This window comes from Pseudorca crassidens, chromosome 14 (genome assembly GCF_039906515.1).
Source record: "Pseudorca crassidens isolate mPseCra1 chromosome 14, mPseCra1.hap1, whole genome shotgun sequence".
Classification (NCBI taxonomy): Eukaryota; Metazoa; Chordata; class Mammalia; order Artiodactyla; family Delphinidae; genus Pseudorca; species Pseudorca crassidens.
In genome coordinates, this window is record NC_090309.1 from 31,784,953 (window position 1) to 31,909,346 (window position 124,394).

General features: G+C 40.7%; 4 protein-coding genes, 2 non-coding genes and 2 pseudogenes across 17 annotated transcripts; 4 read left to right on the forward strand and 4 right to left on the reverse strand.

Moving 5' to 3' along the window:
• Window positions 1-10,034: 10,034 nt before the first annotated feature.
• On the reverse strand, window positions 10,035-10,183 carry LOC137206292 (small nucleolar RNA SNORA57). The gene has a single exon (XR_010934606.1). It is a non-coding gene; the product is annotated as a small nucleolar RNA SNORA57 (small nucleolar RNA).
• Window positions 10,184-36,212: 26,029 nt separating this feature from the next.
• On the forward strand, window positions 36,213-42,115 carry FAM136A (family with sequence similarity 136 member A). 2 transcript variants are annotated; one of them, XM_067704785.1, is made up of 4 exons: window positions 36,262-36,410; window positions 37,056-37,235; window positions 37,334-37,474; window positions 40,496-42,115. In XM_067704785.1, exons 3-4 carry the CDS (start codon window positions 37,340-37,342, stop codon window positions 40,682-40,684), a joined length of 324 nt encoding a protein of 107 aa, XP_067560886.1. In that variant the 5' UTR covers window positions 36,262-36,410; window positions 37,056-37,235; window positions 37,334-37,339; the 3' UTR covers window positions 40,685-42,115. The 2 variants fall into 2 exon arrangements, with proteins under 2 accessions (XP_067560885.1, XP_067560886.1); XM_067704784.1 differs by lacking the exon at window positions 37,056-37,235 and having other exon boundaries at window positions 36,213-36,410.
• LOC137206125 (non-histone chromosomal protein HMG-14 pseudogene) lies at window positions 38,340-39,494 on the reverse strand (annotated as a pseudogene).
• Window positions 42,116-43,469: 1,354 nt separating the features above from the next.
• SNRPG (small nuclear ribonucleoprotein polypeptide G) lies at window positions 43,470-52,727 on the forward strand. Of its 2 annotated transcripts, XM_067704788.1 has the most exons (4): window positions 43,487-43,614; window positions 46,803-46,825; window positions 47,713-47,837; window positions 52,542-52,727. In XM_067704788.1, exons 1-4 carry the CDS (start codon window positions 43,583-43,585, stop codon window positions 52,590-52,592), a joined length of 231 nt encoding a protein of 76 aa, XP_067560889.1. In that variant the 5' UTR covers window positions 43,487-43,582; the 3' UTR covers window positions 52,593-52,727. The 2 variants fall into 2 exon arrangements, with proteins under 2 accessions (XP_067560890.1, XP_067560889.1); XM_067704789.1 differs by lacking the exon at window positions 46,803-46,825 and having other exon boundaries at window positions 43,470-43,614.
• An 860-nt stretch (window positions 52,728-53,587) lies between these two features.
• On the reverse strand, window positions 53,588-76,483 carry PCYOX1 (prenylcysteine oxidase 1). 2 transcript variants are annotated; one of them, XM_067704787.1, is made up of 6 exons: window positions 76,402-76,483; window positions 74,985-75,191; window positions 73,788-73,962; window positions 57,930-58,141; window positions 57,421-57,573; window positions 53,588-56,902 (listed from the first exon to the last, which is right to left on the reverse strand). In XM_067704787.1, the coding sequence occupies exons 1-6, from the start codon at window positions 76,463-76,465 to the stop codon at window positions 56,244-56,246; spliced, it is 1,470 nt and encodes a 489-aa protein (XP_067560888.1). In that variant the 5' UTR covers window positions 76,466-76,483; the 3' UTR covers window positions 53,588-56,243. The 2 variants fall into 2 exon arrangements, with proteins under 2 accessions (XP_067560888.1, XP_067560887.1); XM_067704786.1 differs by having other exon boundaries at window positions 76,294-76,481.
• A 12,106-nt stretch (window positions 76,484-88,589) lies between these two features.
• On the reverse strand, window positions 88,590-90,111 carry LOC137205631 (phagosome assembly factor 1 pseudogene; annotated as a pseudogene).
• A 1,874-nt stretch (window positions 90,112-91,985) lies between these two features.
• TRNAG-CCC (transfer RNA glycine (anticodon CCC)) lies at window positions 91,986-92,056 on the forward strand. Its single transcript has one exon. It is a non-coding gene; the product is annotated as a tRNA-Gly (tRNA).
• A 251-nt stretch (window positions 92,057-92,307) lies between these two features.
• Window positions 92,308-121,462, forward strand: TIA1 (TIA1 cytotoxic granule associated RNA binding protein). Of its 9 annotated transcripts, none has more exons than XM_067704791.1 (13): window positions 92,310-92,617; window positions 100,436-100,532; window positions 103,754-103,852; window positions 104,572-104,626; window positions 104,797-104,829; window positions 105,971-106,058; window positions 109,283-109,358; window positions 114,755-114,863; window positions 115,251-115,346; window positions 115,458-115,542; window positions 116,007-116,130; window positions 117,699-117,841; window positions 118,774-121,462. In XM_067704791.1, exons 1-13 carry the CDS (start codon window positions 92,592-92,594, stop codon window positions 118,898-118,900), a joined length of 1,158 nt encoding a protein of 385 aa, XP_067560892.1. In that variant the 5' UTR covers window positions 92,310-92,591; the 3' UTR covers window positions 118,901-121,462. The 9 variants fall into 9 exon arrangements, 7 of the variants coding, with proteins under 7 accessions (XP_067560892.1, XP_067560894.1, XP_067560891.1 ...); XM_067704790.1 differs by having other exon boundaries at window positions 92,311-92,617; window positions 117,696-117,841; XM_067704793.1 differs by lacking the exon at window positions 104,797-104,829.
• Window positions 121,463-124,394: the final 2,932 nt, after the last annotated feature.

Sequence of the window (124,394 nt, forward strand, 5' to 3'; positions counted from 1 at the left end):
ACAGTGGCCACTAACCTTGCCTCCTCACTGCCAATCATCCCCAGCTTAAAAATTCACTCATGATTCAGTCACTCACTCAGTGTCTACTATGCACTCAAGCACTGTGCTAAACTCTGGTGACACAGGGGTGAATAAAGAATATTCCCTGTCATCCCAGAACTTAGAGTCTAGTAGCAACAGTCTTTAGACATTACTGAGAAAAGCCATCAATCACATGGCCCACGGCTCAAGAGGCCTAAGCTGTCTTCTTTCAAATAAAGTTTGTTAGGTTTTTCCCTGTATAAAAGCAATGTGTGTTTATTTCATTTCAAAATACAGAAAAAATAGAGGAGAGAGAAAACTACCCATTGTCAAATGACAAGCAGACTGCCACATCTATATATATATATATGACATTTTCGTTTATTTTTATGTATATACCTGGAATCATACTATATGCACAAATATATTTGGGTTGGCCAAAAAGTTCATTCAGTTTTTTTCTGTAAGATGGCTCTAGTAGTGCTACTTCATTCGAAACAATTTTGTTAGATTATATTGTGACAGCTGTCATATCAGGGTGCATTTGTTTAAAACTTATCAAAATTGGTGAATTTTTATGTAGCCATTTTAATATTGAAGATGGAAGAAAAGAGCAACATTTTTGGCATATTATGCTTTATTATTTCAAGAAAGGTAAAAATGCAACTGAAACACAAAAAAGGACTTGTGCAGTGTATGGAGAAGGCGCTGTGACTGATCAAACGTGTCAAAAGTGGTTTGCGAAGTTTCGTGCTAGAGATTTCTCACTGAACGATGCTCCATGGTCGGGTAGACCAGTTGATAGCAATCAAATCGAAACAGCAATTAAGAACGATTGACGTTATACCACATGGGAGATAGCCGACATACTCAAAATATCCAAATCAAGCACTGAAAATCATTTGCTCCAGCTTAGTCATGTCTATCTCTTTGATGTTTGGGTTCCACATAAGCGAAAAAAACCTTCTTGACCATATTTCCGCAGGTGATTCTCTACTGAAACGTAATGAAAACGTTCCGTTTTTAAAACAAATTGTGACCGGCAATGAAAAGTGGATGCTGGGCTTCCCTGGTGGCTCAGTGGTTGAGGGTCCGCCTGCCGATGCAGGGGACATGGGTTCGTGCCCCGGTCCGGGAAGATGCCGCGGAGCAGCTGAGCCCGTGAGCCATGGCCGCTGAGCCTGCGCATCCGGAGCCTGTGCTCCGCAACGGGAGAGGCCACAACAGTGAGAGGCCCGCGTACAACAACAACAACAAAAAAAAGTGGATGCTGTATAATAATGTGGAACAGAAGAGATCGTGCGGCAAGCAAAATGAACCACCACCAACCACACCAAAGTCTGGTCTTCATCCAAAGAAGGTGATGTGTATATGGTGGGATTGGAAGGGCGTCCTCTATTATAAGTTCCTTCTGGAAAACAAAACAATTATTTCCAACAAGTACTGCTTCCAATTAGACCAACAGAAAGCAGCACTCAATGAAAAGTGTCCGGAATTAGTCAACAGAAAAAGTTTAACCTTCCATCAGAATAACCCAAGACTGCATGTTTCTTTGATGACCAGGCAAAAACTGTTAGAGCTTGGCTGGGAAATTCTGATGCATCTGCCGTATTCACCAGACATTGCACCTTTGGATTTCCATTTATTTCGGTCTTTACAAAATTCTCTTAATGGAAAAAAATTTCAATTCCCTGGAACACTGTAAAAGGCACCTAGAACAGTTCTCTGCTCAAAAAGATAAAAAGTTTTAGGAAGATGGAATCAGGAAGTTGCCTGAAAAATGGTAGAAGGTAGTGGAACAAAAGGGTGAAAACGTTGTTCAATAAAGTTCTTGGTGAAAACGAAAAATGTGTCTTTTACTTTTACTTAAAAACCAAAGGAGGACTTCCCTGGTGGCGCAGTGGTTAAGAATCCGCCTGCCAATGCAGGGGACGTTGGTTCGAGCCCTGGTCTGGGAAGATCCCACATGCCACGGAGCTAAACAAAGTTCTAAATTTTCCCATTACTACTTCAATGCCTTTTTTAAGCAGTGAATATCAAAATCTTTTCAAACAAATGTTCCCCCCTCCCTTTCTTTGTTTGGGTATATGTTTTGTTTTGCTTTGTTCCATCAGGGGTTTTTGCGTCCCTGCTTCTTGGTGCCCTAAACCCACATGCAGTCTGCCTATGGACTAATCCTGCACTGCTCCTCTCCCCACCCCCACGAAGGCTGTATTTGCAAAGACACACCCAGGTTGCCTACACTCCCCCCGCCCTCCCCCCGCCCCATATCTATGCCTCCTGTTTCAGTCTTGCCATTGTGTCCCAGGCGAGCTGCAGAACAATGAATTCTTAGCAGATGATGGTATTGCCCTGTCTCCACGTTTTGAGCCAACCCCAGCTATGCCTGGCATCTGGGAGTCAGCAGTTTGTAGGTTTCTGTGACATTTGAGAGCTCACATCCCACTTCTTCCAGCATTTGGGAAAGAAGGAAGGACAGAGGGCTGCTCTTGTCACCACCAATGAGCTCATCCTTCTCAGAGAGGCAATAAGAAAGCTAAATTTCACCCCATGAATCAGGAAGCCTGAACTCATGAAAAAGCACACATTCCCCAGCTGCCTGACCCACCCAGCTGACCTTTCTATAAAAAGGAGGGTTAGACTGAGGCCTCCTCCCTAGAATGAGTTAACTAATTCAACGAAGACAGACGTTTTTAGTGAAACAAACCCTTCACACCAGCCACCCGATTCCTCTGATTTCTATATACCTTCCAAGGTCACGACTGTTTTTTCAAGCCTCCTGTGGCTGAAGTCACACATGTCTGGGAGCCCCTCCCAACTTCAACACTTGGGACAGTTTTACCAGGAGCAAGTCCCTTAACCTTAGTTTCAGTTTCTCAATCTGCAAACTGGAAACACTAATTCCTATCTTTTTGCATTGTGATCCTAGGGCAATAGTCACCGTCTCAAAACAGTGATGCCGTGGAATTCGATTTTCCCCCTCATCCATATTCACTCCAGACCAAAGCCATTGACTTGTCAACCTCAGCCTTACAAGATAATGGCCTGGTTCTCCTACCACAGGCTCCGCAGAATAGAGGTCTCTGTGTAGTTAGCCATCTGGTCTTTCAGTCTCAGTTGACTTGCCAGTCAGCTTTCCTCCACATCTCTTAACTATGGGGCCAGTCCACCCTTGTTCTCCTTCTGAACTACTGCTTTACATTTACCTTTAAGCATATCTCTTTCTTTTCACTTTCCTCAGTGGGAATTTTGAAGACTTCTGCATCAGTGTCTACAAGATCTTCTTTCTCCCTTGGCCAGCAGCCATGGTCCTCCCCTCTCTGCAAGATATCTGATGCACTTTTTACTCTCTGGTCTTTCATGAGTCTGCTGTGAAGATTATACACGGATTCAGAATCTGAGTTCGGTCCAGGCTTAGAGTTTGCACACCTGAGTACAACAACCTCTTTGCAGCTTTGTGACAAATGGTCTCTGTTATTGTAAAGCATGGCATTGATACACATTAGTTCTAAACTATCCTGTCGTGCTTTTATGGGCTGGTGGTCATTATTCTAGATCTCCTCTTTTGTGGAACTAAAATCACTAATGCTGAATAATTTTAGAGTAATCAGGAGTCACAGGAAATGAAAAGTAAGCTTTGGGGTCCTTTCTCCGTGATTGCCTCATCATTGATTCAAAACTTCTGGAAGGAAAGGCAAAATTGTGGAAACAATAAAAAGATCCATGGTTGCTAGAGCAGAGGAAGGGGGAGAGAGGAATACGCAGAGCACAGAGGATTTTTAGGGCAGTGAAAATACCACGTATGATATTATGATGATGGGTATATGTCATTATACATTTGTCCGAACCCATAGAATGTACAACATCAATAGTAAACCCTAAACTATGGACTTTGAATGATTATGATATGTCAAAGTAGGCTCATCCTTAGTAAAAAATGTACCATTTTGGTGAGTGATTTTTTCTTTTTTCTTTTTTTTTTTTTTTGCCACACCATGTAGCTTGTGGGATCTTAGTTTCCCAACCAGGGACTGAACCCAGGCCCTCAGCAGTGAGAGCAGGCAGTCCTAACCACTGAACAGTCAGGAAATTCCCTGGTGAGTGATAAGGATAATGAGGGAGGCTATGCATGAGTGAGGATAGGGGGTGTATGCAAAATCTCTACCTTCCTCTCAGTTGTATTTGTAGGTCCTGTTCTTCTCTTGTGTTTCCCACTTAGAGAAGTTCCTTTAGCATTTGTTGTAGAGCTGGTCTGGTGGTGCTGAATTCTCTTAGCTTTTGCTTGTCTGTAAAGCTTTTGATTTCTCCGTCGAATCTGAATGAGTTCCTTGCCGGGTAGAGCAGTCTTGGTTGTAGGTTCTTCCCTTTCATCACTTTAAATATATCGTGCCCCTCCCTTCTGGCTTGTAGAGTTTCTGCTGAGAAATCAGCTGTTAACTTAATGGGGGTTCCCTTGTATGTTATTTGTCATTTTTGCCTTGTTGCTTTTTTGTGTGTGTGTGTATGGTACGCGGGCCTCTCACCGCTGTGCCCCCCCCGCCTCCGCGGAGCACAGGCTCCGGACGCGCAGGCTCAGCGGCCATGGCTCACGGGCCCAGCTGCTCCACGGCATGTGGGATCCTCCCAGACTGGGGCACGAACCCGCGTCCCCTGCATCGGCAGGCAGACTCTCAACCACTGTGCCACCAGGGAAGCCCGCCTTGTTCCTTTTAATAATTTTTCTTCATCTTTAATTTTTGTCAATTTGATTACTATGTGTCTCCTCATGTTTTTCCTTGGGTTTATCCTGCCTGGGACTCTCTGCACTTCCTGGACTTGGGTGGCCATTTCCTTTCTCATGTTAGGGAAGTTTTCGACTATAATCTCTTCAAATATTTTCTTGGGTCCTTCCTCTCTCTCTTCTCCTTCTGGGACCCCTATAATATGAATGTTTGTGCATTTAATATTGCCCCAGAGGTCTCTTAAGCTGTCTTCATTTCTTTTCATTCTTTTTTCTTTTTTTTTTTTTTGCATTTTATTTTATTTATTTTTTTATACAGCAGGTTCTTATTCGTTATTCATTTTATACATATCAGTGTATATATGTCATTCTTTTTTCTTTATTCTGTTCCACGGCAGTGAACTCCACCATTCTGTCTTCCAGGTCACTTATCCGTTCTTCTGCCTCAGTTATTCTGCTATTGATTCCTTCTAGTATACTTTTCATTTCAGTTATTGTATTGTTCATCTCTGTTTGTTTGTTCTTTAATTCTTCTAGGTCTTTGTTAAACATTTCTTGCATCTTCTCGATCTTTGCCTCCATTCTTTTTCCAAGGTCCTGGATCATCTTCACTATCATTATTCTGAATTCTTTTTCTGGAAGGTTGCCTATCTCCACTTCATTTAGTTGTTTTTCTGGGGGTTTATCTTGTTCCTTCATCTGGTACATAGTTCTCTGCGTTTTCATTTTGTCTATCTTTCTGTGAATGTGGTTTTTGTTCCACAGGCTGCAGGATTGTAGTTCTTCTTGCTTCTGCTGTCTGCCCTCTGGTGGATGAGGCTATCTCAGAGGCTTGTGCAAGCTTCCTGATGAGAAGGACTAGTGGTGGGTAGAGCTAGGTGTTGCTCTGGTGGGCAGAGCTCAGTAAAACTTTAATCTGCTTGTCTGCTGATGGGTGGGGCTGAGTTCCCCTCTGTTGGTTGTTTGGCCTGAGGTGACCCAGCACTGGAGGCTACAGGCCCTTTGGTGGCGCCAATGACAACTCCGGGAAGGCTCACACCAAGGAGTTCTTCCCAGAACTTCTGCTGCCAGTGTCCTTGTGTCCTTGTCCCACGATGAGCCACAGCCACCCCCCGCCTCTGCAGGGGACCCTCCAACACTAGCAGGTAGGTCTGGTTCAGTCTCCTATAGGGTCACTGCTCCTTCCCCCTGGGTCCCGATGCACACACTACTTTGTGTGTGCCCTCCAAGAGTGGAGTCTCTGTTTCCCCCAGTCCTGTCAAAGTCCTGCAGTCAAATCACGCTAGCCTTCAAAGTCTGATTCTCTGGGAATTCCTCCTCCTGTTGCCAGATTGGGAAGCCTGACATGGGGCTCAGAACCTTCACTCTAGTGGGTGGCCTTCTGTGGTATAATTGTTCTCCAGTTTGTGAGTCACCCACCCAGCAGTTATGGGATTTGATTTTATAGTGATTGCACCCCTCCTACTGTCTCACTGAGGCTTCTCCTTTGTCTTTGGATGTGGGGTATCTTTTTTGGTGAATTCCAGTGTCTTCCTGTCCATGATTGTTCAGCAGTTAGTTATGATTCCAGTGCTCTCACAAGAGGGAGTGAGTGCACGTCCTTCTACTCCACCATCTTGAACCAATCTCCTCAGAAGGCTCCCTTCCTCTCAATGTTATTGTAAACCTAAAAATACTCTTAAAAAATAGTCTTAAAAAAGAAAACAAAAAACCTAGAAGGGACAAACCCTATTATCCTTCTTGCTTAGCTATAGAACTTTCTTTCAGGAGGCTGCTCACAGGTAGAAATTCCAAACTTCTGGGAGCCAGACTCCAGAGGTGTTTTGTTTCATTCTTCATGGGTCTTCATCTTGCTTCTTTTTATCCTCCTTTAGTCTTTTCATTTCCCCACTCCCCACCTCTCTTTCCTCATCCAGAACCTGCTTTTCTACTTTCTTTCTCTTTTTTCTTTTTCTGTTCTTGTTTGCAATGATCATTTCCATCCTCAAAGAGTTTTAAATTGTGCCCTGACCTGCATACTCAATTAGAGAGGACCCTAAATCCAATGACTAGTGTCCTTATAAGAAGAGAAGACACACAAAGACATACAGAGAAGGAGACCATGTGAAGATGGAGGCAAGGGTTGGCATGTTGCAGCCGTAAGCCAAGGAATGCTAAGGATTGCCAGCAGCTAGCAGAAGCTAGGAGACAGGCATGGAACAGATTCTTCCTCAGGGGTTCCAGAGGGAACCAACCCTGTCATGATGTTTTTTGACTTCTAGCCTCTCCATAAGAGAATTAATTTCTTTGTGTTAAGCCAAAAAATAAAATAGAGTCAACAGTGATTGATGATGGTGATGGTTGTACAATTATTCAAACATACTAAAAAATATCACATTGTATACTTCAGATTGGGTGAATTGTTTGGCATGTGAATTATATCTCAATAAAGCTGGGGTTTTTGTTTGTTTGTTTTGTTGTTTTGTCCTCACCACACAGCATGCAGAACTTCCCCAACCAGGGATTGAACCCATGCCCCCTGCATTGGAAGCACAGAGTCTTAACCACTGGACCACCAGGGAACTCGAAAGCTGTTATTTTTTTTAAATTGTGTCCTATAGAGAATGGACTTGAGGACATGGGGAGGGGGAAGGGTAAGCTGTGACAAAGCGAGAGAGAGGCATGGACATATATACACTACCAAACGTAAAATAGATAGCTAGTGGGAAGCAGCCGCATAGCACAGGGAGATCAGCTCGGTGCTTTGTGTCCACCTAGAGGGGTGGGATAGGGAGGGTGGGAGGGAGATGCAAGAGGGAGGAGATATGGGGATATATGTATATGTATAGCTGATTCACTTTGTTATAAAGCAGAAACTAATAGACAATTGTAAAGCAATTATACTCCAATAAAGATGTTTAAAAAAAATTGTGTCCTGACCTGCCAGTGGCCTTGTTTCCTTCCCCTTTTAGCACCAGCTTCAGAGGCTTCTGTACACGTTCCTCATAGAGGCATTTGCCCTACTTGTGCTTCTTGCTCACATTGATCCCAGTCCTGGGGCCCCTACCACACTCGCCCCACCAATTCCAGGCAGAGAGAGAGAGATTAAAAACAAAACAAAAACCATAGCATGGACCTACTGAAGGACATTTAGGTTGTTTCCACTTTTCACCTCAGCAAAGGAACCACAGTGGCCATTCTTACTCACATTGAATTGTGCTCTAGTGTGAGAGTTTCTCTAGGGGAGAGGCTAGAGTGGAATTCTTGGGTCATAAGGTATATATTCAACTCCCCTAGACATTGACAAATTATTTTTCAAAACAGTTGAAATAATTTACTTCCTACCAGCATTCCATTTACCAGCTCCTCACCAACCCTTGACATACCAGACTTGATTTTTTTTCAGCATGATTATTATAAAATGCTGTTTTAGTGGGCATTTCTCTGACTACCAGTGAAGTTGAGCATCTGTCCGTTCGTTTATGAATATTCAGGTTCTTTCTCTACTAACCACCCATTCCTATCCAAACAACAATTTTTACTGGGTTATTTGTCTTTTATTTCTTGATGTGTATTCTGGGTACTAATTATTTGTCAGTTATATATATGGCAGATATCTTTGCTCAGTCTACAGCTTGTCTTTTTGAAACTGTGCACCTCAGATTGGACTTGAACCCATGTGCTGGGACTCAAACCCAACATAAACCCATGCAGCTGGGACTCAAACCCAGACAAAACCAGCAGTCTGCCAACTGAGATCACACACCTGGTTTCAGGACTTAATGAAGCTCAGGTTCTTGATGTCTCATCACAGAAAGAATTCAGTGAGAGACAAAGTGATAGGTAAGAAGTGGATTTATTTAGAGAGAAACACACTCCACAAACAGAGTGTGGGCCACCTCAGAAGGCGAGAGTGGCCTTGGGAGAAACACACTCCACAGGCAGAGTGTGGGCCATCTCAGAAGGTGAGAAGAGCACCAGGGTATGGGGTTGTCAGTTTTTATAGGAGTGGGTAATTTCCTAGGCTAATGAGTGGGAGGAGTATTCCAGCTATTTTAGTAAGGGGCGGGGATTTCCAGGAACTGGGCCACCGCCCACTTTTTGATGCCTATGGTTGGTCTTGGAACTGTCATGGCGCCTGTGAGTGTGTCATTTAGCTTGCTGATGTGAGTGTATACTGAGGCTCAAGGTCTAGTGGAAGTTGACTTGTCTGCCATCTTGGACCCATTTGGTTCTAATCAGTTTATGTCATGTCCTCGGGCTATGTCATTCTTTCAAAGGTTGTGCCTTTGGTTATGATGTGTTTTAGTATTTGCAGTGTTTTAATTTTAATGTTGTCAAATGTTCCTTTATAGTTCATGGGAATTTTTTGTTTTATTTGAGAAATCTATCTCTACCCCCCCAAAATACTCTTCCTTTTAAAGTTTTATGCTTTTCTTCCACATTTGGGCTTTAATCCGTGTGATATTTATTTTGTGTGTGATGTGAGGTAGGGATTTATTTTTATATTCTCCATAGAGAGCCACAGGTTCCAGAACATTTATTGAATAGTTCATTATTCCCTATACTCCGTAGCACTTCTGCCATTAAATTCAAGTTCCTCTGCCATTAAATTCAAGCTCCCATATATATTGGATAGCTCAGAAATTCATCCCTTAAAAGTCAGTTTTAAGTTCTACATTTTATGATGTCTTTTTTTCTTTTGGCCATGCCACGCAGCTTGTGGGATCTCAGCTCTCCAACCAGGGATCAAGCCCAGCCCCTCGGCAGTGAAAGCACTGAATCTTAACACTGGACTCCCAGGGAATTCCCTATGATGTCTTAATAACTTAAAGAAGAATATCTTCACCACATTCTTCTTCAAAATTGTCTTAGCAATTCTTGATCCTTTACACTTTATTTTCTTTTATCCTTTACCCTTTAACATGAGTTTTGTCAAATTCCATGAAAATCCTTCTCAAAGTTTGACTTTGTCAGGAAGGAAAACACTTTACCTTTCTAGGTTATTCTGGCTGGTCTAAGAATTAAATTGACATGAGACAGATTAACAGAAGAAAATCACGTAAGAGTTTAATAACATGTATACATGGAAGAAAACCAGCAAAACTGAATAACAAGCCCAAATGGCTGAAACTCTCACTTTAAATGCCATCTTCAGTTAAAGACAAAAGAGAATATTGAAGGTAGTGGTTTGGGACTTCAAAGGGGAGGAAGGCGGTTGACATGGAGATGGAAAAGCACATGTTTGGTAAATAAGTATTGCTGGACCATGCAGAGACAATGGGACACAGAGTGGAATTTTTTTTTTTTTCCCCTGTGTCCCAGCGCTTGAGGATAGAACCCGCGGAATGGAAGCCGCCGGTACCGAAGACATGACGCGGAGGGGACCGAAGCCCTTTCCCTCTACCTCCGTACATTACTCGGACCGAGACCGCACGCCTAATCCCCGCCAAGAAAAGGAGGGTTACAGAGTGGAATTTTAACAAAGAGACTTTGCTAGGCTCCTCCCTGTCTACACACCTAATTCACTCTATAGTTATCTACGGTGCTAACGTCTTTCCTGGAACACATCCTCTATCTACATTCTTTTAGGCAGTTAGGAGGAAGGTCAAAGCTTTTTCCTGAATCTTTTGGGCCTTGATGTTTTCCAGTTCGAAGTAGTCTGCATGCCAAAGAGACATTTTGGGGTAGCAAGTGTGGCTCCCCTACAACTTGAATTACATTCGTTTATCATTTTTTTATTTGGGAACTGGCATGGCCAGTTTCTAACAAAAGGGGGAGCCAGTGGCCATGCTAAGGAGTGAGTGGGCAAGGCTCAGACCTTCATCAACACCCTCTCCTCACTACCACACCCCACAAGCCTCCTCATAAAACACTGAATCTCCAGCAAAACCCTGCAATTGCAGTTTCAAGACAAGTTTCCTAAGTCTTCTCAACCCTCTTCCAACCAGATCACTGCCCCTATACCCTGTGGTATAAGAATTCTGGAGGAGAGAGCAGGGGGGCTGTGAGCAGTGGGTAAAAGTGTCACCGAATTGGTTAACCAGGGTTCTGAGCCTGGGCTGAGACCCCTTGTCTCAGTCAGGGAAGTTCTTTTTCCAGTCGGATTCGCAGCCAATAACGAAACCAATGACTGGAATAGCACAAGCTTTATTCAATGTCCAAAGAATGGAGAATTGGGAACCTAGTTCACAAATCAACTTCTCAACCCAATTTGGGTGGAGACACCAAATATATAGAGGGGTCAAGGTAAAAGGGAGAGATTTGGAAAGACTGAGAGGAATGAATATTCATGGGCTATCCGAGAACAGGGGTGTGGTTTGGTCCTGGAACTAATGCAGCTCTCCTTTTCAGTCCTTGTATGAGCTTTTCCAATTGTTGTCATGGCAATCGTCAACTGTCATGGCACCGGTGGGTGTGTCATTTAGCATGCTAATGTATTACAATGAGCGTATAATGAGGCTCAAGGTCCAGCTGAAGTCAAATCTTCTGCCACCTTGGGTCTAATTTGTTCTAACCAGTTCTTGGTTTTGTTTTGCTCTTTGCAGCTCCCTCCTGAAACTTAGATAAGAGTAATTGGTTTCTTTTTTTTTTTTTTTTTTGGCTGTGCTAGGTCTTCGTTGCAGCATGTGGGCTTCTCAGTGGCAGTATGCAGGCTTCTTAGTTGTGGCATGTGGACTCCTTAGTTGCGGCATATGAACTCTTAGTTGTGGCATGCATGTGGGATCTAGTTCCCCGATCAGGGATCGAAGCCAGGCCCCCTGCATTGGGAGCGGGGAGTCTTACCCACCGGACCACCAGGGAAGTCCCCAAGAGTAACTGGGTTTTTTTTTTCGAGAGAGGGGCTGGGGTATGACTCTAGGGCAACAGCCTTGGTAACAAAGTAACAGGTCCCAGGCATTGTCCTATTCTGATTCTTGTTCTAAAAGCACCTGGGCCCTCCAAACAGTCTACAAAACCTATTTAACACCTTCTCATTCCAGAGCATTTTAGGGCCTCTGGGGGGAATGAAGGGGCTGCATGATTGCTTATAAAACCTTATTCTACCCTCACAACCCCAGGGCCAGGAAGGGCCTCAGGGAAGCAACCCCTGAAAGGTCCAGTGGGACTCCTCAAGCTGGACAAGACTTTTATAAAACTAGGACCAGGGCACAAAGGACTCAAAGGAAGTGTGAGTTGAAAAGAGAGGGTGCGCCCAGCAGTCAGCTAATTGAGGAGAGTGAGATAAAGAGATCAATTACAGTGAATGAGGACAGGATTAATGCAAAGCAACAATCCTGCACTGTACCACAGGCGAGCAATCTGGGGAGCTGTTACTATCTCTAGACCTGGAGGGGACAAGCTGGGAAAGGTCACTGTAACCCAGAGAGACCCACAGCTATGAAAGAGAACTATTCAACAGAGCATGGCCTTCAGTAGAGAGAGGCAGCCACTGCCACCCTATGGCCCAGGCAGTCCCACTGAGCATTTAGCGCCCTGCTTCTTAAAGCAGAGGCCCATTGATTGGGGTAAGCAAAGCAGAAATCACTAAGTGGTCCTCTATTTCATGCCCCTATCCCTTGGCCCTAGGGTTGGTTGGGTCCTTCTTACACACAGGGAAATCTACAGGCTTATATTCATTGGCCCACAAACCTATTTCAGCTGTTTGCCCTGAGTAAGGCAAGGAAGAGCTGAGCTGCGTCTGAGCTTGGTGTTCCTAGATCAGATAAGAGAGGCCACCAAAATCTCCCCCCACCACACACACACACACACACACACACACACACACACACACACACCCAACATGTACATATATAGTAATAGCTATAAAGTATTTTACATTCGTTAGTTATTTTATTATCAAGGATGCTCTCGGTAAGTAAATTGGTCTTCAAACTACTGAGAGAAGACTTTGAAGTTCCTGAAAGCAACCTGCAGAGTGAGGAGTGAGGAGAAAAAGAAAAAAGGAGGAAAATCAAGGAAAGAGGAGACTATAAAAGGCTTAAGACTAGGGTCCGGTCTCTGAGATCCAGGACGGACTTGGAACAAGCACGTCCCTCTTTTCCTCACAGCCATGCTCTTTTCGTGCTTAGATGAAGCAAGGAAAACGTTAGAACCTGCAAACGGAGATACTTTCTATTTCATATATTGTTAGAAGAATAAAGTAATTTCAATGAAAATACTTGATACAGAGTAGATCCTAAATATGTGTGAGTTAAAACTAAAGTCTTTTCATTCCTCTCTAGCGGGCTGGTGAGTTCTTCTCAAGCCACTTACCCTTGCTCACTGCTCACTCTGGAAACAGAAGCGACTTGAACTAGCTCAGCCGACCACCCCTTCTCCCTGAACCTCGACCTCTTCCCTGTTTCATCAGTTGCACTCTCTCTCAGAAGGAATGGTCACCTTCCAAGGCTAAGCCCTCCATCTGGACCTCGGACCCCACTCCTCTCTGGGCCAGGATATACCAATTACTCCTCTTTAGCCTGGTTTCTCTTCCTCTGTCTCCTTTCCCTGCCTATACACTTGCTTAGTCTTAGCCAAGATTTTTTTTTTTTTTCAGTACGCGGGCCTCTCACTGTTGTGGCCTCTCCCGCTGCGGAGCACAGGCTCTGGACGCGCAGGCTCAGCGGCCATGGCTCACGGGCCCAGCCGCTCCGCGGCATGTGGGATCTTCCCGGACCGAGGCACGAACCCGCGTCCCCTGCATCGGCAGGCGGACTCTCAACCACTGCACCACCAGGGAAGCCCGTGTGTCTGTTTTATATGTATATATAAATTATATTACCTAATTTTCGGTATATTATTATGTTTTTGCATCTTAAAAAACCTTTCCTGCTGAGCAGAGACTGCTATCTCCCATTTCTTAGAGATAGCAAAGGATCTAGCCAGGACACAAACTAAGCAATCCAGAGCCAGGTCACATCTACTTGACCTGACCTGGAAGCAATATTCCTCTGCCTTAATCATCCCAGGGTCAGGTATCCCAAAAATTGTCCCCCCCAACCCTGAGTAAGAGCAGATTTAGATTGATAAACAACAAAGGGCTCCCTGGCGCTCACCTCTGGACAACTGGGACCTGTGAGTGTGACAGCCTGCTCCAGCGACTAGGACTCGCCCCTAAAGCCCAGTGAAACTATTCAAACTGGCCAGTCCTAAACTGCTCACCCTGTCTTGCCTTGTTGTTTCCACAGAAACCCCAAGAAACTCCATGGACTGAGGGCTCCCCTCACTCCTGCTTCCTGGCCACCAGGGTGTCTCTCCCCGTAGTCCTGTGTGACGTGCTGTGCCTCCTGTCTCTAGGACCCATGAGTGCAACAAACTTTGTTTTCCTGAGCCCCTCCTCTGTCTCCTCTTGTGGCTGCACCTGACTAACCTTCTTGTAAAAGAATACAAAACAGTGTTTGTGTGTGTGTCTCTGCGCCTCTCTGTGTCTGAGTATGTGTGTGTTTCTGTGTGTGTGTGTGAGCCTGTCTGTCTGTCTACCTGTCTGCGTGTGTCCGGGTGGCCTTGGAAGGAGTCCTTAGATAAGGTGTTTCTTGATAAGCTCTGGGAGCAATCCCTATCCCTTCAGCCTCCTTGCTTCAAGCCTCCTTGTACCTGAGTGTTTTGCCCTCACACACACTGTGCACCCAGGTGTACACACACATACACACACTTTGCTTTGATTGGTAGAGCCCTAAGTTCCTACTGGATGGGGCCTCCAAACGTTTTTTCTTCTTTCATTCCCTGAATTATATCCACATGAGTATAGATTCCCTGATGTAAAAGGAAATCTAAAGATCCTACAATCTAGTGCTTTCTTAAGAAATTTGACAATAACTTTTTTTTTAATCATCTTCCATTGATAGAATGTGAGTTGGGCCACTTGCATTCAACTAAGCAGTCAAAACGGTCTCCTAGGGGAGTTAAATGCTACACAAAATGATCCCAAGTATATTCATATGTTGGAGTGAAAATATTTTGAAAAATTAAATCATTTTTATTGCAGGAAGAACATAAAGCACAAACTATGACAAAATTGTACCATAATTACAAGACAAGAGGCCTAGCATGGACCAGTGATCACCGAGTAGATGGTGGGTCTGGACCCCACCATCATCATCGGTAATCACTGCCCATCCATGCAGCACGCCCTCTACCTCGTGTGCCTAGGCCTGGCTCACCACCTCTTAAAGATAGTTTATGACACAATAATAATTACAATATACGTGTTTCTATTTTACTACATGTTTTTAAATATATTTAAGAAAAAATACAGTCTGCATTATTTTGAGAGTTTGGTTGGTTTTAGGATTTCTAGAATCACCTCACAGAAGAGAAATTTAGAAACATTGATCTAACCTCATTTTCAATCTGCTAAACTGAGTCCAAGAAGAGGAAATGACCTGACCAAGATGCTAGGGGTTTTGTTTCAGAATCTCAGGAGGAAAAAGATTTGGAGACGATTCACAGACTAAGTACCTCCTGGTCTCTAATATTGAGGAGATTCTGGGGCCCACGAGGACTGGCAGGCTGCTGGGAGTCAGGCGAGAGTCAGAAGACCTGGAGCTATTGCTGGAATTTTCAACATGTGAAGTATTTAAAACAGAGATCTGAACTCAGGAGGACTGTGGGAGCAGGGAGGAGGTCAGTGACCTGCCACCTCTTAGGCTATGACCTGGCCCAGGGCTGGGCAACCTGCTCGTGGTAAAGGTCTCCACATGGGGCAGAAGCTCAGACCTGAGGACCTCAACTGTCAGCCCAGGGAGGTTTTGGGTTCAGGGCTCTCTTCTTTCTCATGATGTTCCCATTTATAAGAGTTGTACATGGTTCTTAAAGAAAATTTGGCAAAATACTGAAATGTAGAAAGAAAAACACAATTTCACCTATTTCTACCTTCAAAACAACTCTGCAAATGTGTTAGTATATCTCAAATTGTTATAAAACTTGTAAGTCTGGGGAAATTTTCTTTATTATCATAGTTATTCCATCAAATATGTTTTGTGGTCCTAAAAGTCACAGTGAGGGCAGGCACTATTGCACTTAGGAACCAAAGTTGTTATTAGGGTTCCTGGCATATACCAGGCGTCACTTCTCTCCCCAGTACGTGAGTGGTCTCTAAGCAACAAAAAATACAAGGCAGGACCTGTCCCATTGACAGGTCCCATTAAGCTCTGGTCACAAATCTCTCCTTAAGAGGAGAAGCTACTCCAATATCTGTCCTTAATATTTTCTGTTCCACTTCATTGATGTGCTCAGAAGAATAGAAGCAAAAACTCAGCCAAAAGCATCCCTGATAATAAAATAACAATTGTACGACACTTTGTAGATCTTAACATGTTTGCGTGTGGCGGTGGTGGGGGGAACATGTATACATACACACACACACACACACACACATATATATATGGAGAGGTTAACAACAGAGCTCCATGATTAACTACTGTAAACAAGTTTCCAGGATGCCTTTCTAACGGAAGTAGTTTGCATACTCTGCCAGTCCCATCAGAACAGAAGTCAAAGCTCCAGTATGCGTCATCTGTCTTCTGTTCTCCATTCACCTGCACACATCAGCTCACCTGCTTTCCCAAAGCTACAGGCAGAGGAAAGATAATTCTATTAACCCTTAGAGTGATTTACATGGGTAAGACAGCAGGAGACATGAGTAGGAGAGTGTTGTCTTCGAGTTGAAGGAGGTGAGAAGAAAAAAAATCTCGTTACAGTAATCAGATTTTTGGTACCAAAGATAGAGTGACTTAGGGCATCTTTGGCAAGGAGGCACTGAGCGAGGATGGGCCACGTCCTCGAGAATCAGAATAGCATTCTGTGAACCAAGTGGGAAGGAATGCATCGCTCAGGAAGCCAGGTGAGGAGAGGCTGTCATTAAGGCAATCTGGGCAGAGCTGTGATTACAGATGAAATGAAGATGGAAACCCAGTCCACAGCACCAGCTCCCTGCCATGTGCTAGAGCTTTCCCAGGCTGCCTTTTTGTCCACCTAGTATATCTGGGCAGTGACGTGGCCTTAAGGCTTTGTGGGGAAAGCACCTGATAGTAAAAAATAATAATAATTTAAAAGTGTTGCTGTTGAGTGAGCTGCAGTATGACATGAGCTGATCAATCCTCACTCCCTCACTCATTAATTATGATGGAATGTTCCAACTTGAAAAAATTTTTATATAACCAAGGGAGATATATTTATTGGAGAAAACATAGAAATTCCATGTAACCATTCAGAAGAAAATTATAATCATTTATAATCTTATCACCCACACATAACAAACCTTAACATTTTATCATGTAACTCCCCAAACTTTCCTCTATGCATATATACATGTTTCTTATAAATATAAAATCTTTTGCACAGAATCTTTTGTTACTTGACTCTCAAGTAACTCAATCAATCAAATACACATCTTTCCGCATCAATAAAAACCACTCTCACAGCATCATTCTTTATGTCTTCAGGGTACTCCATAATATAGCACATTCATTAGTTATTTAATCAATTTTCTATGGTTACACATTTAGTTGCTTCCAAATATGGAATATTATAAATGCTGTACTAAACATCCTTGTTCACATATCCTTCCAAACATGTCTGATTATTTCCCTAGGTTCTTCCTTTTAGGCGAATTGTTGGGTCAAGAAATTTTCATGTATTTATGATTTTTTTAATATATATTGCCAAATGGCCTTCCTTGTCTTACAGATAAGTTGTACCATTTACAACCATCACCATTGTATAAACGTTCCTCTCATCTTCACCTGCAACTGGTTTTATTCTGCTACCTCACAAGATGAACAGTGGTATAAAGAATAGTGATTTGTTTTCTTTTTGATTTCTTAAATTTCTAGTGAAGCTTAATATTATTTCACATGTACATTAATTTCCTAGGGCTACTGTCACAAAGTATGACAAACTGGGTGGATTAAAACCACAGAAATGTACTCTCACAGTTCTGGAGACTGGAAGCCCAAAGTCAAGGTGTTGGTAGCCATGGGGCTGCCCCCTCTGAAGGTTCTAGGGGTGGATCTGTTCCAGGCCTTCTCCCTTCTGTGCCTTCTCCCTGTGTCTCTTCACATGACCTTCCCTCCGTGCATGTCTGTCTCTGTGTCCAAATTTCTCCTTTTTATAAGGATACCAGTCATATTGAATTAGGACCCACCCTAATGACCTGTGTTAGCTTAATTACTTCTGTAAAGATCCTATTTCCAGATAAGGTCGAATTCCAAGGTGCTAGGGGTTGGGACTTCAACGTATCTTTTTGGGGAGACAAAATTCAAATCATAACAACATGTGTACTAGCCATGTGTACTTCTTTTTCTTGTGATGAATTGTTCACTTTTCTATTAAGTGGTTTGTCTTTTTCTTTGATTGGTAGGAGCACTTTATATTATCTATCACAGGGGTCCCCAACCCCCCGTCCGCGGCCTGTTAGGAACCCGGCCCCACAGCAGGTGGTGAGCGGTGGGTGAGAAAGGGAAGCTTCATCTGACGCTCCCCATCGCTTGCATTACTGCCTGAACCTTCCCCACCCCTACCCCTACAACCACCCCCGTCCGTGGAAAAATTGTCTTCCACGAAACTTGTCTCTGTGCCAAAAAGGTTGGGGACCACTGATCTATCACATAGGTTCCTAATATTTTCCTAGGTTATAGGAAACAAGAGTTTAAACTTTTTTTATGTATTCATCTTTTTCTATTTCTTGTTTTTATATCCATATGAGGAAGAATTCTACCTCAAGGTTATAAAAATAATTTGCCTGTGTTTCTTCTAGTACTATTTGGTTTTATTTTTAAAATTTAAATCTGGAGGGTTTTTTGTTTTGTTTTGGCTGCTTTGGGTCTTCGTTGCTGCACGCGGGCTTTCTCTAGTTGCGGCGAGTGGGGGCTACTCTTCGTTGCAGTGCGCAGTTCTCATTGCGGTGGCTTCTCTTGTTGCAGAGAACAGGCTCTATGCGCGCAGGCTCAGTAGTTGTGGCTCCCAGGCTCAGTAGTGGTGGCACACGGGCTTAGTTGCTCTGCGGCATGTGGGATCTTCCCGGACCAGGGATCGAACCTGTGTCCCCTACATTGGCAGGCAGATTCTTATCCACTGCGCCACCAGGGAAGCCCTTAAATCTGCAGTTTATTTTGTGATCTAGGTCATTTTTTTCCCACATGGCTAGTCAACTGTTCCAATATGTTTATTGAATGACTCCTCTTTTTCCCCAGTGATTTGAAGCCATCTTATCTTTTATTAAAATTTTGTATATATACTTGGATCTATTCCTGAACTCTTTATTTTGTTAAATTTTTCTGTCTTTAATAATATATTTATTAAGTTATTATTACTTAAGTTATAACTTTATAGTTTTAAATAACTGCACTATAACTTCGTATAAAGTTATTATAACTTTGTAATACATTTAATATTTGAGGTAAATATTCTCATCATACCCAAAGAGAACTTTCTATCCTTAATTTATTAGGCAATCTTATTAAAAAATATTTTTATCAAATGCCTTTGTAATAAATATATCCCTAGATAATGATATCATTTTTCTCATTGGTTCATTATTCAGCAAATACCTTTTGAACACCTGCTATGTGACAGGACTGTGCTGTGTGCTGGATACATGGTAAGCAAAACACACATGGTCTCTGCCCCCATGAAGCTTACTTAGAGTCTAGTAGAGAACACAGATATTAATCAGATAATCATATAATGAATGTAAAAGTACAACCACAGCAGGTGCGAGGAAGAAAAGGCTTACAATACTCAATGTGTGATCCATGGACCAGCAGCAAGGGTTTTACCTAGGAGCTTGTTAGAAACACAGAATCTCCAGTCCTTCCACGCCTCCCCAGTCAGAATCTGTATTTTAACAGAATCTCAAACCCTACAGTTTGAAAAGCGCAGGAGTAAGGAGGATTTGACTGATTAGAGAGGTAAGAAAGATTTCTTGAGGAAGCAATGAGTTAACTTAGATCTGAGAGGCATTAAATAAGTCTAAAAGGGAGGGAAGAATGATGTGAGTGGAGGGAACAGCATGTGCAAATGTGATGTGATAGACGTGTGGTGCATATGAAGAACGAAACAGGCCAGCAGGGCTGGAACACAGCACTCCAGGGAGGGGCGGGGTGGGGGCGGGATGAGCCTGCAGAGAGAGGAGAGGACCTTGTGTACTGAGGAGTTTCTGTCTTCACACTAAACGTGTTAGGAAGCTATGGCTGTGTTTCAAACATGAGCATAACTTGATTATATTTGAACTATGAAGTTAATATTTTTACATTCATGTTCACTCATTATTCTATAGGGGGTTTTTTTGTTTGTTCATTGGCCTGTTTGGGGGATCTTTTGTTCTATTTTTGTCTCAGGATTATGCTAGTTTTGTAAAATAAAATAAAATTTTCTGCTATCCAACAGTGTATATATGATGGGAATTCTTTTCTTCAAAGATTTGAAAGAACTCACCTATGCATGAAGCTTCTTGAACATATATTGATAATTTATATTAGCCTAAAAAGGAATTTCATCAAGGTTTTAAAATACATTAGCACAGCACTATGCATAATATTCTAATAATTCTTGTTCTCCACAATATCTATAGTTAGGCCCCTTTTTTGATTACTCATTTTAGTTATCTTTATTGGACTAGCTGTGGTGTGTATATTATTGCTTTGTTTTTAATAACAATGTGTTGAATTTGTATGTCTATTTATGTTAGTGGCTATTTTTTAAAACTCTATCCAGCAACCCCTCCCCCACCCCTTTTCTGGTGAGAGACCCTGCAGCCTTGACCACCGGGGACACATGTGTGAAGCTAAGCCCATCCTAGGGCCTCAGTCACCTCATGACGGCAACTGGACCAGGGTTTACTCGGTACCCAAACCAAGCCCATCAGAGTTCCTTCCCAGGATTTTTCTTATAAGAGCTAGCAGGTCTGCCTCCCTTTCTTTTCTGGTCACATCTGGAAGGATATAACCCTCCCACGTTCTCCTCCATGCAGCAAATAAAATAGAGCCAACATACAGAGAGACGCAGAAGCAAGAAACAGAATGCGCTTGGACTTCTCGGGAGTCCTTAGATTCAGGTGAAGCCAGCTGTGTCTCTGTTCTTTCTTTGATTTGATGACATAAACTGAGAAATTCCTTTGTTAACTTCAGCTGAGTTGGGCTTATTAAACACGGGATTAAACATTTCCTCAAAGGTCTAAAAGAACTTTAGTATGTTTTTATCTTGGATCCAGTTTCACTGGTATTAATATTGTAATCCCTGAATTTGTTTTTGTTTGCCTTCATCAGGAGGCCTTTTTATTTGTAGCCTTTCTGAGTTGCTTTGTTTTCGGGGCATCTCTTGACCACGGCTGCTCTTTGCTGCATGCACACCACCGGAAGGGCCTCACACCAGGAAGTGCTCCCGGTGAAAGGTGGATGTGGATCTCCAGGACCTTGGTTGACTTGTGTCCTGCCCTCAGTGCCCAGCTAAACTCACTCTGCCTCACTCACACAACTGTAGAATATACAAGCTCTCTAGCCATCTATTTTCATCACCACATCACTGAGGGTTTCCACACCCTGACTCTGTTTCTTTCAATTCTTCTTTCCCAAATTTTCCCCTGTGCCCACCAGAACTCGTTTTGTGTAAAGTAAATCCCCCCATACTGTCAACGTCTCTACTGATGTTTCTTTCATCTTCTTGCCTTAACTGAAACCTAGATTTTCCTCCAGTGTCCCTACTTCTAAAATACTTTTAACGTCTACAATCCCCCTCATTTTGTTTCAAAGCACTTTTTTTCCTCATTTCTTCGCTTTCCTTTTATTTATGTACCCATGAGGCAGCTTCATTTTCATTTGTCTACTATCCCCTTATCTCATTGTTTTTTTCCATTTCCTGGAAAACACATTTTTTTGACATTCCCCTAAAGAACAGTGTAGATGATAATCTTCTCTTGTTTCCTGCCTTAAATCTTTTGCAAAGGTATTTTCCCTCCACTTACTCTGTTTTACAGTGTCTTTCATATGGAGATAAGATATTGCACCTGGATGACCACACAAGTATGGGATGTGTGTAGGAGGTGTGGCCTCAAATTTTTGGTCAAAAACTACCATCCACACACATTCCACTGTGTCCATATTACTGAGAAGGAGTGTAGGAATTTAGGGAGGATTCTAGTGTAGCGCGACTGGGCTCGGAAAAGGGTAGCACACATGAGAGTTGAGATGTCGTGGGGGAGAAAATGCCACCCGAGCAGGGAAATCCAACTAGGATTAAGTGGAAGAAATGTAAGCCCCTTACAATCCTCCGAGAAATTGGGGAAAGGATTTTAAGTTTCCCAACAGATGTGGATGAGGGGTCAAGACAATTTTCTTTAAATCCTAAAGGACAGGTGATCCCAGCAGGGAGGAGGACTTTGCAGACGTTCAATGGCCATCAGTGACATTGCACACGTTTATGTGTCTTTGCCGAAGTGGTAAGAAACCACAGCATCAGCCTCCAATGCAGAGTCTTTCTTCAGAAAATGCAAGAAACCTTAGTGTTTCCTCCTAAATCTCTGCCTAGTGAATTTGACCATCTCAGTTCAGGCGACAGAGACTGGCAACTTCTGTTTGCAGTGCATTTATGATGCCCTGAAGTCTTCATACTGTCATCCAGCCGTCATCGAGCCATCATTTTCTTACCACAAGACTACCACTCCCCCACGCAGTGAGCAAGCCCACTATGTGCAGGGTTTTCCTAGGTTCCAATCTAGATTGAAAATAAGATGTGATTTCTGCCCCCCAGGTTCACAGTCAGGTAACCACGTAAAGCTGAGTGGGATGAAGAACCGGAAGAAATCATTCCGACAAGGGCTACAGAAATTCAGAGAAGTGGGAAAGTTTGTTGTGAGTGGGAGTATTCGAGGAAGGCCTCTCTCTGGAGAGGTGGGACTTAGTCTGGGCTTTGGAGGACAGGTGGGATTGAATAGGAGGAAAGATGCTCCGTGTTGACTTGTGCCACTGTCTCCTGGGCATAGTCCCTTCATTAGCCCGAGAGCCCCACTTCCAGAAGCAAAAGTTCAGGAGTCTCATTTGATTTCACCTAATGTTTAGCAAAACAAGGAAGTTCCTACCACTGTTGAACATCAAAGCATGGATAAAGCACCATCTCCTTTAAAAAGCTTGAACAAAGCCAATTAGGCTTTATTTTGCTATGCTCCTTTCTTCCAGGCAGTCTTCCCAGCCTCCTTCTTCACAGCACACAAGCTGAGCAGAGAATGCTGCCACGGGCCCAGAAAACTCAACCACTCTCTTCTCCAGAGGGAAAAACTGACTTGGGGAAAGAGGCCTACCCTGCAGCTCCTTCTCTGCCCTGTCAGAATAGTTCTGAGAGACTGAACATATCCATGGACTATTGCCAAGATTTTAATAAAGTAAAATTTAGAATCTAAAATGAACGGACAATTGTCAGACCTAAGAATAGGACTCTGACCCACAACCTGCAGCAACCTGTCCAGGAAACCAGCCCCCTTATCACCAATAAACAACCCCGGAAGCCAACCTGCTAGAAGTCAGACTTGTGGAAAACCGTATTGCTATCTCTAGTGACGATCGTGGAAGCTAAGCAATAACTTCTCTCACAATCAGCCCGAAATGAGCAGGACTTGATCAGTTTCTAAGTCTTTGCTTTTCTCATTCAGTTGTTATTCATTTATTTCCACAGAAGGGATGACCACTCCACTTGATGTCCACAACCCCAGGTTACAGGGGGCCCAAGATGCCATCAGGATATGGCTACTCCAGTAGAGTAGTGATGCGAGACAAAAAGGTATGAGAAATCTGTTGCTAAAATACACTCAAAGCACATATACAGACAACCTGCCTGTATTCCAGGTTACTCTTTGAATACCTACTGGCCAGTTCCTTCTTTTTCCCTTTCCCACTGCACACCCCACATACACAGCCCACCCTTGTGTGGTCGTCCAGGTGTAATATCTTATCTCCTTCAAGTCTGCCTGTCAAACACACTTTAGCTTTTTTATTCCTGTGTAGAGTCTTGATCATGCCCCATGCCTCATTCCAGAGAGGAGTGCACAGTTCGGCTCTGGGTAGCTCGAGGTCCTCTCAGGCTAGCACAGGTGAGCCAAGGGCATTCTTCCCATCTCTTGCCCTTCCAGTTAAGAATGTGCTCATCTGACCCCTTGCTAAGCAATTCTCTATGCTTCTAACAGGGAGGAGAGAAAGTCCCGCTGATTATCTTTCTCATTATTACCAACATCACTTCATGTCGGGAGAATAAACGTATCCCATCTCTCTGGTATTCAGATGGGGCAAGTCTGCTAAGAGTTTAGCTGGAATCCGAGGGTACTGTCTGCCAGCCTTGGGTCCCTGGCCAGAAGCCACAGGCTGCAGCTGGAAGCCCCAAAGCCCAGTGGAGCTGCTGGTAGGATGACAGCTCCTCCCTTCCTTCCGTCAGCCTCTCTCACCCCCCTCAGCACTGACCTCCTGAATGGCAACCCCCCTTCCCAGCCCGTCACTCTCCTGCACCCCCTGAGTTATGTTGATGTAATGACACAAGTAAGCATGCGGATCTTGTTTTTAAAAGCTGAAGGCAACCTTTCTTTTTTTTTTTTTTAACATCTTTATTGGAGTATAATTGCTTTACAATGGCGTGTTAGTTTCTGCTGTATAACAAAGTGAATCAGCTATACATATACATATATTCCCATATCTCCTTCCTCTTGCGTCTCCCTCCCACCCTCCCTATCCCACCCCTCTAGGTGGTCACAAAGCACCGAGCTGATCTCCCTGTGCTCTGCGGCTGCTTCCCACTAGCTATCTATTTTACATTTGGTAGTGTATATATGTCCACACAACCTTTCCATTTCTCCAGGATTCAGTGACTCACGGTGGTCCGGGGTCAGATGAAGAATGAGCTTCTTGTACTTGCCCTGCCCTCCGACCTGAGATGCCTAGACTTTTTTGTGAGGTTCACTGACATTCTAATATCCCCAAGAGAAACTGTATCTAGCCTACTTGCATCACTCTTCTTGTTGAACTCAGGTATATTTTTAATATTTGCACTGCATGGTGTTGACAGTAGCTAAAGCATCCAGTGTTTAGAGTAGATGAAGTCAGTCTTTGGTAACTCCCTGAATTCTCTCTCACAACTTCTATCCCTGGTCTTCTTGGGAGCTTAGTGCCATCATTCTGCCCTCTAACTGCCCACTGTTGGCACCGCCTGTCTCTGCCCAGTACGGACAAGGCCTCAGAACGGATCTCTCCTCCACTCTTACTCTTCAAAATTTGGCTGCCAGGTATGTTTCCCAATTAGCAAGAGACTCTTTGCCGCTTGGTAAAGGGTATCACAGGGGGTAAAGTTGATGAGAACCATAGAGATGGTCTAATCCAATCCTGATCATTTTATAGATCAAGCAACTGAGTCCTAGAGAACGGAAGGCGTAGGACCGGCACAGACCCAAAGTTTTCAACCAAAGTTCCCTTCATTGTCATGAGAACCAGAGCTCGTTGGGTTAAGGACATGTGTGACCGGCCTCAGGTCTCCTCCTTCAGGCTATGCCGAACACTGCCCCACAACAGGTCTTCTTAGGGGGGCTCCTAGCACTTCTGCCCCCAAAGCCTGGCCCACAGCAGGCTCCACAAATTATCATTATTGTTGTTTTTGCTATGACAACTGCAGTAATGAGTGGGAGAGAGGGAAATACAAGATGCCCAGCAACAGTACTAATTATTTACCTCATACCTCAAAGACACTAAACCATGGCCTGCTACCCCTGAGAGGTAGCAGTACTGTCCACAACTTTTAGAAAGGAGAAGGAAGGAAGAGAAGAGGGGAGTGCTCTGTCAGTGGATTAATCAAAAGATAGATTGTCAGAGATAAGTGGAGAATACAGAAGACATTGATGCTTGGCCCAAGACTGGATCTGTAGACCTGTGTTTTCAACAGAACCTAGATCTGTGCCCTACACAACACCTCAACGCAGCAGTTTCCAAGCTCTTTTGACCATGACCCTGGTAAATAATATGATTTTTATCTTTACACCCATGCATATATGTACATAACAGAAATAAAAGCGTTCATAAAGAGTCCTGTTCACGGGGAGGGGGAAGGGTAAGCTGGGACGAAGTGAGAGAGTGGCATGGACATACATACACTACCAAATGTAAGATGGATAGCTAGTGGGAAGCAGCTGCATAGCACAGGGAGATCAGCTCGGTGGTTTGTGACCACCTAGAGGGGTGGATAGGGAGGGTGGGAGACACAAGAGGGAGGAGATACGGGGATATATGTATATGTATAGCTGATTCACTTTGTTATAAAGCAGAAACTAACATACCATTGTAAAGCAATTATACTCCAATAAAGGTGTTAAAAAAATCATAAAATAAATTAAATAACTAAATAAAACAGTCCTGTTAACCCTTACCACGTGCCATGCATTTGGATATTTTCTCTTTCATTCTAAGTCTATTCTGTTTTGTTCTTTAAAGTGCTAGTTACAACCCCCTAAATGTATTTCACTACACACTGGTGAGTTATGACCCACATGTTGAAAAATATATCTTCAGAGGGAAGATGAAAGAGCGGTCCTAAAGGAGAAGGGCTGGATGAACCTCTTCTCCAAGAAAGAAGAAAGAAAAGCAGTTAAGGATAAAAATAGAAGAAAATGAGTATAGAGTCACGTTTGTAAGATTAAGGTATAATAGCAGAAGTACACAGCATCACCTATATAGAATTTTTGCCCAAAATGTTTAACCTTGATCTAATCATGCAGGCACAATCAGACAAATCCTGCACATTCTACAAGACAACAAACCTGGAAGTCTTCAAAAATCTCATTGTCATAAAAAGCAAGAAAATGTAAGAGACTGTTTTAGATCACAGGATACCAAAGAGACATGACACACGCCATATGTGATCCTTAATTGGATTCTGGCTGGAGAAAGGGAAAACAACAACCCAGCCACAAAGTACAATATGAGGGCAATGAGGGAAATTTGAATGTGATCTCATGTTAGATGATACCATTGGGTCACGTTAAGTGTCTTGGGTGTGATAATGGCATCGTGTTATGTAAGACAAGGCCCTTGTTCTTGGAGGTACATCCTGAAGGATTTAAGGGGGAAAGAATTGTATCCTCTGAAATGTACTTCAAATGCTTCGAAAGACAGAATATGTGTAGAGAAAGAGAAAGCAATTGTAGAGGAATATTAACAATTAGTGAATCTAGGAGAAGGATATATAGGTAGGTGCTCATCAAACTATTCTTTCAACTTTACCTGTAAGTTTTAAAGTTTTTGCTTTGACCTTTGAATATATTTATAATAACTACTTTACAGTCTTTGCTAAATCTAACATTTTTTAGTATATGGACCATATTTTTCTGGGGTGGGTTTTGTTTTGTTTTTGTTTTTTTTTGCATGTCTGGTAATTCTTGAATACCGTGGATTATGATGGAATAGTATAGATGCTGTACTGTAGATGCTCTGGATTCTGTTTAAAAATGTTTTGGAAGGGCTTCCCTGGTGGCGCAGTGGTTGAGAGTCTGCCTGCCGATGCAGGGGACACGGGTTCGTGCCCCGGTCCAGGAGGATCCCACACGCCGCGGAGCGGCTGGGCCCGTGAGCCATGGCCGCTGGGCCTGCGCATCCAGAGCCTGTGCTCCGCAACGGGAGAGGCCACAACAGTGAGAGGCCCGCGTACCGCAAAAAAAAAGAAATGTTTTGGAAATAAAATTTTAGAGGGAAAGGGAAAGAAATAAAGACTTTAATAAAAGAATTTAAATTCTAACGTTGCAATGAATATTAAAATGGTGTTTCATAAACCTTTTTTGTGATTATATTTTTTTTAATTGAGGTATAGTCGGTTTACAAAGTTTCAGGTGTACAGCAAAATGCTTCAGTTTTATATATGTACATATGTATATGTATATATATATACACACACATATATGTGTATACATATGTATATTCTTTTTCAGATTCTTTTCCATTATAAGTTATTATAAGGTATTGAATTTAGTTCCCTGTGCTATACAGTAGGTCCTTGTTGTTTATCTATTTTACATATAGTAGTGTGTATATGTTAATCCCATATTCCCAATTTATCCCTCCCCATTTCCCTTTTGATAACCATAAGTTTGCTTTTCTATGTCTGTGAAAACGTTTAGAAATGTTTTCTAAATAAGTTCATTTGTATCATTTCTTTAGATTCCACATGTAAGTGATATCATATGATCTTTGTCTGACTTACTTCACTTAGTATGATAATCTCTAGGTCCATCCATGTTGCTGCAAATAGCATTATTTCATTCTTTTTTATGGCTGAGTAATATTCCATTGCATATATGTACCACATCTTTATCCATTCATCTGTCAATGGACATTTAGGTTGCTTCCACGTCTTGGCTATTGTAAACAGTGCTGCAATGAACATTGGGGTGCATGTATCTTTTTGAATTAGAGTTTTCGTCTTTTCTGGGTATATGCACAGGAGTGGGATTGCTGGATCATATGGTAACACTATTTTTAGTTTTTTAAGGACCCTTCATACTGTTCTCCATAGTGGCTGCACCAATTTACATTCCTAACAGGGTAGGAGGGTTCTCTTTTCTCCACACCCTCTCCAGAATTTATTATTTAGAGACTTTTGGATGATGGCCATTCAGACCAGTGTGTGGTGGTACCTCATTGTAGCTTTGATTTGCATTTCTCTAATAATTAGTGATGTTGAGCATCTTTCCCTGTGCCTGTTGGCCATCTGTATGTCTTTTTTGGAGAAAAGTTTATTTAGATCTTCTGCCCATTTTTTGATTATGTTGTTTGTTTTTTTGATGTTGAGCTGTATAAACTGTTTATATATTTTGGAAATTAAGCCCTTGTCAGTCACATCATTTGCAAATATTTTCTCCCATTCTGTAGGTTGTCTTTTTGTTTCGTTTATGGTTTCCTTTACTGTGCAAAAGCTTTTAAGTTTAATTAGGTCCCTTTTATTTATTTTTGCTTTTGTTTCCATTACTCTAGGAGATGGATCCAAAAAACTATTGCTGCAATTTATGTCAAAGAGTGTTCTGCCTATGTCCAGTTTTCCCGGTGCCACTTGTTAAAGAGACTCTCTTTTCTCCATTGTATATTCTTGCTTCCTTTGTCATAGATTAATTGACCATAGGTGTGTGGGTTTATCTTTGGGCTTTCTATCCAGTTCTATTGATCTATATTTCTGTTTTTGTGCCAGTATCATACTGTTTTCATTACTGTGGCTTTGTAATACAGTGCCCCCTACATATGAACAAGTTCTGTTCCAATTTGTTCGTAAGTCCAACAAAGTTAGCCTAGGTACCCAACTAACACAATTGTCTATTTAGTACTGTACTATCTATGATAGGTTTATAATACTTTTCACACAAATAATATATAAAAAACAAACACAAAAATAAAGAAATCTTTTTTTTTTTTTTCAGTACGCGGGCCTCTCACTGTTGTGGCCTCTCCCGTTGCGAAGCACAAGCTCCGGATGCGCAGGCTCAGCAGCCATGGCTCACGGGCCCAGCTGCTCCGCGGCATGTGGGATCCTCCCGGACCGGGGCACGAACCCGTGTCCCCTGCATCGGCAGGCAGACTCTCAACCACTGCGCCACCAGGGAAGCCCCAAGAAAACACTTTTAATCTCACAGTACAGCACCTTGAAAAATACAGTAGTACAGTACAGGGGCTGGCATCAAGAGAAGAGGGAAGAAGAGTTACTGACTGGCGGAGGGAGACGCGGTGGGAGATGGTAGAGCTGAGGTATCGTCAGCAAGAGGAGATGGATGGCAAGGTGCAATTTCACTCATGCCTGATGTTGATGGCACAGGTTCTGGTTCCTTGCTGGACCAGATGCATGTTCGCATCTTTGAAAGTTCGCAACTGGAAGTTTCGTATGTAGGGGACTTACTGTGTAGTCTGAAGTCAGGGAGCGTGATTCCTCCAGCTTCATTCTTCTTTCTCAAGATTGTTTTTGCTACTCCAGGTCTTTTGTGTTTCCATACAAATTTTAAATTTTTGTTCCAGTTCTATGAAAAATGCCATTGGTAATTTGATAGGAATTGCATCGAATCTGGAGATTGCCTTGGGTACTATGGTCATTTTAACAACATTGATTCTTCCAACCCAAGAAAACCGTATATCTTTCCATCTGTTTGTGCGGTCTTCAATTTCTTTCATTAGTGTCTTACAGTTTTCTGAGTACACAGTTTTTTTTAATAAATTTATTTATTTTTGGCTGCATTGGGTCTTTGTTGCTGTGCACGGGCTTTCTCTAGTTGCGGCAAGCAGGGGCTACTCTTCATTGTGGTGCGTGGGCTTCTCATTGCAGTGGCTTCTCTTGTTGCAGAGCACAGGCTCTAGACCCGTGGGCTCAGTTGTTGCGGCGCATGGGCTTAGCTGCTCCACGGCATGTGGGATCTTCCCGGACCAGGGCTCAAACCCGTGTCCCCTGCACTGGCAGGCGGATTCTTAACCCCTGCGCCGCCAGGGAAGCCCCCACATTTTGTAAAAGATGTAATAGCAGTGGGTCCACACTTACCGCAGCTGTCACGCCACTCCCCCACCACCCCTGGCAGATGGGACAACTAATAAGCCCACTTTTAAATTTTAGACTAGAGAGGCCAATAGGAGTAGAATAAAATATGTAGGTTTCGGAGTCTATCAGATCTTATTAGAGTCTCCTTTCCACTGTTTTAGCTGTGTGACCTTAGACAATTTACTTGACTTTTAAACCTGCTTCCTGGACAATGTGGATTTTAACCTGAGCCCAGTGATCCCAGAAAACAGTGGAGATTAAGATATCCTCACACCCTTTGTGTTCCAAAACAGCACACTGCAAGGAACCACCCTTCCCTATGAGACTTTTATAAGAGTTGCAGATGTCTTCCTTGTTTACTTATGACAGGACACACACAGCCTCCAAATCCCCATTCTTTGCTTTATAAACCATTAGCTGAACTGTTTGTCCCTACCGATCAGTCAGAATAAGACGCTTGTTAACCAAACCTTTTGTTAAGCTTTTCTGACGTCTCCAGCTCCCTGAACTTTCATCCACCCTCAGCCTGAACCAGCATACAGCCGCCTTAAAGGATCCCTCCCAGAAATTAAGCTAGCCTCAGGATAAAACAATCTCTGATCTACTATCTAATCTCACCATCCCTTCATCCCACTTTCTCACACCTGGTTCTCTCTAGCTTTGTTTCCTGCTCTGTAGAAGGAAAACTCTTTTTACCTAACTCTGGAGAGATTTGCACATCTTTAAAGTAGTCCCCCTCCCCCATTACAATAATCATTTTGAACTAAGGTTTCTCCTTACTAAGTCTGGATTTGTTTTTTACTTGACACTCCTTTGTTGAATGAGGATAACAGTATGTGTGGCGCACAGTACGTGCTCAATAAATGGAAGATGCTATTATTATTACTGAAGATAACATCCCAAATGAGAAAGATGAGGCCCCACTCAGCTCCCAGCTTGGGTCCAGCTCCAGAGCCCATCCTTCCCACCACTAAGGCTCAGGAGAGCATGGCCCAGACAATGGGGGGAAGCCATGTTTGGACTCTGTCATTTCAAAAGTGTATGGAAAACACTGGACTGAATCAGAAAAATCTATTTCTACTCTTTTCTGACAGTCACCTACTGTGTGACCATGTGAAACCCGTTTGTCTTTTGAGGACCCAGTTTCATGAGAGCTTTGGTTTGGATCAAGAGTTTTCAAACTGTACCCCACTGCACCCTAGGGCTCCACAGAGAGGCCCTGGTGTTCCACATGTTGTGTGAGAATTCTAATTTTTAAAATGTGTTTAAATACTTTCTCAGCTATTCTTCAAAAAAACACCTGCTCAAGTATATTCTATGTCCTATTTTAACCCACAAGACATCACAAGGGCATTATCTTGTGCTACCAGGTTAACTAGCTTTAGTCCGGGCTCAAGTTAAAGCTTTTCCTGACACCTCCCCTTAATGGAAGACCATCCTCAGTTTGAAAAAAGAGCTGTTGGAAAGGACCACCATGTGTAACTACTCATCTAGTAAAATCAAAGTTGCCTTGATTCTGTACAAGTAAAGCAAAACCAAAATTCACACTGGATGCTGAGACTGCTATAAGGATGAAATATCATTCGTAACCTTGAGCAAAACAACCTCATTGTTCTAAAGCCGTGCTGTCCAATAGAACTTTCTGCGATGATAGAAACACTCTATGCCTATATACTCCAGTCACATTTGCCTAGTGAACACTTGAACTGTGGCTAATGTGACCAAGAAGCTGAATTTTAAAAATTTATTTTAATTTAAATTCAAATAACCACACGTGGCCAGTGGTTATCTAGATAGCCTATTTAAAATAAACAAATCTTTGAGGGACTTCCCTGGTGGCACAGTGGTTAAGAATCCACCTACTAATGCAGGGGACATGTGTTCGATCCCTGGTCCTGGAAGATCCCACATGCTGCAGAGCAACTAAGCCCGTGCGCCACAACTACTGAGCCTGCGCTCTAGAGCCCGTGAGCCACAGCTGCTGAGCCCACGTGCCACAACTACTGAAGCCTGTGCGCCTAGAGTCTGTGCTCCTCAACAGGAGAAGCCACCGCAATAAAAAGCCTGCACACCACAAAGGAGAGTATTCCTGAAGACAGGAATAAAAACACAGACCTACTAGAGAATGGACTTGAGGATATGGGGAGGGGGAAGGGTAAGCTGTGACAAAGCGAGAGAGAGGCATGGACATATATACACTACCAAACGTAAGGTAGATAGCTAGTGGGAAGCAGCCGCATAGCACAGGGAGATCAGCTCAGTGCTTTGTGACCGCCTGGAGGGGTGGGATAGGGAAGGTGGGAGGGAGGGAGACGCAAGAGGGAAGAGATATGGGACCATATGTATATGTGTAACTGATTCACTTTGTTATAAAGCAGAAACTAACACACCCAAAAAAAAAAAAAAGAGGGAAGTTTTTTTTTTTTAAAAAAAGAATACCTTCATGATCTTGGAGTTGAGAAAAAATTTTTAAAGATGACACAAAAGAAATTAACTATAAAGGGGAAAATTATAAATAAGACTAAATTCAAGTTAAGGACTTCTTCCAATTTTAAAGTGAAAAGGCAAGTCACCAAATAGGAGAAAATATTTATAACACCTATAACTGACAAAAAGCCCATTACAAAAATATATAAATATATTCTACAAACCAAGAAGTAAAAGGCCACTCAATCGGAAGATGTGCAAAAGATTTAAACAGGGTCAATTGTAGTAGCCCAGGCAAATAATAATAATATTAATAATGATGGTGGCTTTATCTAGGGTGATAACAGTAGGCTAGAGAGATGTGAATAGATTCAAGAGATATTTACATGGTAGAATATTTATAATCATAAAACATTTGCTTTATTTTATGTTTAATTTTATTTATATATATATATATATATATATATAACTGTTCAATCAAAGCTTCAAATGTATTTTAATAAAAATTTCTGTGACTTCCCAAAAGTTAAATTCCTCATTCTACAGAAGGTGGTATTCTTTGTGTGAGAGTTTTCTTTTCCTCAGCAGACTTGTTAACCTACCAAGGAATAGAATATCATGACTAGAAAGTGATAACATAAGAATTGTTTTTTGAATTATCAGTTTGATGCATAGAGGTTCATCCAGAGCTCTTCTTTTTTTTTTTTTTTTTTGCAGTACGTGGGCCTCTCACTGTTGTGGCCTCTCCCGTTGCGGAGCACAGGCTCCGGACGCGCAGGCTCAGCGGCCATGGCTCACGGGCCCAGCCACTCCGCGGCATGTGGGATCTTTCCGGACCGGGGCACGAACCCGTGTCCCCTGCGTCAGCAGGCGGACTCTCAACCACTGCGCCACCAGGGAAGTCTCCGGAGCTCTTTAACCTAGGTTGGCCAAAGGGGTTTCTGGCTGTCACCCATTGCTAACGTGAAGTTCAGCCAAGGTGACAGCAATGAGCAAATTTCACTTCCTCCTATCATCCCAAGGTCCCAGGGTCCCCTTTATCCCACCCATATCTGAATGTAAGAAAGAGTCTTGGCCTATCTATTGCCATTGTTTTTCTCTGGCAGAGTGGCTGGGAGTATTTCGGACGCTGTTGGGCCACAACCAGGGTCTGAGAGCAGAGCGTCACGTGCAGGGGAGGTAGAAAGGGAATCAAGATTATACAACTGACCATCCAGGACCCTGAAAGGGCTCAGACTTGTTTCCAGTGAGTCAACCAAGACTGGGCCACACAAGATCTCGAATCCTGAAACCTCGTTTCCTACTCCCAAAGCACCAGGAAAATAACACAAACAAGGTATCTGAGCTTCCTAAAATGAGATTAAACTGCTTCCACCATGTAGGTTTCCAAAGCCAAATGAAGTCAGGAATCATTTTTCATAAACATACTAAAGAACCATTCATTTCATATACACAAACTAGTAAGGCTGCATTACTCAAGGACTTTTCAATTCATTTTAGTGTGATTAACTGGGCTCCTAAAAGTAGGACTTGTTGGAGAGATTCAATCGGACATTTTAGAAATAAGGGGGAAAGGTGAGATATTTCAGATTGCTCTATAACAAAGAAAGTAAGAACTCTCCGTGGAATATGGAAACATAAGTATAAACATTGTCAGTCATAACAGAGATTTCCTACTTCACAGTAGGAAAGTTAGCTTATGCAGGTTGGAAGTCTAGCTCCACCGATTCTAGCTTCTAAATATGCAACCTTTGGCAAATGGCTTCACCTCCCTAGACCTCAGTTTTCTGCCCTAAGCAGGAGAAAAGTGGATAATAAAGTTCTCACCTCATAGGATTGTTGTGGGTATTAAATGAGATAACCCATATAAAGAACTTAAAACAAAGGCTGGCACATTCAGTAATAGCCGGGGTCATTCTAATTCCAGAGGCTGCTGGTAGCCGCCTCTAGACTGGCTTGAAGTGTAAAGGATGTTTCAGATGCTGAACAGTGGTTTCCAGGAAGTTACCAGCCCCTGGGCTAGAGAAGGGCCTGATGCTTGAAGTCTTTGGGCTGAGTCAAGCGGCCCACTGCCCTCAAACCAGAGTTCTGCTGCCATCTAGTGTCCGGTGGCAGCAAATGCCTAAATTCCAAAGTCAAGGTCCCTTTCCTTGTGTCCCTCACTCTCTACTCCAGGTTCCAAGTCAGCAAAACCACTTGGCTTCCCCAAAGCTTCACGCTGTTTCACACTCTGTTTTGTTCAGGCAGCTTCCCATGCCTGGTATGGCATTCTCTTCACCGTCTCGTGTGCCAGGCAAAAACACCCACTCGTCATATCCTCTAAGGAAGCTTTCCTGAGACACTTGGACTGCTCACTTCCTTCTTGCCAGCCGCCGTCACCCCGTATTAGCACATCTCTTCCAACACTACCTGTCTGCCCCCTTCACCCTCACCAAGGCTCCCCTGTGGACCCTCGCCTCTACCACAGTGCCTTGTGCCTAGCACGCACCAGCTACAGTTGTCCCTTGATATCCGCGGGGGGTTGGTTACAGGACCCACTAAAAGTCCTGACACCGACACTCAAGTATCATAGTCGGCCCTCCATATCTGCGGATGCGGAACCCAGGGATACCGAGGGACGACTGCATGTGTTTAATCAATGAATACATAGGACAGTAAAGTAGGAGGTGGAGTTGGGCATTCCTGATAGAACTGCCAGGAGCTCAGAAACAGCCCACTGTTACTGGCGTATAAATGCTTCATTGTCGATTGAATATCTGTAGCCCCTGCGTTGCTCCTTTGAGGTTAATAATTTCTCATTAGAAATAAATGCATAAACATACATCTACCAACAACCCAACAGTTCCACTTCTAGATATTTACCCAAGAGAAATGGACATCTACGTCTACAAAAGACTTGCTCAAGGATGTTCATAGTCACCACTTTATTCAGAATAGCTAATAACTGGGAAAGACCCAAATGTCCATCAACAGAGGAATGGAAAAACAAATTTCTGTATGTCCATTCAATGGAATACTATTCAGCAGCAAAAAGGAACTGAAGATAAGGCTCAATCTCAAAAGCGTTATGTTAGGTGAAGAAGCCAAACCCCCCAAAAAAGTACATAGGAATGATTTATAAATTCTAGAAAGAGAAAGTGTAATCTGTCGTGATAGAAAGCGGATCAGTGGTTGCCTGGGGTCTGGAGTGGGGAGATAGGTAGGGAATGGGCGGGGATTGACTGGGAAAGGGCAAGGTTTGTTAAAACACACCAAGGTATTTACATCTAAGATCTGCGCACTTATCTGTTATGTTAATTATATTAAATATTTTTTCCCTTTTTTCAGCAGAGACTGGCACAACATTGTAAATACTTCAATTTTAAAAAATAAATACATAAGAGGGACGGAGGGAGGTAGTGGGGAAAATGCAGTCTCGGCGCTTGCACTGCCGGCGGCGGTGGGCGCACCAGGTGAAGAAGGCCGAGAGGTGGGCGGGGACTACGGGTGGGGGCCGGAGAGTGCGGGCAGAAGGTAGCCGCCGGACATGCAGTTGCTCCTCTAGGACGCTAGGAGACGGCGTGGGCCCGGAAAGGGCTCGTCGCGGTGACCCGGGAAGAGGCGGCGAGGGGGCGGGCTCGTGCCCGGGAGTCCATGTGGGCGCCGGCGCGGCACGGAGCAGCGCCGTGTCGCCATGGCGGAGCTGCAGCAGCTCCGGGTGCAGGAGGCGGTGGACTCTATGGTGAAGTGTCTGGAGAGAGAGAACATCCGGAAGATGCAGGTAGCGGGTCGGGGCCCACCCGGGGGGAGCCAAGGCGGTCCGGGATTCCTGGCCCCTTCCCGCAGCCGTCGCACGATCCCCAGCGCCACTGCCTCCCTCCCCGCAGACCCGGGTCGGGGTGTCCCTGGGGTCGTCGCGGCGTGCTCGGAAACTCGGCTTACCCTCAGACAGAACTTCTGGAGCTTCGGCTGAGCGGATGAAATCTGTGCTTCCTCGCCATGCGCAATGCCGTCTGCCCCCAAGGCCAGGCCGGGGGAGAGGGTGTCCCCGGGGCAGGGTTAAGAAGCCCCTGGTGTAAGATGGTCAGCCTCCCCGACCTTCGCCACTTGCGCGGCCCCTTCTGCAGGTGAGCAGCCAGAGGCCCGGAAAGAGCACAGCCAGGGTGAAAGACCGGAAAGGGGACTGCGCTCGGCCTCCTCAATGGCCAGGTCATGCCCGGTTCTGTTGCACCGAACCTGGCACCACACAGCGCTGGCTTATGTGCTGTTCCGCTTTCATCTCCTAAATGTTTTGTGGCTGCTGGTCCAGCTTTCCTAACCGGATTGTGGGTTTCCCTTGTAAAGGTGCCCCTGGAGTCAGTGGACCAGTTGCTCCCTGGTGGAATGTAGGTTACTAGATTGCTGACCTCTGAACCCTGTGGTTTAGGCACCAGGTTTTCAGAGCTTGGCTTCATCTGACCCTCCACCACCTTCCCTGTCCACCCAGCCTTCGATTCAACAAGTGCCAATGAGCTAGCGGCAAGGAGGCTGTGAAACACTGCGCTAGGCACCGAGGATAATGTTCCTGTTCGTGGTTTTAAGGTCCTGATGTCTATTCTAAGGAGAGGTGCGGGTATGATGCTTCTCCTAGCCTCTGTTGCACTCCGTGGTCATCTCTGTCCCGGAGGCTTTACTACCTAACCTTCCTCTGCCCTCCCCCCACAGGGCCTCATGTTCCGGTGCAGCGCCGGCTGTTGTGAGGACAGCCAGGCGTCCATGCAGCAAGTGCACCAGTGCATTGAGCGCTGCCATGCACCTCTGGCTCAAGCCCAGGCCCTGGTGACCAACGAGTTGGAGAAGTTCCAGGTGAGGAATTCCAAACAGATGACTCTAGCCCTTGATGTTGCTCTTTTGCAGATGAGAAGCATTTGTTCAAAACTCTTAGCTTTAGTGTCTTGGTTCTGTGTTAACATTTGTGACAGTCCTATGGCCAACTACTCTTTACACAGTTTCAAATTTTGGAAAAAGTCCAGGAGATTGAGTGCTGTAAAAATTTCCCATAGAAACAATGTAAAAGGGAGTTAACCAAGAGCCTTATGTTTTTTTCCCCATAAATATCAAATACATATGTATACTGTACAGTATAAAGCTTTCTAAAACATATTAATTCATTCTTACAACAGCAGAATCCCCAGGAAAGTGGAATGGGCCAGTCTTTAAAGCATACAGATTAGAACAAGATCCTGCCGTCATTTTGTGGATATACCCACCCAGGATGCTCCTACTTGCTACACCCAGGGGGCAGCTCCTGTGTCACTAAAGAGCGGCCATTTATATGAAGAATTATTATTGTTGACTCACCGATGCCTGACTCACAAGCCTCTATGAGGTCACTAAGAGCCCCCGAACAGTATTCCTCTCTGGAGGTATCCACAACTTCCTTTTACTCCCTTCCTCTGGATATACTTTCCTGGAACTTGGGGAAGCAGGGCCCACCTCTGAACCAGTTTTCATAGCCTGGGATTCTGTTCAAATGGAAAAATTATATCTAATGTGGTACATTTTTACATTCTGTATAAAATTCTTCAAAATTACTGACACTATAAAAGAATAACTTCTCCAAGATCATGGAACTTCAGGGGGTTTCTTTGTGTTTGACACCTTATTTTACAGATAGGGTCTTTCAAAATTTGATTCTTGAATTACTGTACAACTTTCTTCTTCCATTCACTTTTTTTTCTTTCATAATTGAGATTTTATTGGTTGTTTTGAGGATCAGTACACAGACATTGCAATTTGTACACAATTCTCAACATACGTACCAAAAACCTAAAAAATCATGTAGTTGGTGATTCTTTTCTGAACAGTTATTCCAGTGACTTTCCAGCTTAAAATTTGGGGGCAAATTTTCCTTCACAGGATATCAAGTACCAATATCTTCAAATATTGATATGCTGTTACATCGTAAGTCCCACTAATTCACAATTTAATATCACATACACTACATACGCAAATTGTCAGTCGTTCACAGCACATTAACGGTTACTAGAAGAACTGGACTACCATGACCAAAGATGTTACAGAGTGCACAGTATTCTGCCCAGGAGAGCCAAGATCAGGGGGTGAGTGGTTTGCTTTAGGAAACAATTCTACCAAAAACAACGTGGGAAGAGAAGTAATTTAAAGTGTTTAAGACATTAAATGCACAAGTGACTCCAAACTGCCGTTTAGTATGCTTTGTATTATAGGATATAAAAGCTACCCTCCATCTGTGGAATGTTAAGCTGACACCCAAGGCAATCAAAGCCTCCCATATTCAATATCCCACTATTTTCTGGTTGTACCAAAAAATAAACAACTAGCAAATGATTTCACCTCTGAAAAAAAAGCATTTACACTTAAAAAATGGGATGAGGTGGGATTCCTTCCTTTTTAAAAATGTTTCTAGAGCTACTAAAAAACTTGCATTTACAAAATAGTTGATAAAAATATTCCTTTGGATTGTACAAGAAGGGAAACAGGGACCCCTGATAGGACCAGGTGTGTGATATTAATCAGACTTGGCTTCTTTCTCTCCTGCTTCATCAGAAGCTGGGCTCTCCTCATTTTTAGTTTCTCCATTTTCTGCAGGTAAGTCTTCTTTAGCCTCTTGGTGAGCCACTTCAGCCTGTTTTCCCTTTGCTCCCCTTTTCCCTTTTGTTTGCACTTTTTTGTCGGAAGATTTATCCCTTCCTGCCGCCTTTTTTGGCTTCGTTTCCACTTTTGCAGGAGCCGGTTTAGCTGACAACCTCGCCGATCTCCTCTTGGGCTCCTCCTTCGCCGCTCCCTTGGCGGAGCTGACCTTCCTCTTAGGCATCGTCGCGGCGGGGCGGGCGCGCGCCGAGAGCCTTCGCGAAGCTGGGTTGCCTGGCCGCTGCCACTCCCGCCACCCGAGCTGCTGGGACCCCTTCCATTCACTTTTCACTGCTCCAATCAGACTTACTTTTCCACTGTGCCAGAACCACTCTTGCCACTCCCTTCCATGGGAGTGGTCATTTCTCATTCTTCATCTTACTCAACCTACCTGCATCATTGACACAGTGGATTACTCTCCCCCTCCTTAAAAATCTGTACTCAGTTGGCCACCAGGATAGGATGGCTCACTCTCCTGGTTTTCCACCTCTCTCCCTCTCTCCTTTCTTGTTCTCATTTACTGTTTTTTTCCCTCTCCAACCTCTGAAGAGCACCGGAGTGCCCAGGGCTGTCCTTGGATCTTTTTTCTTTTCAATCTAGTTCTCTAGTCTCATAGCAAGTATCATCTATATGCTGACAACACCTACATTCATATCTTTAGACCAGCTTTACTCCTGATCTCCAGATTCATGTATCCAACTGTTTCCCCCAACATCTCCACTTATTTATTTTGTTTGTCTCTCTCCCCTCACTGGAATATCAGTTCAATGAAGGCAAGAACTTTATCTGTTTTACTCATTGCTGTATTCCCCAACATTAGAAGAGTCCCTAGCATATAGTAGATGCTCAATAAATATTCGTGGAATTGAGTATTTTTCTGTAGCAAGTACAGACCTTATAAAATCAAGGTGTTTGAAAGTCTATAGTTGAGTAACATTAGCCTCTAGTTCCTTCTCACCTCCTGGAAGGGGCTTCTGTACAATTTATTCTATTATTCACCTGCTTTCTAGTGACGCTTTCCCTGGGCCCTCGTGGTGCCACCCTCTGTTTCAATCAGGACAATCCTGGTTAATTGCACGATAGTGTCACTTAATTGATCAAGATAACCCACGTAATACGTTGAAAAATACGTAGCACAGAGCCTGGCACGTGACAGGCATTTGGTAAATAAAGGCCAGCCTTTCAGTTCCTCTACCCTTTTCCCTCTTGCCGCAGGACCGCCTGGCCCGGTGCACTATGCATTGCAACGACAAAGCCAAAGATTCAATTGATGCAGGGAGTAAAGAGCTTCAGGTGAAGCGGCAGCTGGAGAGTTGCGTGACCACGTGTGTGGATGACCACATGAACCTCATCCCAACCATGACCAAGAAGATGAAGGAGTCTCTCTCATCCATTGGGAAGTAGATGTCTGCTATTGGCCATCGGGGCTGAAGGCAGGAGTCTATTTAAGAAGAGAAATGGGGATTTGGGTTTTCTAAGGAAAGTTTATGAATGAGGAAATTAAGGATGGCAGCAAGTTTAAGGCCTATATCACTTGCCTCTGGACACTGGTTCCTTTGTGTTTGAAACCTAGAAAGTGAAAAAACCTGGTGCTAAAATTGGGGTCAGAGATAGCACAGGAGAGTTTTTATGAGCCTGAATTTCACATGGCAAGTGCTTATCCTGGCAACAGGGAGTCTCCCTTGTACCAAACCAGAGCCCTCCAAGGTACCAGATTCTCTTAGTACACAGATACCAACAGGCTGGCAGGTTCATCTGACCTGCTTATGAGCTGGTGGAGTGTGAGGAGAGGTGTTTCTGTTTGTTGCCAACCTCCTGTTTACCAGAAGGATCACTACAACGTTTCCCACAAACTGGAAATAAAACAAAATCCATGAGGTCACTAATTTAGAAGGGGAAAGGGGGCTTCTAGGGATTTGTTTCGCATGGTTTTGTTTTATATACAAGCGCATGAAGCTACTTTAAGATGTAGAGTTGGGAGAGGTAGTTTGGATAAAAACTTTGAAAGGGTCCTTGCGGATATTCATTTCTGGCCGTCAGGACGTGGATGCGCATTTCTTAAAATTCTCACACATGACATCTTTCAGCCTGGAGACCCTGCAAAAATATAAGAAGCGCTATCACAGTGGCAGGGGAAGCAAACCTTCCCTCTGACTGGCAGCCATGATGAGCCCTGAGGCTGTCAGCAGCAGAGTCAGCCGAGTGACAAGACAATCTTGCAGTGACACTCACCCTTGAAGGGAAAGGGGCTTTTGATTGTGCTATATGCTAGTATTCAAGAATGAACAGTGAAAGAGGAATTGTTAGCTGCTTAATTAAGAGAGTTATGAAGTACTGGCTTTGGAAAAATCTGGTTTTCATAAAACAAAATAGAATGAAAGCCTACACCCAGTATTGCTTACTTTGCCCCCTGTGATAACAGAGCTCTGTTGAAACAATCCCTTGGCAACACGAAGGTCAAAGGAGAAAAAGTAAGCAACTCGGGCAAGCTGTGACTCCTTTAGAGCAAAAAAAAGGGACAGCCCTCCGTTACCAAATACTACTTTTGCGACATGCGTTGTTCTTGCCCCAGTTCTGGCACCTTATCGTTTTATTAAGGACCTTGTGTTTTTACCAACTTATTACTTGAAATGATAATATAGCCTGTCTGTTTGCTGTTTCAAGACTGTGATATATTTTCCTAGTGGTTTGGTTTTAAAAATACATAAGACTTAATTTTTCTTCCACTATTGTGTTTCTTTCCTTATATCTGGCCAGTGAATATATAACTTTGTCAGGATGCTTCTCTTTGTAATGTGTGAAATAAATTTAAGAGGTCCAGGGGAGTGAAAATTAGCTATATGTTATGGTTCGGATGCTTGTAAATGGGAAGAACTTTGAGGGCATGCTAGGGCACTACAAATTGAAGTCTGTTCATGTAAAAAGACAGAAACTATAAGGCTGAAAAAGAAATTCAATATCCACATCAGGTCTCCAGCTTCAACTAAACACAACAAAAACTGGAAAAGACAGGCAGTTATGACCCCTCTAAAGAAAATGCAATGCCTGGGATTTTGAGTACCAAGAGAGTACAAAATAGATGATGAGTTTAAGACTTTACTATCACTGGTATTTAAATAGAGTCATTCCTGAACATGAGGAATGAACTGAATCTTGTAGAACCATCCCCTACGTAAAATCACTAATGCTTTTCTATTTTGGCCTAAGTCTTCTATAATCCCAATTGTATCTGATTCGTAAATGTAGATGCACTTATTTTGGATAACTTAACTAGGAACAAGTCAGAGACCACTGTTTACACCTACACTCTTGACTTGAAAATCAATACCTCGTATTAGAGATCATTTGTGTGCTGCACTTCACGTTTTATACAGAGAGACAATGTACGTTAAGTGGGGGTTTGGAGGTATTGTTAACAAGCATTGCAGGACCGACCATGGGGAATACACTTCTGGGCTCTAGATTCAAAGGCTTGGAAATTGAGGCCCAATCACCCTCTCTTATAGTGCAGAGGTCACTCACTAACTGAGCTGTTACCAGAACCCTAGACTTAGCATGACATTCTCCTGTGGGAGTATAGGCAAACCTCCGAGATACTGCAGGTTCTGTTGGAGACCACCACAGTGAAGCACATGTCTCAATAAAGCAAGTCACACATGAATTATTTGGTATGATCACAGATCACCATAACAAATGCGATGAAAAAGTTTTAAATACTGTAAGAATTACCAAAATGACAGAGAGACACCAAGTGAACAAATGCTGTTGGAAAAAGAAAAAATGGCACCAAGAGATTTGTTAGACTCAGGGTTGCCACAAACCTTCCTTCTGTTTAAAACAAAAACAAAAACGCTGTATCTGCAAAGCACAACAAAGGGCAGCGCAATACATGGACATATCCCCACACATGCAAAGAAATATTAGGGGCCCACTCCTCTAGAGCTTATTTTCATTTGGTACATATGAATAAGATACATGTTGCAACCCACAAAGACACGGCATTAACCAGGTTCCTTCCGAAGCTAGAGGCGCACCCCGATTTTACGACGGGAAGGAACGGGGCTCCCGAAGGTCCCATCCCTCCGTCCTGGCCAATCGCTGGCGGCGCAACCGGAAGCTTGGGACTGATCGACACTCTCAGGCCTTCCCTAAGTATCGCGAGGTGAAACGGGAACGCGGCCGACAATCAATTGGCTAATGGGATGAGTGACGTCAGACGCAAAGCGCCGGGCCTACTGCTGGAGCGAGAGCGACGGTTCGAGTTCTGTTTGGAGGCGTCTTTGAGCTCCTCGAGTAGACATCATGAGCAAAGCTCACCCTCCCGAGTTGAAGAAGTAAGTATGTGTGAGGGCCGTGCCCAAATGGCAGCTTATTTGTGTGCCTCGGGTTCCTTAGGTCCTCCGCCATTCCCGAGAGCGCGCCTGGCGTGCGTCTTCTGGTCCGTGGCCGACGAGATGCGGGCCGGTGTCCCGCGCTTCGGGGCCTAAGACCCGCTCAGACGTAGCATTTCGGCCCGGTGGGCAAGGTTACCAGAGGCAGCAAGGCGCCTCCGCCCGCCGAGTTGCATCCCAGGCCCGAGCTCCAGGCCCCGTCTCCCGCACGCTCTCGCTCGTTACTTGAACATTTCGAATGTTACCCTTTGTTGAACATCTTGAGTAGCATCATGTTCTAGATAAGGTGGCTGGAGAGTAATTCTGTAAGGAACTAAGGAGATGGGTGGAATGGAAGTGTTTGATAGTATCTGAGGAATCAAAAGACGCCTTAATCTTAGAGTGTGTTTGTAGCTGTTTCTTTGAGCTTTAACTTAGAAATCACATTCCTTTTTCTTGTTTTCTTGTTCTTAGGTTAAACTTGAGTGTCGTGTGATATCTTGCTGTGTGAGAATATTCATTTTTTCTAATTAGAGAAGGCTAGGTTGTTTGGGGGGCGGGGGTGGGGTTTGAACCCAGTAAAGTCAACTCAAAGTAGGATATTCCTACTTTAGATAAGGCCCATTTTAAAGTTTTAGCGTCCTCAAACACTCTTGGTTGAACTTAGCATGGGCCATGTTTCCTAAGTAACTTCTCTGTCTTGTTCAGTTGGATAGCACAAAGGATGGAAAATTGGTCCAAGGATCAGTTTGTGAGGCAGCCAGCCATCTGGTCTGCCATGTGTACAGTTCATTTATTATCAGCCCCATAAAGAAGTCAGGCTTAAGGAAAAGTTCATATTTAATGATTTTACACTTAAATGCACATTTGTATTGAAGCCATCTTTTGTGCAAAAACTCGTATTTTAGTTGGATCTGTTATAAATTTAAGACAATTACTAAATAAGCCTAACATTAAGAAAAAAAATTATTGCTGTGAAGATGCTTATCCAAGTTATCCTTTTATTGGTGAACTGGTAAAATCTTACATGTCCTCTGGCTTCATCAGGAACTGGTGAAATGGTAATTATTTTTTAACAGAAGGACCATTCTCTATTTGTAAGGTTTCCTTTTTGATTCTTAAGACATTATTTGAGAATTTCAGAGGATGAAACTAGTTTTAATACCTTTCTCTTCTTATCTCTAGATTTCATGAATTGTGAAATCCTGGCAGGTCTGCCTCCAAAATGACTTAATTTTTTTTTCCTTTAATTTCTCACAAATAACCATCTTTTACATGTTTATACCATCCTCCTGGTTTAGCATAACTCAGTGGTTCTTAACTGAGGGGATGGGAGTCTGGTTCTATCAGCATCTAGTAGGAAGAGGCCAGGGTTGCTGCTAAAACTTTCTACAATGCACTGGATATCATGCAACAACAGAATTATCGGGCCCTAGATTTCAGTATGCTGAGGTTGAGATACCCTGGCCTAACCAAATTCTTAGTCCTGCTCTTAAAAGTCAATGCCAGGGACTTCCCTGGTGGCGCAGTGGTTGAGAATCCGCCTGCCAATGCAGAGGACACAGGTTCGAGCCCTCGCCCGGGAAGATCCCACATGCCCGGGACAACTAAGCCCATGTGCCACAACTACTGAGCCTGCGTGCCACAACTGCTGAAGCCCACGTGCCTAGAGCCTGTGCTCCACAACAAGAGAAGCCACTGCAATGAGAAGCCCCTGCACCGCAACGAAGAGTAGGCCCCACTCACCCCAACTAGAGAGAGCCCGCTCACAGCAACAAAGACCCAATACAGCCAAAAATAAATAATAAATTAATTAATTAATTAAAAAAATAAAGTCAATGCCAGAGTAGTCTTTTTTTTTTTTTCTTCCAGTTTTTTTGAGATATAATTGACATACAGCACTGTGTAAGTTTAAGGTGTATAGCATAATGATCTGGCTTACACGTGCCACAGTAGTCTTGCCATTGGCTGGTTCTGCTGCAATAACTTATTGCTGTATACATAACAAAGTCCAGATTTCTTGACCCAACATTCAAGCTCCTCCATCAGAAATCCAGGCACCAAATATTACACACACTAACATTTGAGTGCTGTGTTCTCCAGCCAAACTGAACCATTTGATTTTGCTCAAACTTTTTCACTGCTGTGACTTTGGAAATTTTACTTAACCTTTCTGAGCCTCAGTTCCCCATCTATTAAATGCTGATTAATTATTAATAAATAAGTATTATTAATTTGTATGTATGTAATTTATAAAAGCCATCATAGGATTAAATAAGCTCATGTGTGTTATATTTGTTTTATATAACATATCCTATTAAAATAGATTATTTTATATATCATACTATATCTTTTTATTTGTAAAAACCTATCCTCTTACACCTTCCGTCAGCCCCTTTCTCTTATTTATCTTTGAATTCTCCCATGATTTATATTAAAATTGAATGAAATTTCATGTTTTTTAGCCTATAACTGGAAGAGGTAAAAACTGGTTTGACTACATGTCTTCATATTCTCATACTACCCTGCTGAGATGGAATTTTCTTGTTTAATTCAGATTATTTAAAACTTCAAAATACGCATTTATTTTGCTAAAGTGTAATTATGTGTTGAAGACTATCCTGAACACTTAAGATTGATGTTTAATATTAAATAAAACAACACTACGTATTGTCTCAAATATAAAATAAAATAAAATACCTATTGGATTGGGTATAGTTTGATTACCTTCTGGTTTCTTCACAACTTTGTTTGGTTTTGGAAATAACTAAAAATATAACCAAATCTTTGTTTTTCTGTTATGGTTGTAAAATCCTGTCATTGAAAGTTAGGTCAGTATTGAACAACAAGAATGGTTTGTAATTCACATCAGTATAAAGATGCAATTTAATGTACATTAATATATTGTAAATCCATTCCATTTTTGTTTATCTTCCCTTCCCAAATCACATTGCTCAGTTAGTATAAGTACTAACTGTGGTAGCCCATCACTCTCTCATCCTTTACCACAGTACAGTTTTTACTCTTTTAAATTTCATTATTCCTATTGTGTATATTTTAACAGATTATCCTGACTATACCTACTTTAGTGCTTACTTGTGCTTAAATTTTTTTAATTAGTTATATAATCTTTACCCCTTTTGCTTTTTCAGATTTATGGACAAGAAGTTATCATGTAAGTCTTTTTGGTTTTTTATTTTCGGGCCTTTTTTTTTTAATGCTAAATTCCTTTTTACATGTGCCTTGGCGGTATATAATGTTTGAAGGAGCAACATTATAAAAATTCAAAGCACACAGAACCTCTAATTCATATCCATTAATTAAGCAAGTTTATCAAAATTCTAACTAGACAGTTTTATTTACTTAATTTCTGATACTTAGGAAGTTTCACAGTACTTTAGACTCTTCATTATTTCATATAAGCCCTCTCTCACTTTGATAAAATTAACAGTATTTTCTATTTGAAAACTTAACTTTTTTCCTTTAAACAAAGGACAGACAAGGACTAAAATATAACCTGTACAGTACTCGAAGTATATAGGGGTTAAGACCATGGCTTTAGGAGCGAGCAGCCTTCAGTTTGAACTCCAGCTGTACCCCACAGTAACTGTATAATCTTGAACCAGTTATTTAAAAATGCTATACTTCAGTTCCTTCATAAAAAGTCAGGATAATTCTACTTCATGGGATTCTTATAAGTTTAAATGTGGAAGTAAATGTAAAATGTTTAGCCCAGTGCTTGGCATATAGTAAAGATAGTAGATTATACATCTCAAATACCTGGGTTTTATCTCACCTAGTTTTTTTAATTTATTTGGTTGCTCTGGGTCTTTAGTTGTGGTGGATGGGCTCCTTAGTTGCAGCAGGCGAACTCTTAGTTGTGGCATGCACGTGGGATCTGGTTTCCTGACCAGGGATCAAACCTGAGCCCCCTACATTGGGAGTGCAAAGTCTTAACCACTGTGCCACCAGGGAAATCCCGATCTCACCTAATTTTTAATGAATAGTTTAGTTGATGATTAATGGTCAGTTTTATTAAAATGTCTTTTTCCCTTTACACAGTGAAATTAAATGGTGGCAGACATGTCCAAGGAATATTGAGGGGATTTGATCCCTTTATGAATCTTGTGATAGATGAATGTGTGGAGATGGCAACTAGTGGGCAACAGAACAATATTGGAATGGTGGTAAGTAAAGACACAAGATTTCTCTTAAGAGATTTCATTTTTCTTTTGGAATAAGCATTAACGTCCCTTCTATCAAACTCTTGGGTTAGACTGAAGTTAGGCAAATTTCAGGCAAGATTAGACATTCCGTCTCCCTTTTAGTTTAATTTAATGACAGTTATTCAATTGTGATAATATCCCAGTTACCTGTAGGTTAGATCCGAATCTTACACGAACCCACTGAGGTCCTTAGACTTGAAATGGGTGTTAGAAATCATTTTTGAGCTTTATTCTATAATAGAGACACATACTTGTTCCTTCATTAGAGCAGTACTCAATCTTAGTTGTATTTTAGAATCAAATTAGTCTGGGATGCAGCCTAGAGTTTTTTAAAGTTCCCCAGATGAAATGGTACAGATGAACTTATTTGCAAAGCAGAAATAGAGACAAAGATGTAGAGAACAAATTTATGATTACAGGGGCCGGCAGGCAGGGGTGATTTGGGAGATTGGGATTGACATAAAAAAAGCACTGTGTGTAAAATAGATAACTAATGAGAACCTACTGTATAGCACAGGGAACTCAATACTCTGTAATGGCCTCTATGGGAAAAGAATCTAAAAAGAGTGGATACATGTATATGTATAACAGATTCACTTTGCTCTACAGCAGAAACTAACACAACATTGTAAACCAGCTATACTCCAATAAAAAAATTTTTTTTTAAGTTCCCCAGGTGATTCTAATGTAAGGCAAAGATTAACCAGTGATTGAGAGCAATTACAATCAGTCATTGAGGAGTTTTTTTAAAAGCAAGCAAACAAAAATTATGCCTAGAGTCCACCTCAGAGCAATTGAAACTGTATCTCTAAGGGTGCTGCTCTCTTTTTTTGTTAAAAGATACTGTGTAATTTTAACGTGTAGTGAGGATTACTGCTTATCAAACTTTAACATGCCATGAATTCCCAGAAAATCTTGTTAAAATGCAGATCCTAATTCAATAGGTATGGGATGGAACCTGAGATTTTGCATTTCTAACAAGTGCCCATTTGATGCAGATCTGCCAGGTCACAGATCACACTTTTGGGATTTAATTGTGTATATAATTAACCTAGATTTTCTGGTTTATCACACTCAAAAAGTAGTCAAGGTAAAAGTTGCAAGGGATACAATGACAGCCATTCACATGGAAGAAAACAGGAGGAAAACAGATGCTGACTTCTTAATCATAGGAGCAAACGTTTCTGCATTCAATAGGCCATAGTGGTATGACTACTGAAGAAGAGTTGTTGATGTTTGTCAACAAGACCCAGACTTTGAATTCCACTCTGCCCAACACAGGACAGTATACCCAGTAAGTGTTAAGTCTGAGTTACCTTGGCAAGGTGAATCAAAACAGACAACTTAGCTTTAGCAAATCATTGAGCATGTAGACCTCGAAGAGGTGGTAAGAGTTCCTAATCATTAGCCATGATTTTGCCTCACTTTTTAAAGTTTGAGCAGTAAAAGGGTATAATTTTTTAATCACCCTTTCCAAGGCTTGTGTTATTGCTTATTTCAAGTGTATTTCCATTACTGCATTTTGAAAAGCAAATCAGTAGTCAGGGTTAGAGAAACAACTTGGAATCTCTAGCTATGAGACTCCCCGCCCACCCCCACACGTTTCATGTAAATCTGCCTTCTTTCCAGGTACAGTCTCCTTGAGCTTCTGTTAAAAATGAATAAAAGTATGGGCAAATCATTAGCAGCAGTTTCTTATAAAACAGTTTTAAAATACCCCAAGATTTCCCCCTAGCCATTCCTTTTACAGATTAGGAAATCCTCATTCTAATAGAGGGTAGATTAGGATTTTGGTTCATATCTGAACAAATTTGCTAAAAAAGGATTCAAGAAGGAATTGACATCTAAAGTTCTTAACTTGGGAAGATAACTTTTTAGAGAATGTGTGGCACTTCTCGAAATTTTTATCAGAGAAGGAATTGAGCCTAGATCATGGATCTTTCTCGTAATTTTCTCCCTAAATTTTGATGGGCTTAATTTTCTTTACACGGAAATTGGTTAAAAGCAGTGTCCTCCCAAGTCATTCAAATAATGAGCACCTACTTACCGTGTTAGGCAGTCTGCTCCTCCACCTATGATGGCGGTTGTGTGACTAAAAATTAAAGTCTTGTGTTAGTAGGTGCTAATTCTTGTGGCTGAGTTCACTTTGAAAATGAAATAATGATAATATATCAATTGTCTTTAAAAAACAGTCTAAAGAAAATGGAAGGATGGCTTTTCTAAGGAAAAGAGGGGAAACCAGTTACGGTTTTGTTTTTTCACAAGTTGTTTGGCTAAGGAGACAGTTACGTTGGCGTCATTATTCCCTTGTCCAATCAGTGACCCATTGAGGCCATTGAAATTACTTAATAGTATTAAATTAAGAATAGTATTAAGAATGTGTGTATTCTGAAGGGGGTGGGGTAATTTGTTTGGGGGATCTGTCAGGTGGATAATTACATAACAATGTCTCGACTAGCCTCTTATCTTTTGAGACATCCCCAGAGTAGTCAGTAGCATCAACTCTGTCTTATTTCCTAAAGATTCTACTCCACTCCAAGGTTCCCCTAAGAATGTAGTAACAATTGTGTCTTTTTTTGATGCTACATATTTCAGGTGATCAGGCTTTGTGCTTCTGTAGCTCCATATTATGTTTGTATTCTTTATTAGGCAGTTGTGCCCTCGCAGGAGACTTTAAAAGCCTGAGCAACACTTTGCCAAAACTTAGTATTGAAGCCCAACAAAGGAGCAATACGGAATTTGGGTTCCAGTTTGACTTGGAGAATGGGGCCTCGAGCACAGTGGGGAAAGAGGTAGAGCACTGCACAACAGAGGTGTTCACGACAAACCTTAACTGTGTATTATGTGAGAAGGCAAAGAAGTGTGTGATACCATTTTAGAAAATGTTGATGAAAGTAGTGGTTTTGTTTTTTACTGATGGTAAAAAGGAAAAGCCCACAGATCTGAAAATCTTAGTTACCTGAAATAACTTCTCTCCACCATCCTCCACGTCTAGGGAAAGTGTCAGAAAGGGACAAATTTAGGAGGGAGCTAGGAAAGAAGCCTACTTGTTTTTCATGCTTTTGTCAGTGAGATGTGATGTTCATCATCTGTTGCACATAAGCCAGCAGTTTAAAACTCTTGAGAACTAGGTAATCATGTTGTTTAGCTTTCTTCTTTTCCTAACTTGTAAGAAGAGTAAGAGTCTGTAGTTTCCTTCAATCCCCATTGTCATTTTCAGGGCCTTGTTCTCTTTAATGCAGCTCTTTAATTCTTTGCCACCTTCTCACCATACTCATTGCTGTTTGTCTCTGCCAGGCTCCAAGACACTTGCCCACCTGTCACGTTCCTTTCCAGTCTGTCAGCTGCGGTAATCACGTGGAGGTTCATTTGTTTACTTAACAGTACTTACTGAACCTTTTGTGTGTCTGCCACAGCTTAGGCACTGGGGATGGTGCACCAAGCAAAGTCCCTGCCTCATAGAAATGACACTGGAGTGAGGAAGATAGTGAATAATAGTGTATGTAGTGAATAAAGCGAGTAGAATGAGAGGAGAGAAGAACCAGTTACAGCTATTTTTACACCACCTGCCTACAAGCATAGCTCCACTTTGATCTTACTCAGAATGCCTCCATTTCTAATAAATCGTTCCACATCCCTCATCCCACTCCTGTCCTTTTCACCTATCCAGCTCTACTTGAACTGATCTGTGATTGCATTGCCTACAGTCCACCAGGCGCTCCTTGTTTTCATAATAATTCTCATTATTCTCCTTATTTTCATAGTCCCCTTCCAGTTTGACTTATTTTTCTATCCCTCTTTACCAGCCATTGCCAGCCATTTCACCTATGCTGTCATGAGTATCCTGGCTTATCTTTTATAGAATGGCTACTATATCAGGCACTGTGCCCCTGGGGCCTTTTCTTTATAACTTTTCTTCCTGCCTCGTAAGTCTCCCCCACCCCCATTCTCTTATATACGCTTTTGGCAAAACATTCCCCCAGCTCTGAAACTGTCACTGGTTCATTGTTGGTTTCATGATGCTTTCCAAACACTTTTAAGATTGGTGTTTGAGGCCTTTTAAGATTAGGTGCGAACTGTCTTTGTTTACCACTTCCTTCCATAACCGTTTACTTTATTCAGATTAGATTTTTTCTTATCCCCTTACACTTTTTCATCTCAGTTCTGTCTAGAATTTCCTATCTTCCTGTCAAAATTGTACCCAATTTTCAAGACCCAGCTAAAATGTCATCTTCAGAAATCCTACTTTTTCCAACTTGCATCCTGGTTTGTTCCCTCAATGATCTTATACCCCTAAACTGATTGATGTATTCTACTGTACCTATTTTTCCCACTAACTTATGGATCCCTTAGGGGCAGGGATGGGCATGTTCATTTGAGTCCTGCAGTTTAAGTGAAATGGGTCATTGGAGACTGGTCTCAAAAAGGTACTTGTTAGCCTTCGATCTAGATGTGCATCTCATTATGAAGGGCTTAGTGGCTTCATGTCATTATTAAAAGACTGGAATTATTTTGTGTTCCTGTGACCAGGAAAAAAGCCTCACAAACTGACATTTAATAACCGAAAAACCATTAATGATTTGATGAAATCAAATCATTTTAATCATCATTGATATGTCTGTTAAATGAATTGTGTTCTTTTCAAATTCATTTTCTCTTTCTTAGGTAATACGAGGAAATAGTATCATCATGTTAGAAGCTTTGGAACGAGTATGAACAATGGCTGTCTTCACCAGAGAAATCAACTGCTTCCACATGTCCTCTCTCCACATTTTACTACGATGAAAATTGGGTCGTGTACATTTTCTTACTGAACTTTTTTGTTAAATAAACTTCTGTAATAGTCAAAAATGCTTTCTCAGCTGTTCTGAACATAGAAGATTTGCTCTTATTCTGATTTTTTTCTATCATGACCTGTTCCTGGTTGTGACTGATTTGTTCACGGGTGTTGTTTTTTGTTTTTTCTGGTTTTTGGCCATGCTGGGTCTTCGTAGTTGCGTGCAGGCTTTCTCTAGTTGCAGTGAGCGGGGGCTGTTCTTTGTTGCGGTGCACGGGCTTATGGTGGCTTCTCTCGTTGCAGAGCACAGGCTCTAGACGCTCGGGCTTCAGCAGTTGTGGCGCACGGGCTTAGCTCTACAGCATGTGCGATCTTCCTGGACCAGGGATCAAACCCCTGTCCCCTGCATTAGCAGGCGGATGCTCACCCACTAGAAGTCCCTGAGGTTTTTAATGCATTAAAATACAAGAATCTTATTAAATATGAAACATTGGCAAGGATGCCCATTTTCTGTATCTTTTACCACTGAACAGAGATAAAGAAGCTGCAAGCCTGAGTGGGTTTCTTCTGAAACATTAACTGGAATTTTCAAAGTTCTTGCCATAACTTTGACAGACTCTGACTTTTTCACATACGTTTACATACCAAGTACGGTTTTGCTCAAACAACACAGGTTTGAATTGTGCAGGCCCACTTCTATACAGATTTTTTCCAAAATAATTTTGGATTATTAGTAAATAATTTGCTAATACTACAGTGCTACACCATCCATGGTGGTTTGAATCCACGGATTCTGAACTGGATGGAGGAACCACATGTGCAGAGGGCTGACTAAGTTACACGCAGATTTTTGGCTGCTTGGGGGTCGGCGTCCCTACCCCCCACATTGTTGAAGGGTCAACCATATAGTACAACAGAAGTAAAACACAGGAAGTCATGATATCATGGTTTTATTTTGAACATAACGTGGGAAATTTTTTTTGAATACAAGAGTAGAAATACAATTCCAGAGAAAAACATTCCAGTGCACTGTGGTTCTTTGTGGAGAAGATAGTGATAACACTGCCCATGATATATTCACCTAGTTCATAAATTTTATGGTTCACAAACTCAGAGATATTTTACAGATGGTTGTATCATAAACCTAACTTTAAGAAACCTATCAAGCAAATGCTTATTTTTGTGATCTGGTAAAAAGCCTACGAATCATAAATTGCTTTAAAACTGGAGAGTGGGGTGTACACTGAGTACGTGAGGTACTTGTAAAGTATAATAAAACGGGTGGCTTATGTGTATGTAAAGTGGTATTTCCTATTTATAGGAAATGTTTACAGCAAAAGAATAGCGAGAGGGATCAAACTAATGAAGGCCAATACATTTCTATTTTTCCATTCTCTTTTTAATTCTTCACTAATGTCAACAAGCTTGTGTTTTTTTGCAGCCACGTAGAGCTGAATTGTTGAACTGGTTTTCTGAGTGGTTCCTAGACCAGTAGCATCACCTAGGAACATAACAGAAATGCAGTCTTTTGTATACCACTCCACACCTACTGAAACAAATTCTGGGGTGAGGCCCAGCAATGTTTTAACAAGGCTTCCAGGTGATTCCGATGCACACTCAAGTTGGAGAACCACTGGAGCAGAACTTGGCCTTCATTCAGCCCCTGCATAATTTTTACCAGTCTCTTCTGTAAAAAGATGATTTGAGCGGCCTCCTGGAATAATAGGCCCTGATAGGTTTTTCTTCCAGTTTAAAAAAAAAGTTTTTTTAATGCTGTAATTGCATTAATACTAATATGCTTGACATATGGATAACCTGTTTTGCTCTTTGAGGAAACAACTTCGGATGCCTTGTTGGAAAACAGAGTTGGGTTTGATATAACAGCAACCTTTTAAATTGGTGTTCTAGGTACAAATATGTCCTATTGCAAAACAAGTCTATAAGTGATAGAAATTAAATTACCTCACTAGTATTCACCCACTTTTAGCATATACATAATAGTATTACACTCTCTACATACTCTCTTCATTAAAACCACAAAAGGAAAAACTGAATGTCTCAACATACTTATTAAGAATAAAAATAGTAAAAAGCTGACCCTTTGACAAACTATAAATTTAATTCCTGCCTCTACATCAAATATATCTTGGCAGTTTTATCAGCATATTATTCACAATTGTAATAGAGAAGAAATTGTTTTAAGAATCAGTGTTCTCTTTTTTGCTATAATCTGGAGGGCTTTTTTTAAAAAAAAAAAAATACATGTTAACTTGGTTGCAGTTACTTTTAGAATTAACAAGCTTTTACTTGTCCTGTCCTCCCAGTGACTATAAGGACAGTCCCTCATGATCTTTGTACGGATGGAGAACTGGTTCTCAAGTTTGGCTACATATTAGAATCATTCAGGAAGCACTCCTACAGGTGATTCCAATGTACAGCTGAGGCTCAGAACCAGGGCCTCAAAAGATTTCAGCAACCAATTTCTCAACCAAAATGCTACAGTACCTTTAGAAGCATTTAACAGTTTGAACATACACGGGATCTGATCAAGCAAGGTGTCTTGCTGAATATCCTCCTCTAGTGCCAACTGCTCTGGAGTAATCTAAGTTGCCTCTGCTGTGAGACTGTCACTGCATCTTACTATCAAGATTACTAGAGTTCTCAATGAGAGAAATCATTCTTTGCAACATGGACCCGCTTTGATAACGGATTGGGTTTCTTGGGACTCGTAAGGCACTAAAAACCCTTGGGAAACATCATAAACCACCACCATTAGTGAATCTCAACCCAGGATGCACGTTAAGAACTTTCAAAAGCTACAAAAAGCTGAGGTCCTGTCCTCGATCAACTAAATCAGAATCTCTGTTGTGGAGCTCCATCACTATTTTTAAAAGCTCCTCAGGTGAGGGTTTGATAATAGAAGGCCAATTTCTTAAATCAGTAGCCTGCACTTTTCATTTTACTTAAGATTTTTGTATGACATCTTAAATTTATACTAAACTAAGACTTCTGATTTTCACCCCTAATGAAATAGAGACAGAAGCAATGAAAAGAACATTCTGAAAGTCAAGGCTTCAAGCATGGGCATAGGTACTTTGAAAAATAAATTACTAAAGCCAGGCATAAGATACCAGCTCCCATAGTAGTTGTATCTGACTGAAGGTCACATCCAGCTGCGAAGCACAAATGAACTAGTCCCGAACTAAAAGATAAGTCTTCCTCAAGTGCTCCGCTTAAAATGCTTTAAGGTTTGGTTCAAAATCCAGGGCCCCACCCCAGACCTCTTAAATGAGAATCTCCAGAGGAGCTAGAGAATCCGTACGTTTAACAAACTCCACATGATTCTTACAATCAGAGAAGTTTGGGAAACACTGCTGATGGATATAAAGAATAAATTTTGGAGATGCAATAGTTATGCCTTCATGCTTAATTAGAACCTTGTATATCTCATGATTCACTGGGATTACTTTTGTTAAACAATGATAACAGCAAAATATCTGTTTCAAAATCGTCTCTGCTCAGACTGTGTTCTTTTTTGCAGTGATAATTCCATTTGGAACCAGGACGGAAAAAAAAGAAATAGTGGTATTTCATAGTTCAGTTTTAAGTTTCTCATATAAGTCCTCTTGGTCAATCATGTGTGTGTGCCCGTTCCAGCGGTGATAGGCGAGGAGAGCAGCATTGTAGCCTGCAACAGCACTCACTTCCATGGCACTTGCTGCAACCTCCATGCCGTTGAGGTAATAAAGTCGATCGTGGAGTATGATGGAAGGGCATTTCTCTGGAGGCGTATAATGAGGGTATGCAAGCCATGACCGCTTCACAGCATAATCATAGGACACAAAGAGCTTTAAAATTTGTTCTTTAGTAAGAGGTCCTGCTGAAAAGATCTTCCAAACGTGTGACCTGTCCGCTTTTGGTTGAGGATTATTACTTTCTTCTACAGAAGACACAAACCCAATGCTGTTAATGAACAAATCTGGATTATCAGTGGTTAAGACTGTACCGAGATCAAACTCATCTAAAGCTCTAGAGGTAAAGACAGTTGAATTCAACTGCCCCTTAATTAAAGTTGTCACTAAAGGTTCGTAGTATTGATGGAATTCCTCAATTGGAGGATCAAAGTTGAGAAAAGTTATATTGGACATTTTTCGATTCAATGGAGTGGCCACCAGGACGATGTCATAGAAGGCTGAATGGGTCTCAGATCCGGTTTGGTAGACCGCTTCATACACCTTTGTGGGATTTCCTAGAGGAAATAGGGAAGCATACATTTTTTTAATGTTTCTAACATACTGTATTTTATACCTTCTAAAAATAATTCTATACCTTCTTAATAGTTTCTCTATAATTCTAAGGCATTAAACAAGTTTTATCCCTTAAGATAATTATCCCTTGGATTTGTATTACAATGAGGCCAATTTTCTACTTGGAATGGAAATAAAATCTTGTCAATAAGTACAAAATATGAAATTTTTACTTTTGAGGATGAAATTATTTTTTAAATCCAAAGAGTCATGCTGCTGTACTTGAGCACATCTGTGAATATTTCTACATGACATACAACACCTCCAATTTAAAATTCCATCATTTGGGACTTCCCTGGCCGTCCAGTGCAGGGGGTGCAGGTTCGATCCCTGGTCGGGAAACTAAAATTCCGTTCCATCATTTGGAAGTGAGTGAGAGATGGAGAAAGAGGTTTTTCTCCCCAAGCAGTTATTTTCTGCAGGGAAAATTAGGAACAGTAAAATAGAAGTTCAGGTTTACCTGTCTGCTTGGTCCTTGTTTTCTCCTCTATGGACATTACTGAGCCAGATATAAGATTGCTTTTGGAAGCCTGAAGGAGCCGTGAGCAAACAAGTTTATTGCCACCTTTTACTGCCCAAAGGCCAGGATCAGTACAGGACATTGACACTGCCCCTGTCAGCGGTAGGAAGAAAATGTGTTTTAATTCTGACTCTGTAAGAGGCCCTCTACCCACTCTCCCTTCCCAATTAGCTAAGCCCTGCTCCAAATGTCTTTAGACATTGCCAAGTGGCTCTGGGAGCAAAATCTCCCCCAGATGAGAAGCATTCAACTAATAAAAGCTAAAGACTCTGTTCCCATAGAAATGCACATTTACATATACACAATTTTGCCAACATTTTTATTGTGTCTGAGGTTTCACAAGGAAAGGCAGTCTTCTCCAAAACATGGCCTAAAGTAAGGAGCCACCATAGCATCAGGTAAACCACTCTGTAAACTAATGTCCATAACTATTCCAAGCCCTGACTTACCTACAAAGCCATTGATGTTCATGGTTTGGCCATAATTGACCCTCATGACAGGAGTAATAATTTCATCGAGGAACTTCTCAGAAAAGCCTGCTTTCTGCAAGGTTTCAAGAAGTGATCGGTTAAATAATCCAAGGTAGTCGTCCCCTCCTAGGGAATGTAGTAACTTTTCTACGCTACTGAAGGCATAGTCATGAGATTGGTAGCGGTAGATCCTTTTGAACAGAAAAGAAATGGCCATTAAACACCAAACAAGACAGGGGGAAGGGTACACATAAAAAAGGAAAATAGCATTCTAAGACTCAAAGTGACTTTCATGTGTCCTTCTGATGAGTCCCTACCTATCCTGTGAGATGCACCTCAGTCACCATCTGCCCCAGGTATCCCAGAGGTTCTTGGCCTCCCTCTCCCTCCGCCTCCTCTGGGGGAAGTCCACTGTCCTTTATATACACTCTTCTGCATTAATATGGTCACTGGGAGCACCTTTCAAGAAGTAGGTATGTCTTATTCATCTTATCTTGAGCACACTTAGACATGTCTGAAGTTAAACTTTACCTTTCCACTAGACTTGATCCTCTCTCCTCCCACAACCAAAAATAACAAGTTACTCCCAACATCCTACATGTCATTCTCGGTTCATTTAGTTTCAAATTTAAACATTTCACTTCTCCTCTCTGCTTCTCCCACCTAAGAAGGAAACCTTATCAATCTTTCTAACATCTCTTCTGTTACTTCATTCTCATCTCCCTGATCCTAAGTGAGGATTTATATTCAAACTACTAAAATGAATAACTGATCTACCTGCCTCTAGCTTCTCTTCTTTAAAACATTTATGAATCTCCCAGATGTCCTAAAATACCCTTATTTTGTCATCCATCCACTTACTCAAAAAACATCTTGCGTATTACTGTTACTTACTAAAGTTCTGACATTAAAAAAAAAAATCATGGATTTTTAGAGCCAAACTCATCAAGTCTAACTAACTCCTTTGCTCAATTGCAGATAAAGAAGCAAAGTAGAAGTTAAAGAACTTGTCTAAAAGTCACATGGCAAGTAGAAGGCTCAAGAACCACTATCCCCCTCTGCCTTCAACCACACACACACACACACACACACACACACACACACACACACACACACAATCTTCCACTTGAATACAGCTGACCCATTCATTCACTGCTCTCAAATATGCTCTGGGTATTGCTCCCAAACACTGCACTGCCTCTTCCCTCCATCTGGAATACACTTCCCATCCCTAATCATACAACAACTAGCTACACTTTCCTTCAGAGCCTGAATCCCAAACCCTCTGCAAAGTCTTACCCAACTTCCCAGTCCACAGTGATGTCATCACCTCCAAAAGTCCCATAAAACTTAGCACTCATGCTCAGCACTTAGATACTACTTCGAATTATTTAATTTTTAGGAACTATCACCTGACATTCTCTGCACTTTAGAGACTTGAAAAAATGTTCACATAAATTAGTTCATGCAATAATTCAATACATATTTTTTCAGGGTGCAAGTGATACAAAAATGAGGAAGACATGGTTTCTTTCTCTCAAGGAACTTACAGTTAGGAACAGGTACTCAGGAATATGCACAGATAAGTGTATGAAGCAAAGGAAGAAATAAATGCCAAGGAAAGATCTCTACCAGTGATCATAGAAGAGTTTTTACATCAAATTTCTTCTCTCAAAATAATCTGTAATTTTTTTAAAGAGCAGAGATAATGTCATATCCATTTCAACATTACCTACTGTCTAACGGTGTAGTATACAAAATGTTGAATATATTTTTGTGGAAAAATTCTCTGTGCCAAAACTGAGAAATTAAAATAATTCCTTCCGGCCCATACTGTTTGGCTTGTAGTCCCTAGGAAGTTGGAAAAAGATGAGAACACTGAGTTCTTCAGAAAAATAATACACTGAATACCTCATAAAATGAAGAGCAATCTTTTGTAATGGTCAGCATGACAAAATAGTAGCCAATTAAATAACTTAAGTATGATGTTATAAAAAAATGATTCCCTGCCTCCTCCCACCGGAGCCCCAACCCCACTCAAACAAGCCTCCTAAGTAAAGGCCTCATAGAGGGTGACATGAGACAATATATACCGTATAAACACTGAGCACCATAACTGCTTTACAATACTAGCTGCATTACAGCCGTCCCCAACTTTTTCGGCACCAGGGACCAGTGCCATGGAAGACAATTTTTCCACGGACGGGGCGGGGGTGATGGTTCAGGCGGTAATGCGAGCGATGGGGAGCGGCGGATGAAGCTTTGCTCGCTTGCCCAGCCCACCCCCACCCCCCCAACCCCGTCCCTGCTCACCTCCTGCTGTTTGGCCCGGTTCCTAACAGGTCCGAGGCCCAGGGGTTAGAGACCCCTGCATTAGAATGCCTATTTAGGGGCTTCCCTGGTGGTGCAGTGGTTGAGAATCCGCCTGCCAATGCAGGCGACACGGGTTCCAGCCCTGGTCCGGGAAGATCCCACATGCCGCGGAGCAACTAAATCCCTGCGCCACAACTACTGAGCCTACGCTCGAGAGCCCGCGAGCCACAACTACTGAAGCCTGCGCACCTAGAGCCTGTGCTCCGCAACAAGAGAAGCCACCGCAATGAGAAGCCTGCGCACCGCAACGAAGAGTAGCCCCCACTCGCCGCAACTAGAGAAAAGCCCGCACACAACAACGAAGACCCAACACGGCCAAAAATAAATAATAAATGAAATAAATAAATTTAAGAAAAAAAGAATGCCTATTTACTATAAAGTGAGACGTAACAAGTAGTTTCTGCTAATCAGATTGCTTACACAAACTTCTTTTCTTTTTAAACTACATTTGTATACCCCCTACCCATTTATTCACTCATTCATTCATTTAATCATTCAACAAATATTTATGGAGCATCAACTTTGAGTCAGACACTGTTCTAGGTGCTAAGGATGCAGAAGTCAGTACAACACAGAAAAAAGTCCCTGCTCTAATGGAGCTTTTGTTCTAGATGGGGAAACAGGCAATAAAATAAATAAAGAAATGCAAGCAAATTATATGACAGTTTAGAGGATGATAATTATCAAGGAGAAAAGTAAATCAAAAATAAGATTGGAGGGCTTCCCTGGTGGCACAGTGGTTAAGAATCCACCTGCCAATGCATGGGACACAGGTTCGAGCCCTGGTCTGGGAAGATCCCACATGCCACGGAGCGACTAAGCCCATGCGCCACAATTACTGAAGCCCACGTGCCTAGAGCCCGTGCGCCTCAACAAGAGACGCCACCACGATAAGAAGCCCACGCACCACAACGAAGAGTAGCCGCCCCCACTCACCTCAACTAGAGACAGCCCGCGTGCAGAACACCCAATGCAGCCAAAAATAAATAAATAAAATTAAAACTAAAAAAAAAAATAGATTGGAAATGTTTGGAGCTGACTTGCAACTCTAAATAAGATGATACAAAAAAATAAGTAGTCAAGGAAAGGCCTCACTGAGAAGGTGATCCGTCAGCAAACACCCGAAGGAGGTGAGGATACAATCCTTGCAGAGACGGGAGTGGGGGGAAATATTTCAGACAGAGGTATGAGCAGTGCAAAGGCGTTATGACAGCAGCATGCCTGGTACTGCAGCTGAAGCAGAGAGATCCAGGAGAACAGGTAGAGGCACAGACAGAAAAAAGTAGGGAAGATGGGATGAAGCACTTCTACAATAATTGAGTAAGGACCTTAAAAAATCTGCCCCTAAATAAAAGCAATGAGAACACTGACAAATATTGTCAACATCAACTTTTTCAAAACTCTGGAAATAAACAAAATCCCAGGAGAATTTATTCAAGAAAAATGGCTGAATGTCTATAAGAACAAGTGAGCCTTGTGGTATTTTAACTTCCCCTATTCCCATTCCCCTCTTGCTAGCAACAAGGTAGCCTTCAAAATCAGCAGCCTTGCAACTACAATCCCTGTGAAACCAGCAAGCTGGCAGCCACAGCAGGGGATAAAACAGGCTTGGAGCATCCCAAAATTCCCATTCCCAGAGAGCATCCCAAAATTCCCATTCCCAGAGAGCATCCCAAAATTCCCATTCCCAGAGAAGTGCCACTTTTGCCCTATCTGGCAACTCACTCAAAAGCTCCTTCCTCAGGGACTGTCCTTTTGTTTTTTTAAATACAATTTTTAAAGGATATACTCCCTTTACAGTTATTACACAATATTGGCTATATTTCCCAAGTTGCACAATACATCCTGTAGCCTATCTTACACCCAATAGTTTGTACCTCCCAGCCCCCACCCCTGTATTCCCCCGGCCACTGGTAACCATTAGTTTGTTCTCTATATCTGTGAGTCTGTTTCTTTTTGTTATTTTCACTAGTTTGTTGTATTTTTTAGATTAGGGCTTGTCTTTTTTGACCTGATTCAGAGCTCGCTCTGTACAAACAGCCCATCCTGAGTGCATCTGTCAAAAACATCAGTGGCAATTTAACATCAGCTGCCTGAGGCTGTGATACCAATTGGGGCTGATAAGAGGCTTAACAAAAGATTTTTTTTTTTTTGATATTGGGGAATGAAAAACCCCAATTCATTCCTGGGGACCTAGAAGCTCATGTTCATGTACAAGGCTGTCACGTGTCCAGGAAAGACCTGAGAAGGCCCTAATCTTGTCACCTCTGGCTGACCTTGAGGCTTTGAGCAAGCCAGAAGTAAAGGCTAAAGTAGAGTTGTAAACCACCCTCCAGAGCATTGCAAACACATCCCAACACACACACTCGAGTAGCCATACATGGCAAAGAACACAGACTTCACAGAATCAGTCCCAGAAAGTCACTAAACAAACAAACAACAACAAACCTGGGGTGAGGGAAGTTCTGATTTCCAGAGCTGCCATTTAATATTATTTTAAATGTCCAGTTTTCAACAAAAATCACGAGATACTCAGAGAAACATGAAAGTATGGCCCATACATGGGGTGGGGGGGGAGGAAGGAGTCAACAGAAACTTTCCCAGAGAAAACCCAGACATTGGACCTACCAGACAAAGACTAGTAGGCCTCGCTACACGGCACATGGGATCTTAGTTCACCAACCAGGGATCGAACCCACGCCCCCTGCATTGGAAGCACAGAGTCTTAACCACTGGACCACCAGGAAAGTCCCATAGACAAAGACTTTAAATCAGATATTATAAATATGTTCAAAGAACTAAAGGAATCCATATCTAAAGAACTAGAGCAAGTATGAAAACAATGATTAGAACAAATAGACTGTTAATAAAGCAATTATAGAAAAAAATTTAAAATTCTGGAGTTGGAAAGTATAGTCTGAAATTAAAATTCCCTAGAGGAGGGCTTCCCTGGTGGCGTAGTGGTTGGGAGTCCGCCTGCCGATGCTAGGGGATGCGGGTTCGTGCCCCGGTCCAGGAGAATCCCACGTGCCGCGGAGCGGCTAGGCCCGTGGGCCATGGCCACTGGGCCTGCGCGTCCGGAGCTGGAGCCTGTGCTCCGCAGCGGGAGGGGCCGCAGCGGTGAGAGGCCCGTGTACCGCAAAAAAAAAAAAAAAAAAGAATTCCCTAGAGGGGCTCAACAGCAGATTTGAAACAGCAGAAGAATCAGTGAATTTAAAGATAAGGTCAGTTGAGATTACACAATCAGGGACAGAAAGAATCAAGAGTTAAGAAAATGATGATCAGAGCCTCGGAGCCTGTGAGACAACAAAAAGCATACCAAGATACACATAATGGAATCCTAGAAGGAGAGGAGAAAAAAGAAACCAACAAAAAATTTATGAAGAAACAATGGTCAAAAATTTCCCAAATTTGATGGAGGACAATAATCTATACATCCAGGAAGCTCAACAAATCCAAAAAGGATAAACTCAAAAAAATCTACACCTAAACACATAATGGTTAAACTGTGGATAAATAAAGAGAAAATCTTGAAAGCAGCAAGAGAAAAGCAACTCATCCAGCAAAAATGATCCTCGGTAAGATTAGGAGCTGACTTCTCTTCAGAAGCCATGATGTCCAGAAGATAATGGGATGACATATTGAAAATGCCGGGGAAAAAAAAGACTATCAACCAAGAGTTCTATATCCAGCAAATCTATCCTTCAAAAATAAAGAGAAATTAATATAATCCCAGGTAAACAAAAACAGATAATTTAACACTAGCAAACCTTCCCTACAAGAAATACTAAAAGTTGCCCTTCCGGCTGAGATAGCACCAGACAGAAACTCAAATCCACATGAAGAATGGGTAAAGGTAATTAAATAGGTAAATATAAAAGACAGTATAGGGGCTTCCCTGGTGGCACAGTGGTTGAGAGTCCGCCTGCCGATGCAGGGGACACGGGTTCGTGCCCCAGTCCGGGAAGATCTCACATGCTACGGAGTGGCTGGGCCCGTGAGCCATGGCTGCTGAGCCTGCACGTCCGGAGCCTGTGCTCCACAGCGGGAGAGGCCACAACAGTGGGAGGCCAGCGTACCGCAAAAAAAAAAAAAAGACAGTATAAAGATATACAGTTTACCCTTAAACAACACAGATTTGAACTGTATGGGTCCACTTATACACAAATTTTTTCTAAAAAATATACAGCTGGCATTCCATTTCCACAAATGCAGAACTCACAGATACAGAGGGCCAACTGTAAGAGATCTGAGCATCTGCAGGTTTTGGTATCTGTGGGGTGGTCCTGCACCCAATCCCCCATGCATACCAAGGGACCACTGTATATGCTTGAAATTCTTTCCCCTTATCTGACTTTTGAAAAACTGCATAAAGCAATAATTATAAAACTAATAAGCTTATAGAACATAAAGACATAATTTGTATGACAATAGCACAAAGTATGGTGAGGTAACAAAGCTATATTGGAGTAAAGTTTTTGTGTACTATTGAAATTAAGTTGGTATTAATTCAATTAACATTGTTTTAAGTTAAGATAGTAACTGTAATCCCCAGGGAAACTACTAACACAATAACAAAAATATGTATTCTGAAAGAAACAGCAAGAGAATTAAAATGGTACACTCTCTAAAACAAAAGAAGGCACCACCTAGAGGATGAATAAATTCTAGAGATCTAATGCACAGAATAATGATGATAGCCAACAATACTATTTTATATACTTCCAAGTTTCTAAGAGACTAGGTCTTAAATGTTCTTGCCGCATAAAAGAAATAATAATTATGTGATATGACAGAGGTGTTTAGCTATGGTGGTAATCATAATGTAATACATATTATAAATGTATCAAATCAACATGTTGTACACCTTAAACTTACACAATGTCATATGTCAATTATATCTCAATATTTTTTAAAGGCACTATGTTAACAATGAACAATACGAAAAGGAAATGAAGAAAACAATCCATTACAATAGCATCAAAAAGAATAAAATATTTAGGAGTACGCTTAACCAAGGAGACAAAAAGACTTGTACACTGAAAACTACAAAACACTGCTGAAAGACATTAAAGACATCCTGTGTTCATGGATTGGAAGACTTGAAATTGTTAAAATGTCCATATTACCTAAAGTGATCTACACATTCAGTGCAATCCCCATCAAAATCCCAGTGACATTTTTTTTTTTTTTGCAGAACTGGAAAAAATTCCTAAAATTCACATGGAATTTCAAAAGATCCCAAATAGCCAAAACAATATGAAGAAAGAAAAACAAAGCTGGAGGTCTCACACTTCCTAATTTCAAAGCATAATACAAAGCTACTGTAATCAAAACAGTTTAGTGCCAGCATAAAAACAGACATACAGATCAGTGGAACAAAACAGAGAATCCAGAAATAAATCCTCATGTATATCATCAAATGTTCATCAAAGGTGCCCAGGCTACACAATGGGGTAAAGAATAGTATCTCCAACAAATGGGGCTGGGAAACTGGATATCCACGTGCAAAAAAATGAAACTGGACCCTTACCTTAGATGATATGCAAAAATTAATTCCAAATGGATTAAAGACAAAAACATAAGACCTGAAACTATAGAACTCCTGGAAGAAAACATAGGGAGAAAGCTTCATGACATCGGATTTGGCGATGACTACCTGGATATGGCAACAAAAGCACAGGCAACGAAAGCAAAAAGATAAATGGGACTACATCAAACTTAAAAACATCTGTGCAGTGAAAGAAACAATCAACAGAGTGAACAGGCAACCTACAAAATGGGAGAAAATATTTGCAAACCATGTATCTGATAAGGGTTTAACATCTAGAATATATAAAGAACTCTTACAACTCAGCAACAACAACAAAAATCCAATTAAAAAATGGGCAAACAATTTAAATAGATATTTCTCCAAAGAAGACATACAAATGGCCAACAAGCATAGGAAAAGATGCTCAAGAGGGACTTCCCTGGTGGCAGAGTGGTTAGGAATCCGCCTGCCAATGCAGAGGACACGGGTTTGAGCCCTGGTCCGGGAGGATTCCACATGCCGCGGAGGAACTGCGCCCATACACCACAACTACTGAGCCTGCGCTCTAGAGCCCACAAGCCACAACTACTGAGCCCGCCTGCCACAACTACTGAAGCCCACGTGCCGAGAGCCCATGCTCCGCAACTGCAATGAGAAGCCCGCACACCGCAACAAAGAGTAGCCCCCGCTCGCCGCAACTACAGAAAAGCCCGCATGCAGCAATGAAGACCCAACACAGCCAAAAATAAATAAATAAATTTACAAAAAAAAAAAAAAAAAGATGCTCAACATCACTAATCATTAGAGAAATGCAAATCAAAACCACAAAGAGATTATCATCTCACACCCATTAGGATGGCCACTATCTAAAAAACAGAAAATAACAAGTGCTGGCAAGGGTGTAGAGAAATTAGAACCCTTGTGCATTGTTGAAGGGAACGTGAAATGGTGCAGCTGCTATGGAAAACAGTATGGTGTTTCCTCAAAAAATTAAAAGTAGAATTACCAAAAGATACAGCAATCTCACTTCTAGGTATATATCCAAAAAAACTGAAAGCAGGATCAAAGAGATAATTGAACACCCACGTTTACTGCAGCATTATTCACAATAGCCAAGGGGTGGAAGCAACCCAAATAGCCATCAAAAGATAAATGGGTTAAAAAAAAAAGACAGGAGTAATGGAGAAACAGAGGAACAAAAATGATATAAGACAAATAGAGGGACTCCCCCAGCAGTCCAGTGGTTAAGACTCCGCCTTCCAATGCAGGGGGCACAGGTTCAATCCCTGGTGGGGAACTAAGATCCCACATGCCATGTGGTGCAGCCAAAAAGAAAAAAGACATATAAAAAGCAAATATCAACAGTAATTAAACATAAATGGACTATACTCTCCAATCACAACACAGAGATTGGCAGACTGGATTTAAAAAATAATAATAATAATCCAACTTATCTTGTCTACAAGAAGTACACTTTAGATTCAAAGACACAAACAGGTTGTAAGTAAAAAGATGGGAAAAGATATACCATGCAAACAGTAATGAAAAGAGAGCAGGAGTGGCTACACTAATATCGGAGAAAATAGACTTAAGACAAAATTTGTTACTAGACACAAAGGAGGACATTTTATAATGATAAAAGGGTTACTCCATCAGGAAGACATAACAATTATAGACATATATGCACTTAACAACAGAGCTCCAAAACACATGAAGCAACACTGACAGAGCTGAAGGGAGAGACAGACAGTTCAACAATAACAGCCGGATACTCCAATATCCCACTTTCAACAATGGGTGAACGAGTGTGCAGAATACCAACTGTATACTAGTTCACTATGGCTGCCATTACAAAGTATCACAGGCTGGCTGGCTTAAACAACAGAAATTTATTTCCAACAGGTTTGGAGGCTCCAAGTCCAAGATCACGGTGTTGGCAGGTTTGGTTTCTTCTGAGGCCTGTCTCCTTGGCTTGCAGATGGCCACCTTCTTGCTGTGTCCTCACATGGTCTTTCCTCTGTCTGTGCACATCCCTGGTGCCTCTTCTGTGTGTTCTAATCTACTCTTCTTATAAGGACAACAGTCAAATTGGATAGGGCCCAGCCTAACGGTTTCATTTTAACTTAATTACTTCATTACAACCCTATCTGCAAATACAGCCACATTCTGAAGTACAGGAGGTTACGACTTTACCATATAAGTTTGGGGGTGGGGAGGACACACAACTCTGCCCATAACAAACAGGAAATTTAAAAATGATGAATGGGATTATCTACATCCTATCAGGTCTTCCAAGCCATGGCACAGATTTTGGCTGTAACTCTGCATGAAATAGCCACTGAAAGTTTCTCAGCAGAGGAGTAATGTGATGACTCTTAGATTTTTAGAAAACTACTTTGGCTGCTATGCTGAAAACGGATTGTGATGGCACAAGGGCAAAAGCTGGGAGATGAGTTAGGAGGTGAATTAGTTTCCTATTTCTGCAGTAACAAATTATCACAAACTCAGTGGCTTAAAACAATACAAACTTACTATCTTATGGTTCTGCAGGTTAGAAATCCAAAGTCAATCTCACTGGGCTAAAGTCAAGGTGTCAGCAAGGCTGGTTCCTTCTAGAACCTCTGAGGGAAGAAACCATTTTCTTGCCTTTTTCACTTTCCATAAGCCACCTTGGCTCATGGCCCCTCCAAGCATCACTCCAACTTCTTTCTTCCATCATCCCATCTAATACTCATTCTGATTCTCCTGCCTCCCTCTTATAAAAACTCTTGTGATTACATTGGGCCCACCTAAATAATTAAGAATTATCTCCCCTTTTCAAGATCCTTAATCTTATCTACAAAGTCCCTTTTACCACGTAAGGTAACACATTCACAGGTTCCAGGGATTAGAATGTAGACATCTTGCAGAGGGAGGCAGGCATTATTTAGCCCACCACATGAGGCTATTCCAACAATCCAGACAGGACTTCCCTGGTGGTCCAGCGGTTATCACTCTGTGCTTACAATGCTGGGGATGCAGGTTTGATCCCTGGTTGGGGAACTAAGATCCCACATGCCGCCAGACAAGAGATAATGGTGGTTTGGATCAAAGCGGAAGCAGTGATGGTGGTGAGAAGTGGTGAAATTCTGAATATATTTTAAAGACTGATAGGATTCAAGATAGACTGGATTTGGGAAATGAGAAAATGAAAAGAATAAAAAATGACTTGTTAGGTGTAACTTTTTTCCTTTGAGGAATAAAAAGGGTGTTTATAAAGCCTTTCACTATGAGTCCTATCAGTCTCAGATCAAGAAGTGTTAAGGATCTAACATATCCCCAGAAATGCACTAAGTGCTAGAGACAAGAATGAGCTTGAACCCAGCCTATAAGCCAAGATATCTCAACGGGAAGCCATTTTGTGGACCACAGGATTCAATTCAACAAATATGTGACTGAACATCTATGACATTCTGGCTACTATGCATACTACAGAACAACACAAGTGTGTGTGTGGTGTGCACCATATAACACTTAAGAGATGTTCGAAAAGAGACATGAATGGTGACTAAAGTATTAGGAAAGGGGTGAGATAAGACATGAATTCTGGAATAAAGAATGGCATCCAACCAGAAAAACTGCATAAATAAATGCTCAGAACTGGAAATTGACTTGGCAAGTGTGGATATCAAGGGCAGCAGGATCTCCACCCAAATACCTTCAACAGCAAAGAAAAATGCATACTCCCAGGGGTGTGGGGCCTTGCCTACCACAAGCTTGAACCCTCTTTCAAGTATCATGGTTTACTACTGTTACATGGGCTTTTGCTCACACTGTGCACACTCTGAAATAGAAGCACAAAAATGACAATGTACCTCCCCAAAGCTGGTCAACAAATCTCCCAAAAATTTCTACAGATGATCACACAAGCCACTTTAAAAAGGAGCCAACCGGATCTGTCATATATATCCAAAAAAGGGAGAAAATGTGTTGAGCAAGGACTTTAGGTTTCTTACACCATTCAAAGAAAGAAAAAACTCAAGAATATTCTCCAATTACGCATTTTAATCTAGTGGTTCTCAACCCTGATTATAGGCAAGATTCACTTGAGGTGAACACACCAATGCCCAGATGCCTACTACAAACCAATGAAATAAAAATTGTCTAGGAGTAGAGCACAGCATTCTTTTTTTTTTTAATTTATTTTTTGCTGTGTTCAGTCTTCATTGCTATGCGAGGGCTTTCTCTAGTTGTGGCGAGCGGGTGCTACTCTTTATGGCAGCGCACGGGCTTCTCATTGTGGTGGCTTCTCTTGTTGTGGAGCACAGGCTCTAGGCGCGCAGGCTTCAGTAGTTGCAGCACACGGGCTCAGCAGTTGCGGCACACAGGCCCTAGAGCGTGCGGGCTTCAGCATTTGCGGTGCACGGGCTCAGTAGTTGTGGCCCGCGGGCTCTAGAGCGCAGGCTCAGTGGTTGTGGCGCACGGGCTTAGTTGCTCCGCAGCATGTGGGATCTTCTCGGACCAGGGACTGAACCTGTGTCCCCTGCATTGGCAGATTCTTAACCACTCTGCCACCGGGGAAGTCCCACATCATTCTTATTTTTAAAACTGTGCCACTAGGGAAGTCCCACATCATTCTTATTTTTAAAACATCTCCATGTTGGGAATTCCCTGGTGGTCCAGTGGTTAGGACTCCGCACTTCCACTGACGGGGGCCAGGTTGCATCCCTAGTTGGGAATTAAGATCCTGCAAGCTACACAGCATGGCCAAAGAAAAAAAAGATCCCCATGTGAATATAATGTACAGCCAGGATTAATAACTACTACTTTACTGAAATGTTGGGGATTTCACTGTTCCAGAGTCCTCTTTGGCAACCTCTGTGGCTCCCAATCCTGGTTTTTGTAACATGAGTGATATTACAAATATTTAATAACTGGTACAACATTAAACAGAAAGTAGACTGACTACAGCACTGGAACTGAGTCAAGACTCCCTGCTGGAGCAGTGGAGGAGACTCCCAGGGAAGAGAAAACATGCAGCTAGTAGCTATTTCACAAGTCCAGCAGTATTTCACTACTTTAGCAACTGGCACATGCTGGCTCAATACCTGCCCTTTCTCCAACTGTCTCATAGGGTATGACAAAATTATCAAAATAAGATCTGCATGTTCTTGATTTATTGAAAGAAACAGTAATGTATGATGGATGGCCCTTTAAACAACACAAAGGTCAGTGCTCTATAATCAAGTATCAAAGATACACTGGAGGGGGGCAGTAATTCCATGAAGTTTGGGAATTGTTTTCTAAAATCAAAAATAGTATAATCTACAGGGAACTATATTCAATATCCTGTGATAAACCATAACGGAAAAGAATATGAAAAAGAATGTATATATATGTATAACTGAATCACTTCACTGTACAGCAGAAATTAACACATTGTAAATCAACTATACTTCAATAAAATAAACTTTTTAAAAATAGTATAACTTATGTATCCCCTCACTGGGTCTTTTTCACAGTTCTGTAATACCCTGAATTCACTTGAAAAGTGATTTCTTAATTTCTCAAAGGGCAATTCTCTACATGTCAAGAAAACTGATACACACAGGCAAGGCTGTATCTGATGCCATATGAACTTGATTTTCCTGCTGAGGATGCAGCAACATGCCCCCTTTCTTTAAAAAGTGACTGGCTGTAGGGCTTCCCTGGTGGTGCAGTGGTTGAGAGTCTGCCTGCCGATGCAGGGGACATGGGTTCGTGCCCAGGTCCAGGAAGATCCCACATGCCGCAGAGTGGCTGGGCCCGTGAGCCATGGCCGCTGAGCCTGCGCGTCCGGAGCCTGTGCTCCACAACAGGAGAGGCCACAACAGTGAGAGGCCCGTGTACCACAAAAAAAAAAAAAAAAAGTGACTGGCTGTAATGCAGGGGACAAGGGTTCAATCCCTGGTCCGGGAAGATCCCACATGCTGCGGAACAACTAAACCCATGCACCACAACTACTGAGCCTGCGCTCTACGGCCCGCAGGCCGCAACTACTGAACCTGCATGCTGCAACTACTGAAGCCCGTGCGCCTAGAACCTGTGCTCTGCAACAAGAGAAGCCACCACAATGAGAAAACCACGCACTGCAAGGAAGAGTAGCCCCCGCTCACCGCAACTAGAGAAAGCCCACACGCAGCAACGAAGACCCAACACAGCCAAAAAATAAAAAATTTTAAAAAAAAAGTGACTGGCTGTCTCTATACAAGTTCTATATATTTTCCTAGTAAACCGCTTGTCTCTCTACTAGAATATGTATTCTTTGAGGGCAGGGACATGTTCTGGGTTCTACATCTTTAGGACCTAGAATACTGCCTGGCACATAATAAGTACTCAATATTTGGTGAATGAACAAAGGAATGAATGACTACTTTAAAACAACCTGCACTATAGCTGAACTTAACGTACCCGCTGGAAAGGAGTTCAAGAAATTGACCTCAGAATGATGTTTAGAAAGAAAGAAATCCCTAACTACTAAAAGTTACAGAAACTAGAGTACATTTATCCTATTCACCTCTTACATCTGTGCTGGGCAATACCTGGTCATATGACATGTAATTTTACCTTTTTTTTTTTTTGACAGATTTAATTTAATTTTTTTTTTTTTGGCTGCATTGCGTCTTCGTTGCTGCATGCAGGCTCTCTCTAGTTGTGGCGAGTGGGGGCTACTCTTTATTGCAGTGCGGAGGCTTCTCCTTGCAATGGCTTCTCTTGTTGCGGGGCGTGGGCTCTAGGCACATGGGCTTCAGCAGTTGCAGCACACAGGCTCAGTAGTTGTGGCACGCAGGCCCTAGAGAACGTGGGTTTTGGTAGTTGCAGTGCACAGGCTCTAGGGCACATGGGCTCAGTAGTAGTGGCTCACAGGCTCTAGAGCACAGGCTCAGCAGTTGTGGCACACAGGCTTAGTTGCTCCGCAGCATGTGGGATCTTCCCCGACCAGGGATCGATCCTGGGTCCCCTGCATTGGCAGGAGGATTCTCATCCACTGCACCACCAAGGGAAGTCCCTAATTTTACCTTTTTAACAATTATTTTATTCCGTTGGCACAGGCACAGTAATGAAACATTATTAGCATTTACAAGCTGAGTTTCTCCAGGACCTAAAACTGTAAACCGGCATAAAAATTAGCACATGCCAATGACCTTAAAAAAAAAAATAGGTTGTATCTTTCAAAGGTAGACTGGTTATCTTATGTTATTTTTCCTACTTCCCAAAGCAATGCATATTCATACACAAAGAAATTTTTGAAAAGACAGAAAAACATAGAGAAGGAAAAGAGGCACCTGTATTCTCACTACACAAGACAGTGTGGGAATTTAATATCCTAATTTAAATTCCTGGGTCTCAGAACTGATATTTCAGGCTGCTGGCTCACTGAAACATCACGTCACAGTTAAATAAAGCTCATTTAAGTTTTCTGATCCTTTCTACAAGCTCTTGTACACATCAGCTCATTCATCTACACACAACACTAAAACAGTTCCGAGACTAAGAGAGAGGACTCTGGAGCCAGACTGCCTGGGTAAGAACTCCAGCTCCAGCAGTTACTAGGCGGGTGGACTTGCACACTTGAAACCTCTCTAAGCTTCCACCTTTCACACCTGTGAAAAGAAGCTAATAACAGTACTTACCTCAGAGAGCTGTCACGAGACTTCAAGGAGTTAATATTTGTAGAGCATTTTAAAGTGTCTGGTAACATTAAATAAGCATTTGCAAAATATGTTTTCAGAAGCAAAAATAAACTACCCTTTCAGCTTCGAAGTGGATAAATGGTCTGCGTATTGTATACAAAACATTTTGCCTAACGATCTTAAAAACAGGCTGCAGTTAGGTAGAGAACTGTTCCAAGAAACTATAATTCCTACAGATCTTCTAATAAGTCTTAGGTTAAATGGAAGAGAAGAAATTACCTCATAAACTTGTCTAATATATCCTCTACCCACATGTGCATTCGGAGGGACTGAAATCCATAGTGCCAAATTAGTTTAATCATGTTTATTATAAACCAGCTGCTCTCCTCATATACCAGAGTCTCTCCGTTATACACCCCCACTAGGCCACTAGGGCTCTGAACAGCAGAGAGACCTGTAAAAACAAAGAAAGGTAGCTAAGTCAGTGGTTTCTGTACTGCTCAAATGAGAGAAGATAATCTGAAGCTACCGGGGACGTTCTGAAGTGAGTGAATCCGGGCTTCCCCCAGTTCTCAGGAGACATGTTAAAGGAGCTCTACCTTTAGAACAGTGGGTGATACACTAGACACCACATTTTCCAAAAGCGGATTCCCTGAAAGATGGGTTGGATGATCATGCAGATACATCAAAATGAGACTGGCTATAGTTAGTCTAAAAAGACTAAAAAGTCAAAAGAAAAAAACCAAAGGATGAGCTGAATTCAACTTAAAAACAGAAATGTCAGACATGACTCTTGGCAGCATAAATGGCTCCTGGCATACACTCGCCCTCACGGAGGAAAGAGGCCCAGGAGGCGTCCACCGGAGATGTGGCAAGCAGCTAAGGAAAAGAAGTCAGCCCCATTCCTGTGCAAATCCTATTTTGCATAACTGGATAGTTCTGATAACTGGAAGAAGGCCAAAATTACACAATATTCCCTGAGGAAATAGCCTGCAGAGGCTGGCCACGCTTCCCCCATACCTGTCCAGTGCCTCTGCTGGTAGGCAAGCAGTCCGATGTCCCAAGTTCTAGGCACATGTTCGCACCTACAGCTGTGTGAGTGACCTTAAGCCAGACACCTCAAGTCTCTGGGCCTCATTTCCCCAGCTGTAAAATGAGCACGCTAGGGTTTCTGCTAACTCCAACCATTCTTTGATTCTTTAACACGAACCCAGAGGTTTGAGAAGCCACGGCAGCAACCATCCCCACCCTGTGCCCCATGGCTGTAATTCCAGATAACTGAAGATACAGATAACTAGTGTCCCATTACAGCAGAGCAGCTCCTAAGGCAGCACCAACTGCTAGCAGGAAAGTGAGGAAAGCAGTTTTACCAGCTTCACTGTAAAAGATGATTAACAAGGCAGGAAAGTTTCAGTTCCCTATCTGACAACAATATCCATGCATATTGAAGTCTGCTTGTCTGACCAAATTACATACCCAGGTCCTTGACAAAACGCTTCATGTGCAGATTTAAAGGATGGATGACGGAACCTCCTGACTCATATTCTTGCCCTTGCATAGTCACGGTGGCCAGACGGCCCCCCACCTCTCCTTTTTCAAACACGTCAATCTTCACATCGTTCCCAAATTTCTGCCGCAGATAATAGGCTGCTGAAGTGCCACCAATGCCAGCTCCAATAATCGCTATGGGGGAAAAAGAAGGAACAAGTTTTTTTCCCTCTTACCAGCTTTGTAGGTTTGCTTTGTTTTTGAAAGGCCGTAAATCAACAACAGACGTTGCTTAAGCCTGTGATCAACAATTTAGGGAAGCCTGGGGAGGGGGAGGCAAGTGACAGCTGCAGTGAAGATAGAATTATGAATCTGGCCAGACACTGCCCCCAGACAAAAGTGGTAGTTACACTTTTCTTTTTTTTTTTTTGCCAGATGGCCCAAGATTCTCACAGTTCGTTGCGGAAGAACCAAGTGGACCGCCGCACACCCTTCTTTGTGCCCAATGCAAAGGAACAGAGGAGGCGGGGCCTTTCCAGGACGCATTTCAAATAAAGTGGCCGCCATTTTTGCCTTGATTTGTTCCGTCTCGTTAATGTAAACAGGTTAATGATTCCAAAGGACACGGCTTAAAGGAGAATAAAAAAAAAAAAAAAAAAACATAATAAACAGGGGAAAACAACCAAAACGACTCAAACTAAAAGAGTGACTGTTTCGGCTGTGTAGTCGTCCTAGGCAGAGAACTTGTGCAAGCCAGGGGACTGTGCCAGCCGGCCGACTTCAGCAAAGCGGACGGGGGAAGGGCGCCCCAGCCCATCACTGGAAGCAGACGCGGCCAGCGCGGTCAGCTTATCTGCGCTGCTTGGTGTGCTGTGCCCGCGTGCGCCTCTCATCTGCAGAGCGGAATTGGCCCGTCGCTCCCGGACCAGCCAGAAGACCGATTTCCCAACAAGTGCACCAAGGGAAGGCCGCGGGAGGGGCCTCAGCCTCCCCGGAGCCCAAGGCCTCCGACTCAGGGGCTGCAGGGAGGCCTGGCGCCCGCCCGCCAGCCCGGGTCGCCCCCCTCCACGGCCCATTGCTCAAGTGGGCAAGTCTCCACGCCCGGGAAAGAGCGGTCCCTGGGGCACGTAAAGCAGTCCCAAGGTGCGAACCGGGGAGAGCTCCACTTGCGCAAGCAGCTCGTTCTGCGCGGCCCGGCGGGAGTCGCGGGTGCCCGGCCTGGAGCATCAGGCAGCGGCCGCCCGGCGTGGGGCGCGCTCCCACCGCCCCCGCCGCGCGCCGCCTCCTTCTCGCCTACCGATATTCTCCGGCGGGGCCCGTGGCTCGGCGCTCCCAGGGAACCCCCAGCTGCATAGCAGCAACAACCCCAGCCACAGCCCCACGGTCGAGCAAGCGAGCCGCCCACCGGTACCCTCCATGGCTCTCGAAGCGTTGTTGTCGGACTGGAAAGCCCAGCTGTCCGCCCGCATTTGAGTCTGCGCTCTCTGCCCGCCCCGCCCCCTGGCTGGCCTCGCCCCTCCAAGCCCCGCCCAGGTCCACCCCCAACCTATCCCGCTCTGCTGCACAGGCCCTTGACACCCCACGGCCGCCCTTGACACCCCAGGGCCACCCTTCCCTCCAAGAGCTGCCAATCCGGTTCTCTCGGTCCCCTAAGCCCGCCCTGACCCTCCGAAGCCCACGCTGCTTCAGGGAGAGACCAAAGGCTCCAGAGGAGGCTCACCCCAGCTTTTAATTTCTTCAGTCGTGCCTTCTTCTGTCCCTTCAGTCGCTCTCGCTCAAACAATGCACACAGCTAATCGCTGCCAGAAACAGACCAGGGGTGCAACAAACACTTTACTGAGTGATCACTATGTTCGGGACTGTTGCGTACAGGATGAATGGGTAAATGGTACTAGGTAGAAGGAAAAATGGGGGAGATCAGGGATGGGGTGGTCCAAAGTGAAGGGAGTGGAAAAATAGTGACAAACATGAATGAAAGTAGTGTACTCACCTCATATGCTGGAACATTATGCAAGCATTAAAAAGATTTGTAACATCAGTGTCTATTGTCCTAGTATTGTTAGGTGAGAAAATCTGCTGACTGAGTGATAGGTATTATATGATCTCATTTCTGTAATTAAAATACCCGCCCCCACCCAGTCAAAAAAAAAAGGAAAAGAAAAAACTAGTACATGAACATGAAGAACAGTATGGATGGAAGGAAAACAAGTTGGATAAAAAGAAAGGTCTCTGTGGATAAGAGAGTCTTATCCCCTGTGGATAAGACTCCGAGCTCCCAATGCAGGGGTCCTGGGTTCGATCCCTGGTCAGGGAACTAGATCCCACATGCATGCCACAACTAAGACCCGGAGCAACCAAATAAATAAATAAATAAAATTATGGTTTAAAAAAAGGATAAGCTTGGAGAAAGGAAGCAGAAGATCCACTACAAAAAAGGACTCATTTATTGGACAAATATTTATTGAGTTCCTTCCAAGTGGCATGCAGTGTTCCAGGAACTTGAGAAAAATCAGTAGAAAATATTGATTTTTTAAAATATTGATTCTAATGACACAGACATTCTAGTGGAGGGAGACAGATGACAATTAGAGTAAACAAGTAAATGATGTAGGGTGGGGAAAGAGGAAAGGGGAATGGCTTGCAATTTTAAATAGGATGGTCAGATCAAGCCTCTTTGAGCAGGATGGCATTTGAGCAAAAGTTTGCAGTAAGTGAGAGAGTGGGCCAGGTGAATATCTAGGGGAAGAGCTTTCTAGTCAAGGAAAATGCCTGGCATGTTTGTGGAACAGCCAGTAGAGCACAGTAAGAAAGGGGGAAATGGAGGTGTTAATGGAACAAGATGCAAGTCACACAAGAAATAAACACTTCCATGTAAGAACATAAAAATAGGGACTTTGCTGGTGGTGCAGCAGTTAAGAATCTGCCTGCCAATGCAGGGAACACAGATTCAAGCCCTGGTCCAGGAAGATCCCACATGCCACAGAGCAGCTAAGCCCGTGAGCCACAACTACTGAGCCTGTGTGCCACGACTACTGAAGCCCACGTACCTAGAGCCCAAGCTCCACAACAAGAGAAGCCACCGCAATGAGAAGCCCACGCACTGCAATGAAAAAAAAGAAATAAAGTCTTTAAAAAAAAACAGAAAGAACATAAAAATATGAAGATTAAGTCTCCTTTTTCTACAAGTTACAAAGAAAGGACTAAATTATGTGTTTTTTACTTTTCTTTTTCCAAACTACATTATGCCCACAACACCTAAGTACATTAAGCCTAAAAGCCCTTCAATAAGTATATGTTGGTTGATTAGAATTTACCATGTCAGTGAACTTCACACACCTGTCCTAAGTGGAAACTTTCATTTCTGCTTCTGAAACATTAGGAAAGATTCTGCTGAAAGGACCCTTGATGAAGAGACAGTAAAAAAGACTTGCAAAGTGGAGGTGGATTGAAGGCTTTCTCATTCTGCACTCTTAACTTTTCAAAAGAATACTGTCACTAAAACTCAAAAAGATTTTTTTTAAGTCGTTGGTGGAAAATGTTACCATGTATATGAAGTGTAATAATAAAGTAATATAAGAAATATTTATTCAAAGAAGTGTTCAAGAAAGCAGTCTCCTTAAGAACCTAGACACTAAGATCCTCTCCTTGACCAAACTCTAGCCAGGTTCTTCTGAGACCTCTTCTCAACAGGGCCTCAGCTTTAGCATATAGAGACTAACATAGTTTACAACAGCTCAAAGCCGCATCCTTGGAATGAGCCCAACTTCCCTTAAAGTGCCTATCTGAAAAAACTCAAGGCTGCCAAAAAAATGTAGTGTTGGTTCCAGCTAACAAATGAAGATAGAGTCCCTATCTTCTAGTCTTTGTGGAAGGACTGGAGACTAAATTTGATAAGCAGCAGTTAACGAAAGCAGAGGGATTTCACTTGCCTAACAGCTGCTTCTAGATAAGTTCATTTGTACCCTTTTCTTAGATTCCACATATAAGTGATATCATATGATATTTGTCTTTCTCTGACTTACTTCACTCAGTATGACGATCTCTAGGTCCATCCATGTTGCTGCAAATGGCATTATTCCATTCTTTTTAATGGCTGAGTAATATTCCATTGTATATATGTACCATATCTTCTTCATTCATTCCTCTGTTGATGGATGTTTAGCTTGGAAGCATTTTAAGTGCCCATCAATAGATGAATGGATAGAGAAGTAAATAAATATACATACATATAGATATATATATTTACTATATATAATGAATATATAAAATAAATATATAGAGAAAAAATATATAGAAAGAAATATATTAGATATATATAAAATTATATATTAGATATTCCTTCCTATATATTACGTAGCAAGGAATATATTATACATAATATATAAAAAGGAATATTACTGAGCCAGAAAAAAGAATGTAATCATGACATTTGTGACATCATGGATGGACCCAGAGGGTATTATGCTAACTGAAATAAATCAGACAGTGAAAGATAAACACTGTGCGATTTCACATATATGTGGAAACTAAAAAACAAAACAAATGAACACACATAACAAAACAGAATCATAGTTACAGAGAATGAACAGGTAATTGTCAGAGGAGAGAAGGTCATGGGAAGGAGTGAAATAGGTGAGGGAGATTAAAAGTTACAAAAACAAACAAATAAAAAATAGGTGAAACCTGAATGTATGTTAATGAATGCCATTTATCACTTATTCAATTTGCCACTGAAAAAATTGTGGCATATTCTATGGACTCTTTGCTGCTTTTAAAATAACAATTAATTAGATCCATATTAGTTGAACTGGAGAATATCTATGATGCAAGTTTAAGCGAGAAAAGAAAGCTGCAAGTAATATCCATGGTGTAACCACATTTTTAAAAATAACAAAACCCCGAAGTACTTACAGACATGTGCATCTGTATGCAAGCAAAGTAAGATGTGGAAGCTTACAAACTCATGGGGGGAGGATAAGGTGATTATTAATCATTTCCTTATTTATCTACATTGTTTCACTTGTGACAGTGAGCATGTACTACTTTTCTGAAAATAAAATAAGGTCCTTTAAGAAAAAGTAAAAAAATAAGAGAAATCTCCCAAGGAAGAACATAGAAAATGGACCAGTGTGGCTAACGGGGGCCAAAAATAAAATGGGGCAGGCAGTCATGACAGACCTGGGGTTCAGTCACATACTCTGTGTTCGTAGAAAAACCACGAACAAAAACTTTAAAGACTTTTATTCTGCTAAGGGTCCTACGTAGAAAAGCCCCAATCAAGAAGCTCCAATGACAGCCAATCATTGATCATGATGGGAGGACTTGTAGTCAGTCTGCAAGGGCCATCCAATCCCCTTACAAGTCTCCCAGCTATGGCTTCTGAGGGTTTCACTTTTAAAAATCCCTCACCCCTTTCCCCCACTGAGAACACAATTTCAGTTTCAGCTGAGGGCTGTGTATCCCCAGTTTGCAAACCTTGTGAACAGTAAAGCTGTCTTTTTGCTTCAAGATAACCCTGATTCTTTTCTGGATGTTATTTCTAATTTAGGACAACATAGTTGTAACTTTAATACTTCATTAAAGTTTTTAATAAAGCTTTAAAAATATATATAATATATAATAAAATAATAAAGTTTTAACAAACTTTTCAAAGCTTAAAAAAATACTTCTGCTGTATCCATTGGAAGGAATTTTATTTGGAACAAGATAAAGGAATGAAGTATTTTCTTTTAATTTTGGTTGCGTTGGGTCTTCGTTGTTGCACGCGGGCTTTTTTAGTTGCATCGAGCGAGGCCTACTCTTTGTTGGGTGAGCAGGCTTCTCATTGCAGTGGCTTCCCTTGTTCCAGAGCACGGGCTCTAGGCGTGCGGGCTTCAGTAGTTGTGGCTCGCGGGCTCTAGAGCACAGGCTCAGAAGTTGTGGCGCATGGGCTCAGTAGTTGTGGCACACGGGCTTAGTTGCTCCACGGTATGTGGGATCTTCCTGGACCAGGGCTCGAATCCGTGTCCCCTGCATTGGCAGGCGGATTCTTAACCACTGCGCCACCAGGGAACCCGAGGAATGAAGTATTGATACATGCTATAACATAGACGAACCATAAAACCATAATGCTAAGTGAAATAAGCCTGTCACAAAGGACTGCATATTTTATGTTTCTGTTTATACTGATGAAATAATATTATTTTTAAGGCAGGACAAGAAAAATTTTAAACATAAAATTCTCTCTCTGCCTGTTTGGGCTACTACCCTTGTTGCACTGTACATCTGTATGATACATTAACCAGATCTCTTTAGCAGATGTAGGAATGCCTGCTCAACCATAAAAACAATTTTTTCCTGGTGCCAGCAAGGTAGCTTCTTAGGATATAACATTTACTTTTTAATCTTGTAAGGGGTCACCAATTACCCACTTCTTGCCTTATACAAGGAGGTCTGAACTACGTAGACTGTCAATACATCATTTGATATATAACCTTTTGTCTCCAAAATGTATATAACTGTGCTTTAACTTCTAATGGGCAAAACAGTCCTCAGGGCTTTCTGAAAGACTGTCTTCTATTGGCTCGAATAAAATTATTTCCTTCTTAGATTGACTACTAATAACTTTTCATAGACATTTGCATAGCATAGCCAGCAGGATATCAGAGATACCCATCAGAGGACACCTGGAGACTACCTGAACTGGTTGTTGTTCAGTACCAGCTCAGGTCCTTTGAGTTCCACTGGCTTCTCAGTACTTTTCAGGTGTTCCTGTAAGTTCTCCTGATATCCAGATCTTATTGCTTTAGGTGATGGTCCTACAAATTTTATTCAAGCTGATTTTACTTAAGACTTGGAGTCTTAAAGAGCACTGGTACATTTCTTAGGGACTTAGGGGGATCTGGGTGGGAGGCTCAGGGAAACCCAGATAGGTGGTCAGGTTTTTGTTAAATTTGGCTTAATTGAAAAACAAGTAGATATATGGTCTGAACAAACGGCTAGTGAAATGAGAGGCTGAATTATTCCACTCCGAAGAAAAGGGACATTTGCTCCTTCTGGCCACAAGGTGTCCTCAGGCAACTGAGAACTTAGTGGAAATGTCTGAGGATTAATCCTTGTGACATGGAGCAGTCTCACAGGAAATCCCAGTACTATTAAGTCATTTCTGCTCTTCCTGAGACACATGATGTAAAGACTGATCATCTAGTGCTCTGAGCACCCAAAGCAGTTTTAGACTATCAGAGGGAAGAACAGAGACATGTAAAAGAGTCAAACCAATCCAAGGTTAACTCTCTGAGGAGCTAGACTCAGAAGCAGCACACATTCGATACACCACACTGTTCTCAGAAAGTTGTTGAATTAGGCTACCAAATTAATAATGGGAAATTGTTCCTCAAAGGCCAAACAGCTCCCTGACAGACAGGCACCTATGGGAACCCCAGCTGGGCTTACGTATTACATTTATGGAACTGATACCTGCAAGAGCTTACTTAGTTGGGAACTGTGGAAAGTCACGCCCTGAAAATGACCAAGATGGGGCTCTTTCTGACATTCCCAAACTGGCTTTGCATATGCAGTTATATAATGCCAGCCTGATAAACAACTTTTCAGAATTCAGACCCTAAGGGAACAAGATCTTCTAGGAGGGACTTGCTTTTCTCTCCCTATGCCTTGAGATGTAAGTGTTCTACCAGGACTCTCAGGAACTCTTACCTTACTCTTACCTAAACCATCTCCAATTCCTGAGACTGAGAGGAAAAAAAGGTGGAAAAGAGGCTTTTTTAAACTCATGCAGATAAACTTAACTTACTCCAATTGTTATTTACAAACTAGTGAGTTTATATTGTAATACCTGATTCATGACTAGACTTGAAAATGAAGCTATGAGATCTTTGGTTGTGTCTGTCTATACATGTGTACGTTATAGATATGATATATCTTTACGTTCGGATGGCTTTACCAAAATTAAATGCCAATTAATGTAAATTAGCTCTATTTAATTGGCTTAAATAAAACTAAGCTCTTATGTAAATACTCAGAAATATAAAAGAAACTAACCCAAATGAATTTCAGGTTCACTGGAAAGTATTCAATGTTAAATTAATATTTGGTATCAAAATTAGTTTAAATTTTTTGGTTTAACTGATACAGATGTGTCTGTGGAACCATCAACATTAAGTACTAGGTTTGCTAGAAGTCAAATAAGATCTTACAATCTCTGTTAAAAAATTTGTCAGCAAGAAAAAGAACGTGATTTGATGAGACCAAGTTTCTTTGTCAATTGCATTGTAATTAGATCTTTAACCATACCTTTTAAAGTCTTTTGTTTTTGTTTTTTTTGCGGTACGCGGGCCTCTCACTGTTGTGGCCTCTCCCGTTGCGGAGCACAGGCTCCGGACGCGCAGCCCCAGCAGCCATGGCCCACGGGCCCAGCCGCTCCGCGGCATGTGGGATCATCCCGGACCGGGGCACGAACCCATGTTCCCTGCATCGGTAGGCGGACTCTCAATCACTGCGCCACCAGGGAAGCCCTAAAGTCGTTTTACCATTTATGGACAGCTATTGTTGTACTCTGATGTTTTTGAAAAAAAATGCTTCATCTTCAAGAATATTCATAGAAAGAAACTTTTGACAAGTACAGGTTTCTGATATCGTTCAAATCATACCACAAATCTGGGTAAGAAGTTAAAGAGTTCTAATGGAAAACAAAATGGCTTCATAAACTGTTAACAGATGATCAAGATCAACAAGGATTAGCTACATAGGACTGAGTGAACTGATGAATATGGTTATAATTTTTATGGCTTTTTGTCTGAAATATTTTTGGCTTTTAACCTTTGTTTTCCAGTTTTAAGGAAATGTTTCCTCTTAAGCTAAGAATGACTTATAGCAACTTGGTAAATTGTACGTTTTTAAGCAGAATTGAAATATTTATCCTTTCTCTCAACTTAATTACTTCAGAATTTGGAAACTCTTAGTGAATATTCTTATTTTTAGGCAATATAGTTATTTGTATAAGTTCAATAAGAATCTGTTCTCCTTATAACAGGACATAATTGGAAACATTGGTTATATTAACATGGCTTTGACTGGAATGTTGTATTACAGAATATGATAGAATCAGATATGACCAAATAACTTTAAAGAACTAAGGTGAACTTTATGGAGCTATAAAGCCCCTGGGAAAACAACCTGGTACCCTGCTTTCAGTGTTCTCAGCAGCCTTGCCAGGTAAATAAAGAAGTCCACCTGCTGGCTGGTGATATTTTGGGGACCTTGAGAAGAGAGGAATTCACCCAAATCTATCGATACCACAGGCAGAATCTGATAGCAAGCCCTTGATGTGGCTTGCCCACCCTTGACAGGCCTTTTAAAAGTTTAACCTGAGATTCCTTACGAAAACTTCCAGCAAAGCCAATTTAAAGAGCCTATATAATCAATTACACTTATGTAAATAATTAAGATAAGTTTATTGAAGCCAGGCTTATTTTACAAACAAATTAGTCTTAATTTGGCTATATTTGGTGGCAATGAGGATAATTTTAGAGAGAAAAATTACTTGTGGATATTCAATTCTAGCGTTGTTCGTGTCTTTGGAGTTTTACATATACTACCTAGGACTCACTTCCTGAAGGGCTCCTCATTACTATGTTATATTATTGTAAAGTTTAATTAACTTTTTAAAGGACATTCTAAGTTTCTTTCTGAAGCTTATCCCAGTAGTCTGTCTTTGGGCAAAGATCAGTTGTCCCGTGACCTGCAACCAGGCAGATTATGCATACTGGGAAAGACATTATTTAAAGGTCCATCTCCAACCTAGATAGAAAGACCCTTACCAGGTACACTTGACTAGCTCATACACAGTAAAACTAAAGGAAATTGACTTTTGGATCCTTATGTCCCACTTTAGAAGGGTCCTGCACTGGGCTGGTCTATAGAGAAGACTGCTGACCTCAACTCACTTTAAAACAGTGCTCAAATAGAAGAGAAACTACACCCACACTAGGACAAGAAGACAATGACATCAGAAGTAGAAAGCTATCTTGAGATGCTGGACCTGACTTATATGATTATTTATAGTGTTTTATTGATTTCGTGGACTTTTGCATATATCAATTTTTTCTATCATGGGCACAAAACCTAAGTAGGGTTTAAAATTAATTCAATTGTTGGCTTTACAGTGAGTAATCTATGACAGATTCTTCCGGGTGTACCTTGGTGGATTTCTTCTCTCCAAGGCTCTAACTGGATGGCCCTTAGAAATTTTATTTTAGAAGAAAGACACACTAGGACTGTGCCAGCTACCACTGATATCACTAAGTGGGACCCTCTTATTCAGCCAAGGAATGACATTTGTTCAGAACCTGACTATAAATACTCCTTTTCACTAGATATTAAATATATTACTTAGGGCTTCCCTGATGACACAGTGGCTGGGGGTCCGCCTGCCAATGCAGAGGACACGAGGTCGAGCCCTGGTCCGGGAAGATCCCACGTGCCGCGGAGCAGCTAAGCCCGTGCACCACAACTACTGAGCCCGCGTGCCACAACTACTGAGGCCTGGGCGCCTGGAGCCTATGCTCCGCAGCGGGAGAGGCCACCACAATGAGAAGCCCGCATACCGCAAAGAAGAGTAGCCCCCGCTCGCCGCAACTAGAGAAAGCCCGTGCGCAGCAACGAAGACCCAATGCAGCCAAAAATATAATAAAAGTAATTAATTTAAAAAAGAGATAATAGATATAAATATATATATATATATTACTTAGCTACTACCAGGATCCAATGGATTTATTGAACAATTTTATGGCCTTGCCTCTCCCCAGGTTGGTTAGGAAGATGCACAATTGGTTTTACTCATGCGCAAGGTCACCTACAGGTAGCCTTTGAAACTGTCCCTGCCAATCTGCCTTTAATGTGAACACACTGGGATCAATCAGTCTTGCATTGGTATGATCGTTTGGTCACAATATTTATTCCTTCACTTGGAATAAAAGTTGTCATTATTCACAGAGACTTTAACAAAATTCACCCAGCAAGCCTTAAATGATAGTAACCAAGCCATTAGCTTGCTCAATTCAGAAGTTTCCATGATGAGAAAAGAGGTCCTATAAAATCACATGGCCTGGGCCTCCCTGGTGGTGCAGTGGTTGGGAGTCTGCCTGCCGATGCAGGGGACACGGGTTCGTGCCCCTGGTCCGGGAAGATCCCACATGCCGCGGAGCGGCTGGGCCTGTGGGCCATGGCTGCTGGGCCTGTGCATCCGGAGCCTGTGCTCTGTGGCGGGAGAGGCCACAACAGTGAGGAGCCCGCGTGCCGCCAAAAAAAAAATAAAATAAAAAATAAAAAATCACATGGCCCTAGATATTTTAACTGCTTCCCAAGAGTCTTCTAATATAACCCATATTGTGACACATATGAAAACGCAAATTTCCACTGTAAATGATCTTCTTCCCAGTTTAGGAGAAACACTAGGAAAAAGGTTTGGTTCGGGGTGGGGGGGGGGTCCTGCTTTAAATCTTTACTAATGGCATTCTTACTCCTGTTGGTAATTTTGATGACAGTTTGTATAACTTATAAAGTGATGGTTTCTTGCATTTCGTGCTATGTGTCACCAACTTCTACTAAAATAATAATATCTAAACTGATTGAAACTATTGATTACATCTATAGTTCTCTATAAAATAATGAACATGCACAATGCACATGCAATGTAAAATTGACATAAGTCCTACTGGGCAACTTGGAATTCACTGTCAGTGCTTGACAGACATTATACCACTACAGTCCCCCTAAAAGGAAAGAAAGAACCAGGCTTTTAGAACTGGCAATGGAGGGACATGACAGACCCAGGGTAGGTAAGCAACCACAGGTGGCATCAAGGGACCAAATATTTGATCACCTAATGCTTTCTATCAAAACATTAATGATCAAAAGAGGGAACTGATGAAATAAAACTATTTTTAAGGGAGGACAAAAACATTTAAACATAAAACTTTCTCTCTGCCCATTTGGGCCAATCCTCCTTTTTAGTGTGCACTGTGCTTCTACAATTATACATAAACCAGATCTCCTTAAAAGACACAGGAATGCCTGCTTGATGGTAAAGAGCAATTCTTCCTGGCACCAGAAAGGTAATTCCTTAGGCTATAACATGAGGGATGAGACATAACATGAGGGATGAGGCAGCATTGAACATGGGGCTGTTTTATTTCTTTTCCTTCTCAACTAAAGAGGGTTTTCATTTCCAGCTCAAGTGTATTTTATTTTATTTTATTTATTGCTATTATTTTTTGGCTGCAGCACACAGCTTGCAGGATCTTAGTTCCCCGACCAGGGATTGAACACAGCCTGGGCAGTGAAAGTGCCGAGTCCTAACCACTGGACCGCCAGGGAATCCCCATATTCCTTTCTTAATCCTTAATCAAGATGACTCACTACTTGCCTTGTACATGCAGATCTGGACTATGTAAACTGTCAATACATCATTTGATATATAACTCTTTGTCTTCAAAATGTATATAACTGTGTATTCTCTTTTATTTATTTATTTTTTAAGTACAAACATCCCAGCAACAGCACATGGTGAGCTGTTGCTAAGGGCATAGGTCTTTATTGGAGGAGGGGTACAGGCAGGGCATGAGGAAGGTTCCCCCATTCTAAGAGGATGGGAACAGTCCTGGCTGCCCCACAGTGGGTTGTGTGGTGGGGGGGGTCTCTGGCCAGGCCACAGTCCACATGGGAAGACACCAATCAGTCCCAAAGTCATGGGAATGCCACACAAGCCTGGGAGTGGGCCCAGGCACTACACGGGAGCCCAAGGCAGGTCCCCTGGGCTAAACTATACAGGATGTTAAACTATACAGGATGAGGCTGTACATGAGTTAATTACAAAAGAGCTATACTTACAAAAATCTGTACACACATTTGAAAAACTCACAAAATTGTCATCTATGTATCACAAGTTGCTAAATGAAAATAACTTAAAATGGAATAAAATTATACATTTCTCTTCTCAATTCTTTTCAAAAGGATTAATATTTTTAAAGCACATATACTACTTTCCTTAGCAAATTCCACAAAGAGACTGAGCAGCCCAGCCCTCCTTGAGCCCCAGAGGACTTGAGCTATGAATGGACCTGGCCAGGGGACACGGCCCAGAGTCAGGGAAGGGGAGTCAAGCCCACAGTGCAGAGCAGAATGCTGAAACACAAAAAAGGAGGAAGTTGTCTCTGGCTACAACTCTGGCATTAAATAAAAGAGGCAAACAGGATGGAAACATGCAGCCCTGTCAGCCAGGTTGGGGCAGAGTAGAGGAACAGGCGGACTTGAAGCCTGGCTCCAAGAAAGGTGGGAAGCAGGCCTGGGCACATACCCTGATGGGAGAAAGTTGTGTTTCAACCAGTTGGGTGTGCCTACTGGGCCTGGCAGGGAGCGCATGCATGAAAGAAACAGGGAAGGGCAGGTGGGCCACCTTGGCCACAGCCAGCTCATCCAGTAACTAAAGTGGATGTAGTACAAAAGTTGCAGCCAAGTACTATGGACATGCTACCTGCTTGCCTTAAGGGTCATGTGGCAATGTTGGGCCAAAGGCAGGACCCTGTCCTTGTCCTGGGTGCCTGGGTCCTCAGCCACAGAAAGAGCCTCAAGTTTTCCCAATGTGTGTGGGTCAGGAGAGACAGAACACTCTCCCCTTACACGTTAGCCGAGAGCTCCTGGGTCCAGGTATCAAGGCTCAGAGTTTGTGCTTCTCTTTGTAGTCTGTGCCCCCTGTTGGCACCAGCAGGCTAAGAATGGACAGAGGAATATCTGGGCCTCTCACCCCATGGCAGAGCACCCAGCCTGAGCTCAAAATATCACAACAGCCCTTCCACACTGACAAGGTGTCCAAGAAAACCCACAGGGTGGCCTGCCGAATAGGATGCGATGCACAGTTCCATGGGGCAGAGGGGCATGGGTGGTGATGATCCTAGTGGAGCTCTGTGGCCCTCAGGTCTGCATCAGGCCTGGGAGGGCCATAAATGATCACCGAGGCAATGTGGTTGTTCTGCATGACCTCAAAGATCATCCGCTGAAGACCAAAGCAGAATGTGGAGCCAAATGGGTTGGTGTTGTCTGGGGAGCAGGACCTGTGCAGAGCAACAGGCCTCTCCACAGGATGGCCCAGAAGCTCTTGGATGTTGTCCCCCTTGCTGTAGGTCATGCACGTTTCTGTCTGACCATCTGTGTTTTCTCTCTTTACAGTTAGTGGATTCTTGAACTCACAGTGGTGATAAATGTTAAAATTATAATGTCCAGGGTAATTAGTGTATAGGACAAAGTTCTTCACTTTGAGTGTATTCGCGTCAAAGAGGATGTCCACTCCAAGAGTGAAGTAGTTAAAAAAGTAGTCATCGCACTTGGATGGAACTTGCTTATCAGGAGAAGGAGAATAAATCTTCATTTTGTCTTCTGACTTGTAGAAGACCTTGTGTGGAGAGGTAAGCATGCTAAGAACATCTTGGCAGGAACTGCCAAAATACACTAAGAATTCAAATACCCACATCTTGGCATCTGTTAATAGGCTGGGTCCGCAACCTGCGGCAAGTAGGCGAAGTCATAAACCTGAGGGTCCAGTTCCATCTCAAAGAACATCTATACTCTCAGCACACACATTGCCCAGGAAACAGCTCGGGGCATCATGGGAACCTTGGTATCCTGTAGGCTGTTTCCACTGTAGATGTGCATTCGTTTCACGATTGCTTCGTGTGTTGTCTGGAGAGAAGCCAGACCATGGGCAAAACTGAGTTCGCACTTGGGAGCCTCGGTCCATGAATCTAGCTGAAAAGAGAAAAAGACAGTCCTCTGAAGTTGAGGTGGAAGAGCTGCTCAGTGGAGTTGTACACTCCAGGATGGGTTGCATCGAAAGACCGGTCAATCTGCTCAATGGTGGGAGCTATGGCTTGAGAATTGAAATGCACACCACAATATTTTAACTTTACTTTAGTCAAGTCATATATTTCGATCACCTTAAGTCTCTGATAGTTTCATCCCATCCTGAGCCAGGTTAAAGATGAGGTGATGGCTTAGAGGAGACCAGTGCACCTTCCCATTGCTTGTTTCCCAGAGAACACTGAGGCACCACCTCCACGCCCAGCATTGGTTTGGTTCGCTGATCCGGCGGCCTCCCTGCCGCAGCGCAGACAGACCGGAGCTCACCTGACTGGCAGCAGCCTCGGGAGGCCCTGTGCATCTATTGCTTTCTTAGATTGACTATTAATCAAATTTTTCGTGGACAATATAATGTCCAGAATAGACAAATCTATAGAGACAGAAGATTAGTGGGTTGTGGCGGGGGGTGGAATGGGGAATAGGAAGTGACTTCTAATTGGTAAGGGTTTCATTTTTTCGGCGGTGAACGTTCTACCATTGATTATAGAGATGGTTGCACATCTCTGTAATTACACTAAAAAAAAAACACTGGGGCTTCCCTGGTGGCGCAGTGGTAGAGAGTCCGCCTCCCGATGTAGGGGACACGGGTTCGTGCCCCGGTTCGGGAAGATCCCACATGCCGCGCAGCGGCTGGGCCCGTGAGCCATGGCCGCTGAGCCTGCGCGTCCGGAGCCTGTGCTCCGCAACGGGAGAGACCACAACAGTGAGAGGCCCGTGTACTGAAAAAACAAAACAAAAACACTGAACTGTGCATTCTATCTTTATACATTTTTTTCCTTTTTTTTTTTTTGGCTGCCAGCCTGGGGTATTTCAATTCCGCGACCAGGGGTTAACCCCAGGCTGTGGTAATGAAAGCCCGGAATCCTAACCATTAGGCAACCAGGGAACTCCCAAACTGTACATTTTAAATGGAAGAAATGTATGTTATGTGAATTACATCTCAAAACGTTGTTTAAAAATACTATCCACTATTAACATTTGTCTTATTCATCCCCAAAAGACTAATATTTGATATCTTTGAATAAAATCCCAAGAATGTGCACCAGATTCTAAAGACAATTCTAAAAATGGTTATCCAAAAGTATCGAAGTCTAAAGGAACTAGTCCAAAGAAAACACCACATTTTGGGGCATGTACATTTCCCAATGTTTAAAAACTTTTACATAACTTATGAAATGCAATACAAAACACATAATGAGTATACTGAAGTACATTTCAGAGCCCTAATTTTTCTGCTTCCCTGGAAGAGGGCTGAAATTTGTATATATTCTGAGTCAGTTGGTTTTAGAATTCTTGGGACCTATTTGCATTAAAGAACTATTTCTTAAATATTTTTCAGTATACATTGAATATACCAAGGAAATTCAAATATAAAGAAAAATTCCGCTAAGATCTAGAAATACATTCCAGGCTCTCAAAAATTTGGTTAATACCAAGAAGACATTCTTTTTTTTTTTAACATCTTTATTGGAGTATAATTGCTTTACAATGGTGTGTACTTTCTGCTTTATAATAAAGTGAATCAGCTATACATATACATATATCTCCATATCTCTTCCCTCTTGCTTCTCCCTCCCTCCCGCCCTCCCTATCCCACCCCTCTAGGTGGTCACAAAAAAGCACCGAGCTGATCTCCCTGTGCTATTCGGCTGCTTCCCACTAGCTATCGGTTTTACATTTGGTAGTGTATATAAGAAGAAGACAAATTCTTAATGAAACTTTTTGTTTTTTGGCCGCGCTGTGTGGCTTGCGGGTTTTATTTCCCTGATCAGGGATGAAACCCAAGCCCCCTGCAGTGGAAGCGCCGAGTCCCGCCACTGCACCTCCAGGGAAGTCCCTTGAAACTCTTTTAAGCTAAAAATAAAAATTTTTTTAATGAGATTTTTTTCCGTACAGAAAAAGCAGTAACATCTATTCAACTGTATCGGAATGAGAGAAAAGAAATCATTTCTTATATGAAAAGTAACAGATTATATGGACTCTCAATAAACTTTTATTTTTGAATAAATAAACAAATCTTCCGGGAATACACGTTTGCTTGTACGTCAACCTAAAGCATTTCAGCGAGACCAAATATCGTGAGCGCCGCTGGTGTAGTGGTATCATGCAAGATTCCCATTCTTGCGACCCGGGTTCGATTCCCGGGCGGCGCATTTAACTTTTGTCCTTACCTTAAATAATTTTTATAATCTTTCTTCTTCTGGAAACACAATTTTTCATTTCCATGAAGATTTATATTTCACTATAAATTACTGTTGACACATTCGAATCTGGAGTGGAATTCAAAAGAGTTTCCTCAAGTCATGAACTAGTTAACCTTTACGCCTGCGCAGTCTGAGACATCCCCGAGCGTCGCTGGAAGAGCGGCTGCGCAACGAGTGAATATAAGGACTGAGGTGCAGCCTGGCGGCCAGGAGGTTGAAAGTGCAAGATTCTTCTGCGCCTGCGCGGCCCGGGTCACTTCGCTGGCCGCTTCAAGGCTCCCGGCTCGCCGCCATCTTGTGTTGGGGCTTCATTGTTCGCGCTGGGCCGGGTGGTTTAGTGTAATTGCCGCGGAAGGAGGGGGCGGAGTAACCTCCGGTCGGCCGAGAAACCCAGCTATTTCACAGACATAGCAGCTCAAAAGATTTGTGAGGTAGTAGAGGGTAGAGAGCTGGACCCGGAGGCGCCGCCGCGACAGCAGCAGCCATGGAGGACGAAATGCCTAAGACTCTGTGAGTCTGGGGCAGCGATGAGGGGGGCGGGATGGTGTTGGTCCCGGAGCGAAGCTTCGGCTCTGCGCCGCTCCCCAGCCTATTGTTCCCCGCGGACGCCGCGATATCATGGTTCCTCTCCCTAGCGCTCACCGGGATGCCTAGGGACCGAGACCCGGGCTGTGAGGGGACGAGATGGACGGAGACGGGGCTCAGCCCTCTAAATTAGTCCCTGCCGCGTAACTACCCCACAGCGTCGCGTTTGGCTTCGTCCCGGGCGCTCTGTGGTCTTAGGCGTGGAGAAAAGATTTTCATTCAAACCTGTTTTTAGAACTCGGCTAGCCTTTTTGTTCTACGCTTTTCTTCTCTCCTCCCATCCCCCTCCCCCGCGTCTCGATTAACCTCTTTTGATTTTTACAGCCGTCTCCCTTTCATTTTACTTTGATTTTCTCTAGAAACTCTTCCTTTCAGTGTCTTTCGTTGATAAGAATTTTTGTCTTGAAAATGCTTATACTGATTTTCAGGGACTTAAACTTTATTCTCGCAGTTGCCAACTGGAAAAACGCCAAATGTTTTTTCTTGAACTTCTCTGTGGCTTTCCTTCCGTGGCACCCCCTCCCCTGATCAAAAAGCCCCAAATCGGACCCCTTAAGGATCTTGAAACTGCTTTTTAAAAATGGAACTCTCCCCCGGAGGTATATATTAACTGAGGGGAAGTGAATATAATGCATTTTTATCGTCGCTTGCTACTTTTCTGATTGACATGTCGTTGAAGCAGCGGGGAGTTTTTAATGAAGCAACAATTGATAAGTACCTTAACATATTTAGTCACCTCTGAGAATTTTTAGACTTAGTGTTAAGTGATCTTAGTTTGGGATCTTTTCTTTGTCGTGTTGCTCTCCCCGCCCCCTCTCCTTTGTTTTTTTCGAAATATTATCCGCTGAGGTGATCCTGCCTTTGTTGCTTTTCTCGAAAAGAAGAAAAAGCCCGATGAGTTTTTGACGTAGCTTTTTTGTTTTTATTCTTAGAATACTGGCAGTTTGAGAACTCAAGGCAATAAAAATACGCTCAGGTTTCTTTTTGCAACTCTCTGGATATCACAGTTGTTATGAAGTACAACGTAATCAATTATTTTTTTCGCCAACAAAATAGTTTACGTTTTGTAATCTATATGAGAAATATAGTTACACTTGTTTTCTTAATGAATAGGTAAACTTTTTTGATAGTTTGTCTCATAATCTGTTAGTTACGTTATGTGTCTTTTTAATAGGATGCAGCAATTAGCCCATGACTTTTGTCTTTTGAAAGATTATATCTGTAGATGAATACTCCCTAAAACATCATTAGCCCCATAGAGTTTATGGAAACCTTTTTTCCCTCTTGCCTCTTCGCTGGAAGTATGATAGCCAGCAGCATATTGGATTAAGAACGGCTCATCTTTTATAATGTCTTTAAGAATCTTATTTTGAAGTTTTTAATTTCAGAAACTGCCAAAAATAATCTGAGAATTTAACCTATTTAGTACGTTGATTTGGGAATATCAAATAATGAAGACAACTTAAGCTTTCCTAGGCCAGTCTACAAAAGCAAGCAGTACTAGCTTGGGGACAGGGGACCAACCATTGCAGGAGAATTAATGAAGTTTTATTTATTATTTAATTTATTATTTATTTATTGAATACTTATCGTTTGCCATGTGTTCTCTGTTAAGTGCTTTATGAGCTTGTGTAATCCTCATCAGAATTCTGCAGTAAATGGGTCCATTTTACAGCTGAGGAAAAGCTAAGCTTAGAATTAAAGTAACTCATCCCAAGTCATATACCCTTTTGTTCATCATCCTGCAACTCTACTGTCCTCAACTCTTGACACTTACATTTATGACTAATTTTGCCTTGTATGCTTTACTAGAACACCCCATCCAAGAATCTTTTCCCCAAAGTAGTCCATGCTTTAACATTTCCTATTATCCCCTCCCTCGCTTCTGCCTTTCTCAACCAAAACTCCCATTCTTCCAGTCAGACCAATCTTGATTAAATATGAGTAGGTGCTCATCCCTGATTTTTCCCAGCAGTGTTTTTTATTTTTAATATAAAATGTTTGTTTGAATAACCTTGGGAGTCAGAGGCTTTTAATATGTTCTTAGCAATGTCTGGTCCATGGTAAGTGATCATTAAATTTGTTTTAAAAACTGGTACAGTTTCAAGCAGTGAATCAAGATTTTAGTCATTCTTGAGGGTAAGATACAGTCTGAATTTCCGTATTGCCTGTGTACCTGAATGGCTCAGAGGAAGTGCCTTCCTTTGCCACAAACGAGTGTTCAGCAGTGCCTTGTTAGAGACTGTTCAATTTCTTGTCAGCACTACTCTGGAAATGTACAGTTGACCCTTGGGCAATGCAAGGGTTAGGAGCTCCAGCCCTCAAGCAGTCAAAAATCCATGTATAACTTTTACAGTCAGACCTCAGCTTCTGTGGATTCAACCAACTGTGGATCATGTAGTACATATTTAGTGAAAAAATTCCATGTGTATAAGTGGATCCACACAGTTCAAACACATGTTGTTCAAGGGTCAACCGTATTGTGAGAAGTGGTTTGATTCTGGAAATGTTTTGAAAACAGAGCTGTGGGAATTGCCAGTGGTTTGGATGTTGAATGTGAGAGTGAAGTCAGCAATAACTTTAATTTGCAAACGTGTAATTATCAGCCATCTAGAATGTTAGTTTGTTGTAAAATATAATTTAAAACGAGAACTGTCCTGAGAGCATGGATATCTTATTAATAAGTCTTCTGGGCATAGTGTTAGATACTTTTGTTCAGACTGGTTTATGTACAGTTGGCCCTCTGTATCCACTGAAGTGGAACCCTCAGATATGGTGGGCCAGTTGTAAGAAACCTGAGCATCCATGGGTTTTGGTAACCATGGGAGGGGGCAGGTCCAGGAAACAATCCCCTGGGAGTACCAAGAGATGGCTGGCTGCATATGGTCTGTTCTCCAAGTGAAGGAGGTGCTAGCTGATAAAATAAGAGGGTTTCAGCTATCACGCAACAGAGTGTCCTTTGTGAAGAGTAGACAGTTGTTAAATAATAGTAAGGTTATGATGCTGGTATATAGTATTTGTATTATGTACAACGAGCATTTACTGTCATACATAATTTCTTTTTTTAAATTGAATATAGTTGATGTACAATATTTTATAAGTTACAGGTGTACAGTATAGTGATTCACAATTCTTAAAGGTTATACTCCATTTATAGTTATTTTATAAATTATTGACTGTATTCCCTGTAACGTATAATATACTCTTGTCATAATTTCGTGATTAGTAGGAGACATATACCTTTCCCCCCTGAACTAGAGGGACTCAGGCAGAATGGGTTAATTCCCTAGCAAATTGCAAATGTTCAAAAGTAATTCTGAGAGAGTACAGTTATCTCTTTGACAAATATTTATAGAGCACTTAAATATTCCAGGCAGGGTTCTAGATAGTAGATATATAGTATGAATGAAAAAAAATCTCTGTTCTTATGAAATTTATCATTAGATTAAAACGTATTCATGTTTTTCACTCAGATTTTCAGAGGCCTCATATCAAAGTCTGCATTTTTATACGATTGTGGCTCATAACAAACCCAATACAGCATTCTGCCTTGTAAATTTTTCTTTGTAGCTTAAATTTTCTAGACCTGTACTAATCAAAATGAATATTTAAAATGTTTTGGATTCCAATGTTATAACTGTTTGAACTTAATATCAGCTTTAAAAGTATATATTAAATTGACATGAAATCCTATCCCAGAACTGTCAAGTTTTCACTAGCATTGATGACTTTTTCCATTGAATTTTCTCAGGAGGCTTTTTTTTTTTTAGATTTATTTATTTTTACTGTACACAGGATCTTTGTTGTAGCATGTAGATTTCTTAGTTGCGGATGCACGTGGGATCTAGTTCCTGGACCAGGGATTGAACCTGGGGTGCCTGCACTGGGAGCATGGAGTCTTACCCACTGGACCACCAAGGAAGTCCCTCAGGAAGCTTTTTATTTTGAAAAATTTAAAACCTATGGAAAAGTAGCAAAAATAGTACGTTGTAGACTTTGATAACTTTCATGTGGCTTTACCAATTGCTAATAGTTAGCCAAATTTGCTGAACCATTTGAGAAGACATCATGACACTAAGGGGCTAAATACGTCTAAGAATAGGGGCATTCTCTTATGTAACGGCAATATAATTTTCATATTAAGGAGGCTACACTGAGTCAGCATTGTTAACTAATACACAGTTTATGCTCATATTTTATCCAGTTGCCCAAGGAGGATGTTTACTTTCCAGTTCTGCACAAGATTGGTACATGTTCTCAGAGGTGATATAATAAATATCAACATGGGATACTTCAGTCTATGCTGTTAACAAAAAGTTCATGGAACACATAGAAAGGGATATTTAACGTTCTTGAATAAAAAGCATCTTGAAAAATTAAAACTACATAAATGTAAGAAATTTACATTTTTGTTTAGTAGTCCAGTTGACATTGTGACAGGGAATTTGGCTTACAACTGCTCCAGTATCAATTTTTGTATCACTCAGTATTTTCTTAAACGCAAGCTGCAAAAAAATTCAGGCATACAAGGAATTTGTTTAAAAAGATATTGGACACTCCCAGAATTTGCAGGAAGGTTATGGAACCTGGCTTAGAAAATGTTCAGGAAAGAGACAACTAACTGTCAGGCCTACAGTCCTAATCAAGCCACAGATCATCCCAGAAAGGATACTACTGCCACACCTACTGAGGACCTGATACTACAGCTTCCACTTTCACTGGGCATGGGACTCTGCGGCTGTTTGCCACCAAAGTGGATTCTCTTCAGTCTCTGCTTCTTTCACCCCTATCTTTGTCTTCTGTGTTCAGGACTGGTATCTGTAATTGCGCTAGCCCAGATCACATGCAAGGGAGACTATATAACCATATTTAGCCTTTTCATCTTCTGAAGAGGAGTCAGGCTTTGCCACAGAGTGAGGATTTCTCTAAAAACAGGAAGATATTTGGCAGCCTAAAAAAAAAATCTGTTACACAGGTAACTTAAATCCATGCTGTTAAGAGGAAATCCTTTCATTTCAGAAACAGAATAGTGTGTGACAAAGTATGGGACAATTAAGAAACATTTTTATATAAAAATGGGAATGAACTACAAGTATATATGTTACTTGTAGTTTATTGTATTGGTGTCGAAGGTTGAGAGCAAGTTGTTGTGTAACTTCCTCTGAAGAGACTTTCTCGAACAGCTGTGTGTAGAGTTAATTGATAAAGCCTCCTGGAACATATAGTATACAGCAGGCCACATTAAATAAACAAATATAAAGGCAATACAGACCTTAGTGCTTTTTAAAGTATGTTTTATTATTATTATTAGCTATCTTCAAACTACGTAAATCACTTAGAAAATATTTCTGAGAAAATCTTAAAGTTTTGCAAAGAGTAAATGATAGACTCCGGGTTCCCTAAATACTGTTCAGCTTGTCACTGGATTATCTACCTTTAGCAAAGCAGATGTTAGAATTAAATTTTCAGAAGAGCCATTTTTTTCATTTAGACATATGCAACCCTTAGGATTTCTTATAGGCACAAGAGTCGGGTAAGAATAGATACAGAAGAGTTGCAGAGATAGTACAGAGTTCTCGTTTGACTTTCACCCAGCTTCTCTTAATGTTAACATCTTACTTGTATAACCATGATGTAATTATCACAACTAAGAAATTAACATTGGTACAGTACTGTTAACTACAAATTTTATTACCATTTCCCCATGCCACTAATGTCCTTTTTCTATTCCAGGATCTAATCCAAGATACCACATTGTGTTCAGTTGTCATGTCTCTATCCTGTAATATGTAAGGAGATATCTTTCATTACTGTGGCACTTTTGAAGGGTACTGTTTCTCCACTGTACAATGACTACTGTTTTTCTCGACATACTCTGTCAGTTAGAATTGAGTCACTAAGGTAGCCGACCCTCAAGTAGAGGGAAATTAAGCTTCACTTCAGAGAGGGAGGTGTATCAAAGAATTCTTGTCAGTAGCGATTATTACTAAGGTGTTTTAATGGTGATTTCTCTCATTTCTTCTACATTTATTAATTAGAATTCTGTAAGAAAAAGCTCTTGCCCCCCCCCACACCTTAATCTAGAATTCAGTCAAGGATTATGCATTGTATTAGGTTGTCAGTCTTTTAAGTCCCTCTTAATCAAACACAGTCTTTTTTAGGACAATAATCTTTTGAAGATAATCAAATAAGTCGCCATATAATAATCAGATAAGTCGCCATAATACACATATATATATATGTGTAATTTGTGTAATTGTTTTATATGCCCAATATCCTGTAAACTTAGATCTAAATTTAAGCTTAGCTAGATTCAATTAGATCTTTCTGATTTGAGTACTTCATAGATTGATATTATATAATTCATATAGTACATACAATGTCTCATTGTTTATCCATAAAATGATTTAAAGTTTGAACACTGGGTCAAAGTGGCCAAAAGCTCTCACTTTTAAGGTGGGTTTTCCCTTTGCAGTTGTTAAGTGATCTATGTGATAATTTAGGCACCCTGCAAATATCCATTTTCTTACCAACCTTTCACCTAATAGTTTTATATCCATTAATGGTTCATGCCTGAGTCAGTTTTTCAGTCAGGCTTACACATTGCTAATTTAATGCTCTCTGTCTACATTTACTGACTAGCATTTTTCTATAAAGGAACTGTTCATTGTTCCTTAAGACTCAGCACTTCTCCCTTTGCCATTTTAACCTATACCTGTGCCTTCACAGTAAGCATTCAATATTCTGTTGAATGGGTAAATGGAAGGAAGGAATTGAATCCACACTTTCTGGCATGTATAGATGTTTATCTTTGGGGGGAGAGAGTCCATACCTTTCATCACATTCCCTGAAGGATTCTTAGCAGAAGAATGAGAAACTACAGTTGTTGGGAGACAACATTCTCTGATTTCAGAAGTAATAAACCTCTAACTCTAACATGTCTGGAGGTAATCTCATTTTAAAATCCCCTTTTGAAAATTAATTTATAAACCCTTTAAATAAGGATCATCCCCCTTCCCCCAGAAAAAGTAAGGATCATCCCAGTCATGTGGTCTTATAATACATTATTTACACTAATTAAGTTTGTTAGCCACCACTTCATATTATCTGTTAAAAGTCTCTCCTAGACTCTTTCTACTCCCTTTCTACTATCACTGATCAGTGGAAGGTTTCCCATTGAAAGGTTTCCGATTCTTTTGTGAGCATGTACAACACCTGATAAGTGATTTATCCATGATTTTTCAAAAATATGTTTACTGTGTAAGCCAAAGTATACCTAAATTGGACAGTTTTAGGGAAATCCTGTGAATTAAAAATTGAAGAAAATTAATGTTCTCAGTAATACTGTAGAAGTAGAAATAATTGCAAAGCTTTCCAGGATTGATTGTATAAAATGTTCTACATATTTAATGATTCATTTGAGTGATTTTAAGCATATCTTCCTAAGGTAAGCCTAGAAACTTAGAAACAAGCAACAGGTTTTATTTGTACAACCTTGAATAAAAACACACACACACTAGCTTCCCCTCTACTAACAGTGTGTCATTAATATATTTGCAAGTAATGTATCTTCCATATGTTTTGAAAGAGATTTTGAAGTTTTCACAAACTTTTAAAAAGTTCCCAAATAGTAGATCCCAAAGATCTACCTATTCCCCATATTCACTCTCCAGTAATCAACTTTAGGAACTGATGCAAAAGAAGCAAATTTAAAATGATGAATTGTTTTTCTTTGTGTTTCAGATATGTCGGTAACCTTTCCCGAGATGTGACAGAAGCTTTAATTCTCCAGCTCTTTAGCCAGATTGGACCTTGTAAAAACTGCAAAATGATTATGGATGTAAGGGTATTTTACTTAGTTAACTTTCTTTTTTTTCTTTTCTCTGAGGTTGTCCATGATACATTATTTAAATCCATTACTTCCAGGAACTCTTAAATTGCTTTATACAGTCTAAATTCATAGGGGTTTTAGTAAATTTGTAATGAACCCGTTTTGGCCATGAAGTTTGTTTTAGTAAGTAAAGAAAGAAGAGAATGGTACTAATCATGCCTAAAGCAGGTGACAACTATATGTGGGCTCTTGTTTTAAAGTGTATTGAGGCATCAGAATTGTTTGTTTTATATGTGGTATCAGTTGATTGGCTAAACTAGAAATTCAGTTATTACAATTAAAATGGGAAATTGGGTAAAAAAAATAATAGACTTTGATACTGTGAAAGTGTTTTTAACTTAATTTTAAAGGTCATGATTCAAGTTTTTCTTGTATTGTGGCAGTGCCCATCCATCAGACCTTAATGTATAGAAAAAACATAGAATTCACTCATCTAATTGGTATTAATCCTGACTCATAATGTGTGTTAAAAGGCACCTTAAAATTCTTTTGATGAGAAAAACAGTGCTAAAGAGAAATCCTTTTATCCCTGGTCTCACCTACCTTTAAACTTTTGGTTTTCTTTTTTCCAGGAAAGAAAATCATGTATGTGTCTGTATCTACTACTTTCTCTTCTATTGTATTTCAATTTAACTTTTTTTTACTTGGTATTTTTAAAAATAATTATTTAGCCAGTTGGCTTTGGTTTGCTGTCTCATATTTTAAAATGTCAAACCTTTCTCCTGGGATTTCCCCAGTGGTCCAGTGGTTAAGACTCTGCCTTCCAATGCCGGTTCGATCCCTGGTCAGGGAATTAAGATCTCATCTGGCGCGGGGTGCAGCCAAAAACTAAAAAAAAAAACTTTCTCCTAATGTGGTAGGGTCACCTACATATAATATAGATGAATTCAACAGATGTTTTTTGTCCTTTACACTCTTCTAAAGTGTTGTTTTTTTTGTTTTTTGGGGTTTTTTTGGCGGTACGCGGGCCTCTCACTGTTGTAGCCCCTCCCGTTGCGGAGCACAGGCTCCGGACGCGCAGGCTCAGCGGCCATGGCTCACGGGCCCAGCCGCTCCACGGCACGTGGGATCCTCCCGGACCGGGGCACGAACCCGTGTCCCCTGCATCGGCAGGCGGACCCTCAACCACTGCGCCACCAGGGAAGCCCCTAAAGTGTTTTCTTATCACATTTAATATCTGTATGCCTTTGGATAAAGAAGAAAAGATTTCTGTACCCTTAGAGAAAGATAAGAGGGAGAGATAGGGGACTATGATGGAGAATTTAAAACCAATCTTTCATCTGGGGCTCCTTCCTTATCTTAGTGATAGTATTTATGGAATGCCTGCTGCCTGTTATTTTAATGCTGATGCCTTATCACATGCTCAATAGAAACATTACAAAGCAGCTGTTATTCCTTTTTTTTATTATTTTATTTATTTACTTTTGGCTGCTTTGGTTCTTTGTTGCTGTGCGTGGCTTTCTCTAGTCAAGGCAAGCGGGGGCTACTCTTCGTTGCAGTGCGCGGGCTTCTCATTGCGGTGGCTTCTCTTCTTGCGGAGCATGGGCTCTAGGCACACGGGCTTCAGTAGTTGTGGCTCACGGGCTCTAGAGCGCAGGCTCAGTAGTTGTGGCGCAGGGACTTAGTTACTCCGTGGCATGTGGGATCTTCCCGGACCAGGGCTTGAACCCGTGTCCCCTGCATTGGCAGGCAGATTCTTAACCACTCTGCCACCAGAGGAGCCCTTCCTATTTAATATACACAGAAATGGGGCAAAGCAAGGATGTAAACCCAGATTGATCTGTTCTCTCCATAGGTCTGTAGGCTGCTATTCTCTCTGTGTCTGGGTCTTTCTAGATATTTGCCTGTTAAAGATCACTAGGCAAAATGTTAATGACTGCTGGACCTACAGAAAAGGCTAGCTAGGTTACCTCTGCCACTTTGTATAAATTTTGGATTTTCGTCACTCAAAGGCTTAGATTAACTATTCCTTCTCCTCCTCCTTATCATTATTTTATTATTATTAAAGTCTAAATCCTAGTCTTTTCACACTGATGCACTGATGTTCATATTTAGGAATTTTATACTCCCTAGAGTATAAAGGCTGATAATGTATATGCTTAGAATTTTTTTTTAATCTAAAAAGTAGTTGTTGTTTTTTTTCTGGGTACAAATTAAGTAAAATGAACATTCTTATTTATTTGATTGTCTTACTCTTAGGTGTAAGCCACTTTTCTAACCACATTCTGATGCCTGTCAACATTGATCTTGGTAATAGAATTCCCATTAAATATAACATTAGTTTGATTATACATTTTTAAAAACATTTTTATATTCTCTAATGTTTTTAAAGTAAAATAATGGAAGTTTCAATGTCATCAATTTTGTGGTTGCCTCCTTGCTCTAAAATTCTTTAAAATCATTGCCAGTGACTTTTTTTAACTGTTAATTGTGCTTGAAACAAAATGGCATATTTATTTCTTCTGTTATCATTCTAGTCTTTTGAATTAGTTTCTTATTTTAATAGTTCTGCTTAGGAGATTATGGAAAGAATTAAAAAGTCATTTGGTATTTTGTACTGATAGGTGTAAAATATTGGGTGTTTTTTCTGCTTCTTTAATTTAAAAGAAAACATCCAGGCTTCACCTGTCATCAGACCTCAACTACTTGGAACACCAGTAGAAAAGAGGAGAGAGGTTTTTTTTTTCTTTTTTGGCCGCATCACGGCTTGTGGGATCTTAGTTCCCTGACCAGGGATTGAACCTGTGTCCCCTGCAGTGGAAGCGTGGAGTCCTAACCATTGGACTGCCAGGGAATTCCCAAGAATTTTTATTTTTAAAAGATTTCTAAGCAGGCAAAAATTTTGATGTCAGAAAGTCCACATTCTAACACATATTCTAAAACTTTGCTTACCAGAGAACCTCTTCAGTTTTCAGAGCCTGTTTACTTACATTTTAGTAACAGGTTTAAGAAAGTTAATTAGAACACTTAGTCATTAATAAAAGATTAAATTATATATAGTAGTATAGTATAAGCTGTTGAAGAAGATAGCTTTCTATAAAAATAGTTCATTTTTTAGTGTTTACTGCCTTATCGAAACATTTACTTGCAGAAAAGACCCTTCATTCTCCATGGCCTGATACTGAGATGTATAAAACTTAAAATTGGCTTTTGTGTTTCTTCTTCAACAGACAGCTGGAAATGATCCATATTGTTTTGTGGAGTTTTATGAGCATCGTCATGCAGCTGCAGCACTAGCTGCTATGAATGGGCGGAAGATAATGGGTAAGGTAAGCTGTCATAATTAAAGAAGGTGACTTGCACTGGAGAATTCTAAGTTGTATACGGTTTTGTTTCCTTTTTAGAAGCATTATATTCGCTTTACAGAAAATGATCACATTTAATATTAAGAAGCTGGGATAAAGCAAATTAGAGGGTATGTTTATGTTAGTGTTCTTCATGGTGCCTTGCACATGGTAAATACTAAGATATTTGTTGAATTATTCAAGCTTTGATGAAAGATCTAGGAACATTGGATACTAATGGGGAAGAATAAAAGAAAAAAAATTTATTGGTACTTTAGAAAGGTTAGTTGAATGTTAACAAAGAAGTATGTATGGTTAGGATTTGTTAACATTATTTGCGTAAGTGTACGTTAAAAAATAAGTATTGAGGGCTTCCCTGGTGGCACAGTGGTAGAGAGTCCGCCTGCCGATGCAGGGGACACGGGTTCGTGCCCCAGTCCGGGAAGATCCCACATGCTGCGGAGCGGCTGGGCCCGTGAGCCATGGCTGCTGAGCCTGCGCGTCCAGAGCCTGTGCTCCGCAATGGGAAAGGCCACAACAGTGAGAAGCCCGCGTACTGAAAAAAAAAGAGTATTGAAATTTTGACCAGAAAGTTTGAATGCTTCATCTCAAACATATACGTATGTGTTCATAGATGCAAATCTTGTAATATCTGATTATTACCTTTATTTTTATGGAGTATAAATGTAGAAAAATTTTTTTAGGAAGTCAAAGTGAATTGGGCAACAACCCCCAGCAGTCAAAAGAAAGATACAAGCAGTAAGTATATTTTATACTCTTTGAACTTTTGTGTTTATTGTACATAGTAGTTTTATTGTAAAGCATATAAACATCATACATTTGCAGTAATGTTTTGATCGTTATCCTAAGATATGATTGAATGTGTTTGTGTTAATAAATTTAAGAACAAATCTAATCTTTGTCATCAGGTAGTACCGTTGTCAGCACACAGCGTTCACAAGGTAATTGTATCTTCTTAAACATAAAATGAAATCTCTTGAAAGGGTATTCACTAACCACCTGAAGTTTTTTTGTTTGATATTGGGGGGAGCGGGGAGGGAGGGGTCGTATTTCTATTTGTCTCTCTGGCAATATTTTTCCCCCTTTTTCCCACTGTTGACCAATTGTGGTTTGTCCACTACTTTGGTGGTATTTTAAGTTCTCTGATCCCCATTGATAGCAGCTGATGCCTTAGAAATACTTTCACCACTGAAGGGCAAGATACCCTTTTTCCTTGAGGTCATGATCTGTGCTTCATACCAGATCTTCTGATTGCTTGAGTTGCTCCTGAAACTGTGTTTCCCAAATGGCAACCCAATATGTTGCTTAAGGCCTGCCAAATAGGGGTAACTTTTCTTTCCAAATATACTTTGTCAGAATTGATATATGTCCATTTAAAGTGTTGATCCAACTATTTTGTATTTTTAAAGTGTTTCTTTTTTTTTGAGCATTGTCTTTTTAAGAAAACTTCACATATGGGAACGTTTTTTCTCTCCAGTGCTTTTTTAATGGCTCTGATATAAAGTGAAGGGATTACTGTTTTCATTCTGTTGCCTTCAGTCTTAGTTCACTTGCACATGGATTCACATAAACTGAATGGTGTAATGTCTGGGCAACCAAAACTGTTGGCTTTTGAGAAAACTGTCAAATACTTTAACATCAAACTGTTGCAATGCAAGGTATTTCTTTGATTGTTCTTCACAAAATATGGTTAAACCAAGTATATCACATAGGTAAACTGAATAAATGTAAATAAGTACTATTAGAATGGTAATGAAGTCATAAATATATATATATATTTTTTTGCAAAACTTATCATTATTAGTTTATTTTCTTAGACCAGTATAATAATTGGCTATAAGTAGAAATATAACTGTCAGTTTCCCATTAGATATATCATAGTCCCTAGGAGAATCTTTCCTGTATTGTCACCTTGATTCATTATGTTTAAAACTGATAGGATTTGTCTAGGTATAGGATAGTGTTATACTTTACTATAATCCATAAATTATTTTAAGAATACTTTACTGAATAGATTTTAGCATTTTTTTAAATTCTAAAATTATATTTTTCTTTTCACTTCCCCTTCCTTCCCCTTATAAGATCATTTCCATGTCTTTGTTGGTGATCTCAGTCCAGAAATTACAACTGAAGATATAAAAGCTGCTTTTGCACCATTTGGAAGAATATCGTAAGTAACAGAAGATAAATTTAAAATGCTTTATATTAGAAACAATCTTACATAGAAGTAATTTGAAAATCTATTGTGAATTTTGGACATTAATTTTAACACTTGAATGTGATGTATTAATATTCACTTGAATAAGTGTATTGTTTAGAGACTATTCAAGCAGTTAACAGCCAAAGATTATTTTCCCATTGATAAATAAATCTTTGGTCTTCAATTATCTTAGAACTCTTTTTCAATTAGCGTTAGCTTTTAAGAGACAAATGTGCTGTTGTGCATATTGTTTCTTATATGAGTGTCTTGCTAGCTTGGTCATAATCTTTAGTGAACTTGTGCTATGACTAAGGAATTTAGACCCTTTGGCACTTCTATGATACCATGCATTTTCTGTTAATATATTTTAACAAAAAGAAACCTTAACAATTCAACCCAAAACGCAGTTATTAAATGTTAATTCCCAGGTATCTATCCTTTTGTTGTTGCTATTAACAATAATAATAATGCCTTTTAGTGTTTTGTGAAGCACTGTCTTGCTTGCATTTGTTATTAATTGTATAGTTTAGGCCTTTTATAAAAAGGTCACTCAAGGAGTATTCATCATAAAAGAACTTTATATTTTGAAAAGCATGCCTGTAATAGAGTAAGAATAATAAGTTGATGATTGCACTTTCTTAGAAGTAATCGTTGAATTTAGAAAACAAAATTTTTAGAGTTTCTCGTTGCTTTATTATTGTTATTCCAGCTAGAAGAGTAAGCAAAAGGAAATGTTAGCTTTGGTTTGGTTTGATGAACAGACCAACAACAGAGATGAGAAGGAGACTGGACAGTAAAAGCTGGTGGTATTGGTGTTGAATTTTGGAAGTTTTCGTTTGAAGAGTTTTAGTTCATTGGTAGGAGGATGAAAATGCATAGTGACCAAGGAATGACCATAAGTAAGGGGCCAACTTTAAAGGCAGTCACACGATTAGGGTTTACAAGTAGACTCTTCTGTTAGGTGACATTTTTCTTTGTCTCTTAGAACTGACTTTAGGAAAATAAAGTTCTAATTTCGTGACTGTTCCTTTTAATCTGTTTTAGGGCTTTGATTATGGTTATCTGGCTTTCTAGCTGGCTTTCAAATATCTAGATTGGAAAGGTCTTAACCTTTGGCCTCTCAAAGTTTCTGTAAATCTCTGTATGCAAAATTTTATGCTTGCTTTCATTTTGGTGTGGAGTATCTTTGTAAGTTTTATCCTATTTTCAGATTAGTCACAGGGCCATAAAAGATTAAAGAACTCTGATATAGATCTTTGCTGCTTCTTCCTTAGAGAATCCTTTCAGATATAAGTACGCATTAAATATATTTCAAGGCTAACATTTCCTGAAACTTACCTTTAAAAAGAAAAGGCTTTTCTAACATTTTAACAGATTAAATGCTATTTTATTAAATGTTTCGATTTTGATTGCAGTAGCTTTTCTGAAAGCATGGGAATTTTAGTTTGGCATTAGATAAAGATTGTTTAACAATTGGTGACTTTAAGTTAAATGACATTCAAATTTTAGTAATTTCATTACTTTTTAATCAAGGATCAATAATTTCTTTTTGTTAAATATGTTGGTATCATAATTATAGTCTAGATTTTCTTAGAGTCAACTATGATTACTGATGTATATATCATTTTTCCTTGGTAAGGCCTTTAAGTTTTATAATTTTCAGTCGAGATAATGTCTAAGCTTTAGGCTACCCAGAGAGTTAGTGTTTCTAAATTTGAAGGAACCATTTTCAGTTGGTAGCATCATTTCCTGATTTTTTTCAATGAAAGGAGATACGTTGATAAATATATATATTGAAAGGTTCTCATGATAGTCAAGTATTCCCCATAGAGATCCTACAACAGTGCTTGCTTTATAAAAGGTGTGTAGTAAATGTTGGCCTATTAAAATATTTAGTATATAAAATATAGTACTTTCTTTCCCTAATTTACATAGCTTAAACTTTTCCTGTTCCTTGAATTTAGGGTAGTCTAACAAATTTTGCTATAGAAATGAATCAGCTACAAATTAAATGCATGTGTACCATACAGATAATTTTAATAAGTATTTTTACATATTGAGAAGTGGCTTGCATTAGTTTTCCCCTTTCACCATCACCTCTTTGTCATTTTGACCCTAAACACTTAATAAATCACTCCTAAATTGATCAAAATATGCTTATGTATACTTTAATATAAAATTATATTGCATGGCTTTCTGACTTGGGTTTTTGTTGTAAAAGTGCCTGTTTTGTTCATGTGTCCTGAGAGAACAAGCATTGTGACATACCTGGCTAACTTAAAAGCAGATTGCCTGTGAAGCACAATTTGAGTCCAATTTTTTGAGGTATGGAGTTTTAGCTATCATGGCTGGGTTTTTTACTCAATCTCAAATAATAGGGCTCTGGTTATTTTGCAGAGTATCTCTGAAGAATGGACAGAATTGCCCTGGCTAACTACAAGCTACGGTTCACAGTGGATAAATGTTGGCGTGCTTTTTTACTTTCTGACTTTTTAAAATTTTGCTTTTATATCTTATAGTTTCCAATCAATCTTATATGATTGCTATTTTAGAATTTAGTGTAAAATCTTCTCTTATATAAAACTAAATATAGTTTAGTATAAAACTAAAGTGTGTGTCTAGTATTTTTCTTCAATGATTTAACATTTCTGAAAAGTCAAGTTCTCAAAATTTACCCATAGTCCGGAAGGGGGGTATGAACTGATCTGAGAAAATGAAAAAATTTAATTAATTTAGGGAATATACAACTTTTCCATTCTTTTAGTTTCCAGTTTTCTATTTTAATTTTTTAATGATTAGGTAGTAAGTATATAGTGTCAAATAGCAAATTATAAATTGCATGGTTAAAGAAAGCCATTCATTTAGTGTACCTGTGAACCCTATAAGTTAAGTAAAATTCATGTGAATAGCTGCTTTTACCATGCTTAATATTTAAAAATTTAAAAACTTTTTAAAGTGGGAGGCAGTTTCTGTACAATGTATACATATATATTTAAGAAGTTATTGATTTGCATGTTTATAAAATTAAGCTTCATTTGCTAATACATGATAAATTTTATAGAATAAAAGGTGAATTTGCATTAAAGGTTCATTTTAATGAAGATGAAACATGAAAATGAGTTGTGTATGAAATTCTCACTTGATATCCAGAGGAGAGTTTGCAAACCTAAACTTCCGATTGTTTCTGATTTCAGAGATGCCCGAGTGGTAAAAGACATGGCAACAGGAAAGTCTAAGGGATATGGCTTTGTCTCCTTTTTCAACAAATGGGTGAGCTAAATAAATAAAAAGTGCATGTGTGGTGCTTTAAGAGTAAAGGATAAAAATATTCATTTGTTTCGATTGTTAATCATTTTCCTCATCTGCCATTTGTTCATTTCACTGATAATTAATACCCTTAATATCTTTTTTCTCCTGTTTGGTCATTTAGTCAGCATTTATTTAGCGCCTGATGCATGCAAACTACTGATAAAATGTTTTCAGAATATAGAAAGTAGAGTTGTTTAAATCATCAGCCAAAGTTAGATATTGACTATCTCATTTATATATTTAATTCATTATGTCCCTGTTTCATATTCCCATGGTAATTCAAACATAGCTAGTGTGATAACTCAAGGTTCCAAACAATTAAATGCAGAGATAATCACATTTCTAAAAATACAGGGATGGATGGTAGGAGAATTTAATGCACTAATCCTGGAGTATACACTAAGGTTTCATTAACCTTAGATTTTATTGTATTGCCTCTATGTTACGACTGTTGTTTGCCAACGATTACTACAAAAATATTGTACTTTCTGTGTAAGAGTGCCTTAGAATGAGCCATTAAAATTTTTGATAATATAAAATTATTTTAGAAAGAATTTTCTTACTTTAGTAAATAGAGTATTTGAAATAGATATCATTTCTTGATGACTTCAGGTCAAATTTATGAGCATCATTCTGAGTCTTTTAAAAATACACCCATAAAAAAAAAAATACACCCGTTCGCAGTTATGCCAAATAGTGTCAAATTGTCTTGTTTTTTTCTAGTTCCTGTCTGCTTACATTGAAACTGTTTGGTTATTCCTCCCTATGAACTCTTACTATCCAGATGCTTGCTATAGCAGCCAGCTTGCAACCATTTTGCCCCAAATCTACTTTTCAAATAAAAAAGTCTGCCCTAAAAATGTTTACATGGCTTATAAGTTAAGGCAAAAGAGGGTAGAATGCACTGTAATGGTATGTCCGCTGTTTGCACAGTAACATCATATCTTGCAATCACATTGTTTAAATGTATAGCTATCATCTTCCTCTCATGAAGTGAAAATGTCTTCTAAGGAGTAGGTTAGCCTAAGAGGTCAGGAAAAATCCGTATATTAGAAGAAAAGTTGCACATGGTAAAGCATATTGAGAGGTGAAGGGGTAAGAGCTCCGTCATGTATGTGTCCCATCTACCAAGTATAAGATGAGATAAGGAAATAAAAACTATGAGAATGTAGCTGGTTCTCAAAGCTTTACTGTTAATCACAGCATAATATTTAGGAAAGGTAGAAAAATACCTCATACAATGGATTGATAGCCACAATTAGTATGAGTTCCTTAAAGGATTGATAAATAGGATATTAGTGTCTTGTGCTACTTGGGGAAATAGGTTGAGGGCTTTGGGTTGACTAAGAGCTCATTTTTTCCATTTGAGATTATGGAATATATACCCCTGCTATATGAAAGTCACTATTTAATGCATATTTAGTATGAAAGTCGGATAGCAAACGATGTCTGTGTGTGGCCTCTGGAGTTAGCCAGAGATGGATTGTAATCCTGACAATCATCATATGATAGGTGTAACTTAGAGTAAGTGATTTAATGTGATCTTCCCAAATTTATATTTCACTCTCTGTACATTTGGGATATGTGATTGGCAGGCATTCTCAGTGCCACAGCACCGACTGACATTACCCCTGGCTTCCTTGCCTCTTCCTGTGTTGTGTGTGCTAGGCAAACTCCAGTACTGGTTGAACATAACCTCTCTGCTTACTCTGAAGTAATTGAGTATTGATAGAGAAAAACTGAGTCAATGGTTTTGCTTCTAATTTAATGGTCACACATTAGATAGATGAGTACATGTTACTGTCTTTGCAAACCTGTGTTTCTCTAGTAAATATGATTTCCTGTTCTTTGATAACTACTTCATGCCCCCTCATTTCTCCTCGGATATTCCTCACTTTTCTCCATCACCACCCTGAGCTTCAGCTGAGAAAATAGAAGCTATCATACAGGAATTCCCTGAGCTTTCAACCACCAAACCTACATTAAATGCACTCACCTTCTCCCTCTTCCTCCTATTACAGTGGAGGAAAGGTCCTGTAAAAGACCAAATCACTTATGATTGGGGTCCCACCACTCCGTCCTTTTTAAGGACTTTGATCACGTGGTTATTCTGGGTTTTTTTCCCGACTAAAGGTTTATTGAGATATAATTCACATACCATAAAATCCACTCATTTAAGGTATATACCTCATTGGTTTTTAGAATATTCACAGTTATGCAGCTATCACCACAATTTTAGAATACTTTCATGACCCTGAAAAGAAACTACATACTCATTAGCAGTCACTAGCTTTTTTCTTCTACACCCTCTCCCCTCAGCCTTGAGCAACTATTAAATCTACCTTCTGTCTATATAGATTTCCCTGATCCAAACATTTTTTATAAATGGAATTGTATAATATGTGCTCTGCTTGTTCTTTTGTCCTGTGTCATCAGTCTTTCCCTCTTCACTGAATCATTCCCATCAACCAAAAAAACATGTTCTGATGTCTCTTAATAAACTTAACCCCATATCCCTTCCTTATCTGTATCCCTATTTCTCTTAATAATTCAGACTCCAACTTCTCAAAAGAGTTGTTTGCACGTTCTTCCACTTCTTTGTCTCCCACTCACAATACGCATACCCCCCACAGAAAAAATTTTCCCTCTTCTGTGAGCAAGTAATTGTATTTGTTTTCTAGGGCTGCTGTATCAAAGTAGCTGAATGACTTAAAACAACAAAAATTTATTCTTTCAAAGTTCTGAAGGATAGAAGTCCAAAATCAAGTTGTCATCATGGCCATGTTCCATCAGAAGACTGTGGAAGAATCCTTCTTTCCCTCTTCTTAGTTTCTGGTGGTGACTGGCAGTCTTGGTATCCTTGGCTTATAGCTGCATCACTCCAGTCTCTGCCTTGGTCTCCACATGGCCTTCTTCCCTCTGTGTGTGTCCACATTAGCTTCTCCTCTTCTTACAACGGCCCTTCTTAAAGGGCCCACCCTAATTTGTATTGACCTCATCTTAACTAATACATCTGCAAAGACCCTATTTCCAAATAAGGTCACATTCACAGTTATGGGCAGGGTAGATAGGACTTCATATAAATTTAAGAGACACAGTTCAACCCACAACAGTAATTAAACATCGTATGGAGCTCAGACTTGTTAGTGTGGTAAGCAATATTTGTTTTTTTTTAAGAATATGCATTTCCTTTTTATGTGTCTCAACAGCTTTTAGTTTGCCTGTTCTTTTGTGCTAGTTTAAGCTGACATTTGACATATGCAAACCAAAGCTGAACCCCATCTACTTTTCACTGTACTCTTTTTTTTTAGTAAGTTTATTTTTTTGTATATTTATTTATTTTTGGCTGCGTTGGGTCTTCGTTGCGGTGCACGGGCTTTTCATTGCGGTGGCTTCTCTTGTTGCAGAGCATGGGCTGGAGGTGCGCGGGCTCAGTCGTTGTGGCTTGCAGGCTCTAGGTGTGCAGGCTCTAGAGCGCAGCCTCAGTAGTTGTGGCATACAGGCTTAGTTGCTCCGTGGCATGTGGGATCTTCCCGGACCAGGGCTCGAACCCATGTCCCCTGCATTGGCAGGCAGATTCTTAACCACTGCGCTGCCAGGGGAGTCCCTTTCAGTCTGCTCTTAAGCTGGCTTTTGTTCTTACTCTATACCAGCACTACCCTTTTCAAGTTCACCTCTTGACTTCTGCTTGCTTGACCCTGACAGTAGTTTGTTTTTTTGTTTTTTTGTTTTTTTGTTTTTTTGTGTGGTACGCGGGCCTCTCACTGTTGTGGCCTCTCCCGTTGCGGAGCACAGGCTCCGGACGCGCAGGCTCAGCGGCCATGGCTCACAGGCCCAGCCGCTCCATGGCATGTGGGATCTTCCCGGACCGGGGCACGAACCCGTGTCCCCTGCATCGGCAGGCGGACTCTCAACCACTGTGCCACCAGGGAAGCCCCTGACAGTAGATTTTTGAGGGTTTCTTCCTTCATCACTGGCTATTCCTTCTTAGTCACCTTAGCTATTGATCTCTCCTTTACCCAGATTTCAGATTTTGCTGTTTTTCAGGACTCTATCCCAGGATGCGTTCTTCTCTCTAGTCTTTCTTCATGACTCTGAATCTTATATCTCCAGCTCCGTTTACTTCACACTTACTAACAAATGGTCTTCATTTAGATGTCTTACAGATATCTCAAACTTAATGTGTCTTAAATCATCTTTGTTTCTTCCTCAAACTTGTTGCCCTCCTCCCTCCCAGTCTTCTCATTTCCATTAATGCTAGCACTATCCTCCCTACTGCCCAGGCAAAACCTAGGAATTATCTTTGATTCCTGCCCTTTGGCTTACTGTGCACATCCCTCCCCACCAATTCTCTTGACTCTTCCTTTAGATTACATCCACTGCTACTGCATTAGGCCTGGTTACCGACTGTTTTTTTAATTTGGATATTGCATTAGTCTCATAAAGAGTCTTTTTCCTTTTACTATCTCCCCAAACTGTTCTCCTTCTTAAAACATAAGAATGGCCTTCTTAAAACATAAATCGATCATGATAATCTTTCTTAAAATAATCAGTTTTTTCCTCTGGCACTTTTCCTTTTTTGCACACTAGATTCCATTAAAACTAGTCATCTTTCACATGCTTCTTTAAGATGCGTACCAGACACTTTCCTGCCTTAACACACCTTGCAGTGCTTTTCCCTCTATCAGGAACACCCTGGTGTTTGGACTTTTCTAGCTCCTCTTCCTCTCTATTTCAGCTTAAATGTCATTTCAGAGACCTTCCCTAATCATGCTGCTCTAAAGTAGATTCCCATGCCTGTATCTCAGCATGGGATATTCTCTCTCTCAACCTTTTGTTTCTGTCATGGCATTTACCACAATCTGTAATTACTTTATTTGTCCCCCGCAAAAGAATGTAAGTTCTGTGGCAGCAGAGACCATGTCTACCTCATTGACCAACGTTTCCCTAGCACTTAACCTGCTGTCTAGGACATGACAGCTGTTCAGTATTTACTTGTAAGATGAATGAGAAACCAAACACTGTCATTAAAAGCATGTTGGATTGTATAAAGTGCAATTTTCATCCATAATAGTATGGGTTGTTCCATGCACTTTACAATGGCTACCTCAATAAGGGCTTTTGGGCTCGAGTCTTTCAGGTGATTAACATTCCCAAAGTCTGATACCCAAGTAAAAGAAAGATAGTTTAAAAGCACCATTGTGTTTTAGGAAAGCTGTCATATATTGTGTATTTCACAAAGCTTTTCATTCAAAAAACATTTGTGAAAAGCAACCATGAGTTTTCTCTATTGCTAACAATTGTTTAACGTCAACTAATAGTGGCTTCTTTGTCATTTCTAATGTTGTGTGGAACAGGATGCTGAAAACGCCATTCAACAGATGGGTGGCCAGTGGCTTGGTGGAAGACAAATCAGAACTAACTGGGCAACCCGAAAGCCTCCAGCTCCAAAGAGTACATATGAGTGTAGGTGAATTGGAGAAGAAAAGGAAATGTGGAATTTTGGAGGAAAATACACTAGATTTTAAATGTTAGAGCTGTTCCCGGAGACTTATTGCAGAAATAGATGAGAAGCAAATCAAGACTACTGTTCAAAAATGTACTTAGTTTTCATTTTTGTAATTATAAATAATAAATTATATCTCTAATGTCAAGTCTCCTGTTAAATAGAGAATATTGAGTAATTTTTAGACATTCTTGGGGGAGGTTTAATCCTCAGTCAAATGTAATATGTATTAAATAAGCATTTTGATCAAGGTAAATATTACCATTACAGTAGTGTAGTTAATGTTGCTTTACTCTTTCTGAACATTTTATTTAATGAATTAAAAATATTAAATTTTTCCTCTCCAGCAAACACCAAACAGCTATCATATGATGAGGTCGTAAATCAGTCTAGTCCAAGCAACTGTACTGTGTATTGTGGAGGTGTCACTTCTGGGCTAACAGGTATGGGGGCTTTACCTATGTGGCATCTCGAGATTAATTTTTAAACTAAAAGGCTTGGTATTTGTAGGATTTTAATGCGGGTTTTTTTTTTTTTTTTTTTTTGTCTAACAGAACAACTAATGCGTCAGACTTTTTCGCCATTTGGACAAATAATGGAAATTCGAGTCTTTCCAGATAAAGGATATTCTTTTGTTCGGTAGGGGTGGCTTTTAAAAAAATGTTTCCCCCCAGATCATTTTTGAACATTTAACTTAGTGGTTTTCTTTAAAATTTACTTTGGTTATAAAGAAATAAAAATTTCTCTAGTGTTTATCGTATTTGCCACTTTTTTAATAGCTCCCTCCTTCCAACACAAGGCAAATAAAACATTCTGTTAAAAGAAATTTCCCCAGAACTATAAGATCTTGGAGGGGGAAAAAAAAATGAAAATATGCCATTTTATTGATTCTTTTATATTAACTTCCTGTTATATTTCAGGCTTAGTTTGATTTTTAAAAATAGGTTTTATTCATAAGCACTTTAAACTATTTATTTTTAACATCTTTATTGGAGTATAATTGCTTTACAATGTTGTGTTAGTTTCTGCTGTATAACAAAGTGAATCAGCTATATGTATACTAAACAATTTATATTGGTAATTCTTAATATTATTTTCAATAGGTTCAATTCCCATGAAAGTGCAGCACATGCAATTGTTTCTGTTAATGGAACTACCATTGAAGGCCATGTTGTGAAATGCTACTGGGGCAAAGAAACTCTTGATATGATAAATCCCGTGCAACAGGTGAGAAGGTTCTTGACTTTGCAGAGTAATTGCTGGGCTAATAGGTATTTTTAAATGAAATTGTTGATAATCGTCATTAATGCTTCTAGCTAAAATGATAGCATATAAGGGCTCTTCATGTATTATAGTTCCAGAGTAGTGGTTCATGGATGCAGGGGTGACATGATGAATGTGACCACCTCGATTGACTCATGCTCACACAGTGGATTTTAAAATGCTGCAACAAACTTAACAGGGTATTAAATTTTTTCTAATACTTAGTAGATTTATTCACATACTATTTGGAGGACTCACAAGCATGTTTTTTTAAAATTATTATTTATTTATTTATTTATCTATCTATCCATCCATCCATCCATCCATCCATTTTTGTTTGCATTGGGTCCTTGTTGCTGCGCGTGGGCTTTCTCTAGTTGCGGCGAGCGGGGGCTACTCTTCGTTGCATGCACGGGCTTCTCACTGCAGTGGCTTCTCTTGTTGCAGAGCATGGGCTCTAGGCGCGGGGGCTTCAGTAGTTGTGGCACATGGGCTTAGTTGATCCGCGGCATGTGGGATCTTCCCGGACCAGAGCTTGAACCCGTGTCCCTGGCATTGGCAGGCAGATTCTTAACCACTGCGCAACCAGGGAAGTCCTCACAAGCATGTTTGATTCAGTTGAAACAAAAGCTATGAATATATTTAGGACCTTGGCATTTTCTTCCAGATTTTGCTGCCTTTGTTTTTCCAGGCAGTTCTAGTGGTTCAAACTTGATCCCACAAACATTTCTATGAGGAAATGGAGCATCAAGATAGGAGTAAGAAAATCCTAAACTATATAACTTTCTTAAGTAAACTGAATATAGGAATAAATAGTCCTTATCTTCCCTATCTTCCCTAGCTAAAGGAAACGGTCATATGTATAATTTACAAAACACCCAAACATTATCCTGAGTTTAATAACCCTAACCCTAACCTGCAGCCTTACAAAGAGTATGCCATTTAGAGCATCATTGTAGAGTTAAAGCAGTATAACCTCACTTTTTTTTTTATTAGCCGTGACTTCATAAACTTTTCTTTGTCCTTTAGTGTTTTCTTTTTAATATATATATAAATTTATTTATTTTATTTATTTATTTTTGGTTGTGTTGGGTCTTTGTTGCTGTGCACGGGGTTTCTCTAGTTGCCACAAGTGGGGGCTACTCTGTTGAGGTGCGCGGGCTTCTCATTGCGGTGGCTTCTCTTGTTGCAGAGCACGGGCTCTAGGCACGCAGGCTTCAGTAGTTGCAGCACACGGGCTCAGTAGTTGTGGCTCACAGGCTCTAGAGCACAGGCTCAGTAGTTGTAGCGCCCGGGGCTTAGTTGCTCTGCATCATGTGGGATCTTCCCAGACCAGGGATCGAGCCTGTGTCCCCTGCATTGGCAGGCGGATTCTCAACCACTGCGCCACCAGGGAAGCCCTGTCCTTTAGTTTTAATTGTAATTATGGCCCTATGTGTTATGGCTATGTATTTGTGGTGTATTAGGACTGTATATGCCCCTATAACTTTAAATAATATTAAATTATCTGTTACAATTTTACTTAATAGCAGAATCAAATTGGATATCCACAAGCTTATGGCCAGTGGGGCCAGTGGTATGGGAATGCACAACAAATTGGCCAATATATGCCTAATGGTTGGCAGGTACCTGCATATGGAATGTATGGCCAGCCATGGAACCAGCAGGGATTTAAGTAAGCATACTTGTTCTTTTCCTTTATTATTAGCCTTTGAAAATGTCAAGAACTTGGGAAGAGATTTTAAGTAATTAGTAGATAATGTGCCTTCTTTCTAAAGCATCGCCTTTGAAAGACTTAGAGAGGTTTTTACTTTATAGTTTTAAGTGAATATCTAAAATTTTGCCTAGAAATGTGTTGTCTTGATTTATAACCAGCGTTATGAGAATTTTGGTAATGCTTGGCAATGAATCAACAAATATTTAAGTAAGGAAATAACTTAATAGTTGCTAGGCTTATTGGATACAGTTATTTTGATCCTAATTGCTTTATTCATTATGCTTTTTTTTGTGGAAGAGGGTTTATTCATACATTGTTATATGAAAGCTTCTTTATACATCCTGAATTACAATTTTACTTAAATTTCTGAAAAACAAACTGGAAATTAAAACGCTTTGCCATTTTTATTAAAAAGAATCTTGTAATGTTGAGAAAATTTATGAGTTTACATATACTAATAATTACCTTAATTTCTTCTTTGAGTAATATAAATACAAGTCCGTATCATGCCAAATGATCACGTTTCCTTCAGGTAGTGGCTTGTTCAACATATGTCAAACTCCAGATGGACAGTTTTCTGAGATTAGAGATGAGTTTTTCTGAGTTCAAGGGAATAAATGTTTATAGATAAAGGATATTTTCTTAGCTATAATTAAACTAACAGAATTAAACTGTACAAATTAAAGCTACAAGGATGCTTGTTTTTAAAAGAAAAAAGCTTTTGCCTTTGCTTTCTCTGGCATAACAGTTATTCTTATATTTGGGCTTAAGAAAAAGGATATTTCCCACGTATGTGTTATTTATTCTTGGCATTATTTATTCTTGGCATTACATTTTATTTTAACCAGTGGATTTCCCCTCCCCTCTGCTTCTTTCACGTTCTGCACCAGTCAGACACAGTCTTCTGCACCGTGGATGGGACCAAATTATGGAGTGCAGCCGCCTCCAGGACAGAATGGCAGCATGATGCCTAATCAGCCTGCAGGGTATCGAGTCGCAGGGTATGAAACCCAGTGAAAAAGGACTCCAGAATCTAAAGCCAGTGGCTTAAGGCTACAGGGAGTGTAGTAAAGCCGTTGTTTACTTAAAGATTTATCAAATCAGTCAGTGCAAATGTCAGATACAATGTATTTATTTAAAAGATTCATTTTTTAATCATGAAATTACTTACCATCCGCATTGTTTTAAAAAGAAACAATATGCTGGATGTCTGCCAATTTTTGCCTTCATTACCTTTTTTGATAAAGTTTCTCAAATCCTTGTTTCAAATACAAATGCAGGGATTGCTGCCACTTTTTTAAAATTGAGGCAGAAAATTGCACAATGTTGAACTTTTTTCCACTGAAGTAGTGTGCAGTTCTAGTTTGCATTCCTGATATGATTTAAAACATGTAATATAAAGATGTAAAAAAAAAAGAAAAAAGGAAAACCAAAACTGTGCAGAGTCTAGAAGTTCTTTGTAATCTTCAGCTTATGCACAATTCTATTTTAGGTTTTTTTGAAATAGGCATTGTTTGAGCTGTCCCATCTCCACTGTTTTCCCTTTGGGGTTTTTTAATATAAGTTATTAGTTTACATCATTTTTGTATCTACATTTTTTTCACAAATTTGTCTTGCCTTATTAAAGTTCTATGAAATATACTTAAATGGAAAAAAATGATCTTTAGATTGAAAACTTTTCTCAGATGGATTGATAATTGCATTCATCTTGTGTTTTATATGAGAAGGTGCCTCAAGAATTCCCTGTTGAATTTGTTTAAAAGGGTTTTTATCTTCTGTGATAAACTTTGCTGTGTACCAGGAAATATAAAAACAAAAACTTGTTACTAAAGAAAATCTCTGAAATGTGATAAGTTCTTATGGACCCATGTTAATTTCATGTGTCAACTTCTACATTTACATGTATCATTTCATTATGTAAAATGTTTTAGCAATTTAATATTTTGCACAGTTAGCAAACTTTGTATGTCATTTCCTCCTTAAAGGCATCATGCAGAGTTGACAGGAGATTTATAAGGTTTTGTTTGCATGTGAATATCAAATACACACTTTGGTAGTCTTTGAATACAAAGTCATCTGCTCTTGTTTTTCAAGAACTTTGAGACACAAAGTTGTATGTAAAGAAATATATTAATTTGCCATATCCTAGTTATATTTACTCAAAAAGAGTAAATCAACTTGATTTTAATATGTACAAATGATAGCTGTGAAACTGTAGAATATCCTTATGTCAGGCTTGGGGTTTCTTGTGAACTCCAAAATTAGCCTGAATGACCGCCGGGCAAAGCATTTTTTAAATGTTCAGAGGCCAAGAGATAAACAAACAAACAAACCGTGAAATCCTACCTCCTTAACCAGCCTTCAAAGAGGAGAATCCTCAGTGCAATCATTACTTTGATTCTTTTGGTACCTGTTTTCCTGGAGTTCCCAATTTTATTATTTTGGGGTGGCTCCGAGCATTAAGAGGTTTAATCTTTGATGGCATTGTTCTAGTTTTGAAATTTCTAGTATATTTCAGTCTCTTAGAAGAATTGTGGGAGATTTTGTTTTGTTTTGTTTTCAGCGAAAGTCACAAACTCTCCTCTTCTTTGACTCACAAAGGGGAAGGGTCCCCAGTATACATATTTGGATGCTTGGTTGTTTTTAAGACCAGAGAGCTCCTGGTGTCTTATTTAGGAACAGAAAAGGCCCATGGAATCCTAAGAGTTTCCTGGCCTGTATCCTCCAGGTAGGAGCAGATGACTCTAAGCTGGTCTCTAAGCCAATACTCCTGTAAACCAGAGCCCAGGAAAGACAGCTCATAAATGTATAATTCTCTGGAGCTCAATTCTATGCAGTTGTACTGATGTTTCATCAAGTCACTGTGTATTTTCTAAGTGTTGATACATTAAAAGTTGCTTTATGGAAGATGAGTAAATTTTTTAAACACTTGGAAATTTTATTTCCTTGTTAATTAACCTTCTACAGATCAGGGCATGCAACCAAAAGCAGCTTAAATACTCAAAAAAAAGTAACAGGATGCTGTTTTTAGATTCTTCTGGTTTGTGTTCCTATTTTAGGACCCTCACTTTTCTCTTATTCAAAAGTATTTTATGTCCTATACATCTGTGGATTGCAGGGTAAATTATTTGGGCATAAATAATCCAAGCAAAAGTATAGTTCTTCTTTCATCTTGACTATCTCAAGAAATAACACTTTTTATTAGCCAATATTTTCTTATTGCACAATTCTAAAATGTACATTGACTACTTTTTGAGAAGAAAGTAGCATTACTCAAAGGCTTATTACTACTGAACAAATTTGCAATTCAGGAACATTGCTAACTTTGCTTTAAATCTTACTCTCAGTGTTAAATCATTTTAAAAATTTACAGTCTAAAAATCATACTGGTATTAGTATCAGGTAAGGAAATTAAAGTTTTTTAAATGGATTCATTCTCTGCAATATGCATTCAGATTTTACTTTAAAATACATCTGGTACTGTAAAGAACCTAAAGTGGTTCACACTTAATGGGTCATTAATCCAGTATTCTTTGCCCTGACTGTTTGGATATTAAAGTTCCTTTATGTTTTCTATAACCTTTGGGATCTTCTTGCAGTGATTATTGTGTGTGAGAGACTTTTTTTTCTTTTTGGTCTAGTCATATTGTTATATTCACTCTGGTATTTGTTAGATTTCTTTTTAATCTTATTTCAGAAACCATGGTTTGCATCGGGTTAGTTTGATACCACAAAGAATTGCTGTAGATTTAACTCACTATGAAATCAGGATCTCATTTTCCTTGTTAATATTCTCTCCCTGTTGAAAATGAGATTCACATTCTAGTTTTATTCTTCTCCTGTTTTGTTCCTGTGCTTACTCAGCTTCCTTTTGTATGTGTTAGAGTTCTATTACTTTTGAGAAGGCAGTTGATAAGGACTAGTTTGCATACACAAAGAGAGTTAAGTTTACCAAGAGCTACAGGGTGCTCTTGAGGTTACAGTTGAATTGGAAAAATAAAATGTGTTTGTAGGAAATAAAGAACAAACCCTTTCAATGAAAGAGTGATGATTTCTAAAAACAAAATCTTTTTGTAGGGGGTTGTTACGTTTTTTCCAGTCACTGCATTTGACTATTTAGAACTTGAAGGGCATACCTCCAAAACAACAAATTTTAATTTAAGAGCCTTGATAAAATGTATTTGAATGTTTCTGAGTTGAATAGGACTTTACACTGTGGTCTCTGAAGTTGAAGGCTAAGTTATTCTGATAGTAATTCACCTAAAAAAGGGAAAAGTAGATTTCTTACTCAGGGTTAATAAGCTCGGGTGAGACGCTGTGCAGAAAATAGTTATTAAGCAGTTTTATATACTAGATAAATGAGATCCCTAGCTCCTTATTTGTGTTCAGCTCTAGAAAACCAACAGCCACACTTGAACACACCAGGCAAGATTTGGTGGCTCCTACTGTGGAAAAATAAGCAACTCTTGAGTGAAAAGACAGATGCTGACATTTGAGGGTCCCCGCCAAAAAGCAACTGGCCAAGAGTCCCCTTACAGTGGAGCGTACCAATCAGTAAGCCCTGCCCACGTACACAAACCTTCCAAATAGGTTTTTAGTGCTTCACTTCTAAATAAAGACAGCCAAAGATCACCAGAAATTGAGAAAAACCTTGATTGTAAAAGGTAGAGCTAAATAAAAGCAACTCTCAAGAATCAGAAAACTTCAACAACTATCATATCCTCAAATAAGATACTGTACTCAAGAAATTAGAACAGGATACTAATAAAATGTCACAACAAGAAATTAGAATATGAATAAATTCAGTGAGAATATTAAAAGAGATGTTCTATAACAAATCAAAAGTGTAGGGTAAAAAATAAATATGGATCAATTCAGGAGGTTTAATATTAAATCAATAGGAGTTCCAGGAAGAAAATAGAGGATTGAGTAGAATTTATTAAATAAAGGAAAATTTCCCTGATGAAATTTTGAGTTTCAAGATTAAAAAAAAGCTAATGTTGAATTTGCACAATAAATATAAAAGACCCATATGAAGCCATACCACTATGAAATTTTAGGATGCCAGACCTATAAAGAGAATATTCAGAAATTTACCAGGTAAAAAAAGGATCAAGGAAAATACTCAACGGCAACATTGGAACCTAGTGATCAATGGGGTGCTGTCTTCAAAAGTTTGAATGAATTATGTCTTGGGTGACAATAGAATAAAGACATTTTTAGACATGCAAGTTCTCAAAAGATTTTCTTCCTGTTCACTGATTCTCAGTTACTGGATAAACTCCATCAAAATAAGAGTAAATCAAAGAAAAAATATGATGTAGCGTCTAGAAACAGGATCAAACACGAGTGAGATAACGGGAAGTCCCAGGATTGCAGCTGTGAAGCGACCTGGCAGCCAATCCAGACTGATGGTCAGAGGGCTAGACTTAAGGTTATCTGAGATGCCAGCCTGTGTATTGTGAGATGTTTTATGGAACTATGGAGCATGTGAAAAGACTAAATACTGGAAGAAAAGCAAATGGAAAGAGACAGTTGTCAGGGAAAGCATTCTATAAGAAAGGAAACATTCCCTGAGCCAAGTACATGCATCAAGATAATATTTCATGTTTTCCTGAATTATATTCACAAATATTTGTATCAATACTATTCCACTGCTTTGGTTTTCTTTGGCAATTCCAATTGTGTGTTGGATTTCCTCTGCCTGACATGATTTCTATCATTTGTTCTTAATTATTTTTACCTTTTTGTTGGCGTTTTTCACTTCTAATCTCCGTTCCTTAATATGCTTCCTGTGGTATCCAGACTCACTTGTGTTCCTTTTAATGTAATCTTCATTTCTGAAAAAAATTTTTTTTTCTGTTTTCTAAATTCCACCAATTTTTGTTTGACTTCAGGGATGTCTCTTCCCTGAATTCTTGTTTTTCTTAGCTGCATTCACTTCATTAGATTTTTAAAATTCATATTGGAATGTCTATATTATTTTCAACTGCTTTGTGGGAACATTTTTCCTGTGAGTCTTCTCCAGGGAAACTCTAGGTAAGTTTTGCCGTCTTATTTTTAATTACAGTATCTTGATACAAATGCTGTGCTTATTCCTATTTGTTCATATTTGAAACAGTTGGTTTTTCCTAGACCAAGTACCAGCAGGAGGATGAAGGGGAAAGACCTTGTCGAGGTTTCTCACCTCCCTCTGTGGCTACAATGAATTGTCTCCTTAAAAGTGTAGCCATGGGTCTTCTCTGGGATGTGATCTTGTTCAGAAGTTCTCTGCCAGCTCTGAGCTCCCTTGGTTCCATCATCTGCTACATTAAGGGACCTAACTCATGTCTTCAATGAGATCCCCTAACTTGCTTTCTGAAAGACATCACCTCTGGAGCCCTTAGGCACTTCACACACCTTCCCTCCCTGCCTCTCCCACACTCATATGCTTGTTCAGTCCTCCCCACAGCAGGCTCCACTCAGGGTTTGGCTCTCTTCTCAGAGTGAATATTTGCAAGTGATTTCTGAG

Bases quoted from the DNA above. Each gene is read 5' to 3' on its own strand.
- FAM136A (XM_067704784.1), top strand. From the start codon at position 36,324: ATGGCGGAGCTGCAGCAGCTCCGGGTGCAGGAGGCGGTGGACTCTATG. The intron at 36,411-37,333 runs GTAGCGGGTCGG...CTCCCCCCACAG, and splicing joins AGAACATCCGGAAGATGCAG to GGCCTCATGTTCCGGTGCAG. The intron at 37,475-40,495 runs GTGAGGAATTCC...CTCTTGCCGCAG, and splicing joins ACGAGTTGGAGAAGTTCCAG to GACCGCCTGGCCCGGTGCAC.
- SNRPG (XM_067704788.1), top strand. From the start codon at position 43,583: ATGAGCAAAGCTCACCCTCCCGAGTTGAAGAA. The intron at 43,615-46,802 runs GTAAGTATGTGT...TTGCTTTTTCAG, and splicing joins CACCCTCCCGAGTTGAAGAA to ATTTATGGACAAGAAGTTAT. The intron at 47,838-52,541 runs GTAAGTAAAGAC...TCTCTTTCTTAG, and splicing joins AGAACAATATTGGAATGGTG to GTAATACGAGGAAATAGTAT.
- PCYOX1 (XM_067704786.1), bottom strand. From the start codon at position 76,465: ATGCGGGCGGACAGCTGGGCTTTCCAGTCCGACAACAACGCTTCGAGA. The intron at 75,192-76,293 runs GTAGGCGAGAAG...TTTCCCCCATAG, and splicing joins GGCCCCGCCGGAGAATATCG to CGATTATTGGAGCTGGCATT. The intron at 58,142-73,787 runs GTAATTTCTTCT...TCTGTTCAAAAG, and splicing joins ATATTAGACAAGTTTATGAG to GATCTACCGCTACCAATCTC.
- TIA1 (XM_067704790.1), top strand. From the start codon at position 92,592: ATGGAGGACGAAATGCCTAAGACTCT. The intron at 114,864-115,250 runs GTAGGTGAATTG...TTTCCTCTCCAG, and splicing joins TCCAAAGAGTACATATGAGT to CAAACACCAAACAGCTATCA. The intron at 117,842-118,773 runs GTAAGCATACTT...GTTCTGCACCAG, and splicing joins TGGAACCAGCAGGGATTTAA to TCAGACACAGTCTTCTGCAC.